General features: G+C 41.5%; 1 protein-coding gene and 2 long non-coding RNA genes across 4 annotated transcripts; 2 read left to right on the plus strand and 1 right to left on the minus strand.

Moving 5' to 3' along the window:
• The first annotated feature begins 26,468 nt into the window (after positions 1-26,468).
• LOC117099750 lies at positions 26,469-77,885 on the plus strand. Of its 2 annotated transcripts, none has more exons than XR_004443988.1 (3): positions 26,469-26,653; positions 38,179-38,356; positions 77,629-77,885. It is a non-coding gene; the product is annotated as an uncharacterized LOC117099750 (long non-coding RNA). The 2 variants fall into 2 exon arrangements; XR_004443987.1 differs by lacking the exon at positions 77,629-77,885 and adding an exon at positions 46,004-48,223.
• A 972-nt stretch (positions 77,886-78,857) lies between these two features.
• On the plus strand, positions 78,858-100,072 carry LOC117062932. The gene is made up of 3 exons (XR_004428631.1): positions 78,858-78,924; positions 97,979-98,121; positions 99,950-100,072. It is a non-coding gene; the product is annotated as an uncharacterized LOC117062932 (long non-coding RNA).
• Positions 100,073-133,780: 33,708 nt separating this feature from the next.
• Positions 133,781-135,550, minus strand: LOC117099751 (protein LSM14 homolog A-like). The gene is given in 2 exon segments (XM_033239252.1): positions 133,781-134,027; positions 134,029-135,550. Coding segments are annotated over 2 exon segments (1,527 nt in total). The 5' UTR covers positions 135,517-135,550; the 3' UTR covers positions 133,781-133,988.
• Between the last annotated feature and the right edge of the window lie 8,629 nt (positions 135,551-144,179).

The raw sequence follows: 144,179 nt of genomic DNA on the forward strand, positions 1-144,179 counted from the left end.
TTGGAAATTGGTACGAAAGGGGAGAATCTTTTGTAAGCGTGGTCCAGTCTTCCAAAATAGCTATAAAATGTATGCTCCTGCTCATCCTTTGTGTGTTTGTGCATCTGCCTTATATGATGTGGCTTTGTTTCCTTGCCATGGGGGGGAATTGGTTCAAGGTCTTGTGAAATGAATGCTTCCATCCGGATCAGCAACAGGAAACTTGACGTGAGAAAACAAACTGTGGGCATGCCATACTTGGTCAATGTTTTAAAAGAATTTTTTTTCTTTCAAGGAAGCTCATTAAGCTCCCTAAAACAGTGTACTTAATCATATATACAATAGAGGGGCCCTTTCATGGGGGTGCCACTCAATGCCTGAAAGATATGTCTAGGAGAGGGGGTCTTCAAGAGGCTGAAGGTATGCTGCAGGGGTAGACATGGAGACCCCTCTGAGCACATCTCCCTCAAGTCATTCCCATCCACTGGACAGGGCTTTTTCTTTTTCTTTTTTGAGATTTAACTTTCATTTTGGAAACCACAAAAGTAATTACATCGTGCTCTTTTGAAGTTCATGAGCATACATGTTGGATCTTTCTCTTGCACCTTGCATGTCGTTCCTCCTCCTCCTTATCAAGGCAAAACCTCCCAGCTGTGGTGGCGCAGACCTAGGACCCCATTCTCAACACCTGCTGTGCTATTAACACAGGTGGGGGCAGAGCAGATGGGTGCTAGGATGTCAGAGTCAAAGTGAGGACAAAGGGAGAAGAGCATCGCTGTCGAAGGGATGGAGCAGGATTGGGGTTGGGTACAGGGAGGCAGTGCAGCAGACACCAGGTGTCAGCGCTGGTGTCAGGTGTTGCTCTTGTAGGAAGCCAGACTGTGCCTGATTCTCCAAGGCAGGAGCCAGTGCAGGGCCTGGGCAACTCAGAGCGTACAGGGGAGAGTAGCCAAGTGGCCGCCCAGAAGAGTTAGGAGGGCAGGGCCGCCACCTGCCAGCCCACAGTGTTCCCACTGAAGAGGTCTTAAGGCTAATCTAACTCTTCTCCTGGAACCCCGTCTCCTCAGTTACTTTCTTAGCATATTCTGGTGTTTTTGCTGGGTGCTTCTACAAAGAACTTGTGTCCCTCCTGGTCTCCTTTAGAGTGAGGTGTGGATCACAGTCCTCAATTCTTAGAATTAGTGTCAGTTTCGTCTCTCCTCCACCTAATCCCAATCCCCTTTGACCTTGGCATACAGCATCCTGTTTCCCTGTGGTGTCTTAGTATCCTGAACCTCTCACTACTCATTTGATAACCTTGGGTGATTGTGGGCTCTGTGTGGCTGTCAAACTCTGGTGTCTGCTGCTAAGTATTATTTTAATTTATCTTCATCTAAATTCCTCGTAGCGCAGCTTTTGAAACATAAGATTGTCTTATTAAGAGGTACTTATTGTAAAGTAGAGTGAGCTGCACCTTTGATGAAGACAGAAGAGGCCAAGTTTGATGGGTTGGACATCGCTAGACAAAGACAGTAATTAATGACTTAATTGCCTCTTCATCCTTTCCTTAAAAAAAAAAAAAAAAAAAAGGTTTTCTTCTTTTCCTTTAAAAGTTACCAGGCTGAAAACTAGAATTCCCAATGCTATCTTATAGTTTTGTTTTTTTTTTTTAAAGACAAATGAAAAATAAATCAGAACACAATTTTTCTATTACATTTTCCTGTAACATCTTCCTCACTTTCTAGAATCATTGTCTATTGATTTTACCTTTAGTGGCTTTGGAAGTTGCAGCTATCTGTTTGTGGAGAGTTCAGTGCCTCGTATAGATTTCCTTGTGTTAGTTTAAATGCTGATAAGATACGTGGCAAATTAATGAAATAAAAATAGCTTTGTCAATAAACAGAAGCGAAACCACTTTCAACATTTGTTCAGTACTCATTGCTTTTCAGGGCCTAGACAAAATTAGTGGGTAGGATTAAAGAATATATTCGTCTTTTATCCCATGTTTGAGTACTTGATCACAGAGGCATGGTTTAATCCAAACATCAATAGCACCTTGTCAATTCCGTCAGAATCAGCTGTCAAAGTGGACTTTGGGTTTGTTAGAGCTTTGTGTTTTATCCTTTTTTAAGGTCATGGAGTATTTTCTTTGATTTTTGATGCTGAAATCTTTCTTAATCTTCTAAACTTGGGAAACATCTGTTAAGATTTAATGGGATGGCTTTTGTCTTAAAATTAGAGCCCATCTTGCAAATCTCTCCACCTCCCTTCTCTTCCCAGCCCCCAATTAGGAAAATGGGGAGTGGGGGCAGAGGAAATGAAGCCCAGGTTCTTCATCGGACGGAAGTTCTCCGGTCAGTGTATGAGTGTTAGAATGAATCTCAGGCCAGGAATGACACTTTTGAGGGCTGAATGCTATAAACCCAGTGTTCAATTTTATTTTGTTTCCTAGTGACATTAGCAATTTCCCTGTAACGTGTCACTTAGTCTGGGATCTGAGTGGCAGGTTTATGGGTCCTATTGAATAATGAAACAAAAATGATGTAAGGAAGAGAAACAGCTGGAAATAGGAATTTTAACCTTTCCCCGTAAACCTCCTTGTTACTGGATTGCATGGTGTCAACAAAATTTAGTAGTTAAAATAGCTGGAGGTACAGTAACAGCCTCTAAAAATACATGCCTCCAAATGTGTACAGACAGCTGTCATGTCTGTTGACAGAATATATCAGTCATTATCCTCATCAGTAGATACAAAATCATTGCCGTTTTCCTAATGTAGGTGCTTCATACCACATAATTGCTAGTGATTTTGGAGGTCCTTGGATAAAGTCACCGCCATTGTAATCATGGTGTTTTCATTTAGCTTGATTTTTATATTCTTAACCTGGATGTTAACACCTCAGCCAGAGCTCTTCACAGGGAAGTATTAAAGTATTCCCACTTATTGCTTCAGACACATTCCCACCTACCGTTGGCATGAAAGTCTGGACTAGAAACTTCTGTTCTGAATAAGAAGGTGATCAAGGCTGGGCACGGTGGTTCAAGCCTGTAATCCCAGCACTTTGGGAGGCTGAGGTGGGTGGATCACCTGAGGTGAGAAGTTCGAAACCAGCCTGACCAATATGATGAAACCCTGTCTCTACTAAAAATACAAAAATTAGCTGGGCTGTGGTGGTGCATGCCTGTAATCCCAGCTACTGGGGAGGCTAGGGTAGGAGAATCACCTAAACCCAGTCCACTTGCAGAGAGCCCACTCCAGCCTGGGCAACAGAGGGAGACTCTGTCTCAAAACAAAACAAAACAAAAGTGATCAAGACCTTTCACACCAGAGGTGCCCATATTCCAATCTGAACCTTCTGTAAATGTAGTATTAGAAAAATGTGTCTAATTCCTGAAAATTGGATGAATACCACCATCTGAGGATTTCTTGCCCCTTTTAAAAGGCAGGAAGGAGCCCCCGTTGCACAGCATGTGGGAGGTGGATAGGGGTTTTGGGATTCAAAGCCAATTCAGTGCCACGTTTAGGAGCCAAGCATTTTCTAAGCTTAAAATTTTTAGTGGAAAATGGTAGTGATCATAACTACCTTATAGCATTGTGCAGACATGTCATGAAAGCACTGAAAATGTGCCTGTTATACAATAGATGATTGAAAAACCTTGGCTGATTCATTGCTTTCCTTCCCCTATTCTCTTTGTATTCTTCCCTCCACTGAAGTCTTACCACCCTCCTCTCCCCACCTTCACACAAACGTGCATCCTTGTCTGTTTTCATTTAAAGGCTTCTAGATTTAGTTACGGTAACAGGCAAATCTGGTACCAGATTTACTTATGAAATGGAAATAGAATGACAACCTCAGCTCCCTCTCCCCGGCTGTTCTCCAATTTGGTAAGATCAAGAATTCTCATTGTTATAAACAAGAATAAAACATTAAAAGTTATGAATACTGTATCAGGCACTGTGTGAAGTGTTTATATGTATAATCGCATTTAATCCTCACAATGACCCTCTGAAATAGGTACAATTCTCATCCACATTTCAGAGGGGAAGAAACTGAGGCTCAGAAAGGTTGAGTCGCTTGCCCAAGATCACACAGCTGAAAGTAGTGAAGCCAGGCCTTGACCCAGGCAGCCTGTCCCTAGAAGCAGCAGGAACAGCGTGCTCAGAGAGCAAGGCAGCCCCAGGGTCAGGCGGGGGCTGGAGGCCCCTTGCTGCATCCTTTCTGATGTGGTAGGCAGCGTCTACCACAGACTCAGTCCTCAAGCTGGGGAGGAAGGCCTCCCATGCAGCCGAGGTGGAGCAGGGACCGCCCTTCTGGGAGGGCGTGCTGCTGTTCATAATATGAGAGTGGGGTCCTGTCAAGGGTTGTTGTTTTTCCCCCCTCTGCCTCTTCCTCCCACTTCTGACAAGGTTTTCAATTAGCAGCTTGTAGAGTCCCAGCCTGTGGTCCCCATTTCAAGCTATATGCATAACTGAATTCCCCAAGAGGGGATTAAAGGGCAGAGGAAGGTGGGGGGTGGAGGCTGAGGCCCCTTGAATGGGAGGACCGAAATGTGCTGTGGATATGGGCTGAAAGTAACACCTCGCCTCGTTTAAACTTGAGTGGGGCCAGGGGTCACCTGGGAGGTGACTCTCACAGAGATGAAAGGGGAGATGACTGTGGCGGCAGGATACGGGGCCCCTGGGCTGGTGGTTGGGCCTCCCTGCCTCGTGTCTGGTTTCTGGTGGGATGGATACAAAACTGGTGCAGGGAACTGCTCAAGTTTGTTGGTGCTTAGGAAGAAGGAACTTGCTCTCCATTTTGGGAGGTGAATGAAGCTCCCAGCTTCCTGGTGGCTCTGCCCCATGGGAGGCCTTGGTCATTTTGAGCCTAGGCTGTGTGTTTAATGCCTGGACTACTTTGAGCCAGTGCCCTCCTCTCTGTCCAGAGCAGGGAGGACACCACTGTTCTGCAGGTGTTTCCGATGGCTGCCTCCTCTTCACTGACAGGCTAGGTCTACACTTCATCCGGTAGCCACATTGACTTTCTTTTTATCTTTTGAAAGCAGGATCGTTGTTTTAAGGAAGGAAAAAGTCAAGGTGCACATGCTTCCCAACACACATAATATGCATTTGCCACCTCCAGCACAGAGCTTGTGATCCACCTGAAAACGAGGGCTTGTCCTGTGGAATGCCAGCAACGTGCTGTGGTCCACACTGAAAGGAATGTCTCATGTGAACTTCTATGGGGCCAGCAGTCATCTGAAAAATATGACGGATCAAAGCCAAATGCTGTGTTCTATCATAGAGGGGTAAAGAGGATTTCTAAAAGAGGTTGTGAGTGGCCTTTAAATACCCAGTATGGGGTTGATGTCCCTTTCTTGTGATCCCCAGACACAGTTTGCTCTTGAAGAGGAATGAGGGCCTGGGATATGTCATTGATGGTCCTGAAAGGGATCTGTGTTTGAGTAGGTCGGAGAAGATGTTCTGAAAGTCCGGAGGCTGGGACACGCTCCCTTCTCTACAGGCTCCAGAGGGCTCTAAGGAGCAGTTCGAGATGGGTAATGAGGATCCAGGTCCTGGACCTGTTCTGTGGGGAAAAAAAGTGAGGAAAGTGAGTTTCTGGATAAATCATGGTGATCCTTGAATTTGAAGTTGTCCCCAAAGTTTATCCTCCTCATCAGAGCATATGGTCGTAGCTTCTGTTTTTTCTGTATTTTCCTTTTCTTCCCCTGCCTTTTTTCCCTCCCACCTCACCACCCACCCCCTCTGCAGCCTCCCCCCGCCCCCCAGCAAACACATTCTTTTCCCCAGCCAACTGCTTGTTGAGGGCTGTGTAGGGGAACTAGTTCCCCACAAGACAGAGGAACATGTGAAAACAGGCCCCTGATGAAGCTGGACTCAGGGCCACCCACTGCCAACATTTTCTAGGTGAACAAGAATGAATTACAAACGCAGGCTGGACCTCGGTGCTCGGAGCCAAGCCAGCAAGAATTGCCTGTGTTGAGGACAGTGAGGGGGGCGCGCGCGCGCGCACACACACACACACACACACACACACACACACAGAAACCTGCCTCCCAGGGAAGACTGTGAATCTCAATGGTGTTTCCCTACACATGGTTTCAGCATTTAAAACATCCTGCAAATGAGGCTTTTCCTGTTCTGCACGAGTGGGCTCTCCCCTTCTCCTGCATCTGACATCCCTGCCACCGCCCACTGATTGGGCGGAATGATTTGATGGGGCATTCATCAGGAGGTTTGGGTGTCCCCGACGAGTAAATCCACTTGCTGGTATGAGTTCCATACATAAAAGGGAAAGTATCACATTTTCCTCTGAATTCTTGAGGAAATTGCTCTCATATACAACACCAACCTTTGGCTGCACGACAGAGACGGAGTGTCGTTTGCATGCCATTACCAGGCTGTAAAGTCTGGTCAGGGCTGCCTTTTCGGAGTTTCCAATCTTTTGGGATCCTGGGAGGGTCACCCTGCGGGTCAGGTTTGTTTAGTCTGGTCCGTAATGGTGTAAAGTGGCCTTGACTGTTGAGCCTCCCTAAATAATTCCCTATCTGTTGGATACTTCAGCAGTCCCTCGGAGTTGTATATATGTTTCACTTTCTAATATTCGAGGCTGAATTGGATTTCATTGTTAATAGAAGGGAAATTGTTTCTAAAAACAACCTCATCTTGCTTTGAAAGTTAGCCAGAGTTCAGAGGGCCCCTGCATTTTAAGGGGTGATCTACATTTTCTCTGGGAAAATCATAGCACATTTCTGTGTTTTTGTATGTGTGTTACTCACTCTTTGCAGCTTTTTAAAGGGATTCATCTGAACATATGTCACTTTAAAAAGCTTTGTATTAAAGTATAATGTGCATAGATAAGACAGCACATATAATAAGCATACAGTGAATTTTAACGAACCCAATACGTTGTAGCAACTGACCCCAGATCAAGAAACAGAACATCAGGCCGGGCGCGGTGGTTTAAGCCTGTAATCCCAGCACTTTGGGAGGCCGAGACGGGTGGATCACGAGGTCAGGAGATCGAGACTATCCTGGCTAACACCGTGAAACCCCGTCTCTACTAAAAAATACAAAAAACTAGCCGGGCGAGGTGGCGGGCGCCTGTAGTCCCAGCTACTTGGGAGGCTGAGGCAGGAGAATGGCTTAAACCCGGGAGGCGGAGCTTGCAGTGAGCTGAGATCCGGCCACTGCACTCCAGCCTGGGCGATAGAGCGAGACTCCGTCTCAAAAAGAAAAAAAAAAAAAAAAAAGAAACAGAACATTGTCAGCACCCCAAAAGCCCCCTCATGCCTCTCCATGGGAACATATACTATTCTAAATTTCTCTTATTTATAATTTATTCAAGGTTTTCTATATTGCACCTTATTCTGTTTTTCTCAATGGTATAACATTCCCTGAATCATCATATACAAATAAGGGAAAAGAATTTGTCTGATCTGCTGGGTCATAATAAACAGCACCTATCTAGAATCCTTGAATATGGCATTGTAATGTCCTATGGAGCTTTGTAAATGCATCAATATCTTGCCAAAGTGGGGTTCATTGTTACAGGAATCCTTTTAGATGCTCAGAGCTTGCTTCTTTATCTATTGTACACAAGAAAAGCCTGGTTTCACAGATGAGTCTAAATAGCATTGGTCTATCTAGCTCACATCCTAGTTTTGTGAAATATTATCTTAATTTAATTTATTTTATTTTATTTTTTTGAGACAGGGTCTTACTCTGTCACCCAGGCTGGAGTGCGGTGGTGCAATCTTGGCTCACTGCGGGCTCTACCTCCCGGTTTTAAGCAATTCTTATGCCTCAGCTTCCTGAATATCTGGGACTACAGGCGTGCACCACCACGCCTGGCTAATTTTTGTATTTTTAGTGAATTCGGGGTTTGGCCATGTTGGCTAGGCTGGTTTCAAATTCCTGACCTCAAGTGATCTGCCCACTTTGGCCTCCCAAAATGCTGGGATTACAGGCATGGGCCACTGTGCCCAGCCCTTTTTTTGTGAAATACTATCAAACCCACTTTATGAATGTTAAGTAATTAAGTCCTTCGGGGTAGAGAGAATAGTGGTGGAGGAAAGTTATTCATTGCAAACATTTTTGCTCGGAGGCTTTTAGAAGTAAATAGGTTCTTCTCCCCAATCCCACTATATTTCGGAAGGAATCTTGTTCGAAGCCCTATAAATGGACTTCTCCCCTCCTTTTTAAAAGTAGTTCAATTTCTTTCTTCCCAAGCTCCTCGGCTCCCAGAGCAGCTTTCATTACGGCAACATAAATAAAAAGTGACATAAAATTATACAGCCCTGTGTAAAGTCGTTTAAGGAAAATGTCTTTTATGGCAGCTTTTATGGTTTCACCAATTAGTTATTAGATTTTCTCCATTTTTAATTCGCTGTCCTGCATGTGCGTTCTGAAAGGTTTCTTCCCCCCTTTCATCTGTTAGTAGTAACAGGGCTGGGGGACGTTGAGCCCCTGTTTAGCTGACTTTCTTGTTTCATGAAGGCTTTCATGACAGCCTGTTGCTAGATGTGGGCAGAGCAAGTCCCTTGGGAGGGAAGCCAGTGTTGAGCCATTCTGTGAAGTGAGCAGAGTTTCACCCCACCTTCCTGTATGAACACTCAGCGTCCTGTCTCCTGCTGAGGGTAGCAGCAGGCCGGCTACAGGATCCCATCACAGCAGGTGGACCTTAAGCTGATAAATCCTGAATTTTTAGTAACTTTCCAAACATTCCTGGGGAGTGAGAATAACAGAGATTTACTGCTGCCAAAATTTAATCATGCAGAAAAAGCAAAATTTAGATCGGCATATAGATTACTTTTTAATGCGACCGCTCGACAGCGGAGAACAAGGAAGTTGAATACTCAGCGCAGCCGAGTCTAGACCGCTGCAATCTGATTCATTTAGGGGAATTGTATTAGGCTTTTGCTTTGGCTTGGGCTGGGTTGTATCTGTTTGGAAGTGCATGATGTCATTGTGTCAAGCGTGTCATAGCCAAGGCATTCTGGTATTTATGTTGACTTCAGATCTAGCCCAGAGTACATGGCAGGCTCAATTTATTGCTACTTTAACTTTGTTTAGTCATGGAGAGGCTTTATTTATGTTGGTAAATTTCAAACAGTGGCCAAAAGTAACCGCACAATGAAAAGACCTGCCAGATTCATCATCGATAAATCACCTTGTTGCTGAGTTTCTTTAATTAAGGAAAAATTCCGTCTGTGGATCCCTGTGGTTGCTGGAAGGAAAGGAGGGTGGGGAGTACTTTGATTAATCCATCTATCAGCCTGGCTTTGGAAAGTGAGTCTCCTGTTTCTGATTGTAGCTGGGCAAAGATCTAAATAAAAATTTATCTTGTCAAAACCTATGGGCTAACTGAAAGCAAATAAAGAAGTTTTATGGCATCCACATAAAGTTAAATAAATAACGAGAAAGCGCAGTACGTCCTACGGACATTTTTCAGTACAGTACGTGGCTCTGTTCTTTGGGGAGAACTCATTAACTTAAAAAAAATTACCTTTAATGGGCCACTCGTTATCGTCATCATCAAATGCTTCGCTTATCTAATGTTCCAGTGTTTAATACCTGATTAAAACCAAAGACGGGGGCTTATGGCTTGGTGCTGTTGGAACTAGCCAGGATAGAACGGACGGCAGGTGGGGCTTCTAAAAGGTAAAATATGGACGTTGCAGACAGCACTGCAAGTATCTGGGGGAGCTTTTAAAATGGATCCCTCTAGAAGTTAACTGACCTTCCTGAGGATGACATAGTGTTGCAGGGGAAGCGCAACAGGGTGAAGCTTTTTGTGTCTGAATGAACAAGGGACTTCATCTCTGGTTGAACTTACCTTTCATGTGGGGGCTTCTCTCTGCTAGAAAAAGTCTAGAAAAATATATTGGGATTGGAAGCCTCTTTTCACCAAATGCAGTTTAACCAGACTTCTGTCTGGGTTTGGGCTCATGGTGGAGTCCATTTTATTTCTAGGTAAAAAAAAGTCCTTGAATCAGACAAAAGACAACAGGTAGTGATGGAGAAGGCCAGTTCTCATACTAGCACATACTTCAAAGTATTTGCTTTTCCTTTTTAGGTTATGGAAAGGAGGCTGTCTTGATACCAAGCTTCAGGATCCACCCACAGGAAAAGGCGATTTCTCAAGTGTCAAGTCTTGGCGCACGATGCATTAGGCAATCAGCCCCTGTCTGTTTGATGGAGTTGTACAATAAACATGAGCTTGGGGGAATCAGGAACATTTCGAGAAGCATCTCTGGTGGAATCCTGATGCTGGAGGCCTCTACTTTGGGCTGTGACATTTTTGGGTTGGCTGACTAAAGCTATTCCTGGAGGTCAGCTGGTGGTTTTGCAGGTTCTTGGCTTTTTCCTGCATTCTGTCATTGTGCCTTGACTGTTTTAGTGGGGCAGGATTCCCCATGACTGAGGATGGTGGTCGTGGTGATGGTGTGAACAGTAAGACTGCCCTCTGCATCAGGTTAGGAGATGTGGGAATGAGACAGAGATGGAGGGGTAAGTTCTGACTTAATCAACCGGATCAGCCTCACTAAACCAGGTAGGTTTCAAGCATTCCCAGACACTAAGCCTATTCTCAAATCTGCAATGCAGTGTTGGTGATTTTAGCCTTCTGGAAGACCTTCCCTTAGGTTAGTGCGACAACAGTTTGCTTAAATGTGGGACAATGTAAGGTTCTCTTGGAGTCACCTTAGTTTGCCTAATTTAGTGCATCAGAAAGGGCACTTTGATTTATCCCAGCATGGAGGTCAGAGATTAACAACAGGACAACAAGCATATACTAAACTCTTGCCATGAATGTAGCAAGTGCAGTGCAGTGTGTAGACGCCATAGAATCCTGTCATGGCCTTTGCCCTGAAGAGGCTTCTGATTTTGAAGAGGTAGGATTTATATAACTGTTAGATTGAAAGTGAGGACTCCTGCAGATGCAGTTGTAAAATGTTGTCATCCTTTCCTTCTAAGCCTGGGCTGTGGGGTTAGCTCTCCATTCCCTGGGTTGGATCTAGAGAAAGTTCCATCATTTTTCTGGCTACTCCAGGATCTTTTGTTTGCAAAAATGTTCTTAATTCAGTATTATCACAGTGGTTTTCAACCCGGCCCATCAGAATTGCCCGGGCAGCTCTTAAAAAATATTGATGCCCAGGCTACCCCCAAGACCAGTGAAATAAGAATCTTCGGTGATGAAAAAAAAAAAAAAAAATCTTTGAGGATGAAGCCCAGATATCAGTATTTTTAAAGCTTCCCAGGAATTCCAGATGGATAGCCAGGGTTGAGAACCACAGAAATGAAATGTGCAATTCTAGATAAATCATGAAAAATTCCAATTTTATTTAAAATGAAAACCTCTCCTGTTCTCTTTCTCTGGCCTACAATTCTGAGTTAGGGAGGAAGGCTTGAGAAGCCTTGACTTCTCACCTGACCTTACAAGTGTTTTCCTCCTAGCCAGCTTGCTCACCGATGTTGCTGACTGCTCTGATGTTGGGGTGGGCAGGAGGGGAGGACAGCTAATGGCTGGGAGAGTCTCATGTGACAGGCATCAGTGCCACCTGACATGGCTTCTTCTGGCTGTGGGAGAAGTTTGAAGTTGATTTGCTTTGGGGACAGAAGCAAAAATTTGTGTATTCTTCAGAGATCGCCTTTCATCTTTGGGAGTCTCTTCTCTACAGTTTCTTTGGTTTTCCAGTGATCTGACTCACACAGAGAGACTCTGCTGTGTCCCAGTGGCCCCCCCCAGGAGGCCATCTTAGACAAAGTCCCTTAAGAGGGTGCCAGGCCAGCTCTCCCTCAGTCATGCAGGCCCTCCTCTCCTCTCTCTGCTTTCAGCCCGGTACCCACCCTTTCCCTTTAGGCTCATTCATCCAGCGTTCTGGCACCACCCTCTGGTACCCCACAGACTTCTGGGGACCTTGAACAAGCTCGATTATGTCTCCCGGAAGCTCATTCCACCAGGTTTGAGGTGAGGGGAAATACCACTTTGGCAGAAAACACTAGTTGTCCCCCAATTTTTTTTCCATTTGTTCTCCTACAGTGATAGAGTGAGTTTCATCTGCAAACGTGGCTTTTCAGAATAAAGACAACATTTCTCAGTTTCCCTAGCAGCTAATCACCATGGGACTAAACTCTGATCAATGGCGTATTGAGTCCCATTGTCATGGTACTAAATTCTGATCAATGGCATATTGGGTACATGCAGTGTAGGCAACTTCCAGGAAATATCTTCAAAAGGAGATGGCATGGCCTTCTCCTCAACCCACTTTTTCACTGGATGGAAGGCAGTTGGCTGAGATCTTGGTTGCAGAAGTGGGAGCAGCATGTTGAGGAGGTCGGGCAGTAGGCAGGAAGCAGCCTGGGCCCCTGATTAGTCATACACACACTGACTACTGAAACGTGCACGTGTGAGAGAAAAAAACTTCCATCTTTTAAAACCCACTGTTCATTATTGGTAAAGCCTGAGTCCTGTCCTGTCTCTCTCTCTCTCTCCCTACCGGACAGCATGAGCTTCACCACTCGCTCCATCTTCTCCACCAACTACCAGTCCCTGGGCTCTGTCCAGGCACCCAGCTAAGACGCCTGGCCAGTCAGCAGCGTGGCCAGCATCTATGCAGGTGTTGGGGGCTCTGGTTCCCAGATCTCTGTGTCTCCCTCCACCAGTTTCCGGAGTGGCATGGGGTCTGGGGCCCTGGCCGTGGGGATGGCTAGGGGTCTGGCAGGATGGGAGACATCCAGAACAAGAAGGAGACCATGCAAAGCCTGAATGACCGCCTGGCCTCCTACCTAGACAGAGTGAGGAGCCTGGAGACCAAGAATCAGAAGCTGGAGAGCAAAATCTGGGCGCACCTGGAGAAGAAGGGACCCCAGGTCAGAGACTGGCCATGCGCCAGTCTGTGGAGAGCAACATCCATGGGCTCTGCAAGGTCATTGATGACACCAATGTCACTCGGCTGCAGCTGGAGACAGAGATCGAGGCTCTCAAGGAGGAGCTGCTCTTCATGAAGAAGAACCAAGAAGGGAAAATAAAAGGCCTACAAGCCCAGATTGCCAACTCTGGGTTGACTGTGGAGGTAGATGTCCCCAAATCTCAGGACCTCACCAAGATCATGGCAGACATCTGGGCCCAATATGATAAGCTGGCTCAGAAGAGCCAAGAGGAGCTGGACAAGGACTGGTCTCAGCAGATTGAGGAGAGCATCACAGTAGTCACCATGCAGTCCACCAAGGTTGGAGCTGCTGAGATGACACTCACGGAGTTGCTTGGAGATCAACCTGGACTCCATGAGAAATCTGAAGGCCAGCTTGGAGAATGGCCTGAGGAAGGTGGAGGCCTGCTACGCCCTGCAGATGGAGCAGTTCAACAGGATCCTGCTGCACCTGGAGTCAGAGCTGGCACAGACCTGGGCCAGGGCAACAGTGCCATGTCTAGAAGTACGAGGCCCTACTGAGCATCAAGGTCAAGCTGGAGGCTGAGATTGCCATCTACCACCGCCTGATGGAAGATGGCAAGGACTTCAGTCTTGGTGATGCCCTGGACAGCAGCAACTCCATGCAAACCATCCAAAAGACCACCACCTGCTGGATAGTGGATGGCAAAGTGGGGTCTGAGACCAACAACACCAAAGTTCTGAGACATTAAGTCAGCAGAACCAGGGGACCCTTTGGGGAGCAGGAGGCCAGTGAAAAGTTCAGAGGTTAAAAAAAAAAAAAAAAAAAAGCCAGGCACAGTGGCTTATGCCTGTAATCCCAGCACTTTGGGAGGCTGAGGCAGGTGGATCATGATGTCAGGAGATCGAGACCATCCTGGCTAACACAGTGAAACCCCGTCTCTACTAAAAATACAAAAAAATTAGCTGGGTGTGGCAGCATAGTGCATCTGTAGTCCCAGCTACTTGGGAGGCTGAGGCAGGAGAATCGCTTGAACCAGGGAGGCAGAGGTTGCAGTAAGCCGGGATTGCACCACTGCACTCCAGCCTGGGCCACAGACTGAGACTCCATCTCAAAACAAACAAACAAACAAACAACCTACAAGCAAATCCACTATTGTTATGGGTTGTCTGACACAGCTGAACCTAATACTAAGTAATTCAGAATTTTGTCTTGAAATGGAGTGCTAAGCATTAGCTTGGGAAGGTGATAGGCTGCAGAAACATAGATGTTGCAGGATAGGAAGAGGATCATCCCCATTAGATGGTAGCAAAAAACATTGGGTAAAATTGCATCTGCTACACCTCAAAAGGCAGACCATGTGTTAGTGAAAATGATAGAAAAAGCCTAGAATGTTGGTGGTCAGGCAGCTTTTTGCTGCTTTTAGCAAAGTCCTACAGGAGAGAGTTGAATTCAGCTGAGAGCTAGTTAGTCTACAAGCGGATGTAGAAGGAAATGTCGCTTTGCTAAGGGAGGCACTCTGAGATGCAGCCTGCACTCTAACTTGACTGAGAGTCTAGCAATTTGGAGGTGTTTGAAGTGTTAATCAAGCTGACTGTGTCTGTACCCCAACTTGAACCTGCCCCAAGAGTTGGCTGCAAAATGACAGCCTCGCTGACATGTAGCACCGTGGCCCCAAACCCTCTTCAAGCAACTTACTTTACGAGTTCTCTGCCATCACGGGAATCAGCTTAGCTGGTTGCAAAAATCAAATCTTACCAAACTTTTGTTTCAGTAGCTACTATGTTAAGAGAGAGACAGGTGTGGCCAAACACTGGCCAGTAAGTAAAAAGCCTGAGACTTTAGGCTTAAAAGCTGTGTCTAGATGACATTGTTGTCTGTGGTTTTTCACACATGGGAACAGATAAACTGGAAGCCTACTAAAATTTTGAGGGAATCATATTGGAAACAAAAAAACCTGTGAGCAGCATTCTGTAGAGTAATGCCTGTGTTCCAGAGACTGCATTAGCAGGAAGAGTGTGTGTGTGAAAGGAGATTGTGTGTGCCCTCCAAGGCCCATTTCAGATGTGGTCAAGAGGATGATGGATAAAGGAGAAACTTCCAGAAGGTAAAGCCAGGGCCAGTGGACAAGGGGATTATTCTCAGAAAGGAGAGTGAGAAGCTGCCAGAGTGTCCAACCAAGGAAATGACTTCACTATCAAGGACAGGAGCCTTTGCTATTCCTGCCCAGTGGGATATGATAATAGTTATGGGCCAGTGACTTCTGGGCATTTCCCCTTCTACCCATTTCCAAATGGGAGTCTTTAGAAATTGTTGTTATCTTGTTTCTTCTCTTCCATTTTAATTTTAGGTATGTGATGGGAAGATAACTCACTATTAGCATATAGATCACCTGACCACTGAGAGCTTCATCTGGGCCTGAGGGAGAGGACTGGGCACCAGTCATACACTCTGGATTTAAGCTGAATGCTGTTACTGATTGGGTTATTGCCTTCCTTTATGGAAAGGATGGGTATGTTCTATGTATTTCAAGATGGGTGCACATGGGCATTTTTAGGGTTAAAGAGGTGGATTGTAGGGCTAGGCACAGTGACTCATATCTGTAATCTCAGAACTTTGGGAGGCCAAGGAGAGAGGATTGCTTGAGTCCAGGAGTTTGAGACCAGCTTGGGCAACATAGTGAGATCCCCTCTCTACAAAAAATTAAAAAATTAACCGAGCATAGTGATGTGCACCTGTAGTTCCAGCTACTTGGGGGTCTGAGGTGGGAGGATTGTTTGAGTCTGAGAGGTTGAGGCTGAGGTGAGCAATGATTGTGCCATTGCACTTCAGCCTGGGTAACAGAGCGAGATCTTATCTCAAGGAAAACAAACAAAAAAAAAAGAGGTGGATTATGGAAGAAACACCTAGTTTCCTCACTGTGTCTTCCGCAGTGATGTAGCCTTAGACTTTTGACTGGGCATAGGGCTTTTCAGAATAAAGATTACATTACCCAGTCTTCCTTGTAACTAGGGTTAGTTATGTCACTCAGTTCTGGCCAATGGGCTATAAAGACTGTGTGTGTGCTGTGTTCAGGAAGTGTCCTTAAAAGGACTTAGACCTTTCTCCTTTCTTACTGGTGGGAATGTAGATAGATTCACCATATCAGCCTTGAGCCATTACTTTAGATATTTACATGAGAGAGGAATACAGTTCTTTCTTTTAGAAGTCATTTGCTTTGTGTTTTCTTTCACTTGCCGTTGAATCCAATCCTGTAAGGGGACATTAAGACAGAAAGCACACTGATAGGCGAATGAAAATGTCTATTTCCCAGGTTGCTCAATTTCAAATGTCTATTTCCCAGGTTGCTCAATTTCAACATTTTATACCACTAAGGACAATGGTCACAAAACTGTTTCTCAGACCATTTTTCCCCCATTTTTTAAAAGTTTTATTTTGTTTTTAATTGACACAATAATTGTACATATTTATGGGGCACAGCGTGATGTTTTGATACATGTATACATTGTATAATGATCAAATCAGGAGACTTACCCTATCCATCACCTCAAACACGTCATTTCTTTGTGGTGAGAACATTAAAAATTGTGAGACCTGTTCCTTGGAATTCTTGCATAGATGGTTTGACATCTTGCTTTGGAAAGTGAGGATAGCTGACACCTATTTTCTAGGTGCTCTAGAGGAGTCAGAAAGAGTTCTATTTTAACATCCTGTTATAATCATGTATAAAAACTAATAGTTCCAGAAAATGCACACTATAGTTAAATGACAGAGTGTGTGTTATAGACTACAAATGCTCAAGGAATATAGAGAATGGATACATTATTGTAGGCTGGATTCGTTAGAGAAGTTTCTGAGGTGTAACAGACTTGAAATGGAGGGAATGAAGGTCTGTGATAAAAGATAAGAGAGTGTGCCAGGTGTGCGTGTGTGTGTAGGGGTGAGGCAGTTCAGACTGCACAGGTAAAAGCACTGAAGTAGGAATGTACACAGTTCACACGGGGCCCTTTGTTTGGATCTTTATAGTTCTTGGTGAAACTTGATCTCTATCCACTTCCTTGATTTTTCTTCTCCTTTGTCTTCCAGGGTTGATTTATGACTGCAGGATGGTGTCTTGACCACCTACTACCTTTATTGATGGAAAGTAACACCCCTCAAAGAACCTTCCACGTATTTATGGGTGTTTCAGGAATGGAAGACACCATTGTCTGCTTTTCCCAAATTCATTCTCCCATCCAACCCCAACACCAGTACATGTCCCCAGTCCAGGTAATTCCCTGCTCACAGACCACAGTTTTGTTCGGGTATCAGGCAGTTGCATTGTTAAGGAAGCTTAGACCCCACTCACATAAAGAGAGATCGTCTTATTCCTGTAAGCCAAGCAAGGGAATCTTGTTCCCCTCTTCTGTGGCTGGTAGAGGAACTTGGCATGTAGTGCAATTCTGGCTCTTGAGTTGCAAGAAGGACTGGAGAAAGAGGTTGCTGCTTCTGGGAAAGTTATCTTTGCCAGGGATACAAGGAAGGGGTGTTCTGTCTTACGTGTTGTGTGAGCTTGTGATGCCTAAACCATCCACAGTCATCTGGCCACCGTGAAGGGACAGCCTGAGACAAAAGCCAACATGCCTGGGAGGGCAGAGCAGAAAGACAGAAAGTCCCTGGCTCTTTAATGGTGTCATTGGATTGAGAACCACCCAACCCTGAAATTACTTGACTTCCAGACTCTTTGTTACATGAGAAAATAACCCCTTTTTGTTGCTTAAGCCATTTTAGCTTTGTTCATTTTTATTTGGTGGATTTGCCAGAGTGCTGCTCCCTGTTCAGAAACGGCCTCAGTTCTTCTCCCATCAAGGGTGCTATTTGGCAGCTTCTGCTCCTCATACCACCTGGACAGAGGCTACCAGGGCTTCTCCTGCTGGGGAGCCCTTTGCAACCACTACATTGACCTCAGGGGAAACAGACCCAGCTGTTACTGTTGACACTTAATCATAAACATGGGATCAGTCTTTCCAGGAATTATCACTTGTAATTCCTGACAATGCAGCAGAGCCTGGGATGTAACTTTTAACAAGACTTCACGGAAGGATCGAGGTTGATGGAAGGGGAGTGCATATGCACAGTAGCTTGCAATTGAGGCATGCATAGCTCAGGCCATTTTTAGAGTGTCTTGGTAGCCCAGCTCCCGGTCTTATTCCTGCTTTGTCTGGGGCAACTTAGCTAACACCTCGCCCCCTGCTCCCTGTATTCTACTTCTGCCCCCAGAGAGAGTAGAAAGATTTCCCTCACACTAGTCCTTGGGCTGTGCAAACTGTGGTCCAAGGACTGGCAGTATCAGCATCACCTAGAAAGTTATGAGAAATGCAGAATCATAGGCCCTGCCCTAGACCCAGTGAAATATAATCTGTATTTTAATAAGGCTTCTAGGCAATTTGTAAGAACATTAAAGTTTAAGAAGTTATTCTAGTCTAAGACTTGCCTCTCGCACCTTAATTTCCTATTCCAGATTTGAACTCTACCTGGGAGGACTGACTATGGGGACTTTTTTTTTTTTTTTTTTTCAGGGAAAACTCCACCCTCATAGTGATTGTGGACTTTTGGGCTCAACAAGACACTTACACAACCCCAATACCACTACATAGTCTCAAATCCAGGCTGATCAGTTTAGAAAAATGCTCACTATGTGGCATAAAAAGCCCAATCCAGGTAGGGGTTAAGCCTGTTCCTTTTTTTTTTCAGTTTTTTAAAAATTATAACAGTAACATTAAAATATTAACATTTAAGACAAAAGTGAATTTTATATAAGTTGATATTACCTTCTCATCCTTCTCTACATACATATATATTTAATTTTTACATATTTGATTTAATATTTAATGATTCAATTTTATATTCTACATTTGTATTCAATATTACACTGAGACAGGCTTCAATTCTGTTACTCTTTTTTTCTTTCCCATAGCCTATATTTGCTCATTCTTACATCACTGAGATAATTAATGTTAAAAACTTGATTCACATTTTTGCATACCTTTCTCCATCCTCATGCAAATATATGCACACATGTATATGCCCTTTTTTTGGGGTCAGTTTCTCTTTTCTTACAAAATAAATTATATTCAGCATTTATATCAGGTTGGTTTTTTTTCCCCCTTAACCATTATGGCAGGCTCTCCAGGTCAGTAGGCACAGAGATAACACCTAATAGCTGCATAATATCCCTTAGTATGGATGTATTATAACTGATGCAACTCTTTTCTCTTACTGATGAACATTCAGGTTGCTCTGGTCATATGTTTCCTTACACAAAGGGTCTTATGTATTCCATAATTTTACCCCTAAAGACAGATGCCTGTAAGTAATATTGCTGGGTCAAAGGATATATAGGTTACAGTAAGCTAACTGCTGTAACAAATAGACCCTAGAATATATCATCTTTCAAATATAATAAAAGTAAAATAGTCCACATTAGTTCCAGTTACTCAGAGGTCTCTGCTGCACATAATCACTCCGGGGTTCAGGCCACAGGAGCTTGCTACCTTTGACAAGTGAATGTAGTGTCATAACTGAGCTAGGACTCAGTTGTCTCCTATGGAAGAATCTGGAAAATGTAGTGTAGGTGTGCTCAGAACAAGAGGAAACAAGTTTTTTGAATAGTTAGTTTCTGCTACAAAGGGTCAATGAATATTTAATTTAAATATCTATTACCAAGTTGCTTTTGCAAATGGTGGTAACAGTTTACATTCCCACTAGCAATATGTGAAAGAGTCCGTAATCTGGAATCCTTGCCAGTGCTGGATGGTATCATTCTTTAAATGTTTCCAAATCTATCGGATGAATAGTTGTATTGCTTTAATTTGCATTTTCTTGATTGTTACTGGTTGTCTTTTCATAAGTTTAACAGTCATCTGGTTAATTCATTTCTTTCCTACCTGTTCTATGTTCCCTTTTGTCTCCTTTCTTGCCTTCTTTTGGATGATGAGGATGATGGTTGTTATTTTTGAGACAGAGTCTCTGTTCTGTTGCCCAGGCTGGAGTGCAGTGGAATGATCTCAGCTCAGTGAAACCTTGTCTTCTCAGATTTAAGCAATTCTTGTGTCTTGGCCTCCCGAGTAGCTGGAATTACAGGCGTGTACCACCCACGCCTTGCTAATTTTTATATTTTTGGTAGAGACAGGGTTTTGCCATGTTGGCCAGGCTGGTCTTGAACTCCTGGCCTCAAGTGATCCACCCACCTCAGTCTCCCAAAGTGCTGGGATTACAGGCGTGAACCACCACGCCCAGCCTGGATTATTTTTTATTATTCTATTTTCACCTCTTTTAGTTTGCTAATCTTACATTTTGTTTTTGTACTCTTTTAGAGGTTATCCTAGAATTTAAACATAGCTCCTAGACTTTTGAAAGTCGAATGTAATGTTTCAGGTTGGGTCTCCCAGGAGACAGACTTTGAGGTGTAGTTATTGTTCAGAAGGTTTACTGGGGAAATGTTCTTGGCTTAACACCAGTGGAAAGGAAGGAAAGGAAGCAGGTTTGTTAAAGGGAGAAGTTGGGTTGTGCTGCAATTAGAATGAAAGACTAAAGCGCTCTCCAGGGAACCTTGGGAGTGGGGATGGCTTTTCAGCATTGTCTTGAGTTTGGGTGAGGGGCCAGGCTTTTATATCCACACATTAAGCAGTTATTGGATGTAGGCTGCCTTGGGAAGGAGGCATGTCACTGGGCAAGGTGGCCCTTTTCAGCTGATGGCAACTCATAAGGAGAGGTGACAGCTGAGGGAGTAAGTCCCTAAGTCTTGAAGGGGAGGTCTGACTGGCATGGGTTAGATTACACCACATGTAAAACAGTACTTTTACCTCCACCCAAGCAATTCAAAGACCTTAGAACACTTTAACTTCATTTGACTTCTGATTTGTATTACTATTGTCATTTATATTTTTTCTGTGTATATTTTAACTTCCTTGACATGATTATTATAGTTTTTACATTATATATTCTTTTATGTTTACCCACATACCTTTTCTGTGGCTCTTAATTCTTTCTGCATTTCTAAGCTCCATTTGAGATCCTTTTCATCTTCTCAAAGAACCCTCTTTAGAATTTCTTTTGGTACAGATCTACTGGCAATACATTATTTCAATGTTTCTTTATCTTAAAACATCTTTATTTCACTCTTTCTTTAGGGATATTTTCACCAGTATAGACTTCCAGGCTGGCAATTATTTCCTTTCCTCTGAAAATGACATTATATTGCCTTGATTCTTGAAGTTTATTTTCTCTGGATGTAGAATTCTTGGTTGATAGCTTTCTATTCCAGCACTTTCAGTGTTTTACCAATGTCTCTGGTATCTTAGTTTCAAGTGAGAAGTTCATGATATTTTGAATCATTGTTTAGCCGTGTGTTTTGTATTCTTTTCTCTGGTTGTTATCAAGATTTTCTCTTTATCTTTGGTATTCAGCAGTTTGAGTCTGATGATATTGATGTCATTTTATGTGTGTATGTCCTGCTCATGAATCACTGAGTTTCTTGAGTCTGTAAATTTATGTGTGTCACTAAATTTGGAAACAATTGGAAATTATTTCTTCGTTTTTTTATGTCCTATTGTCTCTTCTTCTTCTTCTTCTGGGATCCGGTGATATGTATGTTGGACATTTTGATATTGTCCCACAGGTATTCAAAGCTCATATTCTTAGCTAGAATCTGCCTTGTGGTTTTGTGCTTTGGGTGTTACCCAGAGATTTGGGCTGTTTAAACACAGAAATTGTGGTCCTTCTTTCTGACTGTATCCTTTCTGAGACTTCCCTCTCCCTTCCAGTGGCTGATTATCATGAACTCTGTCTTCTGCTTTTTTCAAGCCAGTGCAGTAGAGGTTTGCTGTTGGAGTTCTATCAGAACTACAGTGTGCAGCACTGACTTTGGCCTACACTCAGGCAAAATACTGTAAAAATGGTCAACTCACCCCGTGCTGTTCCTTTTTTTCAAGTGTCTACTTTCTTTCACAATTTACCTGTGTTTGTTCACTTTCCAATGTCATCAGGTTTTTATTGTTTTCTAATTTTGTCCAGAGTTTATAGTTGTGATATGTGGGAAATCTGGGTATGGTAGCAGCTACTTTACCATATTGGAAGTGGAAGCTCAGCTGTTCTTTTTTTCAGCAGTTTGCAAGCATCATTCCTTTGTCTTCTGGCTTTGTGAAGCATGTTCACTATGTACTGGTTTCAATCTCAAGGAAGGACTCTAAACACTGCACTAGTTTCAATTCACTTGCATGAATCTGGTAACACAAGAAATTAAGTGAAGCAACCTTTTTACTCATAGATAGGCAGCAGAGGACAATAGAAACCTAGGATTCATGATGAGCTGGTTCCCTAAGGCTCAGGAAAGCTGCCCAGGGAGGATGGAGTCTCCTATGTATTTATCCCACTTTTCACCACAGCTGAGGGTCCCTGAAAATGTGTTCCACTTTGGGTTTTATACCAGAGGAGACTGGACTCACTGTGCTAAAGTGTTGCAGGAGATCTTGTTCCAGGAGGGACTGGAACAGAGCCCAGGCTCTTCTGGCTAGTTCTTTCTTATCTCAGGCCGTTGCAATACCAGCATATTCTATAGTTATTCTAGAGAATTGTAAGGGAAAAAAGAAAGTAAGAATTGGTCACCAATGTCATCTGGGGACATGTCCAGCAAGCTTCAGTTATTTCTGTTGGGAATTCAGCTGTCAGTCTTATTGTCACTCTATTAAAGGTAATGTGTCCCTCCACCACTGTCCCATCTGCTTTTAGGATTTTCTCTTTTTCTTTGACCTTCAAAATTTTACTGTGTTTATTAAGATTTGGATTTCCCACAGCCTGGCTATTTTCTTCTGGCCTATCTTCCATATAACCATTATCTTTTTAACTGCTGCTAAGCCCCACTCTTGAATTTTTAATTGTTGTATTTTGTATTTTTGTTGTATTTTTGTGTTTTTTGTTCTATTTGTTGTATTTTTTTGTTCTAGAATTTATACTTGATCCTTTTAAAAAAGTTTACAGTTTGATATTTTCCATTTCATCATATAGTATCTTGAACAAGTTAATCTCAATTGCTTTATAATCTGTGAAACTCAAATGTCTTGATTTTGTGTTAGTCTGTTTCTATCGTCTATTCTTTTCTGTTGGTTTTTGGTTATTTGATCTCATCTCCTAGCATGCTTAGACATGCATATAAGAGCTGTAGAGCTAATTTGAAGTTCCGTATGATGTTACATTTTTCCAGAGGACCCGTTTTGTGTCTGGCATGAAGTTAACCCAGGGACAGATCACCTTGATCAGACCTGGGATTGAGATGATTTGAAGGTAGGCTTCAGATTTTGAGGTCGGATTAATTTTTGTTCAACATTATGCCTAGGTTATAGCCAGTGGGAGTCCCAACTGAAAGCATAATGTGGTTACCAGGGCACCTTCTCTTTGGTGATCTCGGAACTCCAATTTTTGTTTACCTCCCCACCTGAGACTGTCAATGCTCTGTCTAGTCTTTCAGCTGCCACTTTCTGCTCAGGCTTTCAACCTTTTAGCTATTGCTTTGAAACCTGTGAACACCAAGAGGGCAAAAGCAGTGATGAATATTGGACTCAATTCTCTGCAGTTTTCTCTCCAGGAATGTGGCTCCTCAAGTCTTCCTCAGCTTGGTAGGTCTCTGAAGCCAACAAATACATTTTAAAAAGTATCTTGTCCAGGTGTTCTAATTGTTTTCAGTGGGAAGGTGAGCATTTAACAAGCATTGCCACCATTGCCAGAAGTGGAGATCATCAGTTTTTTGGTTTTTTTTTCTCATGAAGGGGTTTAGTGTCACGAAGGGATTTTTTTTTTCTCATGAGGGATTTTTACATGAGAAAAAAAATTTGTTAATTTTCAAAGCTTATGAGAACAAAAGAGAATAAAAAGGAGAAGACACAGGATGATTGTTCCTCAGTATCCTTGGGCAATTGGTCCCAGGATCCCTGCAGATACCAAAATCTGTATGTGCTTAACTCCCCTACATAAAATGGCATAGTATTTGCATGTAGCCTATGTACAAACATCTTCCTGTTTATTTTAAATCATCTCTAGGTTATTTAGAATACCTAATATAATGTAAATGCTGTGTAAATAGCTATTATACTATATTATTTTACAGTTTGTATTTTAAACAATAATTTTTCTTGAATTTTTTTTGAGCCTTGATTGGTTGAATGCACAGATGCAGAACTCATGAATATGGAGGGCTGACTGTATACCTTCAAAGTCCATGAATTGCATCAACATTTTATTTTATGAAAATATACCTCTGCTTTATATTATTTCTCTGTCAGCAAGGTATTGCTGTTTTTATGTGATCCTTTATAGCATAGGGGAAGGCTCTAGAATCTTACTATTGTATATACAAGGGGAACAGTTCTCACTGCAGGGTTCCCATGTGGGAAGAATAAAGTAGCCATCAGGCTAACAGCTTTCCTAGCATGGACTGCCGTAACTGCGTAACTAGATCTGATCTGTCATAACAACTCAAGTCATAATGCATCTCCTACAATGGCTGAGTTGTTTACAGGATTTTAGTTTGAGGTAGCAGAGGTTGTGTTCATGGCAGAGGAAAAGGTCATATGTATTCCCAGCCCAAGTGGCCTAATTCCTTATCACCAGGCATGAGACTCAGTGATCACGGCAGAGCTACCACCTTCGCTGTGACACCCCTGTCACACCCTGTCTGCTCATCCTATCCATCCATAATCCTGGACTCCCCTGCTTTTGGCTTCATCTACCTATTTCTTCACCCTTTCATTCTCCCACCTGTTGCCTTTTGCTGCTAAACCCACATCTTCATCCCCTTAGTTCCACTGCACAGACCCATGCCTATGTTAGGGAGAGAGAAGGGAGCAGGGTCTCAAGAAAAACAGTGTGTGATAATGAGGTACACAGAGCGCTTGTGCCTGTGATATCTTCATTAGAAGGAACATAGGGGAAGACCTGGGGGCATAACAAATCTTGGGCTTCCTCACTGCAGCCTGCAGCTGACATGACAGTGATCTTGTCGATTGCATCAGCAGCCTTTAGGAAAAGTATAAAAATGTTCTCACTAGCAGATTCATAGCTTCTTCAGCTTCTCTATCCCTCCTCCTGTTTAGAGGTTAACTGTGAAAAGTTAAGAACCCTTTAGCAGGCTTTTTGGAAAATCCAGACTCTGGGATGCTCAGAACAGTTTGGTTTCTTTAACAAATAAATTGCAAGGGAAAATATTGAGGAAAATCTATAGATGGAAAAAAGACAGAAAAGAAATAAATCAGCTGAAATGTATAGGCATTATTTGGATTCTTATTGAAACAAATACACGGTTAAAGTAGTATGACATTTATTAGACAAATTAGAAATTTAAACATTAACTGGACATTTGATATTAAAGAATTGATATTAAGCTTTTAAGTGTGATAGTGATATATAGTTAGATCTTGCAAATGTGAGTCCTTTTAGAAACACATAGAATATATTGATGGATGAAATGAAATAATTTTGGGGATGGGCTTTGAAATAATAGGATTGGGGAGAGTGGGTGGGGGTCTAGGTGAAACAAAATTGTCCACGAATTGATAGTTGTAGAATCTGAATAAAGAGAACATAGGGGTTTGTTATACTATTTTGTCTACTTTTGCGTATCTTTGAAGTTTTTCATAATAAAAAAAAAATCTCTGTATTTCTGGACGACTTTGCAGAAAGAATCCCCAACAACTAATAATACAGTTCAAAACCCTGTCCATCCCATTTGCATAAGAGTCCCCAAATGAGGTCTCTAGCATAAAGAAGCTTCCAGGTCTAAAGAGCATAACACATATTGTGGGGTGGATCTTCAATTTTGCAGAAAATGTGTGTTGGCCTGGAGCCTATTCTCTTTTAGGTTTAGTGCTTGCAAGAGATCATCCAGATTATTCTATTTGTGTGTGTGTGTGTGTGTGTGTGTGTCTAATACCTACTTTAGTGCCTTTGAAATGTGGTTTCACCACATGCTACAAGATTATCCCCCTTGTTTATAGAAGAGTCCTGGTCCTGAATATTCCAGACAGAGCATCATGGATGAAATGGAGTTTCATAGGATTTGTATTCACATAGATAATATTAGCTGAATCCATACTTGGTGTCAGGTGTTAAACTTAGTATTTTACATGCAGTATTTCCCTGAAATGTTCACAATTACTCTATAGAGAATTATACTTTTTTCTTTGAGAAAAGAAAATGGAAGCTTAGAGAGTTGACATAACTTCTCCAAGGTCACAAAAATAGAAATTAAGATACAGAACCAGCTGGGGCTTGAAATCTAGGTTGCTTGACCCCTAAGGCTGAACTCTGCCATGAATTTTATGGTACTTCAGTTTATTGCAGATTAAATTAACTGATCCTGGGAAACATAGGCAAAGGTTAATATAAAAACAAACGAAAAGCCAAATGCCAAAGCTCTAAAGACATCTTCAGGTTTGCTAGAATTTAAAGGTATCTTATGGGGATGGGCCAAATGAAGTGGTTGCCATTCTGGGAGTGACCTTCCATAAAGCTTTCTGGAATCTGCTTCAGAGGACTTCACAACTGCATGTGATACAAATATTTTCTTCTCTTTCTTGACCATTGAAGGCACAGGACAGATGGACTTTCCTGAGCCACAGGAGTTTGCAACCCTGGTGATGACCTGAGACCTTGTTTTCCACAGGTGCTGTTACACTGCTATTGGAAGAACACCAGGAGAGGCTCAGCTTCTTGACAGACTGTCAGCGTAAGGCTTTCTCCTGGGCATGAGAGCATGAGACAGTGGCCAAGGTGAGTTTAGGAGGGAAATAGAGCAGCCTTTTGTGAAGGGCTCCAGTGTCTCCTAGGTTAGCTTCATTTTCCAGATGGTTGGGGACACATAAAGCCTGGGAAAGACAAATTGCCCTCCATGGTGGAGGTGGGAGGAATTTTGTAATGCAAATAAAGCCGCAAGATGGAGAATAATTTAAATACATCCCATCCTAGAAAATTCTCTAAGGCTTATTTCACAGTGCTCCAAGTATGCTCATTATTTTTGAATTATTTCCAAGGGACCTGGTAGAAGACTAAAAGAAGCCTGTAATTATGTGACTGTTGCCGTAGGATGTTGGTTTGTCTATGAACTTGCAGTCTTGGATAGTGATACCATTGAGAGGAACTCTAAAACTGGAGCTGGCCAAGGTCAAAATCACTTGGAAATATGCACCATGCTGGAGTGGCTGCAGAATAGACTTCAGAAGGAGATATCCATTCCAAAGACCTAGTATGTGAAATACCTGCCATAAAGTATATCAGCTGTTTGTTGCTGTCTTGAGGTCACTGGACTAGAGTCAAGCACCAGGGGTAAAGAGAAGGTCATTTTCTAAGAAATGCTCAGATCACTATGGGGAGCAACACTCATCAGCAAATGAAATTCTGTTGCCCCATAAACTATTTGTTGGCAGAGGCTCTTCCTCCAAGGGGTGGAACTAGAGACTCAGAACTAATACTCACTCTCCTCCCTACTCTTGGTATCCAGCTGTTTGGCAGGGCACCTGTTCACAGGAACCCCAATGATTTCTCTAGAGAGCAAACTTTAGGAGGGCAATGGGATTTGCTCTTTTTTTTTTCCCACCAGAGAGAGGGAGATGAAAAATCTCCTAGGGATTCTTTCAGGATTGTTAAGGTGAAAGGTTGAAGCACTGCCTTTACAAGATGGTACTCTCTACAAAATAATTCTGTTATTAACAGTGATTCTGGGTGCTTCTTGGTTCTCTGACTCCTCCTTTAATGTGTTTACTCAGAGGAGAATTCAGAGAGTATATTTCTTCCTTCTTGCCACCTTTTAGTTTTAGTTCAATTGCTTATTTTGCCCAATGACTGGTACCACAGAAGAAGAGTTATTTATTTATTTATTTATTTATTTATATTAAGATCTTTAAAAAATTTATTATTATACTTTAAGTTCTAGGGTACATGTGCACAACATGCAGGTTTGTTACATATGTGTACATGTGCCATGTTGGTGTGCTGCATCCATTAACTTGTCATTTACATTAGGTATATCTCCTAATGCTATCCCTTCCCCTTCCCCCACTCCATGATAACAAGCCCTGGTGTGTGGTATTCCCCACCGTGTGTCCAAGTGTTCTCGGGTTTCAGTTCCCACTTGAGTGAGAACATGCGGTGTTTGGTTTTCTGTCCTTGCAGTAGTTTGCTCAGAATGATGATTTCCAGCTTCATTCATGTCCCTGCAAAGGACATTAACTCATCCTTTTTTATGGCTGCATAGTATTCCTTGTGCATATGTGCCACATTTTCTTAATCCAGTCTGTCATTGATAGACATTTGGGTTGGTTCCAAGTCTTTGCTATTGTGAATAGTGCTGCAATAAACATACGTGTGCATGTGTCTTTATAGCAGCATGATTTATAATCCTTTGGGTAGATGCCCAGTAATGGGATGGCTGGGTCAAATGGTATTTCTAGTTCTAGATCCTTGAGGAATTGCCACACCGTATTCCACAATGGTTGAACTAGTTTACAGTCCCACCAACAGTGTAAAAGTGTTCCTATTTCTCCACATCCTCTCCAGCACCTGTTGTTTCCTGACTTTTTAATGATTGCCATTCTAACTGATGTGAGATGGTATCTCATTGTGGCTTTGATTTGCAGAAGAATACAGTTTTAATGAAAACAGAGCTTTTAAGAGAAGTTGTGAATTTGTCTGTTCGTGTGGACTACCCCATAACTCTGCCTGGGTCTCTTGAACTCATATGCAAATAATTTATCGAGACAGTGCTCTCAGGAGAACAGGTAAGGAAGTGGAAGAACCAGGACAGGGAACAGGAAGAAGCCATTCACATTGCTTTGGCTGTATAACAAATTACCCGTAAAACTTAATGGCTTAAAACTATGGCATCACTTACTTTGCCTGCAAATCTGCAATTTGGGCAGAAATCCATGTGTACAGCTTGTTTCTGCTCTCGTTGGCATCAGCTGGAGCAGCTCAAGGACTAGGGGTGGGATTGTATAAGAGACTCATGCACTCTTATGTCTGGTGGTGGAGTCTGGCTGTAGGGTGATGCCTCAGCTGGGGCTGTCAGCTGGAACATCTGAATGTGGCCTCTCCACAGAACATAATATTGAGAGAAAACAAACGTGGTAAAATGATACCATTTTCAATATGATACTGCGTATAGAAATTTAATAAACAGCCCACTGTTATTTATTTATAAATCCATGTATAAGTAGTAAAAGTATGAAACTATGACTAGATACACAATAACCTCAAAATAATTATATCTGGGTGATATGGTTTGGGTATGTCCCCACCCAAATCTCATCTTGAATTGTAACTCCCACAATTTCCACGTGTTGTGGGAGAAACCCAATGGGAGGTGATTGAATTATGGGGGTGGGACTTTCCCGTATCATTCTCATGAGATTGAATATGTCTCACGAGATCTGATGGTTTTATAAAGGGGAATTCCCCTGAATAAGCTCCCTTCTCTTGTCTGCCATCATGTGAGATGTGCCTTTCACCTTCTGCCATGATTGTGAGGCCTCTCCAGCCATGTGGAGCTATAAGTCCAATAAACCTCTTTCTTTTGTGAATTGCCCAGCCGTGGGTATGTCTTTATCAGCAGCATGAAAACAAATACACTGGAGAATTATAGAGGCTTGAACTTCATCTGTGATATTTTATGTGTCTAAGAAAGATCAGAATCAAATATGATAAACTATTAACATCTGTTATGTGTGGATGAAGACTCTTTCTACATACTATTTTTTTCTTTTTAAAATATTTTTTAATATACAGACAGGGTCTTCCTTTGTTACTCAGGCTGGTTTTGAACTCCTGAGCTCAAGCGATCCTCCTGCCTCTGCCTCCCAAAATGCTGGGATTACAGGTTTGAGCCACCATGCTTGGATCAAATTTTTCTTCTTATAAAGGAAAAATTGGGGGAAATAAGCACATCTTTTCAATTAGGGATGTTTACATTTGTACTACCTAAAAAAAGGCAGTAGTGTTGACGTAAAAACAAAACAATGTAGAATGAATTAAAAAATATGAAATAATGGAGTGTAAGGAAGTTAGAAATGAGTTGGAGGTTAGAAATTTGTAATGAAGTTATGCAGGGTGGTGCACAGATACTACAAAATAAAACTTTTCTCGGATACGGAGGGAAATAAGATAAAGATTAAAACGATATGGGGTAGGGTAGAGATGGAGGCCAGAGGAATGAGAAGAGGGAACATGACCATTGGTGCTGTTGAGGAAGAGCTCACGCTCCATGTTGCACAAAAGGGGCCATCAGAGATGTAATAAGCAGAAAGTTTCTTGAGGCAAAGGAAGTCTTGAATGTAGATGGAAAGGACTCACAGAGGTCCTGATATGGTCCAAGAAAAGAGGTCTACCCTTAGACTCCTCCTGTGTCTTTTGAATTATGAGGCTAAAGAAAGCTCTTTAAGCATCTGGGTTCAAAATTAGTCTACAAAGGAACAAAAATCAGGCTGGCTTCAGAGTTCCCCCTAGAGAACTAAAGAAGCTGATGCCCACCTACAGAGTTTTGAAGGTTAAGAATTGGGGATGTCACAACCCAAGAATTGCGTTAATTTGTGAAGACAATATTAAAAATTCTGCAATATGCCAAGCTGTACACAACTGGAAAAATTACTCAAAGTTTTACTCCAGCCAGTTGAAGGATTAAGGACTTGGAAATCATTATGTAAAAAGATTTACAAACAGCTTTTTATTCTGTTTCGATTCTATAATAAAAAATCTAATTATATTAGGTATTTTCAAATGGATTTATAACCCAGGGGCAAAAAAAGCTAGGGTCTATAACCCTTCCATTAGTTGTTGTTGTTGGTTTTTGCTATTTTCCATTAGTTGTTATTGTTGGGTTTTGCTATTTTTTCAGAATCAGGAAATACTTTTTTTTGGGTAATATTCCTTACCTCATGGGTCAGATGGAATCACCTTCTACTTAAAACAATACAACCTACTTCTTTTCTAGTACAAAAAAAGGGCCTGCAATATTTAAATGACAGGGCATTGTGTTTGCAGAATTACTAAACGCAGAAAGTATTTTTTTATCCCTCCATTGAAACTGATTTTTATTCAGCAATACAAAAAAATTGCATTGACAAAGAACTTGAGTAATAATTTTATGCTTCTTAGAACTCATTTTGAATGACCTGAGTATACAGGGTTTTTTGTAATTATGAAAAATGAATAACCTACCAGTGGCAGATATAATCTGTGATTAAAACCTCTTTATAACATCTTCCAACTAGGAATTGTGAATGACTCTTCTTGGGTTAATTGTACTTAAAATCAGAATATGTAATATAATCTTAACCATGTTAAATTATGCATAGAAAAAAAGTTTAAAGAAATAAAATAGTAAATGAGGATATCTGAGTCATGAGATTCTGGGTGATTTTAATTTCTTTGTGTATTTGTATATTTATAATAAACTGTATATTTCTTGTCACAAAAATAAATGCTATTATGAAAATCAGCATGTACAATTTTACCTATGCCATATGATAAAATTACGTGAATGTTACACATGAGGAGAAGATTGAGGGGGTAAACTGTTGTGTTAAATGAACAAGACAAGTCTTTGGATGTTAGAGCTACAAATGATTTATTTTCCTTTTTTTTTTTTAAGACTATATGTGTGGCAAGACTATATATTTCTTTCCAATTGAAAAAGTTCTTTATTTTACAAATATACTGAAATAAAATATATTTTATCCAACATAGCAATGCTAAATGGGCATATATAGGAAAGGTATACCATATTTTCTATTTGTAACTCTTTAAAACTCCAGCCGGGCACGGTGGGTCACGCCTGTAATCCCAGCACTTTGGGAGACTGAGGCGGGTGGATTGCCTGCGGTCAGGAGTTGGAGACCAGCCTGGCCAACATAGTGAAACCCCGTCTCTACTAAAAATACAAAAATTAGCTGGGCGTGGTGGCAGGCACCTGTAATCTCAGCTACTAGGGAAGCTGAGGCAGGAGAATTGCTTGAGCCCGGGAGGCAGAGGTTGCAGTGAGCCAAGATTGTGCCATTGCACTCCAGCCTGGGCGACAACAGCAAAACTCCGTCTAAAAAAACCGAAAAACTGTAGCCCTCTCCTCTTGCCAATAAGTTGCTTTTAAAATCAATGGCAGGCCGGGCGCGGTGGCTCAAGCCTGTAATCCCAGCACTTTGGGAGGCCGAGACGGGCGGATCACGAGGTCAGAAGATCGAGACCATCCTGGCTAACACGGTGAAACCCCGTCTCTACTAAAAACTACAAAAAACTAGCCGGGCGAGGTGGCGGGCGCCTGTAGTCCCAGCTACTCGGGAGGCTGAGGCAGGAGAATGGCGTAGACCCGGGAGGCGGAGCTTGCAGTGAGCTGAGATCCGGCCACTGCACTCCAGCCTGGGCAACAGAGCGAGACTCCGTCTCAAAAAAAATAAAAAAAATAAAAAAAATAAAATAAAATCAATGGCAGTCCAAACAGTGGGCTAATACAATAATTTTAACACAAATAATTATAATAAAGATAACATAATATAAATAAAATAATAAAGCTCATTTTAGTAAACATTATTATTTTAAGTGAAATAACTACAATGAAGTTAGTACTTTTAAATACAAGTATTACAATGAAACAGAAGATCTGAATTTTGGACTTGAAATTCTAAACTACAGGGTTTTAGAGAAGAAAAGACTTCTGAGTTGAGATTGTATTTAACTTCCTTATTTGATGGATAAGGAAACTGAGTGGGGAGAGGCGAAATGAGTAGCTCTGAGTTTCACATTAATTTGCACTTGAACTCAGTTCCAGATTCCCTGCACAGTAATTTCTCTTCCCATAACCATGCTCCTAGTGAGGACTGCCTTTGAGTGTGGATGCAGAGGAGAGTGACATATGCAAAGGTGAACAGAGACTGTTCACCTGCCCATCTTCCTATGCAAAATAAAATGGGGAGTATTTTTGTGTTTGCAATTATGCGAGGCACCATTTGATTCTCATGTCATAGCTCCATGGCTAAAGCTGCTTGGTGACCATCTTGAAAGGAGGCAGAAAGTCTCCAATGCTGTCCTTGCTCAGATTATCACTACAGAATTTCACTGGAGGAAAATCTATGAACATTCTGCTGAAAGTTAAGGAGCTTCCAGTATTAAACTATCAACATGTATTTAGTTTTTCTTAACTACTTTCTAGATAAAAATCAGTGCAAAATTTACTTCAAAAGATATTTCAGGTTTTATGGAACCCACTAGACTTGCAAAATGATTTTTAAAAATTGACCAAAGAACCTATCTCTGGATTCTAGAGTCTGGAAGACAAGAAAGAGAAGAGTGATGAAGAAAATGATCTTACGGGCCTGGCAGTGGTGGCCTGGTGCTAATAATGATTTCATTTGCAGTGGGCAGGCGTCCAAGGGTATTCTGGGCAAGTCTTATTTCCCAATGCAATGTATTCTAGTCTTATGAGAGCACTGTAGCAATTTTTTTTGAGATACATTTGAGATTGGACTCTGGCACAAAGTTTTTCTCAATATGAAGCAACGTAGTGACATATTAGCTGGAATTTGAGGCTCTCCTTTGATGCAGAAGTGATCAGATTTACCGTTTCCACTAGATGGCATTAGAAACTTCCGAAGCCATGAACTAATTACTAGTCACCTTTGTTAGGCTGTAAATTACACCTGCAGGTTTTAAGAGGTAATTGGCAATCGACTGTCTGGTGTGTTTTAACTTTGATGCCAGGTACATGGTTAAGACATTGGTATCAGATCTCACCCTTGACATAAATAGCTTCTGGGATTATCAGAATGTCATTCCACATCTCATGTTCCAAGCAAGAGTTTTGAAAGCAACATATACCCTCCCTCACTGTAAATCAAAACCAAGTAATACCAGCTCCTCTTATCCTAGCTAGGCAATCAGTTTAGGGCAAATTTATTAGGTAGAAAGGGTAAACGAAAATTTGTTTTCCCAGCATGCAGAGAATTTTTTTTGTTGGTGTCTTTTGCCATATTTCAAACATGAGGGAGCAAAAACAACAACAGAATCTGAAGATTTATCAGCTTCTCTTAGTGGTGGTTTTAAGAAAACTGGGTAGGTTTTTAAATTATACATGAAAACGTCCGGGATCTAGAATGGATACACGTCCCAGTGTTTCTGAAAAGTCTTCGCCCCTTCAGCTGCTGTGTGTAGCTAAACCAGGAAACGGTAGGTTCGGTGTGTGCATGTGCGAATCTTTTTCTTTTCTCAGTGGTGTGTTTCCACGCCTGCTGCTGTCGCCACTACCACCATTGCCTGCTCCCTAGCCTGGCTTTCATCATTTCTTCCTGTTGATTGGTGTCACCTCACATGCTTAGAATGTCTGCCTGTCTGTTCAGAGTGTGAACACATTCCTCAGAATGCTGATCTGTTCGTTTCACACCAGTGTCAAAATGACTTATTAAATTCGGCACCTCCTGATATTCAGTGGCTGATGTGTTGCTGTCCAAACAGTAAATGACAATAAGCATATGCAGCTGGTGGGCCTAGCAAACTCATTTAATTTGATAAAAATGTCACTGCAACATGCTTTAAATCGCTGTCCTTTTCATCATTGCTAATTGCTAGCTATAGACCTTTTTTCCTATGCTTAATACAAGTGTTAGAATACTACTCCTTCCAGCCTGATTAAGAATTAAAAAAAAATGTAGAATTCCTTTTCAGTGGCAGCATTATTTCATCAAGAGATGGATTTTGCTCTTAATTAGCCAACATGCCACTAGGGAAGCTTCAGAGTCATGGGTGTGAAACAGCCTCAAGCAGGAGATCAATCTAAAGGAAAAAAATGGTGGCTGGGGAATAATTGGCAGCTCCAGTGAACGTGGGCTGGTTATAACAGTGACAATATGTTCCAGTGGAATATCACAAACCTCTCTCTCCTATTTCCAACTTGGCACATTTCAAGCTCAACAAAAGCTGAACAATATATCCCATGGTTATTTATCTATTGTTTTATATTTTTTTCTTGCTGCTTCACTGAGGTTTTTTCATGTGTTGGCCTGACAATCTGGACATTTCTCCGGAAAGGATTAGGGGATTAAGAAGGAATACAAATTCAAAAAATAATAATCCTTCAGTAGCTTAGTGCCTAAAAACAGATCTGGAACTGATCCATACACCAGAATCAGGCAAACCTGCGTTAATTTGCTAAACCCAAAGTTGATTTAACACCCCCACCACCCGCCACCCACATACCCATACATTGAACTCAAACTTTTTAAAAGGATGTGCACCAGATTGAACAGGGACTGTTTTATTATACAGGCAAAATGGAAAAAAATTGCAACATAATCCCCCTCCCCCCCAAGCGAACTGATACTTAAGTTGGTTAAAACCTACATTTTTTTTCTTTTAAAATAAGCTTTGTGGGTGGAGTCTGACTTCTGGAGCAGGTAAGCTCATAGCCACACAGGCCATCAGCCTCTCTGCCCACCTATTTGCACCTCCTCCCAGCAGGAGGCTTTATCTGGGATTTGACTTATGCAAAATGGAATGAACAAAGGAGAGGAAATTTGCCTCTCCTCCTGATATTCTTGTATTTCAGAGCTTGATAGCCTTTGCTAGAAATGGAGCATGGATTCTGGATTAATGTCTACTTTATTTATGTGGTTGAATGTATATTTTTCAAGTTGCTCATTGAGGAAAACATAATCATTTTGGTGCAGATTCCAAGTGATGTCCCCAGTCATCTTCTGTAGTCTTCCTGCTGTGATTGGCCCATCTAAATAAAACAGTTAACCTAATTTTAAATACGATTTTGCTTTGACTCCCAGTCTATATCTAAAGTAAGGAGGGACATTTTGAGCACTAGACAATCGCAGACTGCCAGAGGTCGTTTCATTTTCTCCTGCTTGTGTGCTAGTGATACCTTTACCTCTGGTGTATAAAAAAGAAATGTCTTTGTGGTATTTCCAGGAAGGCCCATGGAAGCTCTTTTTGCTTAAATTGAGCAATGCTACAGAGTTCATCAAAATGAAGAGGGCAATGGGAAGTCTGGGTCCTGGCTCTGAACTCTTCCGGATCAACATGTCTCCACCTGGGCAGTTCCAAGTGAGAAGAACCAAAAGTTCTGTGCCTTGGTCAACATGGGGGCGGGGTAGAGGTACCATCAATCATATTAGTGCTCCCAGTAACTGGCTTGGGGTGTTGATGAGAGTGTGTGTCCCATGCCTGGCAGGTACATAGTGGATGGCTCACCAAGAGGCCCTCTGATTGACATACTGGGACAGAGGGGACCCCCCAGGCTTTCCTCCCCCCTGGGGCTCCCCCAGTCTCAGCTGCAACTCCATTTTTCATATCTTGCTTTACAAGGTCCATTTCAAGTAGGTTTTTAGCCCAGCTAAGTAAGGTAGCATATTTACATCATCCTGAACCCAGGGGTTCTCCAAGTTTTGGCCTCATTGTAACCCCAGCTCTCATTTATTGACTGCAGAGACTTTTCTAGAATTACTATATTTATTCCTGAAACAAGCTAGATGATGTTTTTACTGACCACATAAAAGTTTTCTTCTCTCTTGCATAAGCAATATATACATATATATAAATATATTCTCTTCACTTGCCCTGGCCTAGTTTAAACCTGCTTCCAGAAGAGTCCACCCTTGTGCCTTGGCCTGTGTGCCTCAGTCTACAGTTTTGTGTACCCTTACACATACAGCCAGGGGCCTGTAGAAATCATCCGGAGTTGTCAGGGTGGGTTCTTTTTCCAAATGTGAATGGTATTACCCAGTGTGTGTCATTCCATGGCTTGCTCTTTTAACTACATGCTGTGTCTGGGAGCTGGCCATGTTGTTCTATGGAGAGATGGTCATTCCTCTGAAGAACTGCATGGGCTTCCATAAAATAAAAAGAGCAGAGTTTGCTTAGCACTTTCTCTTCATTTCAGAGACGATAACACAGGGGCCGGGAAGGTTAAGTGACTGATCCAAGGTGTTCTAGCTACTAAGCATTAGAGCATGGGTGAGAGCCCAGGCTGGGCTGACTTTCCTGCATGCCTGGCTCCCCCCATATCATCAGGTTTCCTTGCCATACTGCCTTCTTTCTCCTCTCTGCACTATTTTCTCACCTGCTTTACTCTTGAAGCTACATTGGGCTTGAGGTTCACGTTTCTGCCATGAGTGTCCTAATTCCTGGGGCCAGATCTATACTGATCTAGAAAGTACTTGAGGATGAACATTTTGAGCAACATTTTACATACAGGCAGGGGTTGTCTTTCAGCATTTTAAATATTTTATTTCATTTTGCTAACCAGGTAGTTTAAACGCTTGTGCTGTTGTAACCTTACAAATCTTTTAAAGATTTTTTCCCCAGCAGGGTCTACTTCCTATATTTAACAGGAAAGCATATAGGAAGGATGTGGGAAGCAATTGCTTGGGGGAAATGTTGCCCTCACAAACATGAATATGGCAGTCACAGTGGTTCCTAAACAAAGGTTTATGGTGGTATCGTGGGTCAACAGGAATTTCTGTTTGTGAAATGGCTGCAACATCAGAATGGGAGGATAGGCTGAGTAACTCAGCTACTTTCTAAATGAAAGAGCTTTTATCCTCCCCAAAACCTTTCACAGTATTTGAGACTCAGTGGCTAGTTCTAAAGAGGACCCGTTCTTGAAAATGGTCCATTTAGCAGCAGTTTGAGAAGTCATCAGCGAGTACTCATGGATGGACTATCTCAGAAAAAAAGACTATTGTTAAAAAAGCCCTGTTTGTAAATTCTGTTTACCCATGGAATGAACTCATTTTTGCATCTCAGTACCAAGATTTGGAACTTCACATAGATGTATTTGAACATAAAATTTTAAAGCCATTGTTGCCCCAGCTATGTGCTATAGACCCCCCCACCGACCACCTGGTTAGTTTTCTGAGAGTTTCTGCGGGAAAGGTTTACAATGGCTGGTTCCTGGTTTGATGTCATATCGATAAATTATGGTGCTTTAAACAGATGTGATCTCACAGCATAGAATTCTTCAGGGTAAAGCTCGTGAAAAGGTTTTTTCCCCCTCTTGGTTTCACTGTAGTTTTGTTGTTTGGAGGTTTTATGTTGTTCATTTAGTTCCCTGGCTATTGGGGTTTTATAGTCGTATTTCCTTTGTTTAATATAATTTCTTTTTCTCTTTTAGCTGTTTTTGTTAGGGTGCCCAGAGGCTTCAGTTATGAGTGGCTGTAAAGTAAAATATATTATGATTATTACAATGATAAAGTATACGCTTTTAAGAGTCTGCTTATATTGACCCATATATTCTCTTTTTTCCTCTCTCCAAGATACATACAGAGGCACATTGGAAATGCAGTAGAAAATGGCTGCAGATTTAAAACCAGAAGTTAAGAAGAGTGAACTTGAATGTATAGCAAGAGAGCTTCAGGCTGGACTGGCTTCCAGCAGAAGTGGGACTGGAAACCTTGGATTCTGTTGCCTCTTCTCTGTGATGTGGGAAAACATGTCAGTATCTGAACTTGAACTTGGTAATTACTGCTAATTTCCCAACCTTTTTCAAGCCACGTAACTCCCCTGGGGCTTAGTTTTCTCATCTGGGAATTGAGAGATGGTATGTTTTTCATCACGAGGTTGCTATAAAGAGATAATGTGTGTGGAAGCACCAAGCATGGTCCCTGGCATACAGTAGGTGCTCAATAAATATGAACTGGAGTACACATGCACTCTGCTCCCTCCTGCCCCCTCATAGTGCCTGGTCTGGCTCTGGGCTCCCTGGGATATGGTAGGTTACCAAAGCGGGCACTAAGGCATGTCTACCTGTGGTACCTTATTACCTAGGTTTCCCATGCTACCTGCTTCATTCTAGTCACAGATTTCAGGCTCCATTTGAACAGAACCTCACTTCTGCTAGCTGTCATGCTCAAGAAGGGACTGATGACCACTCAAGCATGATATGATAGTGATTTATGAATGTCATTCCTCCAGACAGCATTTGGATTATTATAGGTTTTGCTTTTATTTTATTTGGCACTAAAAAGGCATTGAGAGCCAAAGGGAAGTCTCTTTAATGGTGGGATTTAGGCGCTATAGCACATTTCTTTATGGAAGGGGAGAAAGATTTTCATCCTGAAACCCTCTGTGTCATACCCCATAGGTCGATGCTGAGTCTCTCTACTCATACTGATCTCTTTTTGCACTGGGTTGAAATAGTGTCCTCCCCAAATTCATGCTGGAACCTGTAAATGTGACCTTATTTGGAAATAGGACTACTGCAGATATAATCAAGTTAAGATGAGATCATATTGGATTAGGGTGAACCTTAACTTCAATATGACTGATATCCTTATAAGAAGAAGGACATTAGGCCACAGACATAGGCTTAGAAGGAATCAGGCTATTTGGAGACAGCAGCAGCACTAGGAGTGAAGCATCTATAAGCCAAGGAATGACAAAGTTTGCTGGCAACCACTAGAAGCTGGAGGAAGCAAGGGAGGATTATCTCCAAGAGCCTTCAGAGGAGGCATGGCCCGGGCAACACCTTGATTTTGAACTTCTAGCTTTTAGGATTTGGAGAGAATACACTTCTGCTATTTTAAGCCACCTAGTTTGTGGTCTTTTTTATTTTATTTATTTATTTATTTTTGAGACGGAGTCTCGCTCTGTCACCCAGGCTGGAGCTGGAGTGCAATGGCGCTATCTCGGTTCACTGCAAGCTCCGCCTCCTGGGTTCACGCCATTCTCCTGCCTCAGCCTTCTGAGTAGCTAGGACTACAGGCGCCCGCCACCACACCCGGCTAATTTTTTTTTTTTGTATTTTTAGTAGAGACAGGGTTTCACCATGTTAGCCAGGATGGTCTTGATCTCCTGACCTTGTGATCCGCCCACCTCAACCTCCCAAAGTGCTGGGATTACAGGCGTGAGCTACCGCGCCTGGCCTTTTTTTTTTTTTTTTTAGAGAGTCTTGCTCTGTTGCCCAGGCTGGAGTGCAGTGGTGTGGTCTGGGCTCACTGCAACCTCCACCTCCCAGGTTCAAGTGATTCTCCTGTCTCAGCCTCCCGAGTAGCTGGGATTACAGGCACATAGTACCATGCCCAGCTAATTTTTTGTATTTTTAGTAGAGACAAGTTTTTGCCATGTTGGCCAGGCTGGTCTCAAACTCCTGACTGCAAATGATCTGCCCACTTCAGTCTCCCAAAGTTCTGGGATTACAGGAATGAGACACTGTGCCCGACCTAGTTTGTGTTGCTTTCTTACAGCAGTCCTTGGAAACTAACACACTTGACTGAGCAGGATGCTTGCTGATGGCCTAGTGGGCCCAGTCACAGGGAGGGGTGGAAGGGAGATTTTGGTGGCAGGTAGTTGATGTTGGCTGGGACTGTGCTTGGCGTGGTTAGCAGGAGGAATGCGCTCTTCAGATGGGGCAAAGACATGTGTAGGTTGTGTGGTGGACAGTGTTACAGGGGTTTATGAGAGCCCAGAAAGTGCTGTGGGAAACAAACTGGGTTCAACAGGAGTGTGCCTCATTTTACAAAAGGAATGCACTCCCGAAGTATTTCAGGGGAGCTAAATTTTTCTTGAACTTCTCTAGGAGAAAGTGAAGTTTGAAGAGATCACTGAAATTTCAAGAAAGTGGAAATCTCCTTGTAAAGTGAAAATCCACCCCTGTCCCAACCTGGGTATTGTTTATTTTGGAAGTTCCATCCCTCTACTTGTGAAAGTGAGGCCTTCCTGAAATGCCAGGTCTCTCCTTCTGAGAGTCCAAGAAGATTTGGGAGAGGGAAGGGAGGCCGACTTTCACTCATTTTCTAGAGACAAGAAAAAAAAAATACCATACAACTCTTCTAATTTAAGAATTTGAGAATGATCTCTTTAGATACTTGATAATTCATTTCTGAATGTTAAGGAGTAGAATTTAGCAAGAAGAGGATATTGTGCGTCAAAATAGAGGAGGGCCATGCTTGATCATTTGAAATAGTGGAGAAAACCAGTGCTGTTGAAACATCCATTTAACAAATATTTCCAAGGCATTCAGTTGGGCACCTGGGGAGAAAGATATTAATAAACTCGATCCCTGGCCTCGATGACATGGTTAATGAGCCTCCCGAGTAGCTGGGATTACAGGCGCATACTACCTGGTGTATGCCGGGATAGTGTGTGGGGGGATAGAGAGATTTATAAATATGTAGTAGTAGCAATAGCTAACATGTTTGAACACCTACAAAATACTAGGCCCATGCCAAGTTCTATACATGCAAGACAGCATCATTTATCCCTCCATAACCATATGCAGTGGTTCTATTCCCCATCCTGTTTTGCAGATGAGGGCGCTGAAGCTTGGAGAGAATGAATAACTTGCCTAGTGTCATTTCACCTAAGTAAATCGCAGAGCTGAGATTCACACTCTGGTCTGGAGCCCTGAAGACTCTATTCTTCATCATGACAAGTGGTTAAGATGTATCTGCTGTATGGGTCCAAGAGTCAGACTCTGTATTCAAATATCACATACCTACCTGCTGTTAACTTGCCCTTGAACAAATTACTTCTAGGTTTCTCCGATGAGGTTATAGAGATGTTGCAAGAATGAGATGGCCTAATGCAGACCAGGTGCTTAATGCAGCACCTGACACGGCAAAGACAGTCACAAAATAGCAGCTTTTGTTACTATATGGGCAGGGGCTACTGCAGATGATGCCTAGAGAGCTGTGAAGAGTGAGGGATTCCAGCCGCTCTCAGTTGGGACAGCAGGACACAGCTTGCAGATTAGGGTCTGCCTCCTTCTGCATTGTACTTTGGCTCTTCTTTAGGCATGGATCAGGACAAAAAGACATCAAAAGGGAAGTTAAAAGGGAGACGTGTGTGTGTGCGCTTTGGAATGGTGGTGGGGGGTGCGTGGTGAGGTGAGGAAACAAACATCTGTAGGTTGACTTTTATAGAACCCCATTTTAAAAGTGATAATTAATGGCTTCCGTGGGTCTGTTTAAATGTATTCCAGCATATTATTTGGTAGATAGGCCAAATAATGGGATGGGAGATGCAGGTATGCTAGTTAAGTTCCCCTAGCAGAAGTACTTTCAGCCTAGGTGGGTTAAGGGAGTTAAGAACTTGTTGAAAATGAAGTGCTGTATGGTAGCTGCCAATGGTTGGAAACACTTTACCTAAAATCATTTGAATGCAAGAATACTAAAACAAAGTTAGTTCTTTGAAAACAGCAATGGTTTCTGAAATGGTTCTGAGAAAATGGCAGGTAAATTTACATGATAGGACATTTTGCTTGAGACTGAGAATAGGCTAAAGCTGCTGGTTCTGGTGGCATTTTGAAGTGCAGGGTCTTGAACTTGAAGCCAGTGTTTGGCTAACTCCTAATATAACCTTAAAAATTGGGCTCAAACATCACCTCCTCTAGGAAGCCTTCCCTGATCTTCCCAGAGCCCCCTATCTATGCTCTCAAAGCACAGTCTGAACACCTCTATTGTAGTGTTCATCATATTTTGTTGGAGTGATCTTTTTAGATTTTTTTCCCCCTAATTTCCACTACCATCTTATTTCTAGCACCATGGACTAAGGACCCAGTAGGTGCCCAAGCTAGTCAAACTGACGTAGATATTACTAGGTTACCAAGAGAAGAGAAGGGGGAATGAAGACAGAAAAGGAGGAATCTAAGACCGCCGACAATAGTCTCTCATTTAATCATCTTACATCAAATAGACCCTGGCTCTATGTATTTGAATTTAAAATCCAATGTATTGTCAATCTGGGCCCCTTTTATAGAATAATTCTTTATTCCTCATCCAGACCTGGAAAAACCACAAACCTCAGGCAGTTCGTGTTACTTTCTTGGAAGCAAAGCAAGCATGGCTGGCTTGGGTTCGAGAGAAAGGAGGGAAATTGATCCATCTTTCCTTTCCTACCCTCCAAGAGAAAAAGGAGACCAGTTCAGCTTAGGCAAGATCCCCTGTCAGGCAGGGACCAACAACTTAGGAAGAGTTTCTACACTGTCCAGGTCAGTGGTGCCACCCTTTGTTTCTGAACCTGCTTCTCCAACATGGTGGGCAATGGGGGAATTTTGCATAAACACTTTCTGATCAGCTGTGTCATCGCGGGGGCAGCTCTACCATCTGTGCCTGAGATGTCAAAAATAATTCTTCTAAGTATCTTCTCAGGCAGCTTTGGGATGATTTCAAACTTGAGAAAAGAAGCTGAGGGTAAAAAATTACATACCATTCCAAATCAGAGCAGACAGGCTGTAAAGTTCTAGATTTTGTTTGAAATTTCTCTTCAGTGTGGAACAGCATCTTTGTATTGACAGAAGCAGCCCTTTCCTTAATATAAGCCAAGACACAGCCATAAACCAGGTCGACAGGTATAATGTGTTTGGCATGTATTGTTATTTGTTACCAGGAGGGTTTATAGCCCACAACTCACCCTAAACAGATGAGTTCTAAATGCTTGGATTACAAATGGCTGTAAATTTAAATGTACCCAACTTGTCTTTGTTAGAGTGAACCCAGAGCACATGGCTTTCCACCCGGACTGGTTGGGTACTGCTGCCCTATTCTTTGATGGAGATTAAAAAACAAACAAACAAACATACCTGATTGCAATGGTGCTTTGAAACCCCTAGATCCTGAACTCCTTTGGGGGAGATCTGAGAGTGGCAGCAGGGCCCTGTGCAGCCAATTCAGCCTCCCAAGCTGGCTAACACCTGGTGAGTTTCTTCCCTAAGTTTTGGCGGAGGTGACCACTATGGTGTCAAGACTATGGACTTGGGAACAGATAGACTTGGGTTCAAATTTCAGCTCTACCACTTACTAGTTGAGGGACTTCAGCCCTCATCTAGTTCCCTTTTTCATTATTTGTTTTCTCTTCTTGAATGGGGAATACTTTAACATGTTTGAAGACTTAAACAATATAAGGATATGTGTGCTCGGAATCTGTTCTGTCCTGTCCTTATTCATCGTGCTCACCTCTACCCTGACCATTGTCCTTAGATTCTTAGTGTTTCTTCTGGTGCTTTTTATGCAAACAAAAGCAAGTTTATTATATATATTATTATTTTTCTTCCTTCCTTACCCAAAAAGCATCCTATTATATATACACTGTCCTGAACATTGTCTTGTTTTTTATTTTTTCATTCATAGTGTCAGAACACAAAGATGTTCCTTATCTTTAAACATTTAAAAATTATTATTATTTTTTGAGATAGGGTCTCATTCTGTCACCCATGACAGTGAGCGAACATGGCTGTCTGCAGCCTCTACCTCCTGGGCTCAAGTGATCCTCCTGCCTCAGCCTCCAGAGTATCTGGGACCACAGGGGTATACCACCATGACTGGCTAATTAAAAAAAATTTTTTTTTGTAGAGACAAGATCTTGTCATGTTGCCCAGACTGTCTTCTTTATGTTTCATAGATGTATATTATGCTATAGCATGGATATATCATAGTTTATTCAACCAGTACCCCATTGCATGGTTTCTAGTCTTTTGCTATTAGAAATAACACTACAATGAACATCCTGGGTTGTATGTCCTATGTTTACTGGTATGCCTGTAGGAATACCTCTGCTGGGAGAAAGGATAAATGCATCTGTAGTTTAAGTAGAGCTGGAATCATGTGGTTCTAACTTCTTGAAGATTTGTTTTAAGAATAGTGGCTGAAATGATGCTATTATCTCATATTAAAGCATATTGTAACCACAGGTCATCCAAAACTTATTGTATTTACTCCCAGGTAGTACCATGCTACTTGATAATGGAGTGAGCATGGACTTGAGTCCGATAGTCCTGTGTTTTGAATCTTAGCTCCACCACCTACCAGACATGCTATGTTGGACGTACACCGCAAGTTTTAAGTCTGTCTGTTTATCTGGAACAGAGTTGACCTCATAGTGGGTGCTTAATAAATATTCCTTGATTGAATACTATAGGGACACTGTTGAAGATGCTGCTGCTTGGTTCATTCCATGTCTTCTTCATGAGGACCCCCAGCCAATCTCTTACTGTCTGTCTCAGGGTTGACTGTATTTCTAAACAACTGGGGTTTGATTTTATCCCATGAACACTGTGGATCATGCAATGGATTATGTTTTTTTCTTTTCACTTTGGCTGCTAAGAGGCTCAGAGCCAAGTTTGCTGTTCTCCTCTAGCCAGCATCTAGTCTTTTAGGGCAGACATTTTAAAAACCAGTGTTTCCCAAACTTGGCTGTACAGCTTAATAACCTGGGACACTTGGAAAAATCCCAATGGCTAGAACACACCCCATATTAATTAAGGCAGGACCTCTGGAGGTAGGACTTAGGCGTCAGTACTTCTTTTTTTTATTTATTTATTTTTTTTGAGATGGAGTTTCGCTCTTGTTGCCCAGGCTGGAGTGCAATGGCATGATGTCGGCTCACTGCAACCTCTGCCTCCTGGGTTCAAACGATTCTCCTGTCTCAGCCTCCCAAGTAGCTGGAATTACAGGCACCTGCCACCAAACTTGGCTAATTTTTGTATTTTTAGTAGAGACAGGGTTTCACCATGTTGGCCAGGCTGGTCTCAAACTCCTGACTTCAGGTGATCCTCCCACCTTGACCTCCCAAGGTGCTGGGATTACAGGTGTGAGCCATTGAGCCTGGCCGGCGTCAGTACTTTTTAAAGCTCCTCAGGAGATTCTCATGCACAGACAAGGTTGAGAACAGATATTCTAAGATAAACATACCCCTGCTTTTTCTCAGTTTTTCTGTTCTTATTTTTCTTTCATAGTAGTGTATATTAGTTCTCTTATCTCCTGCACTGTTCCCATCATCTTCCATGTAGAAAATAAAACATGGCTTTTTATAAGTTAATGGCAACCAGATGCTTGAGAATAAAGCAAGCAAAGGAACAGGGAAGGAAATCAGGTATGTCACTAGGGGAAAAATCATTTATTCATCTATGCACGCATCATTCATTTATATTCAACAAATATTTATGACGTACTGTGGGCTCAGCTCCATGTTATGGGGGGTGGGAATTACCTCTCTGTTGAAAATCGTGTCTAGGAGTGGGAATTACCTCTCTACTGAAAATCATGTCTAGGAGAGATTCTTTCTAGATAATATGTTTTTTAGGTATGTGATAATTTCAGATTGTCTGATAGGAGCGGCGTTTCTGACATTTCTTTTCCCCTCCAGGGAGAACCTTGGCATTTACCCGGAGAAACATCCTAATGTGTACCGCAGCAGGGCGTGGTAAAGAACCTAGAAACATGTCAGTCAGTAGAAGGTGTGTGGCCCCCAGAAAGCCAAGCATTTGTCTGATGAAGCATGGAGTGGATTCTGGCTTATGTCTTTCATCACTCGGCTGGGTCCTTTGTCAGCTGAAAAGGTAGCAGCTGAGAGCATTAGCAGAAACAGTCGATGGGCTAAGCTCTCTGTGAGGGCTGCAGACTCAATCAAGGAGGGCTGGGAGCCCAGGTGTTGGCTGTCATGAGAAGTCCACTTGCGGCAGTGGCAGTGATCTTCATAAACACAGGCTCACCGTGCTCAGAGCCCCATTTTCCCACTGACACTGGCCAAGATGCATCCTGGCTGTGCGCAGACCCTGGAGAGAACGAACCGATAGTGGCAACACTGGCACAGTGGCCAGCCAAGGAGGGAAAAGCAAAGCAAAGAGGACTGAGGCAAAGCAAAAAGAACTGAAGATATGAAGACACATATCTCTACTGAGAAGAGCTCTTCATAGAACAAGGACAAATGGCCAGCAAGGTGCCATGCCTGAAAGTATTCAATCACCAAGTCCAGCTTCCTGGTCTCACCTATGTCATCGGAAGTGTGTAGATTTTAGGCTAAAGGGATACTTTTGTTCAATAGGTGGAAACAAAAATTCATTAAGCATCCTGAAATTATTGCTGAACTCAGGGATGAGGGCAGCTTCGATTTCTTCTCTGAACATGGAATTGTTTGCTGGATTTCGCAGGCTTGACTCCTTGACTTCAGCAGTGCAGTTATAGAAACAAGCCAGCAGCAGTGGCCACACCTAAGCTGGGTCGCGCCTTCCAGGCAAGTGTTCCTGCCAAGGTGGGAAAACCTGAGACACTCCCCGGTGGGTGCAAATATGTGGGAGAAAATTGAATAAAATTTCCCCTGGGGCGCCCCCCCAGGAAGCATGCTTCCTTCTCCACTCTCCATTTGGCTCTCATTTTCAGTTCCTCTGTGTCTAGGCAAAACCTTTATGTTGTTTAAAATGAAATTGGAACCGAAAGGAAGCAGGGAGCAGTTGTGGCCAAAGATGACACTGAAAAAAGGTGGAAATTGGTGGCAGCACCAGGTTTTCCCTGCTGGAGTTCGCACCCCTAAAATAAGCAGGCAGAAAGTTGGGAGGAAAGCAGAGCTGCAGGCCGCTCAGTCACTGGGTCCCACCATGGGATACCCAGTGCCGTGCTGACCCCAGAGCAGATCCAGACTCTTCTCCCGACTCCCTCACCCCTTCCTCTCCTTTGGGGGTCCTCACAGCACCCCCTACCCCCAGCTCTTACCGATGCAATGCACAGGCCCTTCCCTAGTTCTGAAGGGATTTATGCCTTTTGGAGGAGCAGGTTTTAAAGCCAAAAGGGCTTTTTGGTGATGTGCAAGAGCCCAAAGGCTGGCACCACAGCCTGGCCGCTGGGTGCAGGCCAGTGAGGCTCATACTCGCTGGGCCCAGGGGTTGGGGGTTGGGCGGGGGGTGGGGGCTTTCCCTGGATCCTAGGTGGACCAAAGTTATCTCAGAGGAGTGAGGACTGGAGCGGGATGCTCATGCTTCCGTCCTCAAGGGGCAAGCGCTGCAGGGAGAGGCTCCCGGCTGACACCCTTTAGGAGGCCTGGAATTGGGGCAGCTTTTCCTGACAGAGGGCTGTCTGGCTTGCTGAGCTGGGCTCTGCCAAAAAGCCGTCTGAGCCCTGGCTTTCATGCTAACGTAAGGAAGTGATTATGACTGGAAACTTGAACTTGGAATGTGGTCTCTCCAGGCCCAGGGTACTTCTAGTGTGCCTCGTCGGGTAAAACAGGCTTTTTCAGCTGCCCTGGCTGCCTTGCCATGGAGCGGGAAGAGCCCGTAGCTGCGAGGTGTAAGCTGTGGGTCTGGCCTGGCCTGTCACCCTCAGTGTGAGGGGACAGCACCCTCAGCATCTCTGGGCCTCACAGGAGGGTCTCAGTCCCTTTCTACCTCAACAAATTTTATGTAATCAAGTGTGTTATTCATTTGGTGTCTTTCTTTCCCCGTAGTTTGTGTAGAAAGGAAGTGGAGTTGTGGTAAAAAGAAACCTAGCGCAGCCAAAACACACATACACAAAACCCCCGGGCATCTCTCGGTTGAGTTTCGCTTGTCAGAAAGTGCCGCGAAAAGACAGCTTGATTTTTCTTTATGCAGCTTGTCTGCAAATGGCACTTGAACTGAAATATTCCCTTTCATCTTTGTGACAGAAATATGATTCAGTAATTCTTTGTGAAAATGTAGATGATACGCTGCCGTAGTTATAGTGAGTTAGGTTTAAGTGGCAAATGCCTACTGATAAAGACTTCATTAAAGACACAATAGCAGTGGGAGGTCATTATAGTAATTACAGTCCCGGCTTTATTGTTGGGGTCCAGTACTGAATTGTAGCAGCACATTACCACTACATAGTGTCTTGGTCTGATGAGGCAGTGATCCGGCTCAGTGCACTTAGACTATTTCACTTGCCATGGGATCGGGACTTTCTGCAGTTGCCCTGGTTCCACTTTATTTTCGTGTAGACTTTGTGCCTCATTTAAAATATGTGATAACATAAATCGGTAATCTCCTGAGGGTGCATTCTGTTTCATCTTTTTCTGGATACATATTAGACTGGCACCAGTGGCATGTGAAGGATTACGAAGGTACCCTGGCACTTCTTTTACAACTGCACACCTGTATGCCTGATCTTGGGGAATTCTGAAACCTTGGAGAGAAGTCTTGTGAGGCCAGCAACTTTCTCATTGCCTGGGATAGGACAATGGGTGGTGTCCTGTGGAGGTCTGCAAGGGATCGACTTTGGTTGATTGTGAAGTACATGAAGCTGTTGTCTCTCATTTCTGAGCAAAGAGGTACAGCTCTCTGCACCTCCTGAGGGCCTCTGCTTCCAGGTCTGTCACATCCCTTTGAGGGCACTGCTCCAGGCCAGACCGCAGGCAGAGTGCCTTTGTGGATTTAAGGACAAACCTCATGCTTGCAGGACAGGGGCAGGGCCTTGAACTGGGTTGTCATGCACGTTGGAATGTTGGTATCAAAGAATAAGAGTCATTAGCAGTTTGCTGATGTAGTTGAGAATATTGTCAGCATCATTACAGATGATGGGAACAGTAGTCACTGGGGACTCCAAAATGAGGGAGGGAGAGAAGGGAGGCAAGGGTTAAAAACTACCTATCTACTATGCTCACTACTTGGGTGGCAGGGTCATTCATACCCCAAACCTCAGCATTATCCAAGATACCCATGCAACAAACCATGCAACAAACCTGCATTATTCCTTGCATCTAAAATAAAAATTAAAAAAGAATATTGTCAGTATCATTTCAGAGCTATCCCCAATTGAATACCATAAGGTAGGGGTGGGTTAATCATGAAGGTGCATCTAAATGGCGCCTTCTGCCTCTTAGAAGTCTGGGATAGTAGTTTGTGGGTTATTAGACGTCTTGCTTATCAGTTAAAGTTGTGGAAGTCTTACCCCTTTTTCCTAAAATCACTGCCCCTAGACATTACCTTGCCTAATGACGCTTCAACAGGCATTTCTGCTCCTGACCAGGCCTAATGAGATGTCAGATGAGACTCATTTAGAGTGATTTTAGAATATGCAGAAAATATACCTCAAAAATATCTTCCTCGCTGTTTTGTTGCTATGACAGAAATCATCCCAATAGCAATCCTTTGGGTTGTGTTAGAAGTTACGAACACCTTTAAGATGAATAACAGTATGGCCCAGAAGGTGTTCCTTGACCCTATCATAGGAGTGCTAGGCCATCAAGGATTCGATAAAATTAAATAACACCCTCACATGTCCTCCCAGGTCCTGGATCCTGACACTTCTTGAGCTTCTTGGCTGGTTTCTGACTTCATTGCTGATTGAGACTCTGGCTTTTGGCTACTCCATTTGGCTCTTGGCCTCTCCCAGCCTACTGGTTGGAATTAATTTTGGCTTTGCTTGATTGACTCATCTGCTGTCTCCTGGGCTGACTTTGATGTGTGGCTGTGTCTCTTCTGGCACCTACCTTCAGCAAGTCTCAGCCTTGGGTTTTACCACATCTCACCTGTGCTCAGGGCCTTGGTGTAAAGTGCCAATAATCCTCAAGGGAGTGGCTCCCCTACTTTAAACCCTTTAAAGGGGTTGGCTTCCAAAAGGCAAAGTATTAGATCCTTGGGTGGAGAGTGGGATTGGGATGATAGATGGGGGAGAGGATATTGAATAGTTGGGGACTTCAACATTTCGCTTTCAGCAATTGATAGAACTAGTAGACAGAAGATCAGCAAGGATACAGTAGAACTGAAAAATATCGTCAAACAATAGGATCAAACTGACATTTGTAGAATATTTCACCCAACAGGAGTAGAATCTGCATTCTTTTGAAGTACCCACAAAACAGTCACCAAGACTATATCCTGGATCATAAAACCAGCTAAAATGTTTTAAAGGATTGAAATTGTACAGAATATATTCTTGGAGCATAATGAAATCAAACTAGAAATTGATAGTGGAAAGACAATGGGAATCTGTAGATCAAAGAAGAAACCTTAAAGGAAATAAAACAAAAATACAACCAAATAAAAATGAAAAAAATGTAATCAATATTTGTGAGATGCAGTGTTGAGAGGAAAATTTATAACACCAACCACTTATGTAAAAAAGATAAAAGATTTCAAATCAATAACCTAAGTTCTCATCCCAAGAAACAGGAAAAAGAAGAGCAAAAGAAGCCCAAAGCACATCAAAGAAATGAAATAATAAAGAACAGAAGTCAGTAACACTGAAAACTGGAAAACAATACAAAAAGTAATGAAACAAAAAACTAGTTATTCAAAAGAAATTAATGAAATTGATAAATCTCAAGCAAGATTGACAAAGATTAAAAAAGGGAAAATATACAAATAACCAATATCAGGCATGAAACAGAGGCTATCACAACAGATTCTGTAGCTGTTGAAGGGATAATAGGGGAATATGCTCAGAAATGAGAAACTTAGAAGAAATAGACCAATTCCTTAAAAACCACAAGCTACTGAAACTCAGCCAAGATTAAATGGGTAACATAAATAGTTGTATAACTATTTAAAAATTAAATTTGTAATTAAATAGCTACTGAAAAAAATTTCCAGGCCTAGATGGAAGGATTTTACTAGAGGATTTTTATCAAATGTTCAAGGAAAAATTAATACCAATTTTATACAGTCTCCCACAGAAAATAGAAGAGGGGGAAACATCATTCAACTAATTTTATGAGGTGAGTATTACTGTTGTTCCCAAACCAGGCAAACACAACAGAAAAAAAGAAAACTATAGACTATTATCTCTCAGAAACTTAAATGCAAAAATATTCAACATAATTTTAGCAAATCAAATCCAGCAGTGATTAAAAACAATAATAGACTATGACCAAGTGGGATTTATTTCAGGTATACAAGGCTGATTCAATATTTAAAAATGAATCAACATAATTTACCATTCCAGCATCACTGATAATGTCACTTGGGTCAGAAAATAAATTTAACACAATTTATTCCTATTTATAACAAAGACTCTCAGTACATTATGAATAGATGAGAACTTCCTCAAGCTCATAAAAAGCTTCTAGAAAAAATGCAGGTAACATTGTATTTAATGGTGAAGAACTAAATGCTTTCCCTCTGAGACTGGGAACAAAGCAAGAATGTCTGCACTCGCTAGTCTTATTTAACATAATACTAGTACTTCTAGCCACTGTAACAAGGCAAGAAAAAGAAAGAAAAGGCATTCAGATTGGAAAAGAAGAGAGAAAACTGCCTCTACACACACACAGACACACACACACAGACACACACACACAGAAACACACACAGACACAATGCAGGTGTAACTGATGAAATCTGAATAAGCTCTATGATTTGTGTTGTGTCAGTTTCCTGGGTTTGATATTGCACTGTAGTACAATAGTTCGGCAAGAAGTTAACATTGGAGTGGCAGCGTTGGGGCTAGGTGAAGGGTGTCCAAGACCTGCTTGTACATTTCTTCTATTTTCAGATAACGTAATTGTGTATATAGAAAAATCCACCCAAATCTATGAAAAAACTTCTAGAAATAAATGAGTTTAACAACGTTGAAGGATACAAGATCAACACACAAAACTCAATTGCATTGCTATATACTGACAATGAACTAAAATTTTAAAAAGCTATTTACAGATGCTGCAAAAAGAGAAATACTTAGGCACAAAATATGTGCAAGATCTGTATACTGAAAATGACAAAATGCTGATGAAAGAAATGAAAGACCTAAATATTTGCAGAGACATGTCACAGATTAGAAGACTCAACATAGTAAAGATGTCAGTTCTCTCTAAATTGATCTATAGGTATAATGTTATTTCTATTAAAGCCTGCTAAAATTCACAGGAAAAAGGAGGGGCACTATTATAGCCAGAATAAATTTGAGAAAAAAGAAGAAAGTGGGAGAAATTATTCTTTTAATGTTAAGGTTTATTATATAGTTCTAATAATCAAGGCAGTGTGGTGTTTACAGAAGGCTAAACACATGAATCAATGCAACAGAATAGGGAACTCACAAACAAATCCACACAAATATACCCAGTTAATTGTTGACAAAGGAGCCGAAGCAATTCAATGGAGGAGGAATAGTCTTCAGTAAATGGTGCTGGGGCAATTGGATATCCATAGGCAAAAAACTGGATGTCAACCAAAATCTCACACCTTATGCAAAATTAACTCAAAATGGATCATGGACTTAAATGTGAAACACTGAACTATACAATTTCTAGAAAAAAGAGGAAATCCTTGTGAACTTAGAGTAGACAAAAGGTTTATAGACTTGACACCAAAAGCATAGTCCAGAAAATAAAATATTGATAAATTGAACCTCATTGAAATTTAAAACTTTTTGCTTTGCAAAAGACCATATTAAGAGGATAAAAAGGCAAATGACAGACTGGGAAGACATTTGCAAATTGTGTATCCGACAAAGGACTTGTATCTAGAATATATAAAGAACTCTCAAAATTGAACATTAAAAAACTAACAATCCATTTAGAAAATGGGAAAAAGGCATGAACAGACATTTTTAAAGAGGATGTACAGATGATAAGCACATGAAAAAATGTTTGTCATCATTAAGCATTAGAGAAATGCAATTTTAAACGACAATGAGTTACACCTCTCAGATGTTTAAAATAAAAAATAGTAATAACTTCAAATGCTGGCAAAGTTTTGGAGAAATTGAATCATTAATATATTGTTAATGGAAATGTAAGACTATACAATTATTGGCAGTGGCTTAAGAAACTAAACATGCAACTAGCATGCAACTCAGCAATTCTTCTCCTTGGGCATTTATCCCAGAGAAAGGAAACTTATGTTCACTCAGAAACTTGTACAGTAATGTTCACAGCAGCTTTATTAATAGCCCCAAATGGGAAACCACACAAATGTCCTTCAATGGGTGGTTGGTAAAACAAACTGTGGTACATTATACCATAGAATTCAACTTAAAAAGGAAAGAGCTATTGACACATGCAACAACTTGGATAAATCTCAAGGAAATTATGCTCAAGGAAAAAAGCCATTTGCAAAAGGATACATACTGCATGATTCCATTTATAAAACATTTATGAAATAACATAATTATAGAGATGGAGTGGTTGCCAAGAATTGGAGATGTAGTAGGGTCAGGGGGGTACAGTAGACATGGATATAAAGGGATAGCACAAGGGAGTCTTGTGGTGATGCAATAATTCTGTATCTTCATTGCACTGGTGGTTATACAAAGCTACCATGTGAAAAAATTGCACAGAGCTACACACACACACACATACACAGACACAGACACATACAAACAAACAGGTATAACTGGTGAAATCTGAATAAGCTCTATGATTTGTGTTGTGTCAATTTCCTGGTTTTGATATTGTACTGTAGTACAATAGTTCAGCAAGATGTTAACATTGGAATGGAGGCATGGGGGGCTAGGTGAAGGGTGCCCAAGACCTGCTTGTACATTTCTCTACAACTTCCTGTGAATCTATAATTATCTCAAAATAAAAAATAATAAAAATCCAATAATCCTTGAAGGAGTGACTTCTAAGCCCTAGATGGGAAAGTACTGATTCTCGGGTGGAGGGTGAGGCTGTCATGGTAGGTAGGGGAGATAATATTGAAAAGGGAGAAAGGAGCAGAAAAGTTTCAAAGAAAAATCGTATTTCCCATTTATTTGGGGGCCAGGGATTGCCAGGATGTTATACTGAAATAGTTTCGGGGTTAGGGTGGGTGGGAACAGAGCATTGAAATGCATAGGGCATGTTTTAAATTTTTATTTATCTAAATAATTATTTTTTGAACAACTGAAAAATACAGGAGAGTAAAACGAAGAAAATTAAAGCCTATTCGTATTCTTAGTACCCAGAATTGTCCGTTGTTAACAGATGGCATCTTTGTTTCTAGTCTTCTTCTTTTTTTTTTTTTCTGTTTACATTTTAAAGAAAAATCACTCTTGTTTTTTCCAGGGAAGTTATATTTTATGGTGAGAAGCAAGGAAATGGGCTAGAGAGATGGGAGGAAGTAAAGAGATAACAAAAGCCAAAGAGACTTTTTGCATCTTCTTGCTGTGTTTCTTCACGTCGATCTTTTCTGCCTGAGCAATGGAGGCTGAATTACTTGAAGTGTTGAAGAGCTCTTTAACCGCACTCGGTTTTCAAGCGGATGTTTTATGGCACCACGATGATCTGGTTTACTGCTAAGGAGCAGATGCCCATGGCACAAAACTCAGGTAATAACTGAGTTTGGAGGCTCAGGAAGGCAGATAATTTTGAATGAATGTAGTATTTAGAAATGATTAACCACCAGAAAGTAGGGAAATCATTTATTATGAGTGTAGTCTGGGAAGTTAATTTTTTTCTGTTTTATTTCTGGCTACTTAGATATTTTCCACTTCAGTAATTACTTTTTAATTCCAGTTAAGTGAATTTGGAATTCCAAACATTCCTGGAAATATAAATTTTAGTATCTGAAAATCAAATAAGAGTGAGTGTTGTACATTCTTTGTGCAACATACATTCCATCTGCGGCTGGGACATCTTTCTGCTTGGAACAAAAGTTTTAAGATGAAAGTTTGATCTCTTAACCTTTTCATCCTTGTCATTTTGGAAGCAGAGTTGCCATCTATCCTTAAGATACTGTAATTTATAAAGGAAAGAGGTTTAATTGATTCACAGTTCCACATGACTGGGGAGGCCTCACAATCATGGTGGAAGGTGAGTGAGGAGCAAAGTCATGCCTTACATGGTTGCAGGTAAGAGAGCATGTGCAGGGGAACTCCTCTTTATAAAACCATTAGATTTCATGAGACTTATTCACTATCATGAATCCAGCATGGGAAAGACCCACCCCCATGATTCAATTACCTCCCACTGGGTCCCTTCCACAACACATGGGAATAATGAGAGCTACAATTCAAGATGAGATTTGGGTGGGGACACAGCCAAACCATATCAGATACCAAAAAGTGATCTTGGAAAAAATGATGAAATTCTGGAAAATAAAATGTGTCTTAATGAGGAATGTTAGGGAGAACTGTGCATATACAGGGAATTTGAAAGACCAAAGGCACAAGGTTGCCAATGTGAGCTTGACCTGGAAAGTCACACAGAGTTCTTTCTTGAAGGGAGAAGTGAATTCTTTCTTGAAGAGGCACGTCTCCAGGTCTGTCACTGACTCCTTGTCCACAGGAGAACAAAGGTCACCTGTTAATGCCCAGGCATGATGCTAGTTTCAGAAGGTGCTCACTCTATGGGAAGAGGGAGAGAGTAGAATACACACATTGGATTTGGGAGGTATACTTGTGGTTGTTGGGGTGGGGGTATGTTTTGAGTGCATTGTGATAAATCTGAGTTCCTTCAGATGAATGCCAGAGACTTTGGGGAAACAGAGCATAATGAATGGAGAGCAAATTAGAAATTACAGTACTAGGTGAAACTTGAGTCTTGAGAAAAAGCCAAGCTCTAATAGACCAGGGGAAGGGTGTTCTAGGAAGAGGGAACAGTGTGTACAAAGCTCTTGAGGCAGGAATGAACTTTGTGTGTTCAAGGAACAGAAAGAATGTCAGTGTGCTGGAGAACAGTGAGCAATGGGGATAATAACATACAATTAGGTCAAAGACTGTAGTTGTTCATACTATCTGCTCTATGACCTAGCAATTTTACTCGTAGGTATTTATCTAAGAGAGATGAGTGAATATGCCCACCAAAAGACCTGTACAAAAATGTTCACATAATTTTATTTATAATACCCTCAAGCTGGAAACTACCCAAATGTCCATTAACAATGGAATGAAAAAATTAATGTGGTACATTCATACGATGGATACTATCTAGTACTGAAAAAGACTGAACTCATGCTGTATGCAGTGATATGGATGAATCCCACAGGTATAATACTAAGAAGAAAGAGTCAGACATAAAAGAGTACATACTGTGTAATTTCATTTATACAAAGTCCAAGGACAGGTAAAATACTCTATAGTGATAGAAAGAATCATGGTATCTGTGGGGAGGTATTACCTGGGAGAGGACACCAGAGAGCTTTTTGGCATACTAAAAGTGTTTTATATCTTGATCTGGGTGGTGGTTATATGAGTGTACACATATAGGTAAAAATTCAGCAAGCTGTATACTGAAGACTTGTGCATTTTAAAGATGTATGTTATTCTTCAATTAACAAAAGTAGAAAACATTTAAGTCATTGGTTAGGCAGACACCAGACTATGTAGGACCTTGTAAGCCATGGCAAGAATTTGGGATTTCATTCTAAGTACAATGGGAAGTCACTGGACGGTTTCAGCAGGGTAGGAACATGGCTGGATTGCATTTTTAAAAGATACTCTGCTGCCATGTCAGGAGTGATAGCACGAAGAAAAGTTAGAGACCTTGTGGAGTTCAGGCAAGAGAGGATGACATTGTGAACTAGCATCCCAGCACTAGAAATGGAAAGAAATAGATAGATTTGAGATTTAATTTAAAGGTAGAGCTGACAGACCGACTGCTGGATTGTGGGTAGACAGAGGTGCTGAGTCCGGTGCGACACGATGCTGGCAGCAATGGGAGGAGTCTGCTGTGAGGAGCACAGATTGTTGCTTGGCTCCCAGCATCTGCTGTCTTGGGAAGCACATAGCATCCCTGGTAATGAGGACTGTACAGTATTTCTCAGACTTCCTTACAGCTAGGTACGAGCACGTGACCAAATTCTTGCTTGATCATGCCTTTAAAGGATAAGGGCATGGCTGTCCCTTCCTGGTGGCTGGAATGCTGCTCCATGGTAATGAGCCTTCTGCAACAGGTGGACAAGGATGACACCTTAGGGATGACGATGCAGCAACATAGAAGGAGCCTGGACCCTTGATGATATTACAGAGCTGAGCTCCCAAACAAGCTCAGACTTTTATGTGAGCAAGAAATAAATCTTGGTTAAGCCACTACAATTTTGGGTTTCTTTTACATGCAGCCAACCGATGGCAGATCAAGCATTCTCCCCAGGCCTATAAGACATTGAAGTCTTTCAGCTTCATGTGAGTCAGAGCCCAGGAAAGGGGATGGAGATAGAAATCTGAGAATCATTAGCATGTGGTACCTAAAGTTCACCTACTTATCTATCTGCTTCTACAAACTTATTGCCTAGCCTTAGCTATTGTTGCCAGCATTTGTACCAAACTCTCTGCTCTCAGGTCTCGGGCCCTTGAGGTCCACTGTAAAAACAGCTTGTGAAGAGCTTCTAGGCCCCCATGTTTCTTTTTTTTTTTTTTTTTTTTTGAGACGGAGTCTCGCTCTGTCGCCCAGGCTGGAGTGCAGTGGCCGGATCTCAGCTCACTGCAAGCTCCGCCTCCCGGGTTTACGCCATTCTCTCGCCTCAGCCTCCCAAGTAGCTGAGACTACAGGCGCCCGCCATCTCGCCCAGCTAATTTTTTGTATATTTTTTTAGTAGAGACGGGGTTTCACCGTGTTAGCCAGGATGGTCTCGATCTCCTGACCTCGTGATCCGCCCGTCTCGGCCTCCCAAAGTGCTGGGATTACAGGCTTGAGCCACCGCGCCCGGCCGGCTAGGCCCCCATGTTTCTCTCTCTTGTACTGAATTCCCTGTGCTCTATTGCCAGCTGGTCACACTCATGTTGTCTCCACCTAGCAGAGAACTAGTCCCGAGAGGCAGGGATGCATTTTTTGCTTTATTGTGTTCCTTCTGCAGACATCACACTATGCCTGTAGGCACAGCTCAAGAAACATCCCTAATTATGAAACAGATCTTAAAAAGTGCTTGCAGATAAATGAAAATATTTCCAAGGAATCTAGACTAGGGAGCATCAAAATGATTTCTCTACTCAACCTACCAACACTAACCTCAGAAGAGGTTAGTAGAAGTGTATTTGCTGGAGTGCAATTAGAGTAAGAGCTATTAAGGGCATAGATGAATATAGTAATGGGGTTATGGATTGGCGTGTGGGCAGGCCTGCACATGAGTGTGCACATGGGTGTGCTGGGAAAGAAGGGCAAAACATTAAAATGTGTGGGATGAATGTCAGTTGCTTTCAGAGAGACAAATGCAACCCACCCATTTCTCCTCACTTGGGACACTCGCTGATTGGGAGCAAGGATGCATTTAGTTAGGAATCCCAGTGTACTGCATAATTTCATCTTGGAGAAGCTGATTGGGTTGGAGTATCTGTACAACCAACCAACAGCACGCCTAGCATCAGCACCCAAGAAAACCACCTCGGAGGGAAGGAAGTCACTAGACAAACATGTGCTCTCAAAATGTTTCCGATTGTAAGTCCAGTTGAAAACATTTCATCTTATTGGTTCTATTGCCCCTGGGTTTCAGCTTGTCTCTTTTCATGTGCCAGGCCCTTTGCTCAGATGCAATAACTCTTGAAATTCTGAGAGAGAGAGAAATTGCTACGAAAGCACTGGATTCCAGCCTGAACTTCCAAATAGAGAACAGAGGGAATAAATTTCAGAACGGGTATATCTCTCTGAGATAGAGACACTTGATTTTCTCCCAGATATTTATGTTTTTTATACTTTCTATGTTTTCTTCCTTCCTTCCCTCCTTCCCTCCCTCCTTCCTTCCCTCCTTCCCTCCTTCCTTCCCTCCTTCCCTCCTTCCTGCCTTCCTTCTTTCCATTCCCCCTCCTTTCCCTTTTCCCTTCCCTTCCCTTCCCTTTTCTCTCCCCCTTCCCTTCCCTTCCCTTTTCTCTCCCCCTTCCCTTCCCTTCCCTTCTCTCCCCCTTCCCTTCCCTTCCCTTTTCTCTCCCTCTTCCTTCCCTTCCCTTTTCTCTCTCCCCTCCCCTCCCCTCCCCTCCCCTTCCCTTCCCTCCTCTTTTTCAGAGCCTCACCCTGTCAGGCAGGCTGGAGTGCAGTGGTGGAGTCTCGGCTCACTGCAACCTCTGCCTCTCAGGTTCAAGCTATTCTTGTGTCTCAGCCTCCCAAGTAGCTGGGATTACAGGTGTGCACCACCACCCCGGCTAATTTTTATAGTTTTAGTAGAGATGGGGTTTCGCCATATTGGCCACACTGCTCTCAGTGTGGCCTTCCTTGTGTGTGTGATTCGCCTTCCTTGACTTTCTATGTTTTCTTGAATAATAGCTTGGCCTCTCTTAACAGGCAAGGAACCAATGTTTTTGTATAATAGAGCAAACAGGAAATCTGGGACAATAATGTGGGAGGGAGAACTGATGGAACAAGCATGGAGGCTGTGTCCCCATTCTGCACTGTCACAGTTGGCAGTGTGACTTGGGCCAGATAATAATGATGGTGACTATGCTATTTTTCTAGAGCTTCCATAATAAATTCCAGATGGCTTAAACAGCAGAAATTTATTTTCTCACAGTTTTGGAGGCTGGAAATCCAAGATCAAGGTGTTGGCAGATTTGGTTTCTCCTGAAGCATTTCGCCTTGGCTCGTCTTTTTGCTGTGTCCTCACATGGCCTTTTCTCTGTGCACCAGCTTCCCTGGTGTCTCCTCCTCTTCTTGCAAGGACACCAGTCATTTTGGATCGGGGCTCTACCCTTATGACCTCACTTAACCTCAATTACCTCTTTAAAGGCTCTATCTCTAAATACAGTCACATTCTGAGGTATACTAGGGGTTAGGACTTTTAACATATGAATTTAGGGGGACACAATTCAGTTCATAATGGTGATAGTAATAATAATAATATAATATTAATAGAAGGCTGCTGGAAATCCCAAGACATAAAAATGATAATAATAACTAATAACTAGTAATAATAATATAATGACAGAAGGCTTCATTTATTGAGTTCTTACTTAGCCCAGACACTATTACAATTGCTGTCTATGAATTTTCTCACTTAATTCTTAAAGCAACCCTATGAAATAGTTACTATTATTATCTTTCACAGGAACACAAAAGCTGTCCAAAGAAACACATTCAGTGAATTATAGGGTTAGGATTTTGACTCCAGAGTCTCAGGTCTTATCTCCTAAGCTATACTAATTCCAAACATCTGGGGCCTTCATGTTATCTGTGTGTACAAAGGAATAGATATCGCTTAGAATCTTTTTCGTTTCTAACATTCAAGGCTTTATTTGACTACATTTTTCTTGTTTATTGAACATGCTACTTTGAAGGAAGGCCCGGTTTTAGGTGTTTTGGAAGATGATGAAGCAGGACTGGTTTTGCTCTAAATTTTCAAGGACTCGCCCGTTGCTTGGTCTCTTGCATTATTGCTTATGATCACATCACCTGCTTGGATCCTGGTCTGTGTTTGGGTGTGACATTCCCCCTTACCTGAGTTTCGTTTTATTTCATCATCTCACCATATTCGATGGTTTCTAAGGGATTCGAGTTCTGTGTTGCTTTCAGCAGGGTTTCCAGAAACAGGGGACCTGCTCTTGCACCCAAGTCCCTAGTCCTAGTGCCAGGGTCTCTGTTGCCACCTGTCTGCCTGTGCCTCTACCATTCACCTGCCTTAGGCCCCAGAACCCCACTTTCTCAGGTAGGGTACTAGTTGGTGACCTGCTTTGCTCCAGGAAGCCTATGCAATGCCTGAACCCCATTTCTCCTAGCCTGAGCCCTTCTTGGCAGCTGTATTGCCCCTTCCTGGGGCTTGTAAGAAATGAGAAAGAGAAACTTGGTAAGATGGGGGCCAAATACTTGGCTTTAAACCCACAATACCCTGAGCCATGAAAATAATGGTATTACAATCTAACTTTCAGCTTGTTGCAGGATTACATTTCAGGAGGTGTCCCAGTTGCCTGCCAGTTACCATTTTTATGTCTTGGGATTTCCAGCAGCCTTCAAGCACATGCTGGCATTTCAGATTCACTTGGTGCAATTAAAGAAATTGCATGACTGCCAGTTTCTCCTCTCTTTTTTTCTCCTCTCAGATAAATTGTAGAATTCAACTTGATTAAAACATTTATTAAGTGAGATTTAATAGATTCCAGTAATGCTCTGTGTGTGTGTGTGCCCTCATTATCCATTTATTCCACGTGTGCCAAGAATGGCCATGTGCATAGAGAATTGTTCATGGAACTCACTTTATTCTGCAATTTACCAGCAATGTCAAATTACGGGGTTTAATGGATTCCTACACAAAAATTCCTAGTGTGGTTGTATTAGCAGCAAGTTTCATTAAAAAGGGCTATTTTTCTCTACCGAGATTTCAGTAAAGAGACAATGTTTATTTTTTCAGTGGAAAATTGATTGTAACTAAGAGGATACTTGGCTTGAAAGTGGGGAATTATCATATCATATGATTAAATGAAAGCTTACCTTGTTATAAGGTAACTAGACATATCCCAGTAGAATTGAGACAATGTTTGATTAAGCCAGATTTTCCTACTTTATATTCAAGGAACAAATTAAAGAATAATTGAGATCCTTTTCAGATCTTTTATAAGCTGCATATATAAAGCTTCAGCTCCAGGTGGCAAAGCAATTAGCTGATGAATAAAATCAACCCCACTGTCATTTGTCAGATGTTTAAATTCTATAAACCAGATAAATTAATGTGTTCCTTAAGCCAAATAAACGGTCATGCTCTCCATGTTACCACTCAATTCCCTTGGGGAAAGGTTGGACGCATGCTCATGGAGAGGCTAGAATCTACTTAATCAGAAAGGTTGAAATTAAGTTGCCCATTTGATTTTCTGAAATAATGTCCATCTGGCACAAAATGTATTTTCCAGGCAAAGTTGTTAGACATGGTGGTTTGGTTTGTTTAGTAAACTAAGGATAAAACTGGACTCAGTGCTGCATGCCACTGGCTTCGTTAAAGATCTTTTCATTTCCTTGTACTTGGCGTTGAAGTTATTTATAAGCAACTGAAAGTGCTCTGGTTTCATTTATTCCTTGCTCCTGCATATTAATACAGAGAATTAGAATTTTTGTTGCCTTTCTGCTTCCAGATTTATTTCTCTGAGGTGAGTTTCCTGAACAAGTACAACATACTGCCATTGCATGTTGACATGAGCTTTTCTGACATTGACATCCAGATAAGGTAGACTTAAGTTTCAGAGGACATTATTTAATTAGCTGGTGTCTAATTTTTGTTGGCTGGTTCTGCCCTGCTATTTTCATTATAAGCATTGCTTTTAGGGGCTGTTGACTGGGCTTTTACTCCTAGTCACCTGCTTTGGTTTGCACAGCTTTGATACTTTGGTCACTGTGAATGGTCCTTTAGAGTCTTGCTACTCAAAGTGTGGTCCTGTGACAAGCAGCATTAGAATCACCTGGGAGCTTATTGGAAATGCAGAATCTCTGCTCCACTCTGATCTATTTGATGATTGCATGCATTCTGTCAGTGATATGGTTTGGCTGTGTGTCCCCACCCAAATCTCACCTTAAACTGTAATTTCCATAATCCCTATGGGTCAAGAGCCAGACCAGGTGGAGGTAATTGAATCATGGGGGTGGTTTCCTCCATGCTGTTCTTGCAATAATGAGTGAGTCTCATGAGATCTGACAATTTTATAAGCGTCTGGCATTTCCCCTGCTTGCACTCATTCTCTCTCCTGCAGCCCTGGGAAGAGGTGCCTTCTGCCATGATTGTAAGTTTCCTGAGGCCTCCCCAGCCGTGTGGAACTGTGAGTCAATTAAGCCTCTTTTCTTTATAAATTACCCAGTCTCAGGCATTTCTAAATAGCAGCATGAGAACAGACTAATACAGTTACATTCATATAATAATCAAGTTTGAGAAGCACTGTGTTAGAGGCATTGTCTCCTTGAGTGTGGCTAGGGTTGGAGTTATGAAGTAAAAGCATGTAGCCAGTGGGAATATCCACTTTGTAGATTTTCTAAACCTCAAAGCGTCTTTTCTTTTTCGTATTTTATTCCCGTTAGCCACTAGCACTTAAAAAAGGATAACAAAAAAGAAGAGCTAGAACTCATTAATTATAATATTGATAATTGTAGCACAGCATTCTTTAGGAACTGTAACAAAAATTGGCAATTATTTATAGAAACTGAATTTAGATCTTGAAGTCATTACCAAGAAGACTCTAGATGAATTTTCTTGTTGAACTGCCAGCTTGCTATCTATTAAGTGCAAAATATTGGTCCCCCTGTGGCATAGTAGAGAGACAACTGGATTGAATACTGAAGCACCAACTCATCATCTGATTATGGGCAAGCAGTTTCACTTTGAGCTTGATTCCCCTGTCTGTAAAATGAGGAATTCGGAAGCAGATGATTCTGGGATCTCCTCAATATCTGAATGTTTATAATTGGATGTGACTATGTGGAAGTCTGAGCAAGACATTCTGAATACATCAACCCAGAACTCTTCCAGTGTCTGGAAACCAACCCCACACATAGGTTCTCCTGATGCTGTTTCACTAGTATCATCCCTAGTATTCGTTTTACAGAAGTTTGGAAATTAGCTCATCACATGAATTCCCAGGGATCAAGAGGTTGATCTTTGGGTGTGATGCAGGCATGTGCATGAGTGCACATTTGTTGCCTATAGTGTAAGTTATTATTTATGCTACACAGGGACTGCAGAGAATGAAGCAGCAGCATAAATAAGTTTTAATGTAAGGAAGAATATGAAACTCATGAATAGCAGAATGGAGCAAAACTCAACACAATCTTTGCTATAAATGAATATTTGAAATTTTTCCAACCCCTGGTGTGTTGTATGCTGTTATTATTTTTTTAAACCACAATCTGTCTTTTATTTCTTTCTTTTTCTTCCTCAGTGCGTTTTATTCTGGTTTTCATTTGAAGGTTCACTTTGGGTTGTATTTGTGTACTGAAAATGTTAAGGTGATTATTTTTTGATGCAAATGGGCATGGTTTCAAGATTTAAAGAAGTGCTACTGAGAGAAGTCAGGCAGTTAAAGAAAAGCCTTTTCTGTTCTCTTATATTTAGAGAGCAATCCTCTTCAAGGGCTGTGTAGGGAAGAGATGGCCTGGGAACCTCCTTCTCATTGGGCAAATGATTTGCTCACTGACTCCTTCAAAGTTTCCTTTCCTCTTTTCTTCTTTCTTAACTCAAAACTGAATTTATTACCTACTATAGGTTCAAAACTAGAGATACAGAGAGGAAAAAAGACACCATCCCAGCCCTTAAAGGCTCAGATCTAGCCAAGGAATGCGTAGTCTGTAATTTCTGTCTCTACTGATAGCTCTCACTCCAAATGTTATTGTAATGTGAGCTTATAAGAAAAGTCATAATGGTTATTTGAGGCAATTTTATTTTCAGGTTACACAGTGTTCACTCAAATTCTTGTAGGAATGTGTGTGTGCAGGAGCATGTGTGTTGAGGGCTTTGAGTAACGGCTTAAGTGATATTAATAAAGCAGATTTCCAGTCTCCAGAGGAAGGCAGATTCTCAAGGCAAAGTATGACATGTTCTAGTAAGTGGGTTTATGTCTAAAATTGAATACTTTAATATCCAGCGATCTTTTAGGGATCTTCCTGGGAATCTTCTGGCTCTTAAAGTCAATCTTTTTTTTTTTTTTTTTTTGAGACGGAGTCTCTGTCGCCCAGGAGGCTGGAGTGCAGTGGCGCGATCTCGGCTCACTGCAAGCTCCGCCTCCCGGGTTCATGCCATTCTCCTGCCTCAGCCTCCGGAGTAGCTGGGATTACAGGCGCCCACCACCTCGCCCGGCTAGTTTTTTGTATTTTTTTTTTAGTAGAGACGGGGTTTCACCGTGTTAGCCAGGATGGTCTCCATCTCCTGACCTCGTGATCCGCCCGTCTCGGCCTCCCAAAGTGCTGGGATTACAGGCTTGAGCCACCGCGCCCGGCAAAGTCAATCTTTGTAGTTTCTCTGTGTTGTAATTTTGGAGAGGCAAAGTTTTTCTTGTCAAATTTTGCAGGCATAAGGCTGTGCTCTGTGGATACAAAAGTGTGCCAGTCCTAAGGACTGGTATCTCAAGCCTTAGTGGGAAAAAAGTATCTCAAGCCTTGGTGGGAAAAAAGTCTCCCAGGGAGCTTGTTCACAATGCAGATGAGCCCCCTGGCTGCTGCTTCACACCCCAAATTCTGACATGGTAGGTATGAGATGGGACCCAGGAACCTGCATTTAGAAAAGCTTCCCTCAAGTGTTTCTGATTTAGGAGGGCTGAAGACACACTTTGAGAACACTGGCATGGAATTTCTTCATTTGAATCATAGCTAGGGATAAGCCTGTATATGATATACTTTAAAAAGCATTTTAAAATTCTTGATGGAAAGAATGTTATGCAAATTTATTCATTTCACAGTCTGACAAATGAATAGAAGACCCATGAGGCTATCTTTCATAATGTTCAAGAATTTAGGCTCTGCTGTCACACATTTTATTTCCCATTCCTGTGCTTGCTGGAAACATGGCCTTGGGTAAGTCACTTAACCTCTCTAAGCCTCAGGTTCCTCAGCTGTAAAATCGGGATAATAACAACAACAATCTAATCAGGCTGTTATGAGGATTAAATGAAATAATTTATATAAAATGCTTAGCACAGCACCTGGCACAGAGTAAGTGCTCAATAAACTCTGGCTGACACTGCTATTAGTTTGTAATAGGAATAAAAAATTACAGTAAATAAGAATGTATCCTTTTATTGCACAACTTTCTTCTTAGGTAACTGTGAGCACTTTGCAGAGTCCCAAGTTAATCAGCACAGAATCCCCAGGAAACAGTCCAGGATTCTGTAGTTACTTTATACTGGCCCCTTTGACCTGCTTATGCCATTTTGTGTTAAGTCCGGTTGGTAGTGGCTTTGCTTCATGGGTTTGATGTCTAAGCCTCTTCCAAGCCTGAGCACATGGACTGATTTTACTCAGAAATGAGTCTAAGAAAGTGTATCTTCCTCTTCCCAAGAGTGCACACATTTTCTTTTGATGTGATTGTCATTTACTTGATAAACTGTCATTTACTTGATAATCCTCTCCAACAAGATGATCTCTTGCTGGGAAGGATTAACGCCATTGACAGTCATGGTTTGGAGACCATGGCTGGCATGGTCTCAGGTCAATAACTGCAGAGAACAGACGATTCTCGGGAGGACCAGTGGTGCCTCCTCCAGAGACTTAGCGTTTCGATTTTGTTTAGGTGTCCATATGCTCATACAATTCTCCGGGAAGTACATCTAGGTTTCACTTCAACCTAAAGCTTGAGATTTGCCTGATTTAAGATGGTTTGTTTCCCAGTGCTTTGCAAAATCCTAGCACAGTCTGGGCTTTTGGTTTTCTTATTGATTGAAATGCTAAAGTATTATTAGAATCATAAGAGATAAAAAGACTTATTGTCACACTAAGCTCTCCGGCAGTGGCCCGCAAACTGCTGGAAACTGGAATCACCTGGAGAACTCTGCTGAAACCCTAAGGTTCTGATTCAATTGGTCAGGGGGTTCGCTTTGAGAATGGGACTTTGAAAGGCTCCTCAGGTGATTCTAAAAGTCAGCCAAGATTGAGAACTTCTGCTTTACAGGGTGATTTCACACGCTGTCATCTCTGGCTTTTTTATATACGTGTTTTCTGATATGTCAAACTCATCCCTCCAACTTCTTCTCCATAATTTGTGAATTTTCACAAATAGAATTTCAGAATAACCCTTGAGTAGTGGTTCTCAACTAGGGGTGATTTTGCCCCTTCAAGGACATTTGGCAGTGTCTGGAGACATTTTTGGTTGCCCAGCCAGGAGTGTGCTACTGGCATCTAGTGGGTAGGAGACAGGGATGCTGCTAAATATCCTACAACATACAGTATAGCCCCTACAACAAAGAAGCATTCTGCCCCAAATGTCAATAGCACTGAGGTTGAGAAGCACTGCCTTAGCTTAGCCACTCTCATTTTACAAGTGGGAAAATGTGGTCCAGAGATGATAACTTGATTTGCCCAAGGATTCATGTGTAATTATCAGCAGAATAAAATTTCTAACAATTGTAACATTATGGTGGAACCCTGCCCTTATTCTCCAACCCTCTCCCTTTTAACCTACTGCCCAAGGGACATTAGTTATTCATCTTGTTTCTTTTCCCTCCTCAAATATCCCTAGGCTCTCAACAGTAGTGATTTGTTTTCTGTATTTTAGTATTTCAAATTTCTTGACTAAAAAACAGAAGCCAAGTCTACTTAAGCTAACTTGCATAGCCTAATAAGCATCACTTTTCTTTGCTCTAGGATGGCATTGTTGCGACTTGTTGCTAGGTCTGGTTTGTTTTGTGCTGATCAGCACCTCTGATTGGAAGTTATATAAATCTTGGTTAATTTAAAAAATGGGCAAATGAGGTAAGTGTTACTTCATAAATCTAGTTTGGCAAGCAAAATGTTTCTAATTTAAGGACCCACAAAATGAAATTATAAAGGGGCTTCTTGGTGATGAAAAGAACGTCAGAGTCTCCCCAGGCCTTCTCTAGTGCGGGGTGTGTGTGTGTGTGTGTGTGTGTGTGTGTGTAATGCAACCTCTCAGCCCCCAGATGCTTGGACAGAGTTTAGGAAGGTGATGGAGATTTTGAGTTAAAGACCTTTGAGTCCACCTTTCTTCATTTACATGTTCCTTGAATACCTCTCGTCTTAACCCCAGGAAAGTAATTAACTGGTTATTTCTGGAAGGTAGGATTTGGGATCATGCATGGCTAAAATGTATTTTTTTAACTTCTTTATTCTCTGTGTTTTTTTTCCTGTGAACACATTTTTGTAATAAAAAGAAGCCATTTAATCAAATAATGTAATTTTATTCTCAACATTCAGTGCACCAAAATCTCTTGGGAGCTTAACAAATCGCTTGGGTACCATCTCCAGAGACTGATTGAGTTGATTTGGGGGTGTGGTGGGGGCGTGGGAATGAGTAGCATTTAGTGACTTCCCAGCTGATTCTTAGGTACGGTTAGAATTAAAAACTCCTGTCTCAGAGAGCAGTTCTCAAACTTGTCTGCATACTGCAATGCCCCGAAGAACTTCAGAACACCTATGCCTGGGACCACCAGAGAGGTTCTGATTTAATTGGTCTGGGAGTGCAGACTGGGTTTTGGGAGTGTTAAGATTTCCCCAGGTGATTCCGAAATTGGAAGGGCTGGGTAGTATCTCTGAAGATTTTTGGGGGGTAGTTCTTAATGTTGCTGTCTTACTAAGGAGGTGTACCAACCTGCCCCTGCTTTCTGTTAAATGAGAGTTAATAAGGTGGGATTGCTCTAAACCTTGAGCACAACTGATTATAATGCTAGAAGCAATAGTCCCTCCTCCTCAGGGCGAAATAACAATGTTACAGGAACACCAATTATAAAGATAGGTTGTGTTTTTAATTGTTGAGAGAAGGATGAGCTTGAAGGAGATTTTGCTTATTAAGACTGCTTTACCTTTATAAACGACTGTAAGTAGATTCATCAAGAATTGGGAGCTGCCTTGAGCTACAAACGAGCCTATGCAATAGGTACTAATAATTGTTTTTAGCCTCCAGTTATTTTTGTCTTTTCTTTTTGCCTTTTAAAAAAGAGGGTAGGGGTGAAGAGGGCTCCCTATACTTCTGTCTTAACAGACTCTCACTATGATGATGTCCAAGTTGAATTCTGAATTTTCTTTGGTTAGAATAGCCCTGTAGCTTTTTAGAATTATTTAAAAGGGCTGCCTCCTTTGTTACAACAAAAAGTCTTCTTGGAGGTGTGAGCGGTTGAGCTCCCCCAGTGTGGTGGTGCTAGGAAGGGCCTCTGGGGTGAGGTCTGCAGGTGGGCTCCATAGCAGTGAGACTGCAGTGAGGCAGGACCCTGGGTCTGGAGAGCATTCCAGCTCTAGCCACGCCTGGCTTCCTACTTCTCCACAGAAGCCACTTGGGAGCAGTATGGCCTTGCCTATGAGGGAGGCTCAGGGAAACTTCCTGGAACTGACCGGCACAGCCAGGGAGCCTGGAGCCCCCGGCTGATGACAAGTGAAATATTTCACAGAATATAAATCTTTCATCTTGCAAATGCTCGTTTGGTGAGAAATCAGACAGCGGGTAAGAATTGGGCAAAATCCTTGTCCCAGCAAATAAAATGAAAGGATGGAGCCTCCCGTCTTTGTTCTGTGATATGATAGTATGAAGTTTGTGGAAAAGATTTCCTGCTTATGATGGGTCCATTGATCATAATGGGATCCTGAATAGGAGACAATAGTATCTCCCTTTATCTCACTGACAATAGAAAGAGGTCGGGGAGAGGGGGAAGGACAGAGAAACAGAGAGAGGCTCCCATCAGCCTGATGTGATGATATTTCACCCTATGACTGTTTCCAGGTTGTAAGCTCTTCTGACAAAAGTCAAACAGAAGAACACATGACTAAGGCCTTTTCAGTCTAGTTCTTGTAAGCAACTGTATGAACTTTGCAATGTTATGCTTGTTCTGGGTCTTTGAATTAGACCCTTTACGACATGCGCACTTCTCACATCCAAGAAGACCATATATAAAGTATTATTTTGCAGTATTATTATGACATGTCTGTAACTGTGCGATTAGCATTGTATCCACGTTTTTGGCCCTCTCTACTTTTTCAGGCTTTTAAGATTTACTTAGAAAGGGAGAGAAGAAAGGATATACAGGGAGCTGGGGGTAAAAGTCAAGGGAGCAGTTGGGAAGAGACACAGGAAAGGGAGAAGAATGAGATGACTAGAGGATCCTCTTCCAATTTGCCAAGGTCATGGGGAAGCAGGAGTTGAAGTGTAAGCCTTGTAACTTGATTTTTTGGTAAGCTGTGAACTACCTCTCAGGTAACACCCTTTTCCAAGTGTTATCTAATGACAATATTTGCTCAATTCCATTGTAGTCATCAATCCCTTGCTGAGAATAAACCCAACTTTGGGAGGAGAGTAGGAAGAGTTGTCAGATGGGAGAACAAACACATCCCACTGGCAGCTTCAGCTTCTCCCTAAAAGCAGGAGGAGATAAGGACCCCTCACTGCCATTTTTACTGTCCTGCATCTGGGGTGGATTTCCAGTTTCTGAGATACACCCAGATCCTGGCAATTCGAGGTTCATGGCCAGCTTGGACCCAGCATACAAGCTTGCCTATCTCCTCTGCTGTCCCTCCCTCTGAAGATTAGAACCAGCCAGTGCCAGGTGGGCCAGCCAAGATGTGTCCTTCTTGGTGCTCTTGGGAGCTTCCCACACCCCAGGCTAGGGGGTGCCCCTTCCGTCCTAGGGGTGATCTGGTATATCTCTTGCTTTTGGGATTCTGAGGGTCCTGGCCTCTCTGGGGCCAAATGGAGATTTCTAATCATGTGCTATCTGAATTTAACCTAAAAGTCAGTAAGCTACCACGCCAGCTGTTTCTTCAATGAATCCCTAGTGAGACATAGAAGCAAACAAACCTGGGCTCCGTAACTTTGGCTAATAAAGGTCAAAAGTCAACTGAAACCAGACTTGCAAGAAAGTGCTTCATCATAGGGGTGAGATTCAGGACTTCCATGTCAAACTTTCAGGGGCTCTACAAAAACCATGAAACAAGAGCTTGTCCTGGGAACACAGGTTGTACATAAATAACCTATTACATATTGTGACACAGAAAGTTCTTCAGGTAGACAGACGGAAGCCAGTAGGGTTGGCACAGTGTCTTTGTCCATTGCTTGGTATGGCAGGATTTATAGCGATTCCATCCTTGAGCATGGAGTGATAACGGAGCCCATAATAAACATGCAAGGCACAGTGCTAAGTGCCTTAGGTATATTTTCCCACTTAATCCTCACAACAACCTTATGAAGTAGGTACTATTACATCTCTATTATGCAGAAAACACTTTGCTCAGAGAGGTTAAGTCATGTGTGCAGGCTCAGCTGGATGGAAGGTGGAGGATCTTCCAGAGCTCGTGTTCTTAGTGTTCTCCCCTTTAGAGGTTCTTTGCTGCTACTGAGGGGGTGGAGGGGATGTTTCAAGGTGTTGAGCCTCATGGATTTTCCTACTACAGGTTAATAGATGTGAGAATAAAATCCTCCCTTTCGTTTAGATTAACTGTGCCAACCAATTAATTGTGAGAACATGAGGCTGAGAGACTCCAACTCTTCAAATGTACTAGATGAAATGAAAAACTCCTTCTTGACTTCATTGTAGTTGCTTTAAATAGCAATGTTGAATCTTCACGTGGGACTTTCAGTCATGGCTTTGGACCACCTTCCTCTTGAAAGTAAGTTGAGAAATCTACAATTCCTAGGTAGATGAACAAACAAAATATCCCCTGTCCCTGACAAACAATCATTTACAAAACCAACAAAACTGCAGTAAGATTTTCTCATTTTGTAGGGGATTTCTTTTCTTTTTTTTTTTTTTTTGAGACGGAGTCTCGCTCTTTCACCCAGGCTAGAGTGCAGTGGCTGGATCTCGGCTCACTGCAAGCTCCGCCTCTGTAGGGGAATATTTTAAGGACTGTTTCTCTACTTACCTTGAAAATTATGGGCATCTTCACCTGGGACTTGGGCAACAAGGTCCTCAGTGGCACTATCGCTGAATGACCAGACTTGATGGCAGGGCAGCTTGAAAGGTGGTGTAGTGACCAGCACAGCGGTGTGGAAAATCTGGCTCTGGCTGTGACACCCATCTATCCCATGACTCGAACTAGCCCCCATCACCTTCCCTCAGCTTGCTTCACTGACTTGGGATGGGAAGAAGAACACCTGCCCTCCCCACCTTGCTGGTCATAGGCGTTCCTGGAGAACGTGTCAAATAATGAAGGTCCACATGCAACTTGTATGTTGTGTGACTCATTTTGCTCATTGTAAATACTTGACTCACACTTTCTAGATGCCAGGTACTGTGCTTTATTTTAACTCATTTAATTCTTACAACAGTCCCACAAGGAGATATTACTTTCATCTGGATTTTGCAGATGAAGAAATGAAGACACATAGGAAGCAATTTGCTCAGGGTCACTTACAACTGGCACATAGTGTGATATTGTAATATAACGAAAAATATATTTTTAGTCTTTGTCTCTAGTTCCTAGCAGAGAGTTTCTGAAACTCTTGTGCTTTCCTGAGTGATAGGGGTGAAAGGAGCATCTTTTGTTATTCACCATAAGCCATTTTCAAACATACCTGAGTTATATAATGCTAATAATGCTAATAATGCTAATAAGGTAACTCTCGGTGAGCCTCAAGATAGTCTCAGAATAGGGGCTGGTTACTAGAGGAACCAATCACTTGATTAGAGAATTGGAATTTTCAGTCCCTCACCCTGACTTCTGGAGAGGGAGAGGGATGAGATTGAATTCAATCACCAATGGCCAATGCTTTAATCAACCATGTCTATGTAATGGAACATAGGAACCCTAAACAACATAAAAATCCTTAACAACAGGGTTTGATGAGCTTTTGGATTGATGAACACATTGAGGTGGTAGAAGGCTAGAGTTCAGGAGATGACATGGGAAGACATGGAAGCTTTGTGTCCCTTCCCATATACCTTGCTCTGTGCATCTCTTCCATTTGGCTTTTCCTGAGTTGTATCCTTTTGTAAAAAACCAGTATTAGTCACTAAACTGTTTTCCTGAATTCTATGAGCTGTTCTTGCAATTTATCAAACCTGAGAAGGGTTCATAGAAACCTCCAGTTTATAGCTGGTTGGTCAGAAGTATGGGAAGCTTGAGACTTGTGATTAGCATCTGATATGGGGACTGTCTTATGGGACTGCGCCCTTATGGGATCTGATGCTAATCACATAGATAGCATCAGAAAATTGAATTAAATTGTAGGACACTTAGTTGGTGTCTGGAGAGTTGAAAATTAGTTGTTGGTGTGGAAAAATCCACACACTTGGTGTCAGAAGTGTTGTGAGTATAAACAGATCGTAGTAACATGGTATAGCCAGACTAAAACCCAGGCTGTCTGAATACAGTATGTTTCTAATAATTGCTATAGTCCTCTATCTGACCTCCTTCAAAGTGTATTTAGTTTTGACATATCTTTTTTCTTCTGGTGGTAGTGAGGGTTCTAATATTTCTGAATAAAGAGGTAATATGTTTGTGAAGCCTAAAGGAGGCCAGAACTACAGCTTAACTGTTGTGAGACCCTGTGGCCTTCAGATTTCAGAATCTTGCCTTGTGGAAGATCATGGATCAATTTGAGGACTCTGATGTTTTTATTTTATTAGGTATTTCAAATGCACTACTGTTTTTTTCCCCTAGAGAATATAATATTGTGTCCATATTGTATTTTTGTAAATTGTAAAATTACTTCTGTAGTCACATCATTCATTTATATCATTAATATGTGACTTATAGTTGAGTTAGTGCCTCCTTGACAACAGTGATTATTGGTGTGCCTCTCAACATCCAGCAGAATGTGGGAATGTAAGTCACTCAGCAAAAATCTATTGATTTTATTTGTTTCTATTAATTTAAAAAATCACAACAACCTGTGTTCAGTGTAGAACAAATAAAATAATGCCAAAATGCCAGTGAAAAGAAAGATAAAACCTCCTATAATCACACCACTCTGTGATAGTTATATAAAAGCAATATCTGCAGAATTTTGTTTACAAAAGGCTGTGATTCAAGAATTTTATACCCAGCCAGGTTGTCTTTTATGTGTGAAAGTGACAGAAATATATTCTCTGTAGACCATGTTTCAAAAAAATTCTATGATAGGCAATTTTCCTGGACAAGATTTAACATGAGTCTCTGTTGAAAAAAGTGCTTGAAGATAAATTCCAGGTGACCAAGGGTGATAGATGCTAGAGCGAACGATTAAAATAGGAAAGCTAGAGTATAAAAAAGGTTGGGAGCAAACACTGAAGCCAGTTAATGTACATTTATTTATATATCTAGTTAATTATAAATATTAAAGACTATATATAAAGCTTTAATTGTATTTCTCTTTGTAAAATAAAAGCAAATATAAAAATATCACCTAGAATGTATATAGTACAATAATAATTATGTGGTAATCTGAATCTATATCTCCAGCTAGTGTCATCAAAATCTAAGATGGAAGCTCTGGGAATGGGTGGGGTGAAGGAATGGGCGGAAACAGTATGAGTGGAAATTGGGGCTGGGGTGGATTTTAAGGCATCTGACTTGGACTACTAATCATTTGAACCTGGGGTTTGTTTATGCCCTGAAAATGAAATGTTATTAGTCAAGTGAGGATGATTATTATTTTAAGTAATGCTATTCCTTAAAATATTTAGCTAAGTGACTTCATGGCTTTTAGGCAATTACATAATTTCTGCATTTTGTTTGTTTTTGAGCCTTGTTTTCTCTGAGTTCCTGTTTTGCTGCTAATCTTCAGTGTGTGTTTCTGAAAGTAACCATGATGATGGGAAGCATATTTTTCTGTATGCTTATGACTGGTGTCTGACTACCCTACTGGTACTAGAGATTAAAAGACACTTTCCTGTAATTAATATTTTCCCCTGTGTTTCATCTGAAAGTTGTTAAGTTGAAGCTGGAATTATAGATGTGTGTACATCTCTCTTTAAGGAAACACACAAAACAAACGGGAATTTACCAAATGATATCATTCTCCACTGACTGAATTTATGTATGACACTTCTTGAATGTAGTTTTCTCATAATGTGGGGGCACACTTGCATTGGAAATAGCTTCTTTGAGAAATGTTGGATGTTGCAATTTGATAATATCTTATGTGTGTGTTTGTGTGTAGGGGGGCTGGGAGGGAAGGGAGGATAAGGAAGGATTCACACTGTTCAGAAGAGGACTGATGAGGTTCCCTCCACGAGCAGGCTAGTAGCGCAAAGCCTAATCAACACTTCTGCGAGGAAGTTAGCAGCCTTCCTCCTGACCTGACTGCTTCCACTTCTGGTGGTGGCAATGCTGTCAAGCCTCATTACTGGAAAGTTCATCTTGTTAAATTTCCACTTAGAGCAGGGGATGTGTTAGGAGATAGCTCAGACTCTGTGGCCATTATGACATCAAATTCAGACAGTGACAGTCCGAGTGGTAGTCGAGGAGTTTTGTTTATAGCTTCATTGAAAAATGTGAACATTGGCTGAGCACGGTGGCTCACACCTGTAATCCCAGCACTTTGGGAGGCTGAGGTGGGTGGATCATTTGAGGTCAGGAGTTTGAGACCATCCTGGCTAACATGGTAAAGCCCTGTCTCCACTAAAAATACCAAAAAAAATTTAGCTGGGCGTGGTGGTACATGCCTGTATCCCAGCTACTTGGGAGACTGAGGCAGGAGAATTGCTTGAACCTGGAAGGTGGAGGTTGCAGTGAGCTGAGATTGCACCACTGTACTCCAGCCTGGGTGATGGAGTAAGACTCCATCTCAAAGAAGTAAAAAAATGTGAACATTAATAAATGACTTAAGAAGTCATCGTATCTGCATACTACTGGATTAGATTTAATAGATTCAATCTTGGCTGAATAATGAAAGGAGTTTGGCATGAGTTCCAGGGTCAAAACAGAAGTAAAAACAAAACCAGTGATGGGCAGAGGCTTGAAATATAATATATTAATACACCCACCAGGTAGTGCTGCATTAATAAATAAACTCAGAAATCTTAGGGGGTGAAGGCAAAAAAGCCTTATTTCTTGCTTGCATAAAGTCCTATATGGGCTAGGCGATCCTCTAGGCAGCACTCCCTCTGTCTTGTTATGCTGCCATCTCAACAGGTAGCCTCAAGGGTTGCCAAGGCAAAGGACTAGAGGTCACTTCCTTATGCTGTGGCCCAGGAGAAACTTCTGCATACCTTTCACTGGCTATGACTAGTCACATGGTTGTACCTAACTGCAAGAGAGCTGGGGAGTGGAGACTTCCTGAGTGACAGGAGGAGGGAAGGGTATAGGTGAGTGCTAGAAGCCTCTACCACACATGGGAAGCGAGTGTGTATGTCAGCGTGGAATCGGGAATGACCAGAGTCTGATGTTATGAATATTCAGCATGAGATTAATATATATTGAACCTAATAATATCTTCATAAATTTTAAAATAATCAGCCTCTTTGGATACCTTCCTTGGCCACTGGCATACCTTAGCAGGATTACCTACTATTAACATCTGGTCTGGTCCGTCTGCCTAACCTTCTGGTATCCTCCCTGCCTTGCAAGGGCCGTCCCTCACTCTGTGAGACCCATAGCTTCATGACACAGGCAGTAAGGGTGTGGTGAGACCTTACCAGGGCATGCTCTTGACACCTCCAAGTGCTCTACTGCTGCTGCTGTTCCAGACATGCTGACACAGGCCCTACATAAGCACCTTCCTGTCTGGTGAACTTCTATTGCTTCTCTGTATAGTGTGGTTGGTTGAAAGAGTGGTTTTAGGAGATAGACTGTCTAGGTCCAAATCTTGTCTCTGTCATTAGCGAAGAATGAGACCCTGAGCAAGAGACTTAACTTCACTGTGCCTCAGTTTCTTCATCTGTGGATATAATAATAACACCTTCCTGTTAGAGTTGTTGTGATGACTGAGTTAATACCCAAAAAGCACTTAGAATAGTGCCTGGCAAGTGGAAAGTGATTAAAAAACATCAGCTATGATCACTCTTCTTTAAGACTCAGTTCAAATGTAACTGAAACTTTCCTGAACTTGCTTCTTTTCTGGGTGCCTTCAGATTCTGCAAATGTCTCTGTTGTAACATTTATCATGGTATATAATAATTATTAATTTACCCATTCTTCTCTCCGTTAGACTGTAATTACTCAAGGGCAATGTACTGCTCACCATTTACTCTAGTCCTTGACAGAGTGTCTAACATGTAAAATAGATTACCAAGTATTTTCTGAATTGATGGGCAGAGCCAGGGTGGTAGAAATTGCTACAATTTGCCAATATACAGTTCTCCTCTCTTTCCTGTGCACAAAGCAAAGCTATGTTTCCCAGCTCCCCATGCATCTAGAAGAACCACATAACTGAGTTTTGGAATGTGGGCAGAAATGATGTGTGCCACTTTTCAGGCTTGTCCTAAACTCAATGCACAATTTTCCATAGCTCCTTCTCTCCCTGTCATTCAATTGGCTGGATATGGTAGCATTTTAAGATAGAACAAGCCCAAATCTCTGACTCACCAGTTGGAAGAGAGGGACCTAGACTTTAAAATTGTGTCAAGCTTTTGAAATCTGAACCTGTTTGTTATAGCAGTCAGTGTATTTTACCTAGCTAATAAAACAAGAATCTAGACACAACAACATTTTTTTTCCTGCAGGTTTCATGGCATGATATGACTCAATCCACAGACAAAGGCTGCTGAGCCTGGGACAGCTTATTGGACCAGCCCATATAAGAAGCACAAACGTACAGAAACAAACTGAACCCAAGGAAAGATTGGTGATACTTTGGGAGGGATGACAGAGGAAGGGGAAACACATTGTCCATCCCTGTCCCAGCAAGGAGCCAGCTCCCATTCAGCAGTCTCTGTGAACATCTAGGTAGCTTCCGCATTCTTTCTGTCCAGTTGTGAGCAGCCACCAACTATGATTCCTCTTTTCCAGCAGGCTTTGCTTTCACATCACAAAGCATCATCCTGAGAAACAATTACAGTTCTTTTTAGAGTTCTGTTTTCTTCATAGGTATCTATTGTCCTAATAAATGGAATTCCTTGGAACACAAAAGCATTTATTTCTTCTTTTAGCTAATTTAATTTTTACAGCTCTGGTGAAAAATATTTTATGTTTTTATTCAATGTGATTTTAAGACAGTTTATTCTTGGATTCAATTTTGTTTTCATTTTCTAGAAAATCAATTTGATTCACAGAAGGTTCATTCATTTAGTGGCTTTCCTTGCACATGGTTAATGCTTAAGCATTTGATCAAGCATTCCTCTTAGCAATATCTTTAAAAGGTTCAACCGGAGAAGGTGTTAGATGAGGGAAATCCTCTACATTTGGGGGAAAGCCTCTTTCCTCTGGACTAATTGAAATGGAAAATCAGTCTGAATTGGTGAAATTGAATTGCAAACTATTTTTTCAAGGAGATTTCTGTGTGATTTCAAGTTGCTCAAACTAAACTTAGTAAAGGGCACACTAACAAAGCTTTTTAGGTCATCTCCATCTAGCTTCCTAGTGAAGAGGCTACATTGTCTGGGTAAGTACCCGCGGTTCGTCATTTCACGCTAAGAAAATTTAGGACAGGGACACACATGAGGAGTTTAGGAACGGAGATTTAATAGGCAAAAGAAAGGGAGAGGAAAACAGCTCGCTCTCTAGAGTGAGAGAGAGGAGACTTCTGAGAGGAAAAGGCCGGCTGGTGGCAGATGGCGCCAGATTTTATAGTCCGGCTTGAGGAGGCGTTTTCTGATTTATGTAGGGCTCACACATTGGTTCAATCAGGTGTGACGTATACAAAGCACGCGGGGAAGGCTGGTCACCCCACCCTCATCTTATTATGCAAATGAGCATTCCCTTTGGCTGGGGCTTCATTTTGTCTGCTCCTTACTGTACACGTGGCTGGCAGAGAAGGGAAGATGCAGTCGCCATTTTCTAGTCGCCATGTCTAGTCCCAGGTAGTAGTTCTTTCCTGCTAGCATTCACCGTGAAAGCACCCAGCGTGCTTGTCTATGTCTGCAGCTCGACTTCACAGGCTGCTCTTTGTTAGAAAATGATTTGGGGCAGCTTTTCTTTAAAAGAAAAACCTTACCAAGGACTTCTGGACTATCTGCCTAAGGAATTTCTTCTTAACTCCTGTATCACTAGTAGTTGGAATCTATATCTGTAGCTATATCTATGTTACAAAATTTTCCTGGGTTCTTGAAAACTCTTTGCTCTCAAGTCCTTTAAACATTCCTCTTATACTTTTGTTTACTAAATTATGAAGAAAGACTATTAGCAAAAGGAAGTCCTTGTCTGTATAATTGTATTTTGTGAATTATAGGCTTTTATATTTAAAGTTGGGTGACGATTCATGCTTGGAAAGAAATTTCTTGACTAATTGATCATGGTTTTTTTGAGACAGGGTCTCACTGTGCTGTCCAGGCTGGAGTGCAGCGGTGCGATCTCGGCTCACTGCAGCCTCTGCCTCCGGGGTTCAAGCAGTTCTCCCACCTCAGCCTCCTGAGTAGCTGGGACTACAGGCTCATGCCACTATGCCTGTCTAAGTTTTGTATTTTTTGGTAGAGACAGGGTTTCGCCATGTTGGCCAGGCTGGTATCAAACTCCTGACCTCAAGTGATCCACCAGCCTTAGCCTCCCAAAGTACTGGGATTACAGGTGTGAGCCATTGCGTCTGGCCTAATTGATCATGTTTTTAGTGTTATAACTAAGGGATTTTTGGATTGAATGATAGGTGTTTTTGATTTGTTGGTGTGGCTTTGGAAAGGAAAACTGGCCCTTCTGAAGATATCAGTTCTTTCCTGGAAAGCAATGTCAGAGATAGCTATAAGGCAAGACTTGTGTTTTTCAGTGTGAGACATTGCTCCTTTATGTTTAGGGCACTGCTTGTGCTATAGCACAGAGGAGGCATATTCTGGAAGGACATGTTTCTCTGAAGTGAACTTTAAAGTTCAATGAACAGATTTTACTGACACATAGGAAAGTAGATGGTGGTCATGTAAAATGGAATATGCCACTCTTGATGTTTCCTTCTTTGTGTTATATTCTATGCCCTCAGATGGGTCTTCAGTTACCCATAGTGAAACATGTAAGCCTTGAAAAACTTTTTGGTGAGCTCATAGATTATCTATAAGATGGTTTATGGTCGTCTATATTATAGGGTAACAACATAATTTTATCCTCCAAGTTTGGACACTTTTGAGAGTAAAAGGTGGGGTTATTAATATGTCAAGGAAATAAGCAAAAATGGGACTTTTCTAAGCAACCTAGACATATGGTCATTCTACTTATGAGAAATGTGTGTCTTTTATAGGTTAGATATCAGATCCCATAAGAGCGTGTGGCCAAGATGGCCAGCTCCACCAAAGATTCATACTCTCCCTTCCATAGCATGGAGTTGTGCTGGGAAGCAGTTTTCCCAGCAGGGACAACATCTTCTAGTCCCTTTACATCTAAGTAGTACTATGAGACTGGATCATGCCAAAGAAATGTTTTGGAACTGAAATGTTTCACTTTGGAAGCAAGGAACTGAAAAAAACAAGTATGCCTCCACCTTCCTCACCTTCCTCTTCACCCATCTCTATCTCCCTCTGTAGGCTGAATGCAGAAGTCTCCAGGACCCTAGTGGAGGGAAGACCTACAAGATGGAATGATTTCGAGTCCCAAATGACCATGTGAAACGCTGCCCACTGGTCAGAAACATCCATATTGCAGTCTTTAGGGCACACAAAATTAAAATATATTAAGCCTCTTAGGTTGTCACATTTGTTATAGCAGCTAGCATTACCATAGCTAATACTGAATGCTTTAATTCAATACATCCAACCACTATTGAGAATCTACTCTCTTTCCATTGGGAATACAAAGACATGTAAGATCTGGTCACTGTCCTCAAGAAGCTTAGAGTCTGGGGGAAGTACACATGTATATACGTAATGGTAATTTAAAGTTTTGAATAAAAGGAAATTAATTTAATTTTGAATGCTGATTTGAGTTGTCTGCAGCATATTCAAATGGCACTATCTTCTATGTAGATAGAGGGAGCCCAAGCCAAGAAGAGAGGTCTGGTATCAAAGATTTGCTGAATTCACAATTGCAGAGGCTTATGTCAGCCCCTTAGAAAGAATTTGAGGACTCCTTGGAAAGTAAGAGAACTTCCCTCCACATTCCTAAGGATTATTTATTTATTTTTATTTAAAAATGTTTTTTCTTTATTCTTTTTTTAAACTTTTAAGTTTGGGGTACATGTGCAGGTTTGTTACATAGGTAAACCTGTGTCATTGGGTTTGTTGTGCAGATTATCACTCGGGTATTAAGCCTAGTATCCATTAGTTATTTCTCCTGATCCTCTTTCTTCTCCTACCCTCCACCCTCCGATAGGCCCCAGTGTGTGTTGTTTCCCTCTGTGTATCCATGTGTTCTTATCATTTAGTTCCCACTTATAAGTGAGAACATGCGGTATTTGGTTTTCTGTTCCTGTGTTAGTTTGCTAGGGATAATTGCCTCCAGCTCCATCTATGTCCCTGTAAAAACAAGATTTCGTTCTTTTTAATGGCTGCCTGGTATTCTGTGGTGTATATTTACCACATTTTATTTATCCAGTCTATCATTGATGGGCATTTAGGTTGATTCCATGTCTTTGTGATTGTGAATAGTGTTGCAATGAACATGTGGACATGTGTCTTTATGGTAGAATGATTTATATTCCTTTCAGTGTATACCTAGTAATGGGATTGATGGGTTGAATGGCATTTCTGTCTTTAGGTCTTTGAGGAATCGCCATACTGTCTCCCAAATAGTTGAACGAATTTACACTCCCACTACAGGAAATAAGCATTCCTTTTTCTCCACAATCACACCAATATCTGTTTTGTTTTTTTTTTAATTATAGCCATTCTGACTGGTGTTAGATGGGATTTCATTGTGGTTTTGATTTGCATTTCTCAAATGATAATTGCTGTTGAGCTTTTTTTCTTATTATTGTTGGCTGCATGTATATCTTCTTTTGAAACATGTCTGTTCATGTCCTTTGCCCACTTTTTAAAGGGGTTGCTTTTTCCTTGTAAATTTGTTTAAGTTCCTTACAGATGCTGGATATTAGACCTTTGTCAGATGCATAGTATGCAAAAATTTCTCCCCTTCTGTAGGTTGTCTGTTTACTCTGTTGATAGTTTCTTTTGCTGTGCAGAAGCTCTTTAGTTTAATTAGATCCCATTGATCAATTTTTGCTTTTGTTGCAATTGCTTTTGTTGTCTTTGTAATGAAGTCTTTGCCTGTGCCTATGTCCTGAATGGTATTGCCTAAGTTGTCTTTCAGGGTTTTTATAGTTTTGGGTTTTACATTTAAGTCTTTAATCCATCTTGTGTTAATTTTTGTATATGGTGTAGGGAAGAGGTCCAGTTTTAATCTTCTGCATATGGCTAGCCAGGTAGGTATTCCAGCACCATTTATTGAATAGGGAATCCTTTCTGCATTGCTTGTTTTTGTCACGTTGTCAAAGATCAGATAGTTGTAGGTGTGAGGTCTTATTTCCAGGTTCTCTGTTCTGTTCCATTGGTCTATATGTCTATTCTTTTATCAGTACCATGCTGTTTTGGTTAGTGTAGCTCTGTAGTATAGTTTGAAATTGGGTAGTGTGATGTCTGTAGTTTTGTTCTTTTTGCTTAGGATAGCCTTGGCTATTTAGACTCTTTTTTGGTTCCATGTGAACTTTAAAAATAGTTTTATCTTGTTATGTGAAGAATGTCAATGGCAGTTTAATGGGAATAGCATTGAATCTATAAATTGCTTTGGGCAGTATGGCCATTTTAATGATACTGATTCTTCCTATCCATGAGCATGGAATGTTTTTCCATTTGTTTGTGTGATAAAGATGCTTTAGATGCAGCTGCACCGTACCCTATTAGAGCTCACTCCACCAGTGGGATTTGTGCTCTAAAGATCTCTTGGCCACTGACTTCATATTGAGAAAGAAAAGGAAGCCAGAACTTCCTTGTATCTGTAGATCCTTTTTGTAGTTTACACATTACTTTCATGCACATTACTTAGTTTGAATCTCATATTCACCCTGTGGTCTTGGCAGGGGAATTCTCTTTCCCACTGAATGTCCCCAGGTCTTGCCCACCAGCAAGTAGGGGAGATATTTCCTATGGCCTAATGGCTGAACTCTGAAGGCAGTCAGCCCATTCTTCACCTCACTGTGGGACCTCTTGAGCTCTCTTCAGGATTCATGTATTGTTTCTGGGGTCCCCCAAGGATGCCTCACTTGGGCTCAGGAGCCAGGACTCACATATTCTGTCACATTGTGCTGACAAATAGTTTTCCACCCATATTCAGGCTGATGGTGGGGCTGCTCCCAGTGAGACTAAAGGAACCTTCTGCTCTTCTATTTCTTCTGTCAGACCCATGTTCACCAACTCCTCCTTTTCTAGCAAAGGAACATCTATCAACACCCGCAAATGTCTGGAGGCATGGGTGTCACCACCACAGTAGATGTGTCAAGCCTCAATTTTGAAGGTACTAGTTTACCCTTGAATGTACACATAATACACACACACATACACATACACACACACACACACACACACATACATAAATGCACACACTCTGAGACTCAGAGACATGAACTAACACATTCTAGGCCATCCCATTTTTGTTTTCATAAACTGGATATAGAACCCAGGACTTTTTATCCAAATCTATTGTTCTTTCCTTTGCCTATCCTGATTTAAAGAAAAAACATTCTGTAAAAAAGTTGCTCAGATAGGCAGAACTATCTGCTAGAAGCTTGAACCAGTGCCACAGTGGAAACTCTGCGTTTTGCCTCATTCTGTAGAGTTTAGGGAGGCTGCTGTGCCCATCCTTGGGAATTCTCAGGACGGTTGGTTGAAAAATGGTGGCTTTGTCATAGGAGCACCCTAAAATCTTCCCCCAGAGTGAGTGGTGTCAATGTTTTCATTATTTTTGACTGTGGTTTGTAACTTGTCATAAGAATTAGTTCCGGCTTAATTGAGGGCCTCATGTTGGGGTGAAAGAAGGAAGTGTTCTTCTCTCTCAAAATGAATAAAAAAATATAAAATGGAAGACTCTCAAAATGCCTTTTATAAGATCCTGACACCCTAGGGCTTGGCAGATACAGCTGGGAGCAGCAGCACGTGGGAAGGGATGATCCCCTAAGTGTTCCCAGTCCAGCCCCCTGTCTGACTTGGAGATTGTTTAAAGGTCTCTTGGGGAGTAGAAACAGTCCGTTTGTTCCCGCTTCTTTTCTTTACCTCTTAAAAAAAAATCTCTTTATTCTGGGGTTGTACTGCTTGAAAGCAAGAAGGCCTCTGGGCAGCATGTGATGTGTTTCTTCCCCAATTCCCTTGGAAAAGGGTATTCAGTCCTCGGGTGAATTCTAAGCTCTGCTCTGGACCTTTCAAGTCTCTTTGATCAAATCATGCCAGTCTCACGTCCATTCTTTCTTCTCTATGCTAATCAGATGCACTAATTCATACTGAACTGTTAGTAGGTTAAAGTGTGATGCTATGTCAAGTACACTAAAAACATTCTTACATTTTTCCAAGGACTTTTATTGTCTCAGTGTAAAACTTTCTCCAACCAAGTCATGGAATCCTCCCTTTCCTCTGATTCCCTGGGCAGATTCTCAAACTTTAGTGAGCAGCAGAGCCGCCTGGGCAGATTGCTAGGCCTGCCCCAGAGACACTAGCCCACACATAGGTGAAGCCGTTGAAGCATGCCACAGTATCATGTGAGAAGTAAGTAATGAACTCTGCAGATCTTAATACCCCTCCCACCATGCCTGGAAATCTCCCTATTAATGCCTTCAAAAAATGTGAACTTCATACTTGCTATGTGGAAGGCTGTAGGCTTGGGGCCAGGAGCCAAGCTTATACTCTAGTGGAGGAATCAGGACACACATTTACAACACACTCTGATAATTACCAATAGGTGACAGCTGAGAAGGGAAGTGAGCAGAAGAACCCTAGGGCGGTGTTACTCTAAGTGTGGTTCCTGCACTGACAGCGGCAGCATTACCTAGAAGCTAGTTAGTAATGCAAATTCTTAGGTTCCACCCCAGAGCCTTTTACCTGTGGAAGTCAAATTAACCTGTGAATACCCTCCATCCTTTGCTTATACCTCAGGTTGCCCCTTTCTGTCGTGGGCACTGACAGGTCACAGCTTGCTGTCATTTCTCTTAAAGAGAAAATGAATGACCTGTAAATCTGTTATCCAGAGATAACCACTCTCACTATTTAGTGTATCTTTTCAGACTTATTTCCATGCAATGTAGATATACATAATGAAAAACAACATAGAAACAAAATTCTATTGTCTCACAATACTGCTTTTTGAATTTCTTTTTACCGCAATTAACTCTATGGCAGACTATCTTTCCATGTAAATAAAGTTATGTTTGCCACCTTAATTTTAATAACAGCATAATATTTCCTTGTATGGACGTATTATAAATCATTTAGCTATTCCCTGTGGTGCAAGTCTTCCCACATTTTTAGAATCTCTAAACAACTTTCAGAAGAATATCCATGCACATACATCTTTGTGCGTATCTGAGATAATTCCATTAAAATTAAGTAGGTTCTTTTCTGTAATGTGTACTTCAGATGTAATTTGCAGAACATTTGTGTCAGAGAGACTCACTTAAGAGATGAAGACTTCCCGTTTAATAAGTACTATTAATCACGATGCCAGTCTTCCATTTTATAATCAAAAGTACATGAAGATAGAACAAGTTATGCTGAAGTATTTTTATTTTACATAATTAATGGACTTAAGGCCATTGGTAAAGGACCTTGTCAGTTATCACGGGACAAATACACTCCAGCAAATGTAAGCGGTGAGATAAGACTCTAATATGTGTTTCTCAGATTGCTGCTTGCTGAAATGCTTCTTGAATTTTTGGAAACAAAGGTGAGTTTCTGATATAATTGGAAGATCTGCTTATACAACTCTGATTTTAAAATAACTCTATACACAGTATCAGCAGATTGATTAAGAAGTCTGCTGGTGGTGATATTAAAAAGGTTGGCAGATTTTCAATTCAAATTGACACCATTCAAGACAGAGGCATAGCTGATGTTTATTTAAGAATCCTAAGTCATGTCACAGATTCTGTGGAGAACATCTGATATCTATAGAGAGCTTGAAGTAAAGTCCTGGGAAAAATGTGTTCCAGACGTTTACAGATGTTCTCATATCAAATCATATTTCTATGAAAAGTTATGTAGCATGTTCAACTGATGGCACAGCCAATGTGAAGGAACAATTTGAGGTTTTCTTCCTGTTAAAAAATAATTGATTCTATCAACTTTATGGGTAGTGTTAGTCACATATTTTGAGTGTTGCAATGGTAGATTTAGAAGATGTCTGAACCTCCAGTTAATCCCACAAAATTTGAGTCTATGGTATCCACTTAGAACAATTTGCATGCTGCAAGCTGTGTAGAAACTCTCTGAATCTTAACTGAATGTGTTACCAAATTAAGCACATTTTGTAAGTCATCAGGTATCACATCACACCAGTGCATACATGAATGTTTCAGATGTTGGTTCTGAGGCATTAGACATGGTGGAAGGCTACAAAGAGGGCCCTGAAAAGGATTAAAAGGGCTTTGTCATTCCCTTGTGGGAACTAATGGAAACTCAGGAGAACATATTCCCACATTGGAGATTTTGGTGTAAACACCAGACCAATGATAAAGACATCCAAAGAATTACCACGGAGGTTCCTTTTTAGATTAACTTGTCTGCAGAAAAATTTGACCTGGAAATGCCACAGTTCAGAATATGGATTCTGAAACCATCAAAATGAGATGAAGTCAAGAAGACAGAAAAGGTTTAAGTATTTTATGAGTAAGAGGGGTTCTTAAAGACAGATGTGAACTATAAATAATACTCTAGAAGGTTCTTCACCTCAACTGTGTTTGTATGTGATTTGAGGATGAATTGAGAAAATAAGTTGCCATTCAATGATATTTTCAGGGTATTTACAGAATCTCAGTGTAGTTACCCACCTGCCTTATGTTTTGCTGAAGCAAACATCTTTTTAAAAAGTATTAGTAATCTGCTGAAATAATTTCTACCGAGATCTAAAACATCCACTTTGCAAAGCAGAGCTCAATTTGACACTGAGAAATTTAAGGAATTATCCAAGTTTGGTGTGGCTTAGGCTATGATAAATTGATGTGTTTATACTGTGACTGTGCTGGTGAATGGACAGTGATTTAAGGAGTCAGGAAAGGGAGACAAGGAGGTGGCCTTAGTGCTAAAATTAAGCCTGGTGCTAGGGTGATCAACCATCCAGGTTTGCATGGGATTAGGGGTGGAGGGTTTCCTAGGATGCAGAACTTTCAGTGCTAGAACCAGGTCAGTGCAACAATAATCTCTTTGTGGGTCACCAAGACTGTGACTTTGTGGGAATGGACCCACCTCTCTGTTTCTTTTAATACCTGTTTCCCCTTCAGAGATGCCACTGAGACCCATTCAAACCTAACTTCATCTGGATATCACCATGGGGGGCAGGTACATGCATGTGTCTGCACACAAAAAACATGCCCATCTCTCTCTCTCTTTGATTGTGTTTGCCTCAGGCTTTGCCTTCAACATCCATGTTAGGAATCACAGAAAAACAGAGTCTCAAAGATTCTTACAATAAGGGCTTGCTCTGTATAAAGCACTCCAGTGGTTTCTGAGGGCACATGGGATGATGTAATACAGAGATTAGGAGACTAAGCTCACCCTCAAGGAGTTTGTCCTATATTAAGAAAAATAAAACACACCAGCAAACAGTTACATCAGCAGAAAGAATGTGATAAATGCCCTAAGAAAGATACCAACAAAGTGCTATAGGAATTCATAGTCATTAGAGTTTTCATTCAGTTCACAGGTGGGTGGTATTTGTATTGAGTCTTGAAGAGGGTGGTGATGGGCAAAGATTAGGGAAGGCAGGCTCCTGGGGCATGCAGATTGCTTAAGACTTGGGGGGTCCCTGCCCTCAAATCACTTACATTCCGAGTGGGAGATGGAACAGTGAACAGTAGAGCCTTGAGAGTTCAGGGAAAGGAAAATATTATCTGTGTCAGGTAGAGAGGAAAGATGTAATGGTGGGTTGTGCTGTGAAAAAGGACTAGGTTTTTAGTAAGCAGAGGCAAGCTGGAGGACACCCAGGTAGAGTCTTGGAATGTAAGCAGAAGGCCAGAGAAAGGAATGAGCACCGCCATATTTTCTGACACCAGGAGGTGCCTGGGGCATGGTACGTGTGTCTTGGAGTATGGGAAGAGTTGGGCTAAGAGGATGGCCCAGATGACTGAGCTCTAGAAGGCCACACTGGTAGTATGGGAGCTTGGCTTTAAAGAAATGAAGCTAATAGGAAATTGTAGAGACTTCATTGGGATGGTTGGGATGACATGTTAAAAGTACTTGCTTAGAGATTCTTCTGTCAGTTGTGCACAAGATGGCTCAAAATGAGGGAGGGGGAGAACCTTCTTCAAAGGTTCTTTCAACAATCCCAGAATGAGTAAGTAAGCATTCACTGGGTGTGGGGTTCATATGGATGGAGAGGCAGGAGGAAATCTGGTAGACATTTTGAAGGAGGATGTGACAAGTGGATTTGGTGACAAATTGACTCAAGGGGATGAAAGAAGAGTCAATTTACTTATCTTTAAAGGTTTTTCAAGATGATCTGTAACATTCCTTTCTGTACTGGGAATTCATAACTTCCAGGTGTCTAGACTTAGGTGCTGGAAAACTGCCAATACTTTCCTTCCTACCTCTTTTCCATCACTTAAACCCTTTTATTCAGTACCAGATATTGTAGGGAGTAAGGATGTAGACCTGTCTATGGAACACTTTTTAGTTTAGGAGGAGCTATGGACATTTAAACAGATAACTGTAATTTGACATGATAAGTACTATTGTGGAGTTATAGTCAAAGGACTAGGAGAAAACCAAGGAAGTACAACCAGCTCTGCCTGGAAAAGTGAAGAGAAGTTGACAAGGGTGATTAAGGGTTTGTTAGGCAATATATGGGGTGGGTGCAGGGTGGAAAGAAAAGAAAAAACAATGGGAGAAACATGAATGAGACTGATGTGCAGGACCCTACCAGTGACTTGTCTGGCTGGAACCTAGGGTGGATTGAAGTGAGAGAGGAAGGGAGAAGGGAAATGGGAGATTTGTCAGCAGAGTTAGATTGTGGTCAAATGAAAGAGGACCTCATTCCGTGAAAGGAATTTGGAACTAATCTTCTTGCTAATTATGAGTTAGTAGAGATCTTTAAGGACTGTAGTAAATGATCCAACTTGTGTCTTTGGAATTAACTCTGATGACCCTGGAGAGGGTGGACTACAATGGGGAGAGGTTGGAGACAAGGAGGCCAATAAGAGGTTATTAGAATTCAGGCAAAAGACAATACATAAATGGGTTACTTGGGAAGGTATTTGGGGAAAGTTGAGTTCAATTTTGAAACTATATTTTAAGAGGTGGCAGGGCATTCATTTGTGGATTCATTTTTCCCTTGCACTCAAATCTTTATTAACTTTGCCAGGTACTGGGGATAAGAAGATAAATAGACCACTTCCACGACCTCCTTCAGCTCATTTGCAATGATTCTCACTCTTTTTTTCTGTGCCAACACTCTTAAGAGACGTGAAATACAGTTTTGGGAGTAGGATGGCAGGGGATGAGAAAGGCATAGGAAAGGAATAAGAATATGGAGGAGGGAGTATGTCCTTAATGGAGAAATAGCAGAATGTGGGGTGGCATGATGTGCAGATATCCCCCATCCCCAGGGGGATGAAACACCTGAGCCTGTTTCATTTAGGAGACTTTCAGCTTTCAGTAATAGAATACCCTACTCAAAATGGCTTAAACAATAATGACACTTATTGTGATATATAACAAGAAATGAATGGATGGCCATCTCCGTTGCTCAGTAAAGTCACTGAGGAACCAGATTCCTTATGCTTTTCTAATCTGCCATCCTTAGCATGTTCCTCTCAGCCTATTTCCTCTCATGATTACAAGACGGCTGCTGTAGTTCCAGGCATCACAGGCAGAGGTGACTATGTGTAGCAGAAGAAAGAGGCATCTTTCTTCCTTGTGCATCTTTTTTTCTTATGAGCAAAGAATCCTATCCCAGAATCTCCAGCGGACTTCTCATATCTCAGTGGCCAGAAGTGGGTTGGAGGCCCACCCTTGAACCTATCACTGGCAAAGGAAAGGGGGAAGCAGGAAACATTGGAAACAAAATTATGGCTGTTAGCAAACAAGAAAGTGAAAATGGCTTTTGAGTAAGCAAACCTTCCTTCTGCTGAAATTTGCTGGCTGTGGGAAAGAAGTTCTTTGCATTTAGAAATAGAGCCTTTGTTACAGATAAGCAGTTTGGGGTTAGAGAGATAGATTTGAAATATACTAGAAAAGAGATAGTGTTTGTTTGTTTGTTTTATTTTTTATTTTTATTTTTTAAAACTAACCTGACATAAGTTTTGTGCTTCATACATCTTAATTCATGGAACCTCATCAGGACACTTAACAGGTAGGCCTTTTTCACTGAGGAAAATGAAGCTCAGAGAGGTTGAGGAACTGGGGATGATCACACAGCTAGTAGATGGCAAAGCTGGCAGTGGATATGCTAACTTTCATCTAATTATGGAGAATTTTGAACATACACAAAAGTAGGCAGAATGGCATGATGAGTGTCCCATGTATCTGTACTTAGTTCCAACCAACAACAACCCTTTGCTAATCTTCCAGTCACCCTCCTCATCCCCTCTTCCCTCTGTTATTATTTTGGAGTAAATTCCCCACCATTGTATCATTTCATCACCAAGTATTTCAGCATGAATCTCTACAAGATAAGGTCTGTTTTCTTTTAAAGATAATGACAACCATGATGCCTAAAATATTTAACAACACTTATTGATTGATTGATTGTTTATTTTCTTTTTTTTTTTTATACTTTAAGTTCTAGGGTACGTGTGTACAATGTACAGGTTTGTTACACCACGTTGGTGTGCTGCACCCATTAACTTGTCATTTACATTAGGTATATCTTCTAATGCTATCCCTTCCCCATCCCCCCTCCCCACAATAGGACCCAGCATGTGATGTTCCCCTTCCTATGTCCAAGTGATCTCATTGTTCAGTTCCCACCTATGAGTGAGAACATGCCGTATTTGGTTTTCTGTTCTTGCAATAGTTTGCTGAGAATGATGGTTTCCAGCTGCATTCATGTCCCTACAAAGGACATGAACTCATCCTTTTTTATGGCTGCATAGTATTCTATGGTGTATATGTGCCACATTTTCTTAATCCAGTCTGTCACTGATGGATATTTGTGTTGATTCCAAGTCCTTGCTATTGTGAATAGTGCCGCAATAAACATACGTGTGCATGTGTCTTTATAGCAGCATGACTTATAATCCTTTGTGTATATCCCCAGTAATGATAACACTTTTTTAATATTAACATTTTAGGTAGTGTTTAATTTTCAAATTATCTCATAAATATCATCATTTTTTACAGTTTATTTGAATTAAGATCCAAATAAGGTCCACACATTGCAATTGATTAATAATGTTTTAATTCTAAATCTATAAATTCTTCCTCTGTGTCTTCCTGTCTCTCTCTGTCTCTCTCCCTCTTTCTTTTTTATAATTAATCTTTGGAAGAAATCAAATTATTTGACTGGCAGAGTTTCTCACAGTCTGGATTTTGCTGGTTGTATCCCCATGATGTAGTTTGACATATTCCTCTGTCCTCTATATTTCCTGTAAATTGGAGTTGGAGTGACAGATTTGGTCAGATTCAGGTTGATTTTTTTTGCAAGGATATTTCCTAAGTGGTGCCATTTTCTTCCATTATGAGGTTCTCTTTTTCTTGGTGATGTAGCAGCCACTGATACTCAATGCCTGGATCCCTTAATTTACTAGAGGTTACACAATGGCGATTTCATAGTACAATAGTTTCTTCTTTATGGGTTTGCCAGAAAAGCTGAGATTTGAAAGCCTGTCTGACTCAAGAAGGTGCCACTACTATTGTAGAGGAAGTGTCAACGCCAGGGGAGGAATACAGGAAAAGGGAGGACAATTTCAAAGCATTTGAGACAGTACAGGAGTATACCCTGAAAAAGAAGGTTATCTGGGTTGTTTATACCCACAAATTAGCTAGTCACAAACACATAACCTGGTTAGAATTGTGGAGTATCATACGTCAATCACAGCGATCATATCGTGGCATAACCCCAAAACACATGTTGATTATTTACATTTTAGTGTGCTGTGCTTGAATAATATTTTTCCCTTGAAATCTACAAGTGAGATTGAGGGTCAGAGAGAACACAAATGATGATGTTTTAGTGTGCCTAAATAGAAGGCATTGCATCAAGAGCAGAACAGTTTGAAGTCAGTGAGCATCTCTGTGTAATCCACATAATTTATTTTGCAGTCACAAAATTACAAAGCACTGTAGCAGGCATTGTGAGCCTCATGAAGGAAACAGAAAACTCACAAACCAAGGAGGGGATGGGGCCAGTGAAATATACCTCAAGATAACAGTGGCAGAAACATAAATGGGTATAAACACAATCTGCTCTATTGTACCTCATGGCTAGAGCAGGGCTTTCAGAAGGGTAAGAATGAAAGAATTGAGGGAGGTTAGCAGACTTCTTGTAGGAATTGAGGCAGGTGTGGAAGCTCCCCAGACAGGAGAACCCGGAGCCTGTGTGAGGGAGGAGAAGGAACACCTGGGATAGCCTGGAGTTGGGATACTCCTGAGGGTAACGTCAGAGAGGGAAGAAGCACCCACTCCATCCATAGATGAAAACACATTTCTGAATTATATTTCTAAAAATTATACTTTTGTGGAAGAGGAAAGAGGGTGTTTTCCCCCCAGAATTGCATAATGTTGAAATTATTGATTAGATTTCTCCATTAGATTTACTGTCAATTCTTGTTAATCATGGTAGTTTTGTTCTAAAAAATCACAAGAACACTGAAATAGCAAATACAGAGCCATTGCTCCTAGGGGAAATATAGGGTTAGGTTTCTGTCAGTCTCTGGTCACAATTTTGTCCGCTGATCAATACATAACCTTGCTTTATGTGTATTTCTGTTTAAAGATGTTTAATATATATTGTTGATTCATTAACATTGAATGATGGTCAACAGAACTATAACTCATGCTTGAGTGAAGCTTATCTGACACACTTCTGTTTTTTGGAAGGCACCTCACAGCTGTCCTGAACTCAGGAACACTAGGCAGAACTTCAGCCCTACACTTGAGGGCCATTGTAAAGAGCAAAATCACTAACAAAAAGCACAAAAGTGCAAAAAAAAAAAAAAAAAAAATGGTGGTACCAGATAGACTGCAAAAAGCACATTTGTTTACAATATGAGAGCTGAAATAAGAAGATAGAGAGTTGTCTTGTTCAAACCTCAGTTGGGCATGTGTGCGTGGGCCAAGTTAAATTTTTTGCTGTTCTGCCCATGTCTGCAAATAACCTCAAGAGTGCCCGCTTGGGGATTACAAATAGATTTTAGTGAGTTGGTGGATTAGTAAATATGGAATCCATGAATGAGACTTAACTATAATTTGAAAACCAGTGTTGAAAGATAAACTCGGGTTGGGGGTGGGGTGAACAATTGCAACAGGGTTTCTGGGCTTCTCCAGCACATTGAGGTTGTATCACTCAGCTAGGCATGCAAATCCTATTGATAAAGGTCTTTTTGTTGGAGAGGGAAGAAGAGAAAGAGACGAGGTGTGGCCTTCAGAAAAGTAAGGAGAAACTGAAGGAGTTGTGTGAGGGCTTAGGAATCCAGGAAGTGGGAGTGTAAGAGTAATGGGGGAAGTCTCTGGAATCAGGACAACTGAGTACAAAAAGCGTGGACAGGGGAGAGGAGAAGGAGCAGGAAGGAGACCGCCATGAAAGCTAGAACCACACTGTGATTTGGGTCAGTGTAGCAAAAGCTCAGTAAGTCAGATTGGTTTTTTTTTTTTTTTTTTGAGATGGAGTCTCGCTCTGTCGCCCAGGCTGGAGTGCAGTGGCCGGATCTCAGCTCACTGCAAGCTCCGCCTCCCAGGTTTACGCCATTCTCCTGCCTCAGCGTCCTGAGTAGCTGGGACTACAGGCGCCCGCCACCTCGCCCGGCTATTTTTTTTTTTTTTTGTATTTTTTAGTACAGACGGGGTTTCACCATGTTAGCCAGGATGGTCTCGATCTCCTGACCTCGTGATCCGCCCATCTCGGCCTCCCAAAGTGCTGGGATTACAGGCTTGAGCCACCGCGCCCGGCCCAGATTGGTTTTTTGGCATAGGGCTGCCATATTCATCCTTTGCTCGGAGCTCTATGACTGAGTTTTTTACTTTTCAACCAATTGTGGTACCCGCTATGGACTGCTGGAGAGGGAGGGACAGCCATGGGTTTTGGTTCCGCCTTTGCTGGCCACATTAGAGATGCCTTGGGTGGAAGCCTCATGCCACAGAGTTACTTGCAGATGATTTAAAGAAGGATGCAGAACTGTTTTTCACTCGCAAAGAGAAAATTAATGCTAGAGATTTGATCCTTTAAGAGGTCTTTGAACTTGTAAACCCAGACACATGTGTGTAAAGAATGGAAACTGGCAAAGACTGTATTCCATAGTTTGAACTTAATTGCTTTTGGTATGTACTTGAAAAGATAAAATATCCCAAGACGTTTAACTTTAGAAGGTCATTCTGTTGTGCTGCACAGTAAGTCATTTTCACAAGGATCTGGCCGAGATATTCAGTATCAATATGCAGGAATGGTTTCAATATGTGGTAGGCCAATAAAAACAAAGTCACTCTGACCCACACTTTGCAGATCTAAGAGGGACAGGGGAGCAAGTAGCGATAATTAGTTCCAGTTTCAGGGAAATACTGTAACTCTGCAGCCACATGCCTCTGTCCTGCCCACTGCACCGCCGCACCCTGTGTCTCTCAGGGAGCGGGGCTCAACGTCCCAATCTGTGCTTCTCAGGTGGGCACTACACATGATGTGGTTATGCAGTGAGGCCTAAAAGTGGATCCTGTGGAGATAGGGAGTGTTGGTTTGATCTGAAATCATGGGACTCACAGAATTGGCCACTGGGTTTGGAAAACCCTCCATAGGAGCAAGCCTCAGTGAGAGGAAATAGGACCGTCCCACACCCCCTTGCTTTGCTGCACAGGCAGGAATGCTGCTCAGAGCCTTTGACCCACTTCCCTGCTTCTAGGACAGTCAGATCCAAGCCGTGGGGGGTCTGCTTACTTTTCACCCTTGCCTTAGTTCATCAGCGTTCCCTTTCTCCTTTCAGCCTGGGGTTGGAGGGGTGGTGGAAAAGACGGTCTTTCCTTCCTGGTGTTAAAAAACGGATTGAAGCATATGTGTGGGGCAGGGGAGGGAGGAAGGAAGGGTGGGGCCTCTGGAATCATACCCATCGTACTCAAATAGTACTCAAAAAGTTTTTGCTATTCTGCCCATATCTGCAAATGACCTCAAGAGTGCCTGTTTGGGGATTTGTAAATAGACTCTTTATTTATTATTTATTTATTTTGTAATTGACATGATCTTGCTCTGGGGTTGCTGTTTATACAGAGTAACCCAAAAGAAATTAAACTTGCCCATTTAAATAAATTGATCTATTCTGGTTTGAAGCAATATTTTTCAGGTAAGCTCAGATTCTGTAGGCGTAAGCCTTTTCTCCTGCTCTCAACTCCTCTTCTCCTTCTCCCTGGGTGACATCTGGGCACAGGAAAAGGCTTACGTAACCTTGTCATGGTTGGGGCAGCATGTTTGCTTTCTTTCTTTCTTTCGTTTTTTTTTTTTTTTTTTTTTTTAGTATATCTTGAGACAGAGTCTCGCTGTGTTACCAGGCTGGAGTGCAGTGGTGCAATCTCAGCTCACTGCAACCTCGGCCTCCCCGGTTCAAAGGATCTCCTGCCTCAGCCACCAGAGTAGCTGGGATTACAAGCATGTGCCACCATGCCCAAGTAAGTTTTGTGTTTTTAGTAGAGACAGGGTTTCACCATGTTGGCCAGTCTGGTCTTGAACCCCTGGTCTCAAGTGATCCACCTGCCTTGGCATTCCAAAGTGCTGGAGTAATAGGCATGAGCCACCACACCCTGCGGGATGTTTTCTGCTTGCATTGTCCTTCTCTTCTGGCTTCTGTTGACTTCTTTTTGAGGTGCAGCTGATTTTGTCTCCTCTTTGGGAGTTAGTTTCAGCTACCAAGGTGTCTTTCAGCTACCAAGGTGTCTTGTGATTGTCAGCTGGGTGTGACTGCCCCTAGATTTAGCATCCTCTGCTTTGCCTCTTGCTGCTGTAGACCCTCTGGGGCTTAGCCAGGAACTTCTACTGGAACCTGGATTTATGTGGCCTACTTCCCAGCTTCTGCTATAGGATTATCTTGCCACACACTGGGCAACTTTTTAGCAAATACTCTCTTACTTTTCAGCTCCCTTCTTCCATGTCCACCACAGGGCTATTCGGGAGCTTCTAGATGTCCCCAGGCCAGGTATATCTCTGCGAACAAGAGAAGGCTACTTTTGGCCCATCTGCTTGGCATTTCTCTCTGCAAATGATGTTCTAGGGCTCCCGAACCCAGGGACCACACGTGTGTGCATGTGGAGCACAGGAGGGTGGGACACATTAAAGCACCAGCCTAAGTAGTTTTGTATTCTCCCTCAACCTATCTGGAATTTTTGTCTTCTTATTCTCTGCCAGGGCCATCCCCCAGTAGGTGAGGAGATAGATGGGTAGAAAGTCTTGCCCCTTCTTCTGCTCAACAGGAGTTGCCCCCACATCCCATCCTCTGTCCTTTCTACACAGTAACTCACAGTAATACTCTGTGCTTGGTCCCCTGGGCTTTGTTCTTGATATGTGCAAAGATAATTTTTGAATAGAAATAACATATTCTTCTCTTTCAACAAAACTCACTTCTAAGACAACAGTTTCTCTCTGACTTGAGAAATCTAATATAAAACACAAGGTAAAAAAAAAAGAATTCTTGGTTCAGGGTTGTGCCTCTACTTTCCCTGAAACAACAAAGGCCATTGATTCAGTGGGCAGAGAGCTGCAAGGCAACATGATTTATGGGTAATGAAAAATACATTAGTGTAATAGTTTCAAAAATATGGTAGAAAGAGTTGGGAACTTCTGGATTAGAAGAAATGGATCAAATGAGGCTGCTTACATGCTGGGGTGGCTGACTCAAAGGAAAATGTAGCTGGATCACCACAGCTGGATATCCTTGGGTTATGTGGTTGCCTTTCTCAGCCTCACTGAACAGGGTCAGAAGACGTGAGTCACAAAACCAACTGCAGCAGGAAAGACAAACATGGCCTCTCATCTCATGGCTGCATAGAGGGGCAACAGAAGCTCCTGTGACTTGTGAATTCTTCTTGCTCAGAAGAATTTCTTCTGGTTTACATGGGGCTACCCCAGTGAGTTTTCAGGGGTCAGCAAACTTTTGTAAAGAGCCAGATGATAAATATTTTTGACCTTTCATGCCATGGGGTGTATGTCACAACTACTCACCTCTGCTACTGTGATGGGAAGGCAGCCATAGGTAATATATAATGGGAAAGTGGGCTGGAGTTCCAATAAAACTTTATTTAGAAAACCAGGCGGTGGGCCAGATTTGGCCTCAGGGTGGTAGTTTACTGATCCTTAATCTGGAATAAAGTGCTAGGTCAATGTAGAGAAAGAACTACCTGAACTGACTCCTCTATCCTGTGTCTACCTGTCTGATCCCCTCCCTACCTCCCATTCCCCCCACCACCCCATGCACATCTTCCTCCAACTGTGCATACAGACCAGACCATGTTTTTAACATTAGTATGACCCAGCCTTTGGCTTCACTCATCTAGTCTCCAGGATGGAGAAACAGAAGTCCTGATTTTTTTTTTTTTAAAGAACACTTGTCAGGCTCAATGACTGTTATTTACAGAGGTAGTTTAATTTTTTTTAAATTTTATTGCTATCTTTTGCCCCTAGGAAAGTTCCGGATTGGCTCACATTTTGATTTCCAGGCTTTCTGAGTAGGGCTGGTTGCTCAAGAGGTCAATATGCTGACGAATAGAGAAGACAAAAGGGCCAAGTGAGCAAATGCTCTTAACTGACCACAAACTGCAGGATAAGTAAGGCATTCTGCCTCTATTTGACAACATATAGTAATTTTCTATGGCTGCCATAATGCATTACCACACACTTAGTGGATTGAAACAAGGCAAATATATTATCTTACAGTGCTGGAAGATAGAAGTCTGGCATAGGTTTTATGGAGCTAAAATCAAGATATTGATAAGGCTGTGATTCTTTCCAGAGGCTGTAGGAGAGAATCCATTTCTTTGCTTTTTCTGGTTTCTAGAGGCTGCCTACATTCCTTGGTTCATAGCCTCCACCTCCATCTTCAGAGCTAGCAACATTGGGTCTCTCTGACCATTCTTTCAATAGCCCTGTCTCTCTCTGACTATAGGTGGGAAAGTTTTCAAAGATCCAGATAATTAGATTGGGCTTATTTGAATAATCCGGGATAATCTCCCTATCTCAGCATCCTTAACCTTAATCCCATCTGTAAAGTCTCTTTTGTCATGTAATGTAACATTTTCACAGCTTCCAGGGATTAAGACAAGGAGATCTTTGGGGCACCATTATTTTACCCACCACAGAGCAGGATCCTGCCTTGTGTTTTTCTCATACTTTCTGGGCACATAGAGGTACTTAATGAATCACTTGCATTTACTGGGATCTGAGCCCCTAGGCTAAGGGGAGCTGTTGAGGAGAAGCCCCAGTCTGCTGCATGAGGAGGGCATGACCTTCCTTAGGGGAAGGGAGGCTGAGTGGTATAGGACAAGCACTGAGCTCACAGGCTAAGGACTTGGGCTCTTGTCCCAACTCTGCCACACATCTCACTTGCTATCTCCGATCCCTCATGTTACCGTCTTTAGCATGGGGAATGTAGATTAGGCAGTGGTTTTCCAAAGCTTTTTAAGCACCAGAGGCCTTTTTTCAAGTCAAGCCTATAGAATTCCAGGTAAGAGTGGAGCTATAGTGTTTGAAGAAGGGGTGAGGGCCAGAGCCTTCCCTGTAGGCCTTTCCCAAGAGCTGCCTGGCAGCTGCAGAGATACAGTTTCTTTCCAGGTCTCCCGGAACGCTATTTGGAAATCACTGGACTAGATCAGGGTTGGCTAATTGCAGGCAGCAGGCTAAATCAGGTCTGAGGCCTGCTGTTGTTTGATTCCTGAACTAAGAATTCTATACATATATATAGTTTATTATGGTAAAATACATGTAACAAAAAATTTACCATCTTAACCATTTTTAAGTATGCAGTTTAGTGACATTACATACATTTACTTTGCTGTGTATCCATCACCACCATCCACCTCCAGAACTCTTTTCATGTTGCCTGCCTAAGACTCCGCATCCATTAAAAAATAAATCTCTATTTTTCCTTTCCCCAGTCCCTGGAAACCACCATTCTATTTTCTGTCTCTGTGAATTTGACAGAGCTGGGACCTTCTGTGTGTGTATCAAATTACACCCAGCACAGTGTGTCCTAAGGAATAGTGGAGGTTGTGCACTTACGGTGGCAGTATTGCTTATTTCAGATAAAAATTGGAATCAAAAGTCCAACAAAAGGAGATTCTTTGAATCATTTATGCTGTGTCTATAACATGGAATGCTACAAGGCTATTGAAAAGGCATCATAGATAAATATTTGTCGACATCAGAAGATGGATGTGATTTATTAAGAAAGAAAAATAGATCATAAAGCATATGCCTGTATGTGGGTTTTTAAGTTGTTATATACTTGTTTTAATATATAGCTTTAATTAAAATATATGCATATAATTCAAAAAAAGATATACATGAAAATATTAACAGTGATTGGCCCTGGGTAATGGGATCACGGTTGGTTTTCATTTTCTTTTTACTGACTGAGTTCTTTTCTTTCTCTTGCAGACTTTGGGCCTTTCCTCTGGGTGTGGGTCTGCTAATCAGAGTTCAGAATCATCTTTCTTTTTTAAACCAAACCCGTCAAGCATTTTCTTCATTTTCTTCTTTTGGGTGCTTTAAAGCAGAACAAGGATGTTAAGTATCCTTTTTTTTAAGACTTTTACAACATTTTAAATTTTTAACAGTTGTTTAGCCTACACCTAATTCCACAGAAACTACTTAAAGCAACTCATTTGATTGTATCATCTCACTGCAATTTAGTTTTCATAGAAACAGCTCTGTTTTGGTTCTCCTATTTCATCATTTTTATGCATCTAAGCAAATTGCATACTTATAATAGTAGGTACACTTGGTATAGACAATTTGGGCCCTTTGTGAGTAAAACTGGTAGAAGTGGAGGTGCTCAAGAATGATAAGAGCAGCCTACTAGCTATAGGCATTCAGCGTGTCCTGGCATTCATCTGTAGTTTTCAGAGAGGGAATGGGGAGTATTGATCTAATGAGTTGGTTAAATGACAGTCAGTTGAGAAGATTTCTACCACATATATTTTCTACCACATTGCCTTCATCATATCCTCCACTTCTGCTCAAATCTGCCACCCTCCCTAGCTGACCTGACTCTGCAGTTTGGGGAACTGATACCCTCAGGCTCATTTCTAATGCACAAGGGTCTCCTCTCCCAAAATGTAGGGGATCTCATGCCAGCCATACTCCTGAAGCTAAAATAAGGAGTACGACAAAGGATGAGTTTGTTTGGATAGACTCAGACTTTGGGTTTTTAAGGCCTATCACTCTTGATCCTACTGACTTTCTCCCAGCAGCCAACGTTAAGGACACTTCATTCAGGGACTGAATACAGCCATCCCTGCCCGATCCCTGCTGCTATCTCATGACCTATGCAGCCTTGTTTTGCCTGAGTTTGAGTCTGGGTTTTATACATAGGATACTACATAATAGGCCTTCAATAAATACTGATAGACTATGATATGTCTGGGATATTTCTAGAGTTATCTGTCGTTTCTCTGATGATCGTGAATAAAATCCCTTTCTTAATGTTTTAATTAGTTGTTTATGTATTGTTATTATTATTATTTATTCCAGACTTCTTGGCACTTTTATATCTTTCTGCCAGCTGGGTTGTTGACCTCTTCAAAACCAGCACTGTGATTACATTTTGTAGACCAGTTTATGAGTCAGTTGGCAGCTGATCAGTTCCTCACTGCCAAATTCACAAATTTTCTTTGTTATCACTTGGATGACCCACTGAACTGGATTACATGGGGCTTCATAAACAGAATTTTACTAGGAATTCTAAGAGGAGTGGCTCTTGCATGAGAGAAAATATCTCGGGTTTGATCAGTGGAAACTGTGAGTACAGATTCCAAAAATCTCAACACCTGTATAAGGTTTAGGTGTTGCATTATGAAAGGTCTTTAGTCTCCAGCTGGAATTCAGGGAATCAACCGAACAACTCCACAGTTACTGATTATTTAGAGTTGTATTATTTATACTTACTCATCTCCTTATAACTGCATATTGTTTCTTTTTCAGATTGCTGAGTTGAGTAAATATTTTCTTCCATAGAGGTAAATAAGCATCTCAAGAGCAAGTTGCCACATTTTGTATTTCCCTGTTTTCTTTTCTGTAAAATTGTGCAACCACGAATTATGACCTACTGATATTGGAATAAAATTTGTGGAATTTTGACTACATGAGCCAGATGGGTACTTACACTAATGATTCCTGAGTGTTAACCAGTTAACCAGGGCCTCTCTTGCTGCTTCTTAAGAGACAGGAACATTTGTGTTAAAATAATGTATTGCTAGGTGTGACTCCAAGAGATCCTAATTTGTATCATCAGAGGTGTGACTTAGGTGTTTTTATTTGAAAGATGCCCTTCATATGATTCTGAAGTGTTCTGTACTTGCTTGTTTTGGTGAAAATTGTTTAATTCATGTTTTAATATGTTCTTGCATTGCTATGAAGAAATACCTGAGGCTGGGTAATTTATATAAAAAAAGAGGTTTAATTGACTCACAATTCTGCAGGCTGTACAGGAAGTGTAGCAGCTTTTGCTTCTGGGGAGGCCTCAGGAAGCTTCCAATCATGGCAGAAGACAAAAGGGGAGTGAAGTGTCCCACATAAGAGGAGCAAGAGAGAAGCGGGAGGTGCTACACACTTTTAAACCAGATCTCGAGAGGGCTCTATCACAAAAACAGCACCAAGGGAATGGTGCTTGATATGGTTTTGCCATGTCCCCACCCAAATTTTCATCCTGAATTGTAATCCAAGTTGTAATCCCTACATGTTGGGGGAGGGACCTTGTGGGAGGTGATTAGATCAGGGGGGCGATTCCCATGCACTTCTCTTTTTTGCTGCCATGTGAATGATGTGGTTGCTTCTCCTTCTACTGTGAGTGTAAGTTTCCTGAGGCCTCCCCAGCCATGTGGAACTGTGAGTCAATTAAACCTCTTTCCTTTATAGATTACCCAGTCTCAGGCAGTTCTTTATAGCAGCATGAGAACATACTAATACAATGCTAAACCATTCATAAAGGATCCACCCCCATGATTCAGTCATCTCCCATCAGGCCCCACTTCCAACACTGGGGATTATAATTTGATAGGAGATTTGATGGGGACACAGATACAAATTCTATCATTCTGCCCCTGGCCCCTCAAATCTCCTGTCCTTCTCACATTGCAAAATACAGTTATGCCTTCCCCACAGTCCCCCAAAGTCATAACTCATTTAGAGCATTAACTCAAAAGTCCTAAGTTCCTAAGTCTCATCTGAGACAAGGTTAGTTCTTTTCACCTGTGAGCCTGTAAAATCAAAACCAAGTTAGTTATTTCTAAGATACAATGGGGGCACAAACATTGGATAAATATTCCCCTCCCAAAAGGGAGAAATTAGCCAAAAGAAAGGGGTGACAGGCCCTACAACAGGGGGGCTGTCAACCCCACAGCAGGGGTATTATGAAATCTAAAACTTCAAAATAGTTTTTCTTTTTTCTTTTTTTTTTTTGAGATGGAGTCTTGCTCTGTCACCCAGGCTGGAGTGCACTGGTGTGATCTTGGCTCACTGAAACCTCTGCCTTGCAGATTTAAGAGATTTTCTTGCCTCAGCCTCTCGAGTAGCTGGGATTACAGGCACCCACCACCATGCCTGATTAATTTTTATATTTTTTTTTTTGTAGAGACAGGGTTTCTCCATATTGGCTAGGCTGGTCTCAAACTCCTGACCTCAAGTGATCCACCTGCCTTGATCTCCCAAAGTGCAGGGATTATAGGCATAAGCCACTGTGCACAGCCCAAAATAGTTTCTTTTGGCTCCATGTCTTACATCCAGTGCAAGGAGTGAGCTCCCAAAGCCTTGGGCAGCTTTGCCCGTGTGGACTTTTCAGGGTTCAGCCCCTATGGCTGCTCTCATGGGCTGGTGTTGAGTGCCTGTGGCTTTTCCAGGCTGAGGGCACAAGCTGCTGGTGGATCTATTATTCTGGGGTCTGGAGGACAGTGGCCCTCTTAAGTTTTACTAGGCTGTGCCCCAGTGGGGACTCTGTGTGGGGCCTCCAACCCCACATTACCCCTGCACACTGCCCTAGTAGATGTCCTCCATGAGGGCTCCACCCCTGCAACAGGCTTCTGCCTAGACACCCAGGCTTTTCTATACATCTTCTGAAATTTAGGTAGAAGCTCCCAAGCCTCAACTCTTATATTCTGTGCACCTGCAGATGTAACATCACATGGAAGCTACCAAGGCTTATGACTTGGACTCTCTGAAGCATTAGCCTGAACTGTATTTGCGTCCCTTTGAGCCATGGCTGGAGCTGGAGCAGTTGTGATGCAGGGACCAGTGTCCCAAGGCTATGCAGGGCAGCAGGGCCTTGGGCCTGGCCCATGAAACCAGTCAGTCCTCCTAAGCTTCTGGGCCTGTGATGAAAGGGGCTGTTGCAAAGTTCTCTGAAACACCTTTTCCCCCCACTGTCTTGGTTATTAGCACCTGGCTCTTTTTCACTTATGCAAATTTCTGCAGTCTGCTTGAATTTCTCTCCTGAAATTGGCCTTTTCTTTTTTACCACGTGGCCAGGCTGCAAATATTCCAAACTTTTATGCTCTGCTTCCCCTTTAAATATAAGTTCCAACTTTAGATCATTTCCTTGCTCATGCACATGAGCCAAGATTGTTAGAAGCAGCCAGGCCAAATCTTGAATGCTTTGCTGCTTAGAAATTTCTTTTGCCAGATACCCTAAATCATCACTCTCAAGTTCGAAGTTCCACAAATCCAGAGGGCAGGGGCACAATGCTGCCAAGTTCTTTGCTAAGGCATAACAAAAGTGACCTTTGCCTCAGTTCCCAATAAGTTTCTCATCTCCGTCTGTGACCTCATCAGACTGGCCTTTTCTGTCCATATCACTAGCAGCATTTTGGTCACAATCACTTAACCAGTCTGTAGGAAATTCCAAACTTTTGCTTATCTTCCTGTCTTCTGAGTCCTCCAAACTCTTCCAACCTCCACCTGTTACCCATTTCCAAAGTCGCTTCCACATTTCCAGGTATGTTTATGGCAATGCCCCACTCCATGGTACCAATTGTCTGTATTATTCCATTCTTGCATTGCTATTAAGAAATATCTAAGACTGAGTATTGTATAAGACAGGAAGTTTAATTGGCTCATGGTTCCACAGGCTGTACCGGAAGCATAATGTTGGCATCTGCTTGGCTTCTGGGGAGCCCTTCAGAAACTTACAATCATGGTGGAAGGCAAAGGAGGAGAAAGGCATCTCATATTGGGGAGCAGGAACAAGAGAGAGCAAGGGGGAGGTGTTACACACTTTTAAACAACCAGATCTTGTGAAAACTCTGTCACAAGAACAACATCAAGGGGATGGTACTAAACCGTTCATGGAGGATCCACCCCATGATCCAGTCATCTCCCACCGGGCCCCACCTGTAATACTGGGGATTGTAATTTGACATGAGATTTGGTGGGGACACAGATCCAAATCATATCAATTAATATACATTTTTACTTTTTCTTCATCATCACAATGTTCTAGTTTCCTTTTTGAGATCATTTTTTACTATATGCAAATTTATTGTTTAAAGTTATAGAGTTACTATGTAGTTGAAGACTAGAAACTATAAAATAAATTGAAATGGGCATGCTAAGGTATTAGCTAGGTTTCCTTATTAGCTAAATAAGTTCTATTCACATACTGGTCTTTTAATACCCAAAATTCAAATTCATGGAACAGCATACTTGAGAATGACCAAATAGGTTGATAAGGAATATTTGAAATTAAGATTGTTAAATCCACAAATGCCAAATATTTGTATCATTATTTAGTTATTGTTCTGCCTGTTTCTTTTTTTAAAAATGAATCTATTGAGTTGTATAGAGATGACAATATGATTACAGAGTAGAACAAGTAGATGAGAATAATACTAGGTACTACACTGAACCAACAGCTTCTTGAGGCATTAGTTGATTTCCAATCTGTAAATGATATTCTTGTGGGAAAAAAACTGGAGAAATTGGAAGTGTGGGATTGTTCAGCTAGGCAGATGTATAGAAGGTAGAAGAATCTGAAAGACAGATGGTGGATCGATCAATACAATAAATGAAGCCTCTAGAGGCATACTGCAGAAATTAGACCTGACCTTCCCATGTTTTTGTGTGAATTCTGTATTTGAGCATGACACAAAACTGGGAAGACTAGCAAATATTTAAGATGATAGAATGTGGGACAAATGATCTTAACAGGCTGGATCCAGGAATTGAATGTTAAAAAAAAAAATCACATTGATAGTAATAAAGGCAAACTCCTACATTTATATTATCAAAACCAACCAACCGATCAACAAATGATATAAGCATGAAGTGTGGAGGAGTGGCTTAACAGAATTTCTTTTGGAAAGGATTTGGAAAGGAAAGGATTTAATTCACTCATTCATTCAGCCAATACTTATTCACCACTTCCTGTGTGTCAGACACTATTCTAGAGGTGCATTCTCCAATAAGGGAGTTACAGTTGAACATTTGAAGTGCTATAGAACATTTACAATGTGGCTAGTTCAAATTGTAGGTGCTGTAAGTATAAAATACACATTGCATTTCTGAGGCTTGATATGAAGAGAACATATATCATTAATTTTTTTATAATTACATGTTGAAATAATTATTTTGAATATATTGGCTATAATATAAATAGTGAAATATATTTCATGTGTTTCTCTTTCATATGCCTACTAGGAAATTTAAAATTGCATATATAGCTCACATTACATTTCTGTTGAGCAGTGCTCCTCTAGACTCTGAGTACACAAAATTGAATAAAACAGACAAGGTTTCTGTCTTCTTTCATTCATTCAGCTAATATTTATTGAGCATGTATTAGGTGCCAGGCACCATTCTTTTAGGGTGATACATTCCAACAGGGGGAAGATAAATCATAAAAAGTAGCCAAATAAATAAAAAAGATCTTTTCACTTAGTATGCAGTGAAGTGATAAAAATACAACAGAGTGGTTGTGGGGAGGGACAGTCATTTATATTGTGAGGCTGGGGAAAGTCTCACTGTAAAGGTGCCATTTGATCTGAGACCTGAGTCACCAAGAAGGAGCCACACATTAAGAAAACTGGGGTGAGAGCCTTACACTCACAGGAAACACCAAGTACAAAGGTCCTAAGGTAGGAACAGTGACAGGACCAGTAGTCTGGGGGCATTACAGGCTGTAGCAAGGAGTTTGGCTTTTATTTTAAGGCAATATGAAGTCATTGGAGGCTATAAATCAGGTGAGTGACAGGATCAAATGTAAATTTTTAAAAGATTGTTCTGTTTAAAAAGGAAAAAGTAGAAGCAAGAGTGCCAGTATTTTAGGCAGGAAGTGATGGCGACCTGGAGTAGGATGACAATAATGAAGTTGGAAAGAATCCAAGGACTCATAGTGTTTTGGGAGGTAGGAGCACTGAGCTTTATTGAAGGTTTGATATGGTGTGCGGGGAATGAAGCAATCAGGTGCAAATGTAGCATTCCTCAGAGTGTGGTGCCACTGCTAGAAACAAAGAAAAGCCACCCAACTCCAAAGGCCAATGTGATCTGATGCTGTTCTGGTAGGGTTACCCTTCCTGAGGGTTGGGGACTTCATATCATGCATAGGAGTAATAGCTAAAGAAAAGACTTATTAACTAAGGGAGTGCATACCGAAGGATGCATGTGGGGCTCTGCATTTCATTTTTGGTGAGGACCCAAAGGAAGAAGGAGTAGGAAGGCAGATTTGGTCTTCTTCCCTATTGTTCAAATATGACTGGGCTGACTCCTGGAGTGATCTCCATGTCACAGGAGGCATTCAAACAAGAACCAGATTAGAGGCCACCAACTGGAGGTCTGTGAGCTACATCTGGCTCATCAATTGTTTTCTTTGACTTTCACATTTTTTCCTCCACTCCTTAATTATTCAACAAATTGTCAGCCTTTCAAAAAATTAGCTTAAGAATTCCGGGATTCTTGTTTCTGTTGAGCAAGAGGGAAGGTCTGACCGCTTCAGACCCACCTTCCTGCACTGTACCCGTTGGTCAGGTGTGAGAAGCGTCTGTGCCCCTCGGGGAGAAAAACCTTCTTTGGTTCTTCTTTGGTTTTCCTCTGTTTTTGCCTAGTCCCATTCATTCTCTTGACCCTGTAGGCATTGAGTTTATGACTCCTAGACTTTTTAGGAATGTCACAGAGGACATTCTAATTGTCTCTGGGAACTGGACAAGAAAGTCAGGATTTTTATTGCTAAAATTGAGATTTTTTATTTTCTTGACCGATACTTCCAGAACGGAAGCTCTCATTTATTCTAGGATCTTTCCACCACCAGCCTGTTCTGGGGTCATGCATGCTATGGTATGGATGGTGGCTTTGAATGCAGGCTTTGAAGTCAGTTTTATCTTAGTTCCAATCCCAACACCAGACAGTTACTCTATGACCTCTGTAGGCCTTGTTATTATCATCTGTAAAATTGATTTAAACATTTTATACCTTCCCCAGAGAGTTGCTGTGACTATTAAATGAAATAATGTATTTTAAAAACCTAGCTCATAGGCAGGGTAGTAGGGATGAGGATGTGGGGATGGTTAATGGGTACAAAAAAATAGAAAGAATGAACAAGACCTAGTATTTGCTAGCACAACAGGGTGACTGTAGTCAAAAATAATTTTTATATTTTATAGTCAAAATAATTTTATAGTCAAAAATTATTTAATTATACATTTAAAAGTAACTAAAAGAGTACATAATTGGATTGTTTATAACACAATGGATAAATGCTTGAGGGAATGAATGCCCCATTTACCCTGATGTGATTATTACACATTGCATGCCTGTATCAAAATATCTCATGTAACCCGTAAATATATACACTTACCATATATCCACAGAAATTAAATTTTTTTTAAATCGAAAAATAAAAGACCTAGCCCGAAGCAAGGCTCATAATAGGTACTCAGCAAAGTCTATTATTAAATACTTATTGAGCATCTACTATGCCTCAGGCTTTTTGCAAAATTCTTAGAGCTGTCAAACTGTGAGGTGATCATTACAATTCTAGTGTAATCCTCTCATTTTACAGCTGAGGAAACTGAGGCCCCAAATGGTGAAATGTGTTGCTCAAGGCTACCAAGTTAGGATCTGTTTGACAGAGACTTGGATTTAGGGCTTCTCTGTCGACAGTTGAATTCAGTCTATTGTTTGCCCAGTCGTTTCCTGGTCGACTTCTCCTCCAACCTCTCTTCCCACTCAATTCAACAAGTTTTTATTGAGTATTTACCACATTCTTGGAGTCAGTTAGATGTAGAACGGTAGTTCTCAATTGCAGGGTAAGTCATCCAGGGGACATGTGGAAATGTCTAATGACATACTTGTCACAACTGGGTGGGTACTACCAGTATCTAATGGGTAGGGGCCAGGGATGCTGCTAAACATCCTACAGTGCTCAAGACAGCCCCTGGCAATTATCTGGCCCTAAAAGTCAATAGTGCTGATAAACCCTGATGTAGAGGATATACAGATAAGTTAAACTTTTTTTTTTTTTTGCTTGCAAAGGGTTCCTTTTCCAGGTCGGGGAGTGGGGAGGAGGTGGTGGTGGATTACTCTTGATACATTGTGATAAGTGCCCCCAAGAACGTAAGTACCCCTGATGAATGCTCTCTGAATTTTTGGACCTAACTACTTTCCTTTAGACAACACTTAGAGCAAATCCACATGGGCAGAGTAATTATTAAATAAAATGGAGGGGGCCACAGAGCCAAATGAAGATACAGAGCCCTAAATTGAGCCTCCTTTCCTAGAGGCTCAAACTGGGAAGAAAACCTCTGGCTGGTCAGAGTTCCTTGGCAAAATCTTCCCTTTCCATTCTAGTCCATGCCCTAAGTGAGCAAAACCAAATCAAACAGGCACAATATAGGCAATGTATGCATTTATTCATTTTAAAAACAACGCCTCCACTCCATTATTATTATAGTAATGTTCATTATAGGAAATTTGGAAAAGTATATAAAAGTTGAAGCCATAAATAATTCTTAATATTTTGCTTTATTTCCTTTCAACTTTTTTTCTTCCTATGCTTGGTTTTTTCCTTTGCATAGTTGTGATCATATTGAATAGATAAACTTGCAGACTGCTTGTAAATTGGCATTTTTTCATTGTGTATGTGTCACTGCTATGGACATCTTTGTGCATAAAACTCCTCTTTTATTTAGGGTTAAAAAATAAATTCTCAGAAGTGAAATAATTAATTTAAAACTATAAGCAATTTAAAGCTTTTCATATATACTGAAAATTGCTTTCCCAAGAGATTATTTCAATTACATTCTCACTGACAGTGTATGAAATTGCCCTCAAAAGTTAATCTTAAAAATCATGAGCTGGGTAATGTGATTTTAAGATAGTCAATGGTGAGATCAAGTTATGTATTTCTTGGAATAGATGAGATATATAAAAAGAGAACATAGTAATTTTTTAATGAGCTCTTGCTAATTTAACTTTCAATATTGTTCACTACTGAATTCAGGGTTCACAGCTTACATTTGTTACAGAAGGTTTAAATATCTGTTTTATAATGTTGAGAATACACTCTTCTGCATTCATAGTATAAAATCCTTATTGTATTTTAAATTTAGTTTTCTTGTGGCTGTGGCATTTCATACATATATACAGTGGTATGAATGTTTGTGATATCTCTGGTTTTGTGTGGCTATTTTATTCTTATGTGGAGAACTGTGGGTGAGAGTTTTATCTCTATTTCTTTTTCTCTCCTTTATTCCTTTTTTTTTTTTAAATTTAGAAACTGCCAAGCAAACAACCATCCCTCAATGAATGAGATACATAATATGCCTTTTCCTGTTACAAGTTGAAACACAAAAATGTTATAGCAAAGAAAAAGTATACGGTTCCAATTTTATGGTTAAATCTCTTTGTCTGCAGGACCAGAAAAAGCTCTTCCTTGAAGTCAGTGTAGAAATATGTTTTCACAACTTAGCAATAAACGGAAATTCTTTAAGGGAGCTTTTATTTTTCCCTCCTACTTCAATTATAAAATTGAAGATCTAGCCTCATAAAGAGAGGAAAAAAATCAATGATAGACTGAGTTGAAAATATTTAACAAGGAAATAATTTAAGAGTGGTTCAACAAAGGGCATAGACTGCAGAAGAAATGTAAATGACTAATATAAAAAGGTCGGTTTCACTAATAATGACATGCAGATTGAAATGAAGTACCATTTCCACCTATCAAATTAGCAAAAATAAAGATATTCTTCAGTGTTGATAAGGATGCAGTGAAAGACATTTGCAGACATCGCTGTTTGGGATGTAAATTCACGTAAGCATTATAGAAATCAATTTAGCAACATGTATTAAGAACTTAAAAAGAGTTCACATCCTTTTTTACTCAATAATTTTTCTTTTATGGGGCTACTGTAAATTATTCAGAAATCTCTACAAATAGGTATATCCAAAGATGTTCATTGCATTGTTATTTATAATAGCAAGCTATTGCAGAACCTAAATATCCAACAATAGGAAACTGGTTGAGTACACTATGGTATACATACCTTGCTACCTGGAGTGTGGTTCAAAGACCAGTCGCATTGCCCTATCTGAGACATAATGAATAAGAACCTGCATTTTATCAGGTCTCCCTGGTGATTCCTGTGCACACTGAAGTTTGAGAAGACTTGTTCAGGTATAGGAGAAAGCAATTCCCCCCTGAGATTCATCATAGGGTATTTTTTTCTTCTCTCTTTTTTTTTTTTTTAAACAGAAAACATTCTCAGCCAGGGCACACAGACTCTCTGATGGTGGAGGCAGATTATCTGTAGTTTTAGAAAGCTCACAGGTGATTCTGATTTACAGCCAAACATGAGAACAACAGATATATAATGTGATGCTCCTGTTAAATCTGCTAACCTCTCTGTCTACTGCCTTCCACAGCACAAGTTAATTTAATGAATTGCCTTATGTCTTACATTGAACAATCATGCCAAAAACCGCATATAGCATTTGCAATACGGAGGCCACTGAGGGTACTTTCTAGATACTCCCTAAGAGCCAGGATAGCATTCCTTCCTCTGAGAACAATACCTGGCACATGAAGCTTGATGGATATTGTTGAAGGAATGAGAAAGTGGGCAGCAACTCCTATGGCTTGCACACCTACACCCTGACATTCTGTTTCTATACTGTTTGTTGTTAGGTAAGAAATATTTTTTAGGTTCCCTAAATCCAGGTTTCACTGGCTTAGAAATTTATTGTCAGGTATGATTTTGATTGTATTGATGAGGATGCTGGCAGAAAATAAATGGCAAAGTTAAATTAGGAATTCAAGGTGAGTTTAATAAAGCACTATTTACAAAGGTGCCAGGCAGAGTTAAAGGAAACCAGCCACAGGGAAGAAACAGTGGGGGCAGCTGCCACCCTGAGGTTGAGGTAAGGGGTAAAAGCAGGGCGGAAAGATGGGCAATGTCCCTTGGAGAGGGCTGCCTCATATGAGCTGAAGCCTAGTAAAGAAATGCAATGCATTAAGTAGGTCTTTATTTTCTGTATTCTGACGCATTGACAGCATGAGGCCTTGTTGACCCTTGAGAGACTGCCTCTCCCAGGGTTAGCAATTCCTGGAGTTGGCAAGCAATTCAACGGGGAGTACATCTTCTCTATGCAAACCAACCCATCCAGATCCCACACTCCCTTTACTGGGCTTTTACACTCCGGGCCACCATCCCCCTGACATGATTACTCTAGGGCCAGGTACCAGACAACTAGGAATGGCTCCTATGCCCCAGAGCCCACTGAAATTATTCAAATGAGCCCATTCTAAACTTGCTTAACTTGCCTCTCCTGAGCCTTCCAGTGGAAACCACAATGAAAGCTGTTGCCCATGTGTCCCCAGCTCTCTCTGGCTCCTGAGTGACCCTGGTGCTTTCTCATATAACTCTCCTTTGTGGCCTGCCATATCTGCAGTTTCTAGGGAGCTGTGAGTATAAACACTTCTGTCACAACCGTTATTTCCATGCCTGCATGCCTTAACCACACCCGATTAATATAAATCCCAGGTACCTGATTAGAGCACACAGCCAATCCAGAGGCACCTGGCAGGAAAACGTGGAAGGGAATAACCACTTTGCTGTCCCTCTCCATCTCCTGTTAGTGTCTCTGCAAGCCAAACCAACCGGAAGCTAGTGGGCCAGGGAGCCCCAAGTGTAGCCCATGTATGTCAGGCTCTTGGGGCACAGAGGAGGGAGGGGAAAGGTGGCGAGTGCACCTGGAGCCATAAGAGACAAAACCCAGCATAGCAGCGATGAGCCCACGACAGCAAGAATAACATGGAAGCAGCTCTTGCTTTCTAGTCTTCCTAGTCTCAACACATTGGCTAAGCGTATGAATCCGGTTTCTGGTAACATCTTTATCTTTGTCTTTGACTCACAACACAGACGGGGAGAAGACAGCAAGCAGCATTTTTCCCCCCATGAGTTTCTTGTCAAAGCATTAAGGTTTTAGGTGGATAATGTCTATAAAAGACAAGAATTACAAACCACTTTTTCAAAGGAAAACCACATATGGAGTTTTCACTTGCCAATGGATATGTTCTGCTGAAAGCTCCAATTGGATGTGGTTGTCTTTTTTTGGTCTTTTATGCCCAGAGACACAGGCAACAGACACTAAGAATGTGGAACGTCATTTTCCTCCTCCATGGCAGTATTGCCTTTGGAAATATCATAGATTCACTCTTGAGCTTCTAGCTCTTGCTCTTTGAACGTAACTGTCAAGTGTTTTGATGATGGGTAGGTCCCTTCATCTCCAGAGTCTACCTCTTTCGATTTGCAGCAATATTAGAAATTCTGGTGGAAGAAAGCCACGAGAAGACTAAAAGGGTTTTTACACAAATGAAAGAAGCTGAAATGGAATTGTCATTTCGTGCAGGGACTAGATTCACTCAGGGTAATCATAACTACTTGGGGAAAACTCAAGTCTTTTTTGTGGGGGTGGGGTCTCACTCTGTTGCCCAGGCTGGAGTACAGTGGTACGATCATGGCTCACTGCAGCTTCAACCTCCCTGAACTCATGATCCTCCCACCTCAGCCTCCTGGGTTGCTGGGACCACAGGCACACACCACCACTCCTGGCTAGTGTTTTTGTATTTTTTATATGCAGATGGGGTTTTACCATGTTGCGCAGGCTGGTCTTAAACTCCTAGTCTTAAGGAATCTGCCTGCCTCGGCCTTCTGAAGTGCTGAGATTACAGGCACAAGCCCCCACATGAAGCCTAAGGTTCTTTAAAGATCACAGTGTGATGCAATAGCGTTTTCAAGCAAGTGGGGACATCACTGCAGCTAACAGTAGTCTGGATCTTGACTTAGCCTCTGCATCTCAGGTGACCAACTTAATTCCTGCGCTGTGTATAGTGGCTTGGAATGTGGATACACAAAACTACAAGAAGATTCTAATGAAGTGGTACTTGAACTCTGCCTTACAGGCACATGGGGCGTAGTCCATTGGCATGAAGGTGAGAGCGTAGAAATAAATAGCAGGATGGAGGCCATTTTTATGTATTTTAACTTCCAGTGCATCTTGTGCTTTAGGTGACTAATGCCCTCTGTGAACTTCTGCGAGTGGAACCAAAACTGTTTAATGAATAAGTGACTTTTAGTGCTTTATTTTTGTCTAGAGCTTCATTTGAAACAGATCATCATTAGCTTTATGGTTTTAATTGTATTGGAATTTCTTATTGTAACCTATTGCTTTATTGCATTAGTCCATTAACCTGGGTGCCACGGAGCATAGTTTTAGAGCCTGTATTTATATCTGGACTAATTGCATGGATGCTTCCTTATAGGGTGAGATATTTTTCAGATAATCACAGTAAAAATCATCTGAACCCCTTTCCAAACTTCAGGGTTTGGGAAATAACCAAACCAAATCCAAAAGACCCTGAACATTATTCTGAACTTTTCTTACTTTGAAATACATACTAGTCTATCAACAAGGAATTGCAAAATAGTAATTCTCACAATATGTGTTGCTCCCACATGTTTTTCATTTGGCAGTACTGTGGGACACTTTAGTTGGCCGGCTCCCCAATAAAAACCAGGTGAGTAATGGTCACAAACTGGGGGACCATGAGGGGAACTATACTTTGTTCATTAGGGCAAATGGAGATGGAGTGTCCAGGCCACTGGCTGAGGGCCTAGAATCTCAGACAAACTAAGAATGACCAAGGCCCAGCTCTTTTGTCCTTTGCTAATAACCTGGAAGGTGGAACAGCTGTTAACACCAAGTTGACCCAAAGCATTTCTTCCCAGGGTGGGAAAGTGACTGATGGAGACTCCAGCATGTTCAGATCACACAGGGTGTTTTTTACTTCTCCTGGAGGAAGGAACACTGAAGTTAGAATTGGGCCCTTTGTAACCTTGCAGATGCTGAACAGCAGGAGTGTTTATAATGCCCATCAACCAGGCTTTCCGCTGCACCTGTTGGTGGACCAGCTGCAGAAAGCAGGTGTATCTGGGGACAGAGAGGATGGGTGACTGTGGAGAATGCTGAGGACTGCCAGATGTAGTCCACATAAACACCGGGTCAACAGCTGGGAGACAGGAAAGATGTGGATTTAATTAAAAATGATGTGCAAATTTGATTATTAATTTCAAGCCACTGTGTGAATGTAACATACATACATACATATATATACATATATAATATATATTTCAGAACGACTGAATGGAATGTGTTAATGGAAGCATGAGTTTCACTTTTCACTAATTCCATGCACATTATCTTTTGCTTATTGGTCCACACAATTTTTCATCATATTTCCCTGTCCATTGAAAAAAATTTTCCCAGGCAGGAAGCTAAAATTCTAGTTTAACTGTAAATGCTTTGCAGTCCCAGGAATACAACCTTGTCAACTTAAACAGATAAACTGAATCAGGTGGTCTCTGATGCTTGCATTTATAACTGGACTAACATGAATGCATTCATTGTAGCATGGGAGACTTTGACTACAACTGTGTGCTGTGGACTCTTATGAGATTGAGCTAACCTCCTTAGTTTTCATTTGCCATTTTCACCAGAGTTGAGACACAGCAGTGCCTCGTGAGAAGGGTGGAACTCATGGGGCTATTGACATGGCCTTGCTGACTCCGTAGATGGCCCATAGGATATGTAGGAAGCCTGGGGAGAATTTGCTGTGATTGGCTTTGGAAGACCAAGTGTGTTGTAGGTCTTATCAGTGATGAGTCTGGAGGCATGAGGCATCCATCATTCATTACTTAAAAGCACCAGGAGTGAGGATAATCTCTACCTCAGAAACAACACCTGATTGGACAGGGTTCCATGGTATTTAAACATAAAACTGATACTGGCCAAAGAAGATAGTCACAATGTTTTGGCATCAGAGAGGAGGGCAAAATCAGAGGTCTGAAGTGTACTGTCTCTTGTGGTTTTCAGGTGACTCTCCCTCCTATCTTAATGTGTCACATTCTCCATATTCTTTTAGGACATTAGTTCTCATCTGAGGGCCCCTTTAAACTGTAGGCAAAATGTTGTATACACACACACACACACACACACACATATATATACACACACATTTTTTCAGTGATGGTTAGTATGTAATTTTCTTTGGATTCTCGAAGTTCTCAAAAGCTTAAGACCTAAGGAGAGCAGTGTTTCTTTTTTTTTATTTATTATACTTTAAGTTCTGGGATACATGTGCAGAATGGGCAGGTTTGTTACATAGGTATACATGTGCCTATGTGTATAATATGTGTATTGTTGCTGCACCCATCAACCCATTATTTATATTAGGTATTTCTACTAATGCTATCTCTCCCCCAGCCCCCCATCTTCTGACAGGCCCTGGTTTGTGATGTTCCCCTCCCTGTGCCCATATGTTCTCATTGTTCAACTCCCACTTATGAGTGAGAACATGCAGTGTTTGGTTTTCTGTTCCTGTGTTAGTTTGCTGAGAATGATGGTTTCCAGCTTCATCCATGTCCCTGCAAAGGACACGAACTTATCCTTTTTTATGACTGCATAGTATTCCATGGTGCATATGTGCCACATTTCCTTTGTCCAGTCTATCATTGATAGGCATTTGGGTTGGTTCCAAGTCTTTGCTATTGTGAACGGTGCTGCAGTGTCTTTATAGTAGAATGATTTATAATCCTTTGGGTATATACCCAATAATGGGATGGCTGGGTCAAATGGTTGATTCTGTTTCTGTAGCATGATTCTAATGCCTTCCCTGCTCTGATTTTGAATGCCAACCCTTTTCAATGTTTATTTACCCAATGTATTAGTTTTCTATGCAGCATAAAACATTACCACGAATTTAGTGTCTTGAAAAAACACCCCTTTATTATGTCAGTTTCTGCGGGCTGGAAGTGCAGGCAAGGTTTATCTGGGTTTTGTGTTAGGGGCTCACCAGACATTAATACAGGTGTTGGCTGGGGCTGTGGTCTCATCCAAGGTTTTGTTGGGGAAAGAACTGCTTACATGCTCCACTTAAGATTGTGGGCAGAATTCATCTTATTTTCTTCTTTTCTGCTGCCTGGAGGCAGTTCCTTGTGCTACAGCCCTTTTATAACATGGCAGCTTACTTCTTCAAAGTCAGCAAAGGAACCTCTCTCTCCTGTCTGATAAGATAAAATCTTATAGATGATCATAGGCATAATAGCCTGAGACTTATAATGTAACCCAATAAAGGGAGTGACATCCTGTCACCTGTGGCATATTCTATGGATCAGAAACAAGTCACAGGTTCCACTCAAACACAAGGAGGGAGAATTTTGCAGGGGTGTGACTCATTGGAGGTTACCTTGGGTATGTTGCCCACTATTGAGTGCACACTATATGCTCAAAAAGTATTGATTGGGTGCTCACTATGTGCCAGCACAGCTTTAGTTGCTTGCTTGAAATATACATCAGGGAGCATCATTTTCCTTTTTCACTTTTCCTTCTAGTCCAGAGGGAGCATTATCTGCTTCCCGGATATGCTGTGCCCACCTGCATTGCTGAGTCTTTGCTTCCAGCTGTGCTCCCAGCTTGGGGTGCCTTTCTGTGTCCTCTCTCTCAGTTATAATCCTTGTCAAACTAAAAGGCGCAGCTCAAATACTGTGGCTTTCCTGAAACCTTTCCTGATCCCTTCATCATTGTGGGTGGCATGGGAGCACTTAGTTGTACCTCTCCTGTAGCAAGCATTTAATTCTGAGTTGTATCATAGTTGCTTGCGTAAATATCTACATACTTCAACAAAGGGATCATGTTCTACATGATGTCAATTTTTTGGCTTCATTTTCACATGGGTAGTACTAAATAAATGTTTGTTGAATGAACTTCCCCCAAACAATTGACCTTACTTTCAAATTTTTTCCTTTTTCCAGAAATAAAAATAATCAACAATCCATCTTTAGCTTAGGCTTGAGTTTCTGTCTGTAAAATGGGGACAGAAAAGTTGCCTCTAGCTCTTTCCTTTTCTCTTCCCATTAGCCCCAGTGAACTACAGCAACGGCCGTTGCGGGACCCACCCAGGACCTGTTAGCTTAGCTTGAAAAGATCCAAAGGTGAAGGCTACGGAACCTCCCAATTTGACAGTGTTTTGGTTCTTAGTGAGGTTTTATGCCCCTCTTGCCCTGCATTTCCTTCCTGCCATTTGGATGCCTAAAGCAGAACTTACTGCTGAACAATCAGTTCTGGTCCTGCTGAAGAAGCATCAAGACTGGGTGGCAGACCGACTTTCTCGCCATTGAAACGAGTTTCCGGTGGGGCCTGTCATCCCAGCAGCAGTTTAGGTGCTTTTGCTCAATGTGAAGTTGCATTTTATTTTCCCTAATTACTGACTGGATGTTAGAAATGGTTTGGCATTCAATTCTTTAGCTCCATGTACGGCAACAAACCGCTTCATCATACAACCCATTTAAATAATTACCTTTCATTTTTGGGGGTGCTGTTAGTACAATGTCGATAAAATATAATCTAAATGGTGTTTCCTGATGCAGTGTTGCCTTTCTGTCTTCTTACCCTGGGGCTTATTACTTCCTGGAGCAAGATTTAAAAAAAAATTAAAAAGCAGAGGAAAGGGACATTCAGGTAAAGCAGCAAGAAATATTCCTGACATTGGACTCTGCAAAGGCAAAGGGTCTAGCATTGATTTTTTACATTTAATACGATACTAAAGTGAACCAGATATTGCAAACCTGGAAAAGAAAATAATCTGCATTAGCAGAATGGTCCTTTATGGATAATGTGGATGTGATATAGTTACTGTCCACTGCAGGCAGGATTACTGGCTGTCCTTGCAGTTGCTCTGTCTCTCCGTCTTCCCCAGGTCATCCATGTCCCTTTCTGAATCTCCCACAAATGAAAGGAACACATATCAAAACAGACATTCCTATAAGCAACATCAGGAAGACTTGGGATTTACAGTTCGTCCAGTGAATAATGCTTCATTGAGGTGGCTCTACAGACACAGGCCATGCTCCAAGAGAGCCGAAGACAGAACTGGTCCTTATCTGAGCCATTCAGTCATCCTTCGGCCATTCAAAAGGGTGTCTAGGGATGGCAAAGGCTGATGGATCATTTGGAAAGCTCTCGGCATAAGTGGGACTGTGAACAAGTTCCAAGCTGGGTCTGTGGTAAACCATTTGTTCAATATTAAGAGAATGATGATGGAAGACCAAAGGAACAGGTAGTCTGTGAAGTTAAGGAGTGTTCAGTGTCAGGGAACAGATGAGGATGGAGATTTCCTCTAGATATCTTGCTTGCATGTCCCTGCGACACATTAATTTTTTTTCTTTTTTTTTTTTTTTGAGACAGGGTCTTGCTTTGTTGCTCAGGCTGGAGTGCAGTGGCATGATCATGACTCACTGCAGCCCTGACCTCCTGGGTTCAAGTGATCCTCCTGCCTTAGCATCCTGAGTAGCTGGGACTATAGGCATTTGCCACCACATCTGGCTAATTAAACTTTTTTTTTTTTTTAGAGATGGGGTCTTACTATGTTGTATAGGCTGGTCTTGAACTGCTGGGCTCAAGCAATCCTCTCACCTCGGCCTCCAGAAGTAGTGGGATTACAGGTGTGAGCACTGCCCTCAGCCATGACACAATTTTTTAAAGCTCCTGGGGCTGATCCAGGGATAACAGTAACATAGGTTTAGTGGGGAAGAAGGGAGTAGCCTTGACTTTAAGGGATCATCATGAGTTTTCATAGTTAACTCTCATTTAAAGAATTTCCCAAGATCTCTGTGTGTGTGAGTTTTTGTTAGAATACCCAGTTAAATAGGGTGAGTCTTAGTATTTGAATAGACTGAGACAAAGAGCTGCTTTTTGATATTTGTGTGTGTGGGTCTCATTACTCTCCCATCAACCTCCAAACATTTATTGAACATTCGGTACACACAGGGGCAAGGTGGGCCTCCTTTCCTAGAATGACCACTCCATCTTTTCTGACCATGGATAACAAGATCACCCCATCTCTACCTCTGAAGTAAAGGCTATAATAACTTGCAAACAACTAGAATGTCTCAGCATCCCTGAGTTATGGTTCACAATGGGGATATTAATAGTTTTGGAGATTAAATGAAGTAATAGATATTAAGCCCTTAGTTATTTTTGTTAAAGTTATTATTTTTATCATTACTAGTAATGGGCCAACTGCCTACTTGGATCTGACCTTAACCATGTATCTTTCACACCTTCTCTCTTGCCTTCCTATAGAGTGAGGCTCATTTTCTTCCTAGTGTAATCATGAATGATATATATTTTTTTCTGTTTAATTATTTCTTTAATATTTTTCAAAATATAAATAACTTTTTTTGTACTATATTGGAATATTAAAATGATTTGGCCCAAAAGTTTGAGGTCGAGTATGTATTTATGTCCTAATGGTCCGAAGAGAATATAATCCTGAAAATAAATAAGTCTGGTAGACCTAGGGAGTGGTTCTCTGTGGGTGATTTCCCCTGCAAACCCCACCTCCCAGGGGGCACTTGGCAATGTCTGGGACATTTTTTTGATTGTCATAACCAGGGGGAGGGTGCTACTAGCATCTAGCAAGCAGAGTCTATGGATGCTGCTAAACATTCTACAATGCACAGGATAGCTCCCATTCGTTTTTAAACACAAGGATGGTTTTAGTGATTGCTGCCATGACAAATTGCCACACACTTAGTGGCTTAGAACAAAACAGATTTATTATCTTCTACTTCTGTTGGTCAGACGTCTGACATGGGGCTCACTGGGCTAAAATCAAGGTGTCATCAGGGCTCCCTTTTTTTGGAGACTCTAGGGGAGGATTCATTCCCTTGCCATTTCCAGCTTCTAGAGACTGCCCGCATTCCTAGCCTTGGGCCTGCCCCCCAACCCACCGTATTCAAAGCCAGCAATCCTGCGTCCAGTCCCTTTCGTGCTTCAAATCTCTCCTGCCTCTTCCATGATCACATTTCTCTGACCATCTGTTATGCCTCCTCCTTCCATGGCTAAGGGCCACTGTGATTACATTGGGCTGACCCAGGTAATCCAGGATAACCACCCTATTTTAAGGATTAGCCACCTTCGTTCCATCTGCAAACTTGAATTTCTTTTGCCATGTGATGTGACATTCACAGGTTCCAGGGACAACTTTGTGGGGCTACTATTCTGTCTAAACAGCCCAAGATAAAAAAATAATTCAGCCCCAAATGCCAAGAGTGCTGAGGTTGAGAAACCCTGTCTTAGAGAAAGCTTTCTAGTCTTAGAAGCTGGGTCCTTCACTCAATGCGGATAAAAGAAAAAGATAAGCTACCTTTAAACTGACTCACTTTTGAAGTGTTAACATCACAGCACATTTAATAATTTGGACAATTAGCATTAAAAGCCACTGCTGGCCAAGATATGATGACAACTTAGTCTACGCAGTGAGGAAGTGAAAAATCTATTAAATAAATGAAGCAGCAGCTTCTGGTAACAAGCATACAACAAACAAACATATGAAACAGAATATTCATCTTTTCTTCAATGGGAATAACACATGACAAAAATGAGGCTTTCTTCACATTGTTTGTTTGTAGAAAATTCATCTCCACCGAGGCCTTATGTTAAATTTGCTCTCTGATGTTAGCATTTCCAGGATGCACAGGGCCACTGGAGTATGTTCTTATGATCTTGCCATTTATTTACCTTGATACAAAACTCCAATTACTGTCAGAGATGCTTCTTGTTAAATATGGTAAGATCTCCAGCTTCTGAGAGTGTGAATATGTATTTGATTCTCTGGGGTCAGGCTCAGATGGAAGTTAAGGTATAAGAGTTCTGGGGATGTGGGTGCAAATTAATTAAATGTCTAAAGATAACCATGGAGGAAGTTTGGGCTTTAGAGAAAAGACTGAAACTCAGGGAGAGAAGATTGTGTAGCAAGAGACTGTGAGGTTGGTTTTTTCTTCCACTGACGCCTTCTTTCCTGGTCTTGCGTGGTGTGTGTGTGTGCTTGTGTGTGTATGTGTGCGTGTGTGTTTGCATGCTCTTGCACACGTGCTTGCTCATTTACTCTAAGTATTACTGGGCTTTTCTGTTGCTTTCTTGTATCTTTCAATGCCTAAAGCAACTCTTGGATTATCCAAATTTGGGAATCAGAATATAACATATAATTTCCAAAGACATCGGGGGGACTGTTCTCCAGATGAAATGTTGGAATTCTCCTGATATATTCAAACTGTCATATTTAGTTACTGGCTTTCTTTGGGCAATCCAACTCTATTTTATTCATGGGCTATTCTAAAAATACAATCAAAGGACACCTACTGGCTACAAGCAACTTTGCTCATGTCTAGTAGGGCTGTGAAGAATGGTTTGAATTTAGTGCAGATGCAGGAAAATATGTGCTGTCATCAAGAGCCTATCACACTTTCAACTTATAAAATATCTTGACTGGAGTCTGGCCAGAGTGAGTATGAGGTGGAAACTTTAGTGAGGATGAATGTATTGGGTCAGATAAAGTAAGGACTGAAGCGGATCTTCAGTAGACTATAAATTGAACAGAATGGGATACTATTATTTTTGGCTCAATAAGTAGAAAAATGTTACTATGCTTATCTTTTCTTCCATTTTTTGACTTGCATTTAGTCTCTATTTTAGGGTTATATATATTTTTTATTTCTGGCAGCCACAGAGACCTGCTTTGGGGAAGCACTGGAGTTCTGTGGTTCTGAATGTGAAAAAGAAATGATGCATCATTGTTGTTGCCATGCTGGGGAATTTTCTGGGGAAACATTTCCATTCCTTCGTAGAAATCTGTTCTGTGCTTAGGCCTAGGAGAATGATCATTTCCTAGGTATAAAGCACATGCCTGCAGCAGCTCAGTTATACTTTATAACCCCAGAGCGTATAAACAATTTGATTTGGAAAGCCAGTTAAGTTCTTCCTTTGCATTCCATCTTATCGGCAGCGTAAGTTGTTTTGCCATCCTCCTCTGGTATGGAGAAGATAAAAGCAATGCATTTTTAGTTATAGGGGTAATGTGTTTTCAGCCTTATCTGAAGAAACAACCTTTTGCATGATTGTTATTAGCACACAGGGGTTGTAATATGTCAAAACCCCAAAGACATACCAAGACTCAAATGCAAAATGATAGGAAAGATTTCAAAAACCAGCAGAACCACGGCATAGTGTAGGGTGGTAGTTTCAAATCAAAGGATGCATCAGACTCTCCTAGCATGCTTGTTAAAGCACAGATTGCGGGACCTCATCCCCAGAGTTTCCAATTCAGTAGATCTAGGGTGCTGCCCTAGAATGTGCATTTCTAACAAGTTCTCAGGGAATGCTGCTGCTGCTGGCCCAGGACTGCACTTTGAGAACCAGTGGCATAGTCGGTAGACATAGGCTTAATGATTTTGAATCTGGCTTCCACCATTTCCAGCTGTGTAACCTTTGGCACGTTCCTTAATCCCTTACTGTCTAATTCCTTGGACCAATGTTACCTGGGACCTTGAAGTCCTGGGTCGGTGTCCTGTTCATACCTGCTGAATCAAAATTTGCATTTTTTTTTTTTTTTGAGACAGAGTCTCACTCTGTCCCTGAGGCTGGAGTGCAGTGGCATGATCTCTGCTCACTGCAACCTCCATCTCCCAGGTTCAAGAGATTCTCGTGCTTCAGCCTCCTGAATAGCTGGGTTTACAGGCGTGTGCCACCACCTGGCTAATTTTTGTTATTTTAGTAGAGATGGGGTTTCACTATGTTGGCTAGGCTGGTCTGAACTCCTGACTCAAGCAATCTGCTGGCCTCGGCCTCCAAAAGTGCTGGGATTACAGGTGTGAGCCACCACGCCCGGCTTCAAAATTTACATTTTATCAAGATCCTCAGATCATTCGTTTACACATTACATTTGATAAGCATGACTTAGTTTCACTTCTTATTTTTATTTTCTGTAAAATGGGAATAGTACTTATTTCTTCCCAGGGTGTTCTCAAGTGAAATGCATGTCAAGGGCTTAGCAGTAGTGCCTGGCACAAAATGTGCCCCCAATGAATGTTACCACTTAAAGTTATTAAGCTGATTTGGGATGGAAGAGCCAGCAAGTCCTCTCCTTATAGTAACGTGTTTGTTAAAGGTAAAATTTGTGTGTTTCTACTTTATTTTCACTTTTTTCCTTCCCTTTTTGCCCTTAAGCTCATCTTTTATGGGTTTCTAGTTTCTTCAGGCCCACAAATGTTGAGTGACTGTTGTGGGTTTGAGGGCAATATGTGTCCTATTTTACCCACTTTATCATATAAGTCTTCTACTAAAGCATCTTCAATTATCTTGGGGCAGTGTGGGGAAATTCTGAAAGCAAAATTAGTAGTAAATTGAAAGATGTGTCTTAGTCCGTTGTGCTGCCATAAAGGAATGCCCGAGGCTGGGTAATTTATAAAGAAAAAAGGTTGATTTGACTCACAATTCTGCTGGCTGGAAGGTTCAAGACTGGGCAGCTGGTGAGAACCTCAGTCTGCTTCCACTCCTGCAGGAAGACAAAGGGGAGCCTGTGTCAGGGAAAGAGAGGCAGCAGGCAGGGGCCAGTGGCAGGTTCTCTCAACAACCAGTTCTCATGGAAGCGGTGAGTGACAACTCACTTACTCCTGAGAGAAGGGCACAGCATCATTCATGGGGAATCCACTCCAGACCAAAACACCTCCGACCGGGCTCCACTTCCAACACTGAGATCAGATTTCACCTTGAGATTTGGTAGAGCCAAACAAACCATATTCAAACCATAGCAGCACATCTGACTAGCACTTTGGAAAGCTCTATGGGAGAAGGTCTTAAAGCCAGGCAGATTTCAATAGGGTGTAGACACCAAAAAAAGTTGGGGATTGCCATTAGACTCTCTCCCCTTCCCCTTTCCCACTCTTTCCCATTCAATTCTAAAATTGTTTTCAGAATTTTGTTAGATTATTTTGCCCAACTATGACCTAGAAAAGATTGTGCCTTAAGAAGTTTTCTTTGCGATGAAGCATTTCAAGGTTTCTTGGGGGAGACTCAGTGCTCTAACTTCTGAAGACCGGGTCCAGCCAGGGTGGGCCTCTGAATCCTCTTTGTTTGCTCCTGGGATCTGGCTCAAAACAGCAGGTGCTCTAGCTTAGAGTGAAGGGTGTCACCTCTGGTGCTGTAATTAGTGAGCCTGGTGTCTGGTCCGGGACTAACATACCTTGGGCAGATTCCTCATCTTTAAAGGGGAATCCTTATATTTTTCCTGCCTCTATTCCAAGGTTGTAGTGAATACAATATGGAGAGATGCCTTGAATATCAACAACATTGTTTTATCATTGTCAGTTTTATCATTGTCTGTTGGGCAGACCCCTGGGATGCAAGAGTAGAGCAGTCTTCAGAGAAATTGGAGTGCACTGGTGTCAGATGTCTGCTCCCTAACTCTGACTGGTGAGGTTTTATTGAGAATGGTTGTGAAGACATTGGCTCATAAAGGCTGGGCGTACACACATGAAGAAGGTCTGGGCTGTTTCTAACTTCTGCAGTTTGGGGACTGGCAACCTCCTTTCAATGTTCAGCAGGTCAGACACTGCTGAGAGAAGCCTGAGGCAGTGACAGCTGCAGCTGACCTTGCAGAGAGCAGACTCCAACTTTTTCACTGGATGAGCAAGCCACTTTGTCCTCAGTTTCCCTTTGATGGAACCTCTGCCACCTGCCAAGCGCTGTCTGTATCCTGAATGCCATAGCAGGTTGTCCCATAGGGAGGGCAGGTCATAAAGGGTTAAGAAGATACCATGACTTGAATTTAACAAGTCTATGGCTAGGGGTTCAGTTAAGACCACCTCTTGTTTGACCACCAACCAACATTCCCTGCTTCAGCTTTGGCTCCTTAAAGGATGTGAGAGATCATCTTACTAGGAAGCTTTTATATGCCCATTTAGATTAATAAACAAACAAACAAACAAATGATATTTGACTGCAGCCCTGCTAGCAAGTCTTTCCTCTTAGGGAGAAAGCACAGTTCTTGACTCTATCACATACCCTCCACGGCTGACTCCTGGTTTCTTATGAAAATTCCCATCCTTGATTTTTCCCTCCTTGGGTTAGCTCACCTTCTTGGATAAGAACAGGTCTTCTTCTTTCTTGCATATGATCCTCGTTCCTGACTCTCCCTTGCTGCATTGCTGATTTAGATTTCCAATATTGACTCCAACCTTCCCATCTGTCATCTCATCATTCTAACCTCTTTTACTGCAGATGCTGGAACAAAAATCTACTTGAAAAGACTCCCTTAGAGTTCAGTTTCTGTGTACTATGTTGGTTCTACCTATGTACAAGAGTAGGTTTCAAAGCTGAGTAGGATGGAGTGAGAGGCAGGGTATGAGGCATTCACTTTTTGGTGTAGATCAGGGGTACCATGTTCTACACTCACACCTTCCTGCTGGCTGCAGTGGTGATATTTTCCTCCATTGTGGCAGGACATTGAGAATTATTCCTGGAAGCTCTGCATCGGTATTTTAAGCTACCTAATGCCTAGTAATGAATCACTTTGTGCTGAAACTAGCTAGAGTGGTTTCTATTGGCTGAAGCTGAATCCTAACTGATATACTGACTGGATACTTGCTATCTTCCCCAATATAATTCACCAGCTTTCACACCTGTATTCTTGGCCAGCAAGCCAATCTTACCACTAGAACTACAGCACCTGTTATTTTGGTCTGATAGGGGTCTTCCCCCTTATTTTCAGGTACATTTCCTGGCATGAACTCTGCTGCTACCACTGCCAATCAAGCCATGTCCTGGGGCTTGAACAATCAAAAGGTGGTACTGAACAGAAATTGCTTAAATTCAGGATGTGAATGGATGAGTTATCTATGAGTTTACTTAGTTTCCTGGCCTAATCCTTTTTGGATGTTTCAAATGCATTGGTGTGTTGGAGGCTGATCAGAAATTCTCCACCTTTCTTTCTTATTAGATATCCCAAACTTTCAAGACATCTGAAATTGTTCACTCATTCATTTATCGTATTTTAAAAACATTACCTTTTTAAGCAAATGAGAAGGGCATTATATTAGTCTGCTCTCACGCTGCTAATAAAGACACACCGAGACTGTGTAATTTATAAAGGAAAGAGGTTTAACTGACTCACAGTTCCACTTGGTTGGGGAGGCCTCATAATCATGGCAGAATGCAGATGAGGAAGAAAGTCATGTCTTACATGGTGGCAAGTAAGAGAGCTTGTGTAGGGGAACTCCCATTTATAAAACCATCAGATCTCATGAGACTTATTCACTACCATGAGAACAGTATGCGGGGAAACTGCCCCCATGGTTCAATTATCTCCACCTGGCCCCACCCTTGACATGTGGGGATTATTACAATTCAAGGTGAGATTTGAGTGGGGACACAGCCAAACCATATCAGGCACTTTTCATTTCAAAAATGGCTGCATATGCAATTTTCTAGGTGTGCTAAATAGTATCTCTAAGGGAATCTTTTCTGAAGAATTGAATGTATGTGTAGAGGAGTAAATAAAGTGAGGACATTTGAGGAATCAGGCATATCAAGGAACATCCAGAGTCACACTGAGGACTCTGACTTGAACTTTGTAGTTGTGGATTTTTCGGGTGGGCTCTGTTCCACTGGTGCAAAAAAAAATCTCAAAAAAAAGTTCAGAGCCTGTCCATCAAAGCCTGTTGGAAGAGGGTGCCTGGTGATATGTCTTGGTTAGAGAGGGGTTCTATATATGCAAAACACACACACACACACGTGCACATACACACTTGAGTTGTTCCTTTCAAGGGCGTAACAGTCTTTGCCTTTCATCACAATCCATTCCTGGAAATTCTGTTATAAAGCAGTCACATTTTCCCATAAGAACAATATAATAATTGGGCATTGCAATCCTGACCAAAGACTTGCCATTAAATAAACCACAGATGTGGTAAAAATATGTCATAAAAGCAAAGATGCGACAGCTGTAAACCTTTGTAATAATTTTAAAGAATAAAATTGCGCTCTGTCATATAAATGGGCTCAAATATACTATACACATTGATTATATAAGAAATTTCGATGAACTATAAAATCTATATAACATAAAAAGTACAAATCTAGTGCATCATAAATTTGACCTAAAACTAATATTCTAGCTATAATAAACATTAAACATTTAATTAAGAATCATTTTTCTTTCCTTCTTGGAAGTGAGGAAGACATTTACTACTATGTGATTCAAACGGCCTAGGTTTCTCGACAAGAGCCAACCATATGCCTTCTTATCTCAGTGAACTTCCCTTAACAAGTAGAGGCATTACAGAAAGCCTCCCAATGACCTTGTCACCATAGCCCATGGAAACACTTATTGCCACTAGACAGCAAGTTTCAAACTACTGAATGGGGGAAATGTGGGTATTATAAAGGATGATATAGTTTTGTTCTAAGGAATGCTGAATGAATGGATAGTTACATTGGAAAAAGTGAGGTCTGACGGCTGCATTGGTATAGTTTTGAGACTTGAGCTCACTGTAAACTCTAGAGTTTTCTGTTAACAACACATTTCGTGTTTATTCAATGCTTTAGTGCTTAATGACTTAGAAAGAACATCTACACCTTCAGTAGCCATATGGTGCTCTTCAGTTTCTCTTTAGAAGAGCAAGTTCAAGAGATGTCAACAGCTCTGCCACTATATTCTTAATAAAGCAAAATTGAAAAATCACTAAAAATAACATTAGCTCATTTCTGTTAAATATAACCCTTGAGTATGTGTTGTAATGCCGTGCTTTCTGGTTCATAGCTTCTCGTACCTGGAGTAGTGCCTGGCATGTGAATGGTGCTCAATAGATATTTGTTGAAACAAAGAAATAAAAAAGACAGAGAGAAGGAGGAATAAAAAATTTCTCAAATATGAGCTTTAACTACTACAGGGCTCCCAGGACAAACCTTAGAGTATGCTTACAGAAAGGATGCCTTGAGTAAGTCAGAAAAACTGGACTCCCAGGAGTGGTTCAGGGTAGTCCATCCAGCAGAAGAATAACCAGCCAATTCAAATTCAAATTCAGCAAGGTGAATATAGAGGAAATCAGTTGAGTAGAATCCAGGGTAAGGCAGTTTAAGAACCAATATGATTCAAGAAATTAGATGAGATATGCATCATCTGCCCCATCTTTCTCATTTAGTCTCCCCAGGTATTCTTGTCCAATCCACTTCTTCTCATCCACTTCAACTTGCACCTATAATCCAATAATCCTTAAACCCATCTTTCGAGTCCAACCTCTCATCTCAGCCCTAGAGCCTTATATATGAATATCTACTGGATATATCTGTCTGACTCTCCCAGAGATACCTCAAATTCACCTTATTCAGTACTAAATTTGTTTTGTCTTTTCTCACTCTAAATATGAATATCTTTCTACTTTTACTTTCTTGGTGAAAAGCTAAAATCTTCCTTCATTGGACTTTCTTGAGTTAAAGAGAAGTGTATCTGAACAAGTTTGAATTCTTTTCACTGCTGTCATCCTGTCTTAGTTTTCAGGTGAAAGGCACTCGGCATCCAGGGTCTTGGCTAGCAGGTTCTGTTGTGTTGTTCTGCATGCTAGAAACAATTTCTTAAGAGCTGTACATACTGGGAATCATACCATTTTGGAAAAAGCCTCTTGCAGTGTGTATCAATGGTGTTTTCAACACATTTTAAGAGTAGACTTATGGTGTTAAAGTGGATTAACTCTGGGGAGGGTGGCTGAAGGAAGATTTAGGAAACACCTGGGACTGAGGTGTTTCCTGGGATACAGAATGTTCAGTGTTAAAACCAGGACAGGCTTGGGCAAGCTGGTATGGCTGGTCATCCTATGAAGGAATGTTTTCCTTACTTTAAGAATAGGAAGAAAGTCAATAAAAGTAATGTGTAGAAAATCTGTTGGCTGACATAAAGTCTTTTTGGCCATATCAACACATAAAAGTGACAATACTATTTTTATATTAACTTGTTTAGATAATGAGAATCAATAGATTTGTAATGCTGTACCATTTAAAAGCATTTTCACTGATAGAAGATACAGATTTGTGAAAGTATTTACTGTTAAATTAATGAGCTGCTTGCCTATATCCAGATAATTAATACAGAGAATAAAAATGAATATTTGAAAATATTAATATTCCATATTCAGGCAAATATTACATTCACTACAATGGGCATTTTGAATTACTTAAAAATAGTTGACTTTTATGGTCAATTGGCTATAGCTATGTTACTGGTAATAAACCATAAATCTTAATGCATCACCTTTTGAGACCAACAGGAATGATATTTTAAGGTAAAGAGAATATGGAAGAATTTATACAGCATGCCAATTTCATTGTAATTCTTATTAATAAATTAGTAAGGAAGAGGTAGCAAAACGATGAATTGCTGGAATTCATTAAATTGAGAATAACTCTCTTTGTGCTTGAGCCAATTATTTCTAAGATAGAGTGCTTGGAGGAGGCAGTAATATCCAGAGCTAAGATATCATAAAAATGGGGGAAAAATCACTAGTGGGATATCATAGCAGTGACCGTCATCTAGGAATTATAATCCTAGTTAAAGGCTAACTGAAAATGAACTTGCCCAATATCCCAGAAAGCTCACTTTGCATTTTAATGGTTAAGTGTGAAGATTGCCTGGGTTCTCATTATGTGTGAAACCTTGTGCACTTTAGCTATACTCTTCAAGCCTTGATTCTTCCATCTGTAAAATTAGAGTAGTTACCTCTTGAGCTGTTGGGTTGAGACGATGAATATAAAATTGTTAACAGGATGCCTTAAAGAGTGTTAGTTGATTTTATTTCGCATTATACATTATTATATATTAAGTATAATATAATGTATAACTGTTATGTAATATATTTATAATGTATTTGAGCTGCTATAACAGAATACTATAGACAGGGTGGCTTAAACAACAGACATTTATTTGTCCCAGTTCTGGAGGCTGGGAAGTCCAAGATCAAGATGCCAGCAGTTTTGGTTCTTGGTGAAGGCTCTCTTTCTGGCTGTATTCTCACATAGCAGAAAGAGAGAAAGCTCTGGTATCTCTTTCTCTTCTTATAAGGGCATAATCCTACCATGGGGCCTCTACCTTCACGATCTCATCTAAATCTATCTCCCAAAGGCCCCATATCCTAATATTATCACATGGGGGATTAGGGCTTCAACATATGAATTTTAGAAGGGATAAAAGTTCAGTCCTAGATGTATGAAATATATTACATAATAAAAAATAACAAAACTAATATGTTATTATTATTAAATAAATTTTGGGATTCTTAGTGCTGAGATCTGCAATTGAACAAGATGTCAACACAATTGACATCTTGTGTTACATTAGGATAGTTGGCAATCTTTTTTTTTTTAACCATTTTTTTCCTTTACTTTAAGCATGCCCTGACATTTATGGTTTGAAGGACCACACATTACCAAAAGTGAGTTAAATGTATATCTAGTGATTAGAAAGACAGAAACTTAGACAAACATCATTTTTGGGGAAAATAAAATCTCATAGCAAATGCATTCATTGAGTTCTGAATAGTAAGCCTTGTGAAAGTTTACCATTCCTTAGCGTAAAAGAGTCTATGTCTTTTTTGAGAGCTATCAAATGGGAAACTCTGGGGTGGCCTTGCACTGTGTTTGAAAACGCAAGATCTTTGCAGTTTGCATCCTCTTGGTGAAATGTCAGCAGTTCTTCAAAAGATTTAATGACAGGAATAAATTAAAGAGACCTCATTTCAAATCAGTAGCTGATTGCCATTAACAATGGATGCCTAAACATGACTCTGGGTCATTAATTTACCAGTAGTCTCTTTACAGGCACACACAAGCATTAGTCAAAGATTAAGAGTGGATTGTAAGAAGTGATGAACTGAATAAATGTCTGATAAATATAGGCAATCTTCATGCCAGAAGGGCTTGGTTATGTGTTTCACAACAGAGATGAAGAACGAATACATTTGATGAAGTTTGACCCAGCCTGGTGAGATGATCTGTTTCAAGAATAGGAGAAAGGAAAGGAGTCATATCTACTCTCAATGGCGGGTGTTTGTTGAATGAATGCATGAATGGTGACCAGTGCAATGGGGATTTGCTCAGGGGAATACCTAGATGTACCCTGATGCTCTTTCTCAGCAGTAGCCTTTGGATGAGGAAAGGAAATTGAGTTGGGAGACACCCCAAATCGAGGTGTTTTAGCCTGAAAGGGTGGAGAGAGCAAGTGGGCACATGAAGCACACAGACTTGGCCTCTTCACAAGGGTCTTCACAATGGTCGGTAATCACAAGATCCATTTCCTGATTGGTGATTCCTGGGGGAGGGTGAGAGGGGGCTTCGTTCCCTGCTGATAAAGTTTAATGTCAAGTGTAGACTGATTTGCTTTACCTCCAGGCCCTTTTTTCTCAACTTAGGGATGGCGGCTGTTTTTCTGTCAGACACAAGCTTCACTTAATGACTGTGTAGTTTATTACCCAGTAGGTCATATCCTGTATATTTTAAGAACAAACACCTCAGAGACTGTGACTTGGTAGAAGGAGATGACATGTGTCACTGCTGTTATTTTCACTACAGCTTGGTGGAAAAACTAATTACCTTTTCATCTGGGCAAATTCAGAGGTCAGTTTACCACTAGTATATCACTACATGACAGGGAACATGGGTAATTAGGTGGGATGTGTAACCTGGATATTCCATGGATCTCATTACATCTTATTTAGAAAGGCTATAATTTGATTGGTGGAAAATTAAGGCATCTTCTCATGGGTCATTTTGTCTTTCTGCAATAATAATTCTTGGCTTGATTAAAAATTGATCCAGTGTCTTCAAGTGAATTTATTATTGCTGCAATCTATCACCCCCGGACAGATAATCTGGTTCCCATCTTTATCTGATTTGAAAAATCTGTCACTTATTATGTGTTGTTTTTTTCAATCATTTAAATTGATAACATTCTAGGAAGGCATTTGCAACCCCAGGTTTCTTGGAGAAAAGCTTGCAGACAGTGTGGGTGCATCCTTTTATGGTAAAGGATTGGATAATCTGTCAATTTTAATAAATCGATTTTGAATTGGTCTATGGCAACATTTTCGTTATTAAAAATAATCAAACCCCATTTTGGGGAGTGTGAACAATTGAAGGATAGTGGGAAGGCAGATTTGCTTCCCCCCTCCTCCATGTCTCTCATAGCTTCTTTTGTTTAATCAGAAGACTTTAGTTCATTTATAGATTCCGAGACTGTAAAACTTACACTGAACTCTGGAGAGCCAACCAAAATATGTTTAATGAGCCTCGAGAAATTGCACAATATCAGTCCATATGCAAGAAAAACATTTTGAGTTGATTCAGGCATTCAAAGAGACATAATAAATTATTCAAAAAAATTTTTTTTTGCTGACCTTAAAATGTTTATTCTTTAAAAAATTAGTCGCTTTTTATACAGCTATACAAAGTTCTTAATGTTTCTTTGGCAATGGAATATAATGGAATTTTACAACTATATAAAAAAGTTACCTTTGCCTAAGAAACAGTATTTACCGTGTGTACATAGTTGACTGACAAAATTCTCTACCATCCAGCACCCTAATTAATTGATGAAATAAGCTACCTCATATTACAGGATTCCTCAAAAGTAAGGAGGAAAGAGATACACGCACGCGTACACACATACACATTACCTTCTGTGGCTCAAAACACAGTATCACGGCCCTATCTGCAGGTAACTTGCAATTGCCAAATACAATTTAGTGATTAAAAAAAAAAAAAAACCTTTCAGTGATGAAAAAATACTTGTAAGTCCCACTGAATTACTGCTTTAGTTTAACTATACATAAGAAATTACTTAACCTTCTGCTATTCCAAATAGATTTAATGCTCATGTTTTAAGATGAGCCTTCCACCCCCAAAAGTAACTGCATTTTATCTTTGAAATTAAGCGGAAAAACAAACAAAAAACAAAACCCAGTGCTGGTGACAAATGTACAGCGAATTCACTTCTTCATTCTTCGCAAAGACTGAAATCAATTTTCAGGACTATGAAGAGCTAGAAATTCACCTATTTTCAGAGACTTGTTTGTAGACTATGCAGCAACTTTGTTGTCTTTCCTGTATTCAAAATCTGCAAACTCCCGGCCCCCACGACCTCCTCTGAATCCACCTCGAAATCCTCAAGGGGCAGTGAAGGTACCATCTCTGCCACCACCACGCCCTCTGCCACCACGGAAACCAAGACCTCCTCTGCCTCTGTATCCCCCACGGCCACGGTTTGGACGAAGCGGGATTCCAAATGTTTCAGCATTTAATCTTCTTTCTTCAGCCCAGGTTGGTCTTCGTTCTCTATTGTCATCACAAGAAATAGTATCAAAGAAGGATTTAGTTTTGTCATAATAGCAATTAGGTCCAAGTGGATCTTCTTCATCAGCATTTCCTTCACTGTTTTGGGTATCAACTCCTGAGTCTCCTTTATCTTCACCATTTACAGGCTTCTCCTGTTTCTCAAGTTTATCTTCTTTTAATTTAAGTTTATTATGAAACTCTCCGTCAATCTCTTCCTTGTTGAATTGTGCATTTGCACTTTCAAAGTCAAAGTCTTTCTCAAATTTCATTGGCCCATCTTGCCGAATACCAAATCTTCCCCTGCCACCCCGATGACCCCCACGCCCTCTCCTTGGAGCTGAAGGAGCACCTGGAACTACTTGTCTCTTGTTATCATTTCTGAGTTGCTCATCTTCTGGCCTTGAAACTTTGTGTACTTCAGCTCGCCTGTGCTCCTGATTCTCTATGGCTTTTTGGCTGGTAGATGGCAAAGGCCTGGTTGATACAGGACTCCTTCTCCCAACGGGTGCTGGAGCAGGTAAGTGGGCCGAGGCGATCTGCACTGCTTGTTCCATGGTTGGGCTTTTTCTCAAAGGGTCTAACTGAGGGCTTGAACGACCTTGAGATAACTGTGTTTTTAGAGATCTTGTATCCTGTGTAAAGGCAGAACCAACCGCACTACTTTGGGGTAAGGTACCACTGTTTGGTGTTTCTGTTCCAAAGGACGTCAAAGAGTTTCCAGCAACACCAACAGCACCAAACTGCTGCCCAACTAAGGAACTTGGACTGAACTGACTGTATGTGGGCATCCTGCCGAAAGGCCCATAAGAACCCATGGACTGGAATGAAGAAGTCGATGAGCCTAGTGAGGACTGAACGATAGCTGGGTCTTGAGGCAAAGAACACTGTGGTTTTGATGGCTCACAAACAGTAAGGTCTTAAATGTCACTCCCACGGTATATAATGTATTCAAAGACTTCATCTAGAGGTGGTATTGGACGATCTGTCGGTCTGTCTTCTGTACCAAAGGAACGAACTTTGGCAAGGGCTACGGTGGAGTTTTCGGTGTCGATGGTGTAGAGGATGCCCTCCTGGCGGATCTCCGCCTTGGAGATGAGGCTGATCTTGCTGCCGATGTAAGGGGTGCCCCTGCTCATGGCGCGCCGCGGCCGCTCCCGGCTGCTCGCAGAGAGGCAGATCCCACGCCACTGTCGCCGGCTCTGCACGCCCGCTAGCTCCGTCGACACCCACAGCAGCCGCTTCAGACCCAACATGGCGGCGGCGCCGGGTCCGCTACCCACCCCCGGCCTCCCGCCCTCAAGCCCCGGCGCGGCGGCGGCGGCAGCGGCAGCGGCGGCAGCGCGGGGCATGCTGGGAGGGCGAGCTATTCACATTTTTATAGGTTCTTTCAGCTCTTTGTACAACTCCAAATAAAAGATATAAAACTCTCAAACATCAAATGTATTTTTAAACCTTACCTTAATAATAATAGCATCTTTTATTAAGTGTTTACTGCATGTTGGTAAGAATATAGGTACTTTATATGGGTTAGTTTATTTAGGTATCACAGCAACTCTATGGGTGGGGTTTAGGCATACAGAGGTTAAGTAATTTCCTGAGGTCACACAGGTGGTAAGTAAGCAGTGCCACCAAGATTTGAACCTTAGTAGTCTGACTCCAGAGTGTGTTCAGTTCCATTACTGTGCTGTCTCCTGCCTTAGAATTACCTTTTTGAGGCCAGATAGAAGGAAGGGTAAAGCCAACAATTTCAATAGGCCAATTAATAGATATTTATTAAAGATTGCTATAAACGGGGCATCATTCCTGGGTACTTGAGAGATACAAAAAATAATGTGACAAGATTTTCATTGATATAAATAATATAAATGAGAAAAGATAACCATGCAGCAATCTCCTATAAGTGACATTTATCCCAAACTGACAACTGGATTGGAGCTATAGAGATTCAGAGAAGAATCAACAATTGTAGGTCCAGCAATCCTGGAATGCTTCACAGAGGAGGAGGGGTTTGCATTGTGTCTTGACAAAAATTCTTTGCTTGACCAAATATTAGTGTGGCTCTTAAATCTTTTTTCCTAAGTCCCTCTGTGCACTTCCTTGTAAAATCAAGTTGAACAAAAACCGTGCTAAATTGGTTTAGCTGGAATCCCCTACCCTCCATATCTAATCGCCTTCCATATCTGAGTGGGTTCCTTTACCATCCCCAGGTGATGTCTGATCACCCTGGCCTGTCTTCAGCAAGAGTTTTGTTTAGTCAGAGTCTCCCTTACCCTTGATATTTCCTCTTAGTCATTTTCCATCCACCAAGCCCCACCCTGCTCCTTGGCCATAAATTCCGAGTTGCCCACACTGTGTTCAGAATTGAGACCAGCTCTATACTGAGCTATCTTTTCCCTATAGTAATAGTCTTGAATGAATTCTTTTAATCACTTCAACTCTGATTTTTCTTTGACAGTCTTGAAGAACACATGGAATCTGGTGAGGCATAGAGAAGGTAAATGGCTTTCCAGATGGGAGGGATGGTGTAAACAAGCACTGGAATGGGAAGGGGTCAGATGATTTGGAGGATGGATGCCTGGAGCAGAAGACATGGTACTCCATAGGATGAAAGGCCGATAGGTCATCAGGGGCCAGATGTGGAAAGCCTGAGCACTAAGGTGAGGGGAGTGGAATTTGAATAAGAGGCTGGGGGCAAGACATTGGAAGCTTTGGCACAAAAGTGGGATGTCAGCAAGGTAGTCCCTAAGAGGGTGAGCTGAATATAGAACAGATTGTAGGGCAGACCCATGATGTCAGAGGGCTGCTGGCTGACCACCTGCAAAAGGCAGACAATTTTTAGCCCTGGGGAGAGGTGGAGTGAAGGTCTTCAAAAGCATCAGACTGAGGCTGATACGACTTGGCCTCACACTATGGCCTGGGAAACTGGTACCCTCTGTTCTGTGTCAGCTCCCCACAATCGCTCAGCCCCATCTTCTGTCCATCACCTCCCATTTTTATTTCTCCTTCAGCTTGGATGTGCCTGGTTATCTCCTCACCCAGCCTGATCTCAGCCTCATGACTTGGCATTCCTTTCCTGGCCAATTCCTTGGCTGGCTTTAGCCTCAACCAGAACCTGCCTCCGTCTGTTACTCAGGTTTACTGAGACTCACGACTCACAAGCCTGGCTGCCTCCCCTGGCCATGTGCCTCATCAAGCCCAGCAGGAGCCAGGGAGACAAGGAAGGAGGTGATGTCCATAAAAATAAATCATGAGAGTGTTGTGAGGGGCCTACAATAGATCTTGATAGTGGGGCTTTAGAGGAAAGAACAGTTGCCATAAGTATGTAAGAAGTTATTTATTAAAAAGTTTAAGGCCAGGCACAGTGGCTCATGGCTGTTATCCTAGCATTTTGGGAGGCTGAGGTGGGTGGATCACTTGAGCTCAGGAGTTCAAGACCAGCCTGGGTAACATGATGAAACCCCATCTCTACAAAACATACACAAATTAGCTGGACGTGGTGGTGTGCGCCTGTAATTCCAGCTACTTGGCAGGTTGAGGCAGGAGGATTGCTTGAGCTTGGGAGGTTGAGACTGCTGTGAGCCCAGATTGCGCCACTGCACTCCAGCCTGTGTGATAAAATGACAAAATGAGACTCTGTCTCAAATAAACAAATGTAAGTCACTATTAGGATCCTAGGTAGATAGAGCTCTCTCTGATTAATGTATAATGTATACTTTCATCTGATTTATAGTTTTTTTTTTTTTTTTTTTTTTGAGATGGAGTCTCACTCTGTAGCCCAGGCTGGAGTGCAGTGGTACAATCTCGGCTCACCGCAACCTCTGCCTCCTGGGTTCAAGCAATTCTCCTGCCTCAGCCTCCTGAGTAACTGGGACTACAGGTGTGTGCCACCACGCCTAGCTAATTTTTTGTATTTTTAGTATAGACGTGTTTCACCGTGTTTGCCAGGATGGTCTCGATCTCCTGACCTCATGATCTGCCTGCCTTGGCCTCCCAAAGTGCTTGGATTACAGGCATGATTCACCATGCCCGGCCTATAACTTTTATTTAAGAAAAAAAGGAAATAAAGGTTACATTCATTCACACAATTATTTAACAAATTATTGTTGAGAGCCTAGATTCCAATAACAGGAATTCTACATTTTCACTTCTGGACAACTGAAAAAACCTTAAGTTTTATAGCATCTTATACTTTACATAGCGTTTTCAAATATATTCACTCGACGCTGAGGACGTCTCTGTTGGTAGGTGCTGTTATTTCATTTTTTCAAGGGAATAAAATAAAATTTGAAAAAGTTTCCACTCAGAATTCCACCCACTAACGAATGGTGGGGTTTGAAACCTGGGCTTCCCGGCTTGCTGAGCAGGGCTCTCCACCATAATACGGCTGCCTGAGGAACCGGCTGGCCGGAAGTGTGGCTGTGGGTGGTTCACGGCCGGAAGTGTGGCTGTGGGTGGTTCACAGCCAGACTGTGATGGTGGCGAGGCACGGCCGGCTGCGTGACTGGTGAGTTGGTGAGGACGGGGCAGTGGACTGGGAGCAAGGCAGGACCTGCCAGGCGGACTGACAGGCTCCAAAGTGATTTTCCTCGGGATATCCACAGAGTGTGGGACCTGGCCTTGGCTGGGTTGGGCCCGTTGTGTGGCTGCAATAGTAATCAAGTGGAGGACAGCTGTGATGAGATGGGGGTGGGGTGGGTGGGGAGGGGGATGCTGCTGTTGAGGGAGTGTGCCCTGACCCCAGGGCAGCAAGGCCAGCTCTAGTCACACGGATTAATCAGGCAGGGTCCCTCACCTGCTGTTGAACATGGGCGCGTGGAAGCACCGGCTCAGGAACAGGATGGCGCCGAGACGGATGCTTGAACGCTTATGTGCAGGCTGGAGGGCTGGGCTGGGGACGGCAAGGGCCCGGGCGCTGAGCTGAGCACTGACAGGCTTTGCTTCCCTCTCTGTTTTCTCACTGCTGTGCGCGTTTAGGCGGGGTCCGGGCATTTACCTTGTTTGGGTTTGGTGATAATTCCCTCTCAATCTGCAGCGACCGTTTTCGGTTTCATGGGCTTCCGGGTAGGTTGCTTGGTGGATGACCTGGTATATCTACTAGGCTCTGACTCTGCAGAGGGCGCTAAATGCTGTGGGTTACGACGTTCAGAACTGGGTTCTGGAGCAAGCATATTGCTACCTGAATTCCTTCTCTTCCTCTTCTTTTTGTTTATGATTCCTAAGCCCCTTCAAGTCACATAGAGGAGGCTATTTGCCAAATTGTGTGAGCCCATTAGTATGTCAGTCATAATACCTTCCACGTGCTTGCTGCTTTGTACATTCCAAAACACTTTCATGCAAAGCACCCTTTGGAATGATTTTAGAATTCCTGTTATATAGATTGGAAGATATTTTTATTTACATTTCATACATTGGGAAACTGAGGCTCAAGGGCCGTAACACAGGAGAGGAGTAGAAAAAGTCTCGCTCCAGGCCTCTTGACATGTGAGCAAGTGTCCAGCAGCACATATATGCTTCCTCCCTGGATTTTCATTAATTTTTTTGGAAACTTGGTATTGTAATTGAGTGAGCTGAGGTGGTGAGGGAGGCTTACTCTTGTCCTTTAACATTAGCTTTTCAATAATGCTGAAGATGATGACGATGATGACAAATCACCTATTAGATATGCCCATTCAGAAGTCTCTCATGTAGTTTCCAGCATTTCGAGGAATTCATTAAAAACCGACATGAACCCCAGGTGACCTCAGGTCTCCTAATGTGCCAATCATTCATCTAAGGAAACAGAACTAAATTACTTGTACCTGAAAGAAAGCCTTTTGCAAAACAAAGAGTATATACGCACTCTCACCTGAGCCCAGCAGTTACACTCAACAGTGGCAGTTATTATAAATGGCTATATTCCTACAGCAACCCTGGAGAAAGAAAGAAAATTGTGCAACCAATTTAATGAGGTGTGTGTGTAAGAGGGATGGTTAGCAATTTGTCTTTAACAATCTTGTTATACGGCAAGAGGCTCTAAGGGGAAAGAGAGAAAGAGAGAGACCGGGAGTCAATGCTCTATTTTCTAACAATTCTCAAGAGAAAGGAGATAAAGACCAAGAGAATTCACTGAGCAAATGTTTTCTCTGTGGCAACAAATGCAGGCTTCGTGCTTGCAGAACCACTAGGTAATATAAAACGAGAAGGGTTATAAATCTGGATTTAACAAAGGTTTCACCCCAGTGGTAATAGAGTTAGAGGGTGAAAGGTTGCATCTTGTTCAACCTTCTCTGGAATCATTTTCTATAATGCTGGCAAGTAATTTTGTGGCATTTCTGGATGCTTAACTGAATAAAAAGAAATACTTATTTGGTACTTGAACCACTATTAGCAAGGTGGGCAGTTGAAAATCTACCTAAGTATCCAGTAATGTTAAAATGAAATGGCAGAAAACCATTTTAATTGCATCATCTAGTGCTTCTAGACATGTGGACACTTGTGTTCCCAGTGGTGACACACAATAAGGAGAGAGATTTAATTGGGCACTTTTGAAAAGAGAGCCCCTCTCAGCAGGGACTACATCTTGGGCTCGTGCTTAGAAGACATTCAGCTCAAGAGCTGCCCTCATGAGTTTTTCCTCTGCCCCTTTGGTTGCCTTTAGGTTCATCAAGTTCTAATTAGTTATTAATTTAATTGTCAATTCAGAAATGAAACATTTGTTGAGCAATTACTATGTTTCTGGCCTTATTCTAGATTCAGTGATGTTTAGAAAGATGATTACAACATAGTTTGCTGTTAGTCCAGACTTTTTGCTCCCTTCACTGAAGGGGAACTTTTGGCAGCATCAAGGAGGTAATTGAGTGGGATTCTATCTTTTCAACTTCATAATCTCCATCGTTTCCCAAAACCAATTCTAATATTAAAAACAATACAATGTTTTATCAACGTTAAGATGCCCTCTATTGTTAAAAAACTGTTATTTTATGTACCACTTGCATAAAGACAAAATATCTAAGATGGGAGGTCTAATAGGAGACCTCTTCATAGGCAGGACACCAAAGAGCTATACACTCAGTGAAAGGGGTAAGGAAAATTCTCTAGCAGGGCCAGCAAGGAAACTTGCATGTCTCAGCCTTGGGCCTCTGCAGAGGGAAGAAAATGCAAATCTCTCTGAGAATCTGAGCCATAATCTAGTACAGATGGAGCATCCTTAATCTGAAAATTCAAAATCCTAAATGCTCCAAAATCTGAAACTTTTTGAGCTCCAACATGATACCACACGACGCAAATTCTACACCAAACCTCATATGATAGACTGCAGTCAAAATGTTATCAAAACTGTTTTGTGTACAAGACTATTAAAAATAGTGCAGAAAATTACCTTCACACTGTGTGTCTAAGGTGTATAGGAAACAAATGAATTTTGTGTTTAGATTTGAGTCCCATTCCCAAGAGATCTCATTATGTATATACAAATATTCCAAAATCTGAAAAAATCTGCAATACAAAACACTCCCAGTCCCAAGCATTTTGGATAAGGGATACTCAACCTGTCAACCTGTAGTCACACAGGTCTAAAGTCTGAATTTACACCATTGGTGGGGTCCAATAATTTTCAAGCAGAGAAATCAATTTCCAGCAGGCTTAGATAACTTTGGCAGAAACAAATGCAAAATCATTTCTGGAAGAATTTGACTTTAGTTCAAGCCCACAGATTATAAAATCTTATTGATTACGTGATGCATTCTGATTTTAGGGATTATAAAAATGTAAGAATAATGTGCATCTAAGAATTGATGAACAGTAGTAGTAATAATAATGCTTTTCATGACTCATATATTAACATAATTTTATGTAATCTTTTCATTTGCTATGGACAGTGAAATTTTTCTGAATCTTCTGTAAACTGTGAATAAAAGCATTTTAAGAGTTTTCTTGGCTGGGCATGGTGACTCACACCTGTTATCCCAGCATTTTGGGAGGCTGAGGTGGGAGGATTGCTTGAGCTCAGGAGTTCAAGACCAGCCTGGGCAACATAGCAAGACCTCCTCTCTGCAAAAAACAAAACACAATAAAACAAAGTCCCCCAATTCCCCAAACTTTCCTATGTTTATTGATCTGTAATCAACAAGCTTACTATTCATATTCAGTTCTAAGAAAGTCCCACAATCTCTCCCCAAATTAGATTGCCCTCCAAAGACTTTCCTATAAAGAGATGAGGGTACCCTAACTGAAACCCAGTTCTAATCGACTTAAACAATAAAAGGAAATACATGGTTCATGTATCCACGTAAGTCCACGGGTTAGATATGGCTGGATCCAGACACTCAAATGTTCTCATCCAGACTTTGTAATTGTTCATCTCTTGCTTCTGCTTTCTCTGGTGCTGTGCTGGATTCAGAGCTTGGCCCTACGTGAGGCTTTCAGCACCCTTGGGCCTAAATCTTCATTTCTGTTTGCAGTCTCAGGAGAAAGCAAGCTTCTGTTTTCCACTTCCATCAAAAATCTCAGAATTGAGTCTCATTCTGAGATTCAATTGTTTGGTTGGATAATGTGTCCATCTCTGGTACAGGAAGATCATGAGTTGGATCATTAGTCCATTTCTGACATATTAAGAAGGTTTTGGGTACCCCCAAGTCATAGGGACTGAGAGTGGAGAGGAGTGATTCTCAACAGGGGTGCAATAATAGAACAAGGGGACTTGGATGCTGATCAAGATGGAAGTCATGAGTTGTATGCTAGAAACAGTGAATGTCCTCTACATGTCTTCCTTGTCCTGGAGGAGGGACAGTTCACTTGTGGGCATACCCACAGTGAGGTAAAATGACAACTCAAGTTGTCAACTGAAATTAAAAATTTCTCTGTGAGAGATGTGGCAAGGTTCTATGTGACAAATGCCCCAAGAAGTACCACTGTAAAAGCTCAAAGAGGAAGAAGTGCATGGACTAGGGTAACTGGGAAGAACTTGTGGAAGAATTTGACAGAGGAGAGAGGACGTGGTGAAGGATGAGGGAGAACCAGAAGGAAAAGAGCAAGAACAATGGTGTGCAGAGGGATAAGCAAGATCATAGTATCCTAACTCTGGGAAATTGGTTGACTTTGTGTGTGCCTAGGGTTCTGTGGACTCCTCAGCTTGTACTCAACCCCTGCTTCTATTCCTGACCAGAGGACATACTCTCCAGTGAACACAAGAAATTCCTCAGTCTGGAGAAGTCCACTGGGATGAAGATTCCTAGATCTAATTCTGATCCTGTCTCAAACTAGCCATGTGACTGGAGCAAGGCATTTAATTTCTATTGGCTTCTGCTACCTTATTGGAAAATGGTAATGATTTACCTGTCACATTTATCTCACAGGGTTGTTGTGAGAACCCAGAGTAGTGTTTGTGAAGGTGATTTGAAACATAAAGTTCTGACACAAATGTAAAGCACTGTCTATGGCACACAGACTAGTGTTGGTCTAATTGAAAGCTTGTACCCTGCTTGTTTCACCTTTTATTTTTGTTAGGGACTTTCTGTAGATTGTGAAAATAAGCAATAAATTTATGTGGGTTACTAGAATTATGAAAATGGAGAATGGAATTTCTGATCCTGAGTTAACTAGCTTTGCCCTCAGCCAGTTTATCTATGCAGGTAGGGTATTTCTATGCTGTAATAAACTTCCTTCCTTCCTTTCTTCCTTCCTTCCCTCCCTCCCTCCCTCCTCCCTTCCCTTCCCTCCCTCCCTCCCTCCTCCTTCCCTTCCCTTCCCTCCCCTCCCCTCCCCTCCCCTCCCTTCCCTCCCCTCCCCTCCCTTCCCTTCCCTTCCTTCCCTCCATTCATCCAATATTGTTGAGTTGGGCACATTACTTAAAATGTACGTAGAATGGAATTAAGACAATTAACTTAGAATCGCTTTGTATATTATTGCTTTGTTTGTTTTCAAAGACTGAGAACACAAT

Source organism: Trachypithecus francoisi, unplaced genomic scaffold (assembly GCF_009764315.1).
Source record: "Trachypithecus francoisi isolate TF-2019V2 unplaced genomic scaffold, Tfra_2.0 Lachesis_group17, whole genome shotgun sequence".
In the NCBI taxonomy this organism is placed as follows: domain Eukaryota; kingdom Metazoa; phylum Chordata; class Mammalia; order Primates; family Cercopithecidae; genus Trachypithecus; species Trachypithecus francoisi.